The sequence below is a fragment of the Muntiacus reevesi genome, chromosome 1, assembly GCF_963930625.1.
Source record: "Muntiacus reevesi chromosome 1, mMunRee1.1, whole genome shotgun sequence".
Taxonomy (NCBI): domain Eukaryota; kingdom Metazoa; phylum Chordata; class Mammalia; order Artiodactyla; family Cervidae; genus Muntiacus; species Muntiacus reevesi.
Window position 1 is genome coordinate 21,225,429 of NC_089249.1, and position 140,777 is coordinate 21,366,205.

At 50.4% G+C, this 140,777-nt stretch overlaps 5 protein-coding genes across 7 annotated transcripts; 2 read left to right on the forward strand and 3 right to left on the reverse strand.

Annotated features, from left to right (window-relative positions):
- Positions 1-32,063: 32,063 nt before the first annotated feature.
- Positions 32,064-47,369, reverse strand: CIMIP4 (ciliary microtubule inner protein 4). The gene is made up of 5 exons (XM_065921497.1): positions 47,348-47,369; positions 43,866-44,317; positions 41,606-41,750; positions 32,359-32,469; positions 32,064-32,165 (listed from the first exon to the last, which is right to left on the reverse strand). Exons 1-5 carry the CDS (start codon positions 47,367-47,369, stop codon positions 32,077-32,079), a joined length of 819 nt encoding a protein of 272 aa, XP_065777569.1. The 3' UTR covers positions 32,064-32,076.
- A 4,106-nt stretch (positions 47,370-51,475) lies between these two features.
- TST (thiosulfate sulfurtransferase) lies at positions 51,476-58,737 on the reverse strand. The gene is made up of 3 exons (XM_065939248.1): positions 58,560-58,737; positions 57,292-57,907; positions 51,476-51,932 (listed from the first exon to the last, which is right to left on the reverse strand). The coding sequence occupies exons 1-3, from the start codon at positions 58,653-58,655 to the stop codon at positions 51,634-51,636; spliced, it is 1,011 nt and encodes a 336-aa protein (XP_065795320.1). The 5' UTR covers positions 58,656-58,737; the 3' UTR covers positions 51,476-51,633.
- Positions 58,738-58,813: 76 nt separating this feature from the next.
- On the forward strand, positions 58,814-71,817 carry MPST (mercaptopyruvate sulfurtransferase). Of its 3 annotated transcripts, none has more exons than XM_065939236.1 (4): positions 58,814-58,937; positions 66,562-67,183; positions 69,084-69,167; positions 70,150-71,817. In XM_065939236.1, the coding sequence occupies exons 2-4, from the start codon at positions 66,589-66,591 to the stop codon at positions 70,446-70,448; spliced, it is 978 nt and encodes a 325-aa protein (XP_065795308.1). In that variant the 5' UTR covers positions 58,814-58,937; positions 66,562-66,588; the 3' UTR covers positions 70,449-71,817. The 3 variants fall into 3 exon arrangements, with proteins under 3 accessions (XP_065795308.1, XP_065795292.1, XP_065795299.1); XM_065939220.1 differs by having other exon boundaries at positions 58,928-59,028; XM_065939227.1 differs by lacking the exon at positions 69,084-69,167 and having other exon boundaries at positions 58,928-59,028.
- A 14,434-nt stretch (positions 71,818-86,251) lies between these two features.
- On the forward strand, positions 86,252-96,298 carry KCTD17 (potassium channel tetramerization domain containing 17). Its single transcript, XM_065921511.1, is given in 10 exon segments — positions 86,252-86,446; positions 87,624-87,732; positions 90,064-90,155; positions 91,087-91,182; positions 92,974-93,099; positions 94,439-94,508; positions 94,701-94,775; positions 95,103-95,170; positions 95,172-95,194; positions 96,105-96,298. Coding segments are annotated over 10 exon segments (924 nt in total). The 3' UTR covers positions 96,175-96,298.
- A 4,402-nt stretch (positions 96,299-100,700) lies between these two features.
- On the reverse strand, positions 100,701-133,144 carry TMPRSS6 (transmembrane serine protease 6). The gene is made up of 17 exons (XM_065921524.1): positions 132,949-133,144; positions 128,039-128,172; positions 126,564-126,631; positions 125,800-125,984; positions 125,500-125,541; positions 121,452-121,656; positions 118,595-118,731; positions 117,116-117,228; positions 116,714-116,823; positions 108,310-108,455; positions 107,833-107,931; positions 106,770-106,883; positions 105,356-105,472; positions 104,863-105,031; positions 103,257-103,528; positions 101,391-101,527; positions 100,701-100,859 (listed from the first exon to the last, which is right to left on the reverse strand). Exons 1-17 carry the CDS (start codon positions 133,142-133,144, stop codon positions 100,701-100,703), a joined length of 2,403 nt encoding a protein of 800 aa, XP_065777596.1.
- Positions 133,145-140,777: the final 7,633 nt, after the last annotated feature.

Below are 140,777 nucleotides of genomic sequence, written 5' to 3' on the forward strand. Positions count from 1 at the left end.
GGGGAAGGGATGGAGTTTGGGATGGACATGTACACAGTGCTATATTTAAAATGGATAACCAACAGGGACCTCCTGTGTAGCACATGGAACTCTGCTCAAGGTTATATGGTGACCTCGGTGGGAGGGGAGCTTGTGGGACAATGGACACATGTGTATGTACGGCTGAGTCCCTTCACTGTTCATCTGAAATTATCATGACATTATTTGTTAATTAGCCATACCCCAATACAAAAAAAAAGTTAAAGAGCTAAAAAAACCAAACTGAATGGCATAGGGCAATCCATAAAGCAAATTCTTATAAATTTAGGAGAATCTGATAAAACTCTGTTAGCAAATGTACTCATTTCATATTTGGCAGATCTCATAGATAAAATATTTACAAGGATTCAAGAAAGTGGCCTGGTACAGGGCACACAGTGGACTCTCAACAAAAACGGGTAAATGAGTGAGGGAAACAATTTAAAATCTGACAAAGAGCATTAGATTTTATACCAGGCACTTTACTCTCTTAATCCTCCTGCCGACCTTGTGACATGGGCATGATTATCAGCCCATTTTACAGATGAGGAAGCAGAGGCACAGAGAGGGCTGGGAATTTGCCTAAAGGTAGAAAGTGGCTGAACTGGGGTTTGAACTCAAGCAGTTTAACTACAGAATCAGAACTACTACCCTCTCCTGCCTCTGGAAATAACTTACATATGACAATAATTAACCAGTGAGATTATATAGGTGAATAAGTTTATTCATAGCTGTATAATATACATATGTATATAATATACAAATAAAGATTATCTTTTCTTGCCTTTTTTTTTTTATTCCTAAGGGATAGATAGATAGGCCAATCTACTTAGCCACAAGGAAAAGATTAAAGGAATTCCAGAGAGGAGAATTTTCTATATTGTGGTCACATTTTCTGCTACAATAAAAATAAAAATCAGTAATAGAGGGGATCAAAGAAGAATCTTGATTACTTGCTTATAACTAATCTTAATTGAGAACAATTTCTGGAAGTGAGGACTTAGACTAAAGAAACTTGGCTGAGATGTCTTTGCCAGTCTGAGCGTGATGGACAAAGTATAACTCAGATCTTCAAAGAGTGAAGCCAAGGCAGGATCCAGCATGACTGAGGAGTGACAGACAGGCCTGGACTGACCTGACAGACAGGACTGGCTCTTCTCTTGACTCAGTTGAAGCTCTGCATCTGCATTAAACCCCGGACTTCTTTTCCCCAGAATCTTTCATGTGTCTAGAGAAGGCTTCCCTCATAGCTTGGTAAAGAATCTACCTGCAATGCAGGAGACCTGGGTTCAATCCCTGGTTGAGGAAGATCCCCTGTCAGGGGGGCTGGAGGGCTTCTCCACTGGGGAGGTCCAAGGTGGTCAGAGTCATGTCAGGCTCTGATGATGAATCACGGGCATCTTTAGGGTCTACAGTTTAATTATTATAAATGTGAGTCTCCACACTTTAAATGCTGACATTTTTCTGGGTGATAACAGTTTTCCAGCACTCTCAGCACCAGATCACTCCTGGGTTTCCTCTCCTACACTCTCGTAATGCCTAATCAACACTCGTTTGGATAATATCCATCTGCTGGAAAAATTCTTAATCTTTGGATGCACAGCTGAAGATCTGTCAGTAAAAGTTTCTGGCAATACATTTCTAGAAAGAATTCTGTACCCAGGATTAATGGTTCAGAAAGATCCTAAAACCTTTATCTTTGACTGTAGAAAATGGTTGACAGTCTAGATCAGTCATTTCTAAAGCATTTTGTTTAGACTTTAGCCTCTGAGGACTCAACACTATGAGGAATGGCCTTCCTAAGTCATTATTTTTGTGTCATCTGCTATTTTGAGATTTGAATAAAAGGAAACAATGTGATTGGGTGCCTTGTCTATCTGTAGGACTGGCTTCCTTTCTTCTTTGCTTCATCATCTTCAGGGTGTCTGCCTCAAAGATAATTTATCATGAATCTGAAACTCAGTTTTGAACTTATTTGTCTTTGTGAAATTTTGACGTGGCTAACCTGACATTTTGCTTCTAATTTATTCACACAAGATATGAAGAGTTGGGAACTATAGTCAATATCCTGTAATAATGGAAAAGAATATAAAAAAGAACGTATATATGTGTATGAGTCACTTTGTTGTACAGTGGAGACTGGTACAACATTGTAAATCAACTATATATACTTCAATAAAAAATAAAGTACAAAAAAAAGGTGTGGCAATTCTCATATTGGAGCTCTTCTTGAAGGGTATATCGCCTAAGTGGAATTAAACCACTAAAAAAGGAACTAGAATTCTTGAAAGGATTCTGTTCCATGTGAGGAATATTGCTACTCTAAAATTTCTACAGTGATGAGACATAATTAAATCTCTATTCCTGCCTTTTATTGTGATTTCAATTTTAGAAGCTCAAACCATCTATAATAGTCTTCCTGAAATTATCAAGCAAATACACTCTCTTAATATTTGTATTAACCATCAATCTAGTCTCCTAGTCGATGATTTAAAGCCCTTAATTATTATTTTTCTTCAGAAAATTAACAGCTTTCACCACTATTAATTAGTACAGCCTTTTACTTTTGAAATAATAAATATATGTTTATGCTTCAAGTGACTGATTCAATTTCAGCATAAAAAGTGTGTAAGCAAACATACTGCAAGGAGAAAAAAGAGAAGTAGATGGAGTAGCTACACATTTTAAAAGGTAAAACTATGATAAATTGTTTGGTGACATATCTTGGATGATAAAAAATAAAGAGAGGACTTCCATAGTAGTCTAGTGGTTAAGACTCTGCGCTTCCAGTGCAGGGGGCGTGGGTTTGATCCCTGGTCAGGGAACTAAGATCCCACATGCTACACAGTGCAGTCAAAAAGTTAAAAAAAAAAAATCTACATCTATCTAGTTAGCTAGCTAGCTAGCTATATATGTTTGCAGGGCAGTAGTAGAGATGCAGACACAGAGAATAGACTTGTGAACATAGCAGGGGAAGCAGAGGGATGGACAACTTGAAAGAGTGGCGTTGAAACATATATATCACCATATGTAAAATGGATCACCAGTGGGGATTTGGTGAATGACACAGAGAGTACAACTTGGTGCTCCGTGACATCCTAGGGGGGTGGGATGGGAGGAGGGAGGTTCAAGAAGAAGGGGACATATGTATACCTATGGCTGATTCATGTTGATGTATGGCAGAAACCAACACAATATTATAAAGCAATTATCCTCCAGTTAAAAATAAATACATGTTAAAAAAAAGAGGGAGAGAGAGAAATTCTAAAGTGATGGACTCTGCCCTAGAGGTCCATGTCTCCCCCAAGACCCAACAACTCCTTATCTCCCTGGGCCTCTTCTGGTGTGAGTCACCCCTGTGTCTAAGCAACCTGCATTCTAATTTCTCAAGGCTCACGCTGAACACTTCCTTAAACTCATGCAAGGCTATTAATTCAAAAGAATCAAATTCTATGGTAGAGAGCAAACAGTGGAAAGGTCTGGACTAAGAGGAAGGCTGGCCTCTAAGATCTGTGCATTTGAAGCTAGGAACTTGGGATGCAGACGTGGACTCACCCTGAAACCTTGACAGGTCCTTGCCAATGGTGATAGCTGGCTGGACAGAGGATAAGACAGCTCCCCAGATCAGGGCTTGGGTCACAGGCTCCCCATGGCTGGGCAGGGCCCCAGCTCAGGCAGGCCACTCTGAGCCCAGCCCTCCACACCCACCTCTCCTGCCTCTTGCCTCCTGACTCCTCCATCAGCACCACCTCTGCCCACTGGCCCTGCATTAGCAGCAGCTCGGAGCCTTGGGCTACACTTGTAGGATTTGTCCATCCAGGTCTCTCTGTGCCCAGTGGTAGGTCCTCTTCTCCCCTTGACTGAGTCACCTGTGCCCCACCTTCCCATTCCCTCCTTCCTCCCACTGCATAGCTGGAAGCAGTGATCCATGCTCCATACTAAGACCATCCCTGGCCCTAGGCAGCAGGAATGTACAGGGCCAGAGCAGTTTTTGACCTCACGCACCTCCGTTCTCATCCTTCAGTTCAGTTCAGCTCAGTTCAGTCACTCACTCATGTCCAACTCTTTGCGATCCCATGGGCAGGCTTCCCTGTCCATCACCAACTCCTAGAGCTTGCTCAAACTCATGTCCATTGTGTTGGTGATGCCATCCAACCATCTCATCCTCTGCTGTCCCCTTCTCCTCCCACTTTCAATCTTTCCCAACATCAGGGTCTTTTCCAAAGAGTCGGTTCTTCGCTTCAGGTGGCCAAAGTATTGTAGTTTCAGCTTCAACATCAATCCTTCCAAAGAATATTCAGGACTGATTTCCTTTAGGATTTACTGACTGGATCTCCTTGCAGTCCAAGGGACTCTCAAGAGGCTTATCCAACACCACAGTTCAAAAGCATCAATTCTTCCACCTTCAGCTCTTTCTTTATAATCCAACTCTCACATCCATACATGACTACTGGAAAAACCATAGCTTTGACTAATCGAATCTTTGTTGGTAAAGTAATTCTCTGCTTTTTAATATGCTGTCTAGGTTGGTCATAGCTTTTTTCCCAAGGAGCAAGTGTCTTTTAATTTCATGCCTGCAGTCACCATCTGCAGTGATTTTGGAGCCCAAGAAAATAAAGTCTGTCACTGTTTCCATTGTTTCCTTATCTATTTGCCATTAAGTGATGGGACCGGATGCTGTAATCTTAGTTTTCTGAATGTTGAGTTTTAAACCAACTCTTTCACTCTCCTCTTTCACTTTCATCAAGAGACTCTTTAGGTCTTCTTCGCTTTCTGCCATAAGAGTGGTGTCATCTGCATATCTCAGGTTATTGATATTTCTCCCGGCAATCTTGATTCCAGTTTGTGCTTCATCCATCCTGGCATTTCACATGATGTACTCTACATATAAGTTAATATGCAGGGTGACAATATACAGCCTTGACATACTCCTTTTCCTACTTGGAACCAGTCTGTTGTTCCATGCCCAGTTCTAAATTTTGCTTCTTGACCTGCATACAGATTTCTCAGGTCAAGTGGTCTGGTATTCCTATCTCTTGAAGAATTTTCCACATTTTGTTGTGATCCACACAGTCAAAGGCTTTGGCATAGTCAATAAGGCAAAAATAGATGTTTTTTCTGGAACTCTCTTGCTTTTTTGATGATCCAGCAGATGTTGGCAATTTGATCTCATCCTTTGGTCCAATCTTATTCCTGAGAGCTAGGGCAACTGGATGTTAGCCTCTGACACCTGAATTCCTACCTTCTTTCTCCTGCTGGAGTCTCTGTCCTAAAAGACTAGAGAATCAGACCTGTCCTGTTCTGCCCCTCCCCAGCTCCTGACATGCTTCTGGTCCCACACTTGGAAGTGGGATCCCTTTCTACTGGAGACTTCCTCTTGGCTCCCCCTGATTAATGAGTGATGACACGCTTCCTCCTCTATTACTGCTCAGTGCTCTTCTCTGCTTCCCTATCTCTCTCTGCATACATGGCTTCCAAGCTTCGCATTTTCACTGATATTTGTGAGACTTAAAAAAAAAAAAAAAAAAAAAAACAAGAGAAGCAGTAGTAAATTTTTATTTTTTAATCAGATCAATTAAAAAAAAAACATTATTAACTAAACTTTAGACCAGCTTCTTGACCCTAGGCTCTGACCTCCCATTTTTTGAGGCATTTTCCTTAGAAATCTTAACTCTCTCTGTCCCTTTGAGATATGTAGACACCATTTTTAAAAGGCTCTTTCCAGTCTTACAATCCAGAACTGTCTTACTCAAGGACCTGGCTGTTATCCCTTTGAAGTGTCATCCTGAAAGAAGTTGAGTCTCTCTCTCCCAGTTACTGTGCAGAGGTAGGTGCTTGACTGTAGTGGGCACCATGCTCCAAATTGTAAAACTACTTTCTGACTTTCGATAGCAGAAAGCTTGCTTCTTCTTTGGGTAAAGCCAATTAGCAAACGCAGACAGGCAAATGAGCTCCCTCTCTGGAAAACTCTTAAAAACCCTCCAGCCCTTTTTGTTTCAGGAAAATTGAGTTTACATTTGGTTCTAGTCTCTCTCCCCTAGCAATAGTCTTTTTGTAAAAAAAATTTTAATTGGAGGCTAATTACTTTACAATATTGTAGTGATTTTTGCTATACATTGACATGAATCACCCATGGGTGTATATGTGTTTCCCATCCTGAAACTCCCTCCCACCTCCCTCACCATCCCATCCCTTAGGGTCATCCCAGTGCTTCAGCCCTGAGCACCCTGTCTCATGCATTGAACCTGGACTAGCGATCTGTTTCACATATGATAATATACATGTTTCAATGCTATTCTCTCAAATCATCCCACCCTTGCCTTCTCCCACGGAGTCCAGAAGACTATTCTTTACATCTGTGTCTCTTTTGCTGTCTCACATACAGGGTATATATGCATTCAGTTCAGTTCAGTCACTAAGTCGTGTCCGACTCTTCGCGACCCCATGAATCACAGCATGCCAGGCCTCCCTGTCCATCACCAACTCCCAGAGTTTACTCAAACTCATGTCCATCGAGTCAGTGATGCCATCGAGCCATCTCATCCTCTGTCGTCCCCTTCTCCACCTGCCCCCAATCCCTCCCACCATCAGGGTCTTTTCCAATGAGTCAACATTTCACATGAGGTGGCCAAAGTATTGGAGTTTCAGCTTTAGCATCAGTCCTTCCAATGAACACCCAGGACTGATCTCCTTTAGGAAGGACTGGTTGGATCTCCTTGCAGTCCAAGGGACTCTCAAGAGTCTTCTCCAACACCACAGTTCAAAAGCATCAATTTTTCAGCACTCAGCTTTCTTCACAGTCCAACTCTCACATCCATACATGACTACTGGATAAACCATAGCCTTGATTAGATGGACCTTTAGTATATATGCGTTAGTATACTGTATTGGTGTTTTTCTTTCTGACTTACTTCAATCAGTATAATAGGCTCCATTTTCATCCACCTCTTTACAACGGATTCAAATACATTCTTTTTAATGGCTGAGTAATATTCCATGGTGTATATTTAACACAGCTTTCTTATCCATTCATCTGCTGATGGACATCTAGGTTGCTTCCATGTCCTGGCTATTGTAAACAGTGCTGTGATGAACATTGGGGTACACGTGTCTCTCTCAATTCTGGTTTCCTTGGTGTGTATGCCTAGGAGTGGGATTGCTGGGTCATATGGCAGTTCTAATTCCAGTTTTTTAAGGGATCTCCACACTGTTCTCCATAGTGGCTGTACTAGTTTGCATTCCCACCAACAGTGTAAGAGGGTTCCCTTTTCTCTGCACCCTCTCCAGGATTTATTGTTTGTAAACTTTTTGATAGCAGCCATTCTGACCAGTGTGAGATGGTACCTCATTGTGGTTTTGATTTGCATTTCTCTGAAAATGAGTGATGTTGAGCATCTTTTCATGTGTTTGTTAGCCATCTGTATGTCTTCTTTGGAGAAATGTCTGTTTATTTCTTTGGCCCACCTTTTGATTGGGTCATTTATTTTTCTGGAATTGAGCTGCAGGAGTTGCTTGTACATTTTTGAGATTAATTCTTTGTAGGTTGTTTTGCTTGCTATTATTTTCTCCCATTCTGAAGGCTGTCTTTTCACCTTGCTTATAGTTTCATTCATTGTGCAAAAGTTTTTAAGTATAATTAGGTCCCATTTGTTTATTTTTGCTTTTATTTCCAATATTCTGGGAGGTGTGTCATAGAGGATCCTGCTGTGATTTATTGGAGAGTGTTTTGCTCTAGGAGTTTTGTTATGTTTTCCTCTAGGAGTTTTATAGTTTCTGGTCTTACTTTTAGATCTTTAATCCATTTTGAGCTTATTTTTGTGTATGGTGTTAGAAAGTGTTCTAGTTTCATTCTTTTACAAGTGGTTGACTAGTTTTCCCAGCACCACTTGTTAAAGAGGTTGTCTTTTTTCCATTGTATATCCTTGCCTCCTTTGTCAAAGATAAGGTGTCCATAGGTTCGTGGATTTATCTCTGGGCTGTCTATTCTGTTCCATTGATCTATATTTCTGTCTTTGTGCCAGTACCATACTGTCTTGATGACTGTGGCTTTGTAGTATAGTCTGAAGTCAGGCAGGTTGATTCCTCCAGTTCCATTCTTCTTTCTCAAGATTGCTTTGGCTATTCAAGGTTTTTTTGTATTTCCATACAAATTGTGAAATTATTTGTTCTAGTTCTGTGAAAAATACGTTGGTAGCTTGATAGGGATTGTATTGAATCTATAGATTGCTTTGGGTAGTATACTCATTTTCACTATATTAATTCTTCCAATCCATGAACACGGTATTTTTCTCCATCTGTTTGTGTCCTCTTTTGATTTCTTTCATCAGTGTTTTATAGTTTTCTATGTATAGGTCTTTTGTTTCTTTAGGTCGATATACTCCTAAGTATTTTATTCTTTTTGTTGCAATGGTGAATGGTATTGTTTCCTTAATTTCTCTTTCTGTTTTCTCATTGTTAGTGTATAAGAATGCAAGGGACTTCTGTGTGTTAATTTTATATCCTGCAACTTTACTATATTCATTGATTAGCTCTAGTAATTTTCTGGTAGAGTCTTTAGGGTTTTCTATGTAGAGGATCATATCATCTGCAAACAGTGAGAGTTTTGCTTCTTTTCCAATCTGGATTCCTTTTATTTCTTTTTTGTCTCTGACTGCTGTGGCTAAAACTTCCAAAACTATGTTGAACAGTAGTAGTGAGAGTGGGCACGCTTGTCTTGTTCCTGATTTTAGAGGAAATGCTTTCTATTTTTCACCATTGAGGATAATGTTTGCTGTGGGTTTATCATAGATGGCTTTTACTATGTTAAGGTATGTTCTTTCTATTCCTGTTTTCTGGAGGGTTTTTATCAGAAATGGATGTTGAATTTTGTCAAAGGGTTTCTCTGCATCTATTGAGATAATCATATGGTTTTTATCTTTCAATTTGTTAATGTGGTGTATCACATTGATTGATTTGCAGATATTAAAGAATCCTTGCATCCCTGGGATAAAGCCCACTTGGTCATGATGTATGATCTTTTTAGTATGTTGTTGGATTGCTTGCTAGAATTTTGCTAAGGATTTTTGCATCTGTTAAGGATTATTCATCAGTGATATTGGCCCGTAGTTTTCTTTTTTTGTAGCATCTTTGTTTGATTTTGGTATTAGGGTGATGCTGGCCTCATAGAATGAGTTTGGAAGTTTACCTTCCTCTGCAATTTTCTGGAAGAGTTTGAGTAGGATAGGTGTTAGCTCGTCTCTAAATTTTTGGTAGAATTCAGCTGTGAAGCCGTCTGGTCCTGGGCTTTTGTTTACTGGAAGATTACTGATTACAGTTTTGATTTCCATGTTTGTGATGGGTCTGTTAAGATCTTCTATTTCTTCCTGGTTCATTTTTGGAAAGCTATACTTTTCAAAGAATTTGTCCATTTCTTCCAAGTTGTCCATTTTATTGGCATATAGTTGTTGATAGTATTCTCTTATGATCCTTTGTATTTCAGTGTTGTCTGTTGTGATCTCTCCATTTTCATTTCTAATTTTGTTGATTTGGTTCTTCTCCCTTTGTTTCTTGATGAGTCTGGCTAACGATTTGTCAATTTTATTTACCTTTTCAAAAAACCAGCTTTTAGCTTTGTTGATTTTTGCTGTGATCTCTTTTATTTTTTTTTTTTGCATTTATTTTTGCCCTAATTTTTATGATTTGTTTCCTTCTACTAACCCCGAGGTTCTTAATTTCTTCCTCTTCTAGTTGTTTTAGGTGTAGTGTTAAGTTATTTGTTTGACTTTTCTCTTGTTTCTTGAGGTAAGCCTGTATTGCTATGAACCATCCCCTTAGCACTGCTTTTACTGAGTCCCATAGGTTTTGGGTTGTTGTGTTTTCATTTTCATTCATTTCTATGCATATTTTGATTTCTTTTTTGATTTCTTCTGTGATTTGTTGTTTATTCAGCAACGTGTTGTTCAGCCTCCATATGTTGGTTTTTTTAGTGGTTTTTTTCCCTGTAGATGACACCTAATCTTACCGCATTGTGATCAGAAAAGACATTTGGAATGATTTCAATTTTTTTGAATTTACCAAGGCTAGATTTATGGCCCAGGATGTGATCCATCCTGGAGAAGGTTCTGTGTGCACTTGAGAAAATGGTGAAATTCATTGTTTTGGGGTGAAATTTCCTATGGACATCAGTTAGGTCTAACTGGCCCTTTGTATCATTTAAAGTTTGTGTTTTCTTGCTAATTTTCTGTTTAGTTGATCTATCCATAGGTGTGAGTGGAGTATTAAAGTCTCCCACTATTATTGTGTTACTGTTAATCTCCCCTTTCATACTTGTTACCATTTGCCTTACATATTGCAGTGCTCCAATGTTGGGTGCATATATATTTATAATTGTTATATCTTCTTCTTGGATTGACTCTTTCATCATTATGTAGTGTCCTTCTTTGTCTTTTTTCACAACCTTTATTTCAAAGTCTATTTTATCTGATATGAGTATTGTTACTCCTGCTTTCTTTTGGTCTCCATTTGCGTAAAATATCTTTTTCCAGCCCTTCACTTTCAGTCTGGATGTGTCCCTTGTTTTGAGGTGGGTCTCTTGTAGACAGCATATATAGGGGTCTTGTTTTTGTATCCATTCAGCCAGTCTTTGTCTTTTGGTTGGGGTATTCAACCCATTTACATTGAAGGTAACTGTTGATGAGTATGATTCCATTACCATTTACTTTGTTATTTTGGGTTCGCGTTTATACACCTTTTCTGTTTCCTGCCTAGAGAAGATCCTTTAGCATTTGTTGAAGAGCTGATTTAGTGGTACTGAATTCTCTGAGCTTTTCCTTGTCTGTAAAACTTTTGATTTCTCCTTCATATTTAAATGAGACCCTTGCTGGGTACAATAATCTGGGTTGTAGGTTTTTCTCTTTCATCACTTTTAAGTATGTCCTGCCGTTCCCTTCTGGCCTGAAGAGTTTCTACTGTTATCCTTATGGGAATCCCCTGGTGTGTTATTTGCTGTTCTTCCCTTACTGTTTTTAATATTTGTTCTTTGTGTTTGATCTTTGTTAATTTGATTAATACGTGTCTTGGGGTGTCTCACCTTGGGTTTATCCTGTTTGGGACTCTCTGGGTTTCTTGGACTTGGGTGACGATTTCCTTCCCCATTTTAGGGAAGTTTTCAACTATTATCTCCTCAAGTATTTTCTCATGGCCTTTCTTTTTGTCTTCTTCTTCTGGGACTTCTATGATTCGAATGTTGGGGCATTTGACATTGTCCCAGAGGTCTCTGAGGTTGTCCTCATTTCTTTTAATTCTGTTTTCCTCTCTGCTTCATTTATTTCCATCATTCTATCTTCCACCTCACTTATCCTATCATCTGCCTCAGTTATTCTACTGTTGTTTCCCTCCAGAGTGTTTTTGATCTCAGTTATTGCATTATTCATTATTGATTTTTTATTTCTTTTTTATTTCTTCTGGGTTCTTGTTAAACATTTCTTGCATCTTCTCAATCTTTGTCTCCAGGTTATTTATCTGTAACTCCATTTTGTTTTCAAGATTTTGGATCATTTTACTATCATTATTCTGAATTCTTTTTCAGTTAGATCCCCTATCTCCTCCTCTTTTGTTTGCTTTGGTGAACATTTATCGTGTTCCTTCACCTGCTGAGTATTTCTCTGCCTTTTCATCTTGTTTAGATTGCTGTGTTTGGGGTGGCCTTTCTGTATTCTGACAGTTGTGATTCCTCTTTACATTGGAGGTTCCTCCCTGTGGGTGGGGTTGGACGAGTGGCAAGTCAAGGTTTCCTGGTTAGGGAAGTGTGCGTAGGTGTTCTGGCGGGTGGAGCTGAATTTCTTCTCTCTGGAGTGCAATAAAGTGTCCAGTAGTGAGTTTTGAAGTGTCTTTGGGTTTAGTGTGACTTTGGGCAGCCTGTATATTAAAGCTCAGGGCTATGTTCCTGCACTGCTGGAGAATTTGCATGGTGTGTCTTGCTCTGGAACTTGTTGGCTCTTGGGTGGGGCTTGGTTTCAGTGTCAGTACGGAGGCTTTTGGATGAGCTCTTATTGATTAATGTTCCCTGGAGTCAGGAGTTTCCTGTTGTCCTCAGGTTTTGGATTTAAGCCTCCTGCCTCTGGTTTTCAGTCTTGTTCTTACAGTAGCCTCAAGGCTTCTCCATACATTCAGCACCAATGATAAAACATCTAGGTTAATTCCTCCCAATGGAGGAAAGATTCTCCACAGTGAGGGAAACCCAGAAATGTTCACTGAGTCACACGGAGAAGAGAAGAGGGAGGAGGGAGATAGATGTGACCAGGAGGAGAAGAGGGGGAATCAAAAGGAAAGAGACCAATCTAGACAGTAATCAGTTCCCTAAGTGTTCGCCAGAGTCTGCAATACCCAAAGAGATTCAGAGTTGGGTAGAGAAGAGAGGGAGGAGGGAGGAGATAGAGGTGACCTGGGGGAGAAAATGGGAGTCAAAAGGGGGAGAGGGCAATCAAGCCAGTAATCACACTCCTAAGTAAAAATGGGTACTGAAGATTGGATTCTTAAAGGTACAAAAGTGATAACAAATACCAAAAAGCAAAGATTAAAAGTCTAGAATAGAAGTTAGACTCTCAAAAACACAACATTAAAAAAACAAAACCAAATCACAAAAATTATAAAAAACATATATGAAATTTGCTTTTAAAATAGGGTCTTTTTCTACGAGGTAATAGTAGGTTATAAAAATGAAAATTAAAGGAGAAACAAAGGACTTAAAATTTTAAAAATGATAATAGTAAAAATATATCTAGGAATTTCTCTGGACCTGTTGTGGGCAGTGTGTGGTCAGTTCAGTTTCCGAGAGTTCCTTGTTCCAGCTTATACGTCTCCAGGCCTATGGGCCCCTTCCAATGTAGTTGGTGCTAACTACAGGGTTTTAATCTGTTGCACCTGTCACTTTCAAACGGTTCCCTCTGTTTATTTTGGCTTCTTCTGTTTGCAGTTCTCTTCAGTGTCTAATTTCCGCCCTGACAGAAGGGGGAGAAGGTGGTCATTTATTTAGGCTCACTCGTTCAATTGTGCTGTGGGGAGGGGGCAACACTGCAAACAAATATCACTGGCGTGTGTGGGGAGTGCTCGCAGTGTCTCGGCCACACTGGGTTTGCCCCCGCTCACGACGTGTGTGCTTTCCTGGTCTACACTGCTCAGGCTCCAGGTTGCTCTGCAGGGGAAGTGTCTAAAGCAGGCTCTGGGTTGTGTGCACTTCCCAGGTCTAAGCCTCTCAGGTTCAGGTTCTCGGGTACTCCACAGAGGCGCAGACTCGGTTGGGCCTGCGTTTTGTGCCCTTCCCAGGTCCGAGCAGCTCCGGTGACGAGGTGCTTGGTGAGCGCACTCTCCCCAGGTGGCGTGGTGAGTCTTATCACCTCCCCGGTCCCAGCTGCTCAGTTTCCTGGGTGCGCAGAGGGCGCGCTGTCTCAGGTGTGCCGTGTGTCTCCTCTGGGGAGCTGATCTCTGGCTGCGACCCTCCCAGCAGATGTCAACCCCCCAGGATCCCAGGAAGACTTGGTTAGCAACTGGGAGCCTGCTCGCAGTTTGGTAGGGGATGCCCATGTCTCTGGGGCTGAGTTTGCCCCTTACCTTCCAGGTCTGGCGGTTGCCCGGCTGCATCCCTGCCTCCATCGGGGGATGGGCTGGTCCACAGCTGGCTAGCTCTCCTCTGGTATTCGCTGAGTCCTTTGTTCTGTGAGTGAGCCGGCAGTGCCTTAGGTTAGAGCTTTTCACGTGAAAGTTCTCTTTCTCTTTCTCTTTCTCTCTCTCTCTCTCTCTGGCTACCCCACAGTTTGGGTTGCTGTCTCATGTTAGCTCCCTCAGATTGTCCTCAGGGCATTCAGGCCCAGTCCTTACCCTAAGCAATGCAGTCCTTGCCTCCCTGCTCAGCCCCTGCTTGCTGGTGGTGGATGTGAGCATCTGGACTACTTCTCTGCTGGGAGTTGCCATTAGGCGTGTAATCTGTGGGGTTTATTTATTTATTATTTATTTTTCCTCCCAGTTATGTTGCCCTCTGAGATTCCAAAACTCCCCACAGGCCCTCCGGTGAGAGGGTTTCCTGGTGTTTGGAAACTTCTCTCTCATGACTCCCTCCCTGTGACAGGTCTCCGTCCCTAGCTCTTTTGTCCCTCTTTTTATCTTTTATATTTTGTCCTGTCTCCTTTTGAAGACAATGGGCTGCCTTTCTGGGTGCCTGGTGTCCTCTGCCAGTGTTCAGAAGTTGTTTTGTGGAATTTGCTCAGCATTCAAATGATCTTTCGATGAATTTGTAGGGGAGAAAGTGGTTTCTTGGTCCTATTCCTCTGCCATCTTAGGACCGCCCCCTGCAATAGTCTTAAATAAAGTCTTCCTTGTCTGTTTCATTTGGCTGAGTATGATTTTCTTTGGCAACAGAGGCCACAGTGGTGGGACAGTCCCTTGGAACCTGAAACCCACCGGGGATTATGGGTTATGGAGAGATTTTTAATGTCATGGAAGCTACTTGTAGGGTCTTTCCTTTAATTTATTCTACTGATTGATTTCTTAAGTTGGCACTATCACTGCACTGTGTGAGTGAATTATTCTACTCAGCCAGATATTCCTTTGAAACACTGTTGGATCTGATTTGCCAACCCTTTATCAATGATTTCATGTCTGCATTTATAATTCTGGTAAATCTATAGATCTCTTTTTGCGCCAGCTTTATTAAATTTGGGGAATATGGACAAAAAAAAAGATGATAAGTAAAAAAAAAAGCATTGCTTTCAAATTTAGATTGCAGGATAAAAAAATCTGTCAAATATCAAGTATTTTTAAATTGTTCTGGTAAAAAAAAGGAGAGAGGACTCTCTTAATGATGCAATCATCTGCTGAGGCTTCATGCTTTCTAAATATTGTGCTACTTCAAGAAATTTCCTAAGCTTGCTGTTGAATCATTTATGTATACTGACATAACTTTTGAACTATCATCAATTTTCATGAATTATATAATTTAGCCTGAGCAATGTTTCCAAAGCCTTTGAAACAACTGAATTATTCAAAGAGTTTTAATATGAGCAATAAAAAGTAAATGAATATGCTCATGAGCACCAGAGGAATTCAGTTTTTTTCTGGGAGGTGAATTTGAGTTCAGATAAAGCAGGTAAAGCAAAAAAGCATTGGTTTTCAGGCTTTTTCCTCCATTTGTAATTCTAGCTGCAAGCCTGTTCCTGGTTAGCAGCTGGTCAAACTTCCACTCTTAAAAGGACCTTCATCTTCTTGATCTTAGGTTTTCTTTCTCAAGAGGGGCTTATGTGTTTTCTTCCCACAGTTTAAGAATGTGACAGCTGCACTGAACTTAATTGGGAAGTTTTCCTTCCATCTTTGCCTTTCCTCTGGGGTCATGTAAATAACACAGGGATGATCTGTTGCTTCAAAGAAGGCAATGGCAACCCACTCCAGTACCCTTGCCTGGAAAATCCCATGGACAGAGGAGCCTGGTAGCCTACAGTCCATGGGGTCGCCAAGAGTTGGACACGACTGAATGACTTCACTTTCACTTTTCACTTTCATGCATTGGAGAAGGAAATGGCAACTCAATCCAGCATTCTTGCCTGGAGAATCCCATGGACAGAGAAGCCTGGTGGGCTACAGTCTACGGAGTCACAAAGAGTAGGTCACAAGCTAGCAACTGAGCATGTGATGTTAAGAGGCATCACAAAAAGGCCTGGGTCCTTTCCATGGTGTAATAGCAATCTTCTCCCTTGAGCATCACAACCAATGCGCCCAACAGGACCATGGCTCACTTAGTGGCCAGGTGCAGCCTCAGCTTCTGGGACAGCAGAACCTTTGTCTGACGTCCCCTGTTAGAATCATTTCACCCTCAGTAACCTAGATTTCTAAACCAGCAAACCCCAATATCGCAGAGACAGGAACACAGTTTTTGCAAATGGGCCATTAGGAAAGTTCAGTCCCAGTTCTGGCCCTTATTCCTGGACCAGTATTTTCAAAAAGTCTGACGACTTCCCTGGCAGTCCAGTGGTTAAGCTTCCACGTTCCCACTTCAAGAAGAACTAAGATCCCACAAGTCCTGTGGAATAGCCAGAAAAAAAAAATCTAGGTCCTCCCCTTTCCCTGATGCTCAGTCCCTTTAGAGAAGGCTAGGAGAAACATTTATCATATACATGTTGGGCAGTGTGGCAGGGTCCTTCCTTGAAAGGACCCACCCTTCCCTTCAATCAAGGGGCTCAGTTCTATGAGCCAGCCCAATTCTAGGAATTGAATGAGGGGGCAAATCTCCTTAGTGTGGTGACTCAAATCACATCCCTGTCCATTAGGAGTTTTTTCACACGTACAGATTACATAACTTTCTTAGGCTGCCCAACTACATCACTCCTAAGTACACTATGACCAATTAACTTCTGCTAAAGCCCTCTTGGGTTATACTATCCTTTCACTATTTCAGCTCTGCTTCCTGAAGTGCTAACCACACCCACCTTACAAGTACTTCGTCTTAGCCTCCACGTCCCCTGGACTCCATCAAGCCCCACTGAATTCAGGGAGCCCATTACAAACGTAGCATCCCCCACATCGTCCCTGGTCTGCAAAAAACCACCAGAGACTTTAAAGGAGGTTGCCCTACTCTCACCACTGAAGCAGGGATTAACACACTTCCAAAGGTCTCTATGAGCATGTGATTTGCTTGATAGAAAGTGATGCAAAGAGTGGGACTTCCCTGGTGGTCCAGTGGCTAAGACTATGTGCTTCCAATGCAGGGGGCCGGAGTTGGATCCCTGGTTAGGGAACTAGATCCCACATGCCAAAACTAAGAGTTTGCCTGCCACAACTAAAGATCCCTCATGCTGCAACGAAGATGGAAGATTCTCTGAGTACCACAACTAAGACCTGGGGCAGCCAAATAAGCAAGTAAATTTTTTTAGGGAAAGAGAGAAAGATGGAAAGTGATGCAAAAAGACTAAAGAGGACTTAAGGTGATGCTAACAGTCCTTCCTGTTAGCTCAGCTGGTAATGAACCCACCTGCAATGCAGGAGGACCCCAGTTCAATTCTTGGGTCAAGAAGATCCCCTGGAGAAGGGATAGCCTACCTACTCCAGTATTCTTGGGCTTCCCTGGTGGCTCAGCTGGTAAAGAATCTGCTTGCAATGCGGGAGACCTGGATTTGATCCCTGGGTTGGGAAGATCCCCTGGAGGAGGGAACGGCTACCCACTCCAATATTCTGACCTGGAGAATTCCATGGACTGTATAGTCCATGGGGTCCTGAAAGATTGGACACAGCTAAGCAACTTTCACTTTCACTCTTTCACACAACAGTCCTTCAGTGAAGCGTCTGGTTTCTCCTATCCTATCTTCCAACAGTAAATCATAGCTTCCCTTAGTATCCCCTGCAGAGACTGTGGGGAGATCACACCTGAAAGATCCAGCTAGCTTGATCAGTTGCCAAGTGCTTGCACATCATCACAAGTTATGTCCTGCTATGAGCTTGTCCTAACAACGATGCATTCTGAGCAGATGCTCTGCTCTGCATGTTCATTAGATATTTTTGTCTCGTGCTGCTGAACATCTGCACTGCGGTGCAGCTCCGTGTCCCTGGATGACTGATGGAAAAGAGGCTTCCCCACCTCCAGTAGGCTTTGCCACATCTCATCAGCCCAAAGTATTTCCCCCAGTTTTATTGAGGCATGGTTGACAAATAAAAATTGTATGTATTTACGTGGTAGTGTGTGATTTCTTCACGTAACATGATGATTTAATATACTTATGCAGTGTTGAATGAACATCACTATGATAGTTAATTAATACATCCACCAGCTCAGGTGGTAACCATGTTTGAGACCTACTCTCTTAGCAAATTTCAAGCAAACAATAAATATGAGACACTACAGTCACTATGTTGTAAGTTACATCCCCAGAACCTATTCATCTTATAACTGAAATTTTGTACCTTTTGACCAGCATCTCCCCATTTGTCCCACCCCAAGTTCCTGGCAAACATGATTCTACTTTCTGTTTCTGTGAGTCCTGTTTTTTAGATTCCACATATAAGTGAGGTGATATGACATCTGTCTTTCTGTGTCTGGCTTACTTTACTTAGCATAATGTCCTCCAGGTTCAACTATGTTATCACAAATGGCAGGATTTCTTTCTTTTTTATAGCTGAATAATACTCCACTATGCATATATACTACACTTTCTTTATCCATTCATCCATGAGAAGATCCCCTGGAGGAGGGAATGGCTACCTCCTCCAGTATTCTGGCCTGGAGAATTCCATGGACTGTATAGTCCATGGGGTCCCACCGATGAACACTTGGGTTGTTTCTGTATCTTAGCCATTGTGAGTAGTGCTACTGTGAACACGAAAGGGCAATTCTCTCTTCAAGGTGCTGCTTTCATTTCCTTTGAATACAAACCCAGAAGTGAACTTGCTAGATCATATGGAAGCTCTACTTAATTTTTGGGAGGAACCACCATACTATTTTCCATAGTGATTGCATCAGTTTACATTCTTACCAACAGTACAGGCTTTCCTGGTGGCCCAGGTGGTAAAGAATCTGCTTGCAATTCAGGAGACTGGGTTCAATCCCTGGGTCAGGAAGAGCCCCTGGAGGAGGGTGTGGCAACCCACTCCAGTATTCTTGCCTGAAGATTCCCATGGACAGAGGAGGCTGGTGGGCTACAGTACAGAGGGTCGCAAAGAGTCATGACTGAAGTGACCTAGCATGCACACACTCACAGAAGAAAAGATGCTGAAGTAAAGAAAATGTCGTGGAGGAGGGGACACACTGTCACTTTCTGTTACAGGCTTTTAAAAAAGTGCCAAGCTATGGATGAGTGGCTCAGATGGTAAAGAATGTGCCTGCAATGTGGGGGACCCAGGTTCAATCCCTGGATTGGGAAGATCCCCTGGAGAAGGGGAAGGCTACCCACTCCACTATTCTTGCCTGGAGAATTCCATGGACAGAGGAGCCTGGTGGGCTACAGACCACGGGATCTCAAAGAGTCAGATAGGACTGAGCAACTCAACACTATCACTATCCTGTGTGATTATGACAAAATGTGTTGCATTTGTAATCTGAAGATTGTAAGAAACAAAAAAATAAAAATATTAAAAGTGAATGAGAAAAAATGAATTGGATAAAAATATAGGCGTAGAAGAATGAAATGGGTAAACCTTGAGAATCTGTTGCTTTGGGAAATCGCCAAGCTTTCCGGAAAAGGGTGGATGCACCTTCCTCCTCTGCCCGTCTGGCCCTTCTTTCCTTTCCAGCCAGAGATGAGGCTTGACTCGGCTTGGTGCTGCCACCTAGAGGTCATCATCAGACATGACTCCAAATACAATAGGTAGAGACGGCCCCTTCTGCGGCAGTATGCAGTTTTCATTCTAACAAGGCTGACAGCAGAGCTTTGTGGGAACTTCCAGTGTGAAGACAAGATGGGAGGAAAGAGTGAGACAGAATAAGATAGACAACACATGTGTGTGCATCTGTTCAAAAGCATCAAGCATTTCAAAAGCGTGGCAACAATCATTAAACCAAGTGGGGGCCCCTCTGACTGTAACGCCCTGTGTGACCACATAGGTTGCACAAGGAAGAAGTTGTCTTGGTTTGCACACTTGAATCTGGATGTGTGAATGTTTTCGATGCTTTTCTGTATCTCTCATATGTGTATGTGTGTACAAACACACGTATCTGTGTGCAGGCGTCATGCTGATGTTCAGCCGTCTGTGAATACACATTTGCTCAGGTAACTGTGTATGACCATGATGGTGTATTTGTCTGTGTGAGAGAGAAAGCAGGTTTCTGTATTCCAGGACATGGGAGCCTCAGGTCTGTGACTTGGACTGTTGGGGAATGGTAAATGAGCTGGTTTCCTGCAAAACACTCACAACAGGTGCATCTGGGCCCGCCCACCGAAAACTGCAGAACTCTCGGAGGATAACTCCATACAAATCCCCCACATTAAGAGACTTAACCAAACTCTAGCCCAGCTTCTAGCAGCCTAAGGCTGTGCCCCTTGGATGATACCAAGTTTCCCACTCAAAGGCCTGCCTGAGAAAACGTAGCTGCTGGGAGAATTTGCCTTTTGTTGCAGCCAACACCCAACCGTAGGTCTCCGCCCTCCGTTTCTTGGAGTGTTAGCCAGAAAGAGCTTACATGACAAGTCCCTCCTCTGTGCCTTTGAGATGTTTGTGCTTCTCCTCCAACCCAGGAGTAGCTTCCTCAAGGACCCAGACGAAAACCATCCCTTTGAAACACAATCACCAGGGAGGCCAATCCCATCTCCCAGACTCTGGGAGGGCAGAGTCTCAGCCTCCACGACTGCCAGCCTCCAGCCCCCAGCCTCGTCACATTGACTTGACCCAAACCTCAGGCTCTGTTTGCCTTTGATACCACACTGCCGCCATCTTCACTGTCCAGGGCGCCCAGCCACAGGACAGAGGATGGTCTCTGGCTTTGGGAACAGAGCTCGCCAAAGGCCCCAGGGACCAGGGACTTGGGGCCCCTGGAGAGCACAGCCTGCCCCCACCCTTCAGTGGGGTGACTCTGAGGCCCAGGGTCCCACGCTTCCCAGACTTCCTTGGGGGAATCAAGTTCTTTCCAGCTGTCCATGTGATAATTTACACATTTCATAATGTACATTTTAATTCTCTCTCATTTCCTGAGTAAACCCTTCACAGGATCCCTGTCCCTGGGTCTGCTTCTGAGGACCCCAAACTCAGGCTGCCCTCCAAGGCTCATACCCCCAGGGACTGCTCTAGGAGTGTTTTTGTTTCCTGAACTTCTCTCTGCTCAGCCAGCTGACCAGGGCCCAGGCAGCCTGGTAATGGGTCATGTGTTTATCTGTCTCCTGCAGGCCAAGCTGTGCTCAGACGCCAAGGAGGGGGCCCCTAGCTCTTCCTTCTCACCCTCCATCTCCCCTCTCAGCTTTTCTGCTTCCCAGCTGAGTTTTTACCTTTTTTCCTCTTTCTTTGCTTGTTTGCTTTTTAATGATTTCTGGGGAGCAAGACCATGTGGAAGATAAAATGACTGCATAGCATTTATCAAGCACCTACCCTGGGCCAGGCACTGCTACTGACCACTACATTTAGGGAGCCGTTGACCACCCTCTGTCCATCAAACTGCCTGAGGAGATTTGTTCTCTGACTTTCCTGTTATTACATATGAGGACCCCAGGATTCAGAGCAGCCTGCCCAGGGGCTCACAGCTGCTTGTTGGCTGAGTCAGGCATCCCAAGGGAGAATCCTGAGACCCAAGTCCCAGCTCTGCCTGCCAATGTGAGCTGGGTTAGCAAAGATAAGGAGGTCACCGAGAAGTCATCACTTCACTTGATTCCTTGTACCTCAGTTTCCCAATCTGTTAATTAAGATAATGCAAGGGTTTTCTAAAGTCCCTCCAGCCTTTGCTTTCATGCTTCTCTTTAGGGATGGAGCACATGGTCTGCTGACCTCAGGCCACAGTTCCAAGACTCCCTGCATGCTTGGTTGCCTATAAACAATTTACCCAGGTCAATTTTCCTTGTTGACATTATCTGGCTCTCACTCAGCTCAAATACTGAGAGCTTGCCTCCTCCTTCACTCAGCTTTTAAAAGATCACTGGCATTCCACTATCAGAAAGAATTTAAGGATCAGCAGCGAACATGAAAATCCCTGTGTGAACTTCCTCCTCTGGACTCAGATACAAGCATTTTAGAAGACTCACCCCATGCACACACTAATTCCTGAGGAAACCACTGTTTACATTTCTCCAGAGCAATGTAACTTGTGGTTAAGGGCAAGGACTTCAGAGTTACACCCCCAGAATTCAAATCCCAGCTCCACCACTTACCGACTGTGTGGACCTCTCTGTGCCTCCATTTCCAGATCTGTAAAATGGGACCATTTAAGGAAACGACTTTGAAGGAACGTTGTGATTGAGTTGATACATGTAAAGCTCTCAGTGCTATTTTCTAAATGGAGTCGGCCTGGGTTTCTAGTCCCTTAAATCCAAGGACACAGAGGCTCTCCACAGTGGCTCGACTTTCCTGTGGTGGACTCTTGCAAGGAGGCTGAGGAGTGGGTCTTACCCTGGGCAACAGGTTAAATAGGTAAATAGAATGAAAAGGAAAGCAAGAACCTAGGGAATATCTCTTAAGGATCATAGGTTAAGATCCTTCACTGAAAAATGTTGCCTGCCTATCAGCAAACAAAGAATGTTGCATCTGTCAACCACTATAGCCCCTGAGGGGATTCAGGGTGAGAATGCACAGGATAGGGCCCTAGATATCAAACGTGCATATCAAAGGAATGATTTCAGTGAGTACAGACTCTGGTATCTTCCCATACAGAGAAAAGTTAAATTCCTTAACTTGAGATACCTGGTTTTCTTTAACTAATGGTAATTTTTTGATGTTCCAGCTACCTAGTCTTTGTTAAAAAACCCCTCTATAGCCAGGAGCGCCCCTGCCCCCTGTTACTTCTGGGGAGCAGTTCCTCAGAAGGATCTGAGAGTCTGTCTCCCGGGGTTGAAGTTCTCAGAAAATTCACCTAATATAGCACAACTCTCAACTTTTAGGTTGTTTTTCCCCCCCGCTGTGGCTACTCTTCATTGTGGTGTGTGGGTTTCTGATGGCAAACACTTCTCTTCTTGTGGAGCTCGGGATTAGTTGCTTCAGAGCATGTGAGATTGAAGAAGGAATTCATAGGGCCTGGACTCCATCTCAGGCTTGTCCGTGCTGGTCGTGCGCGGCCACCTCTCCAGTGGACTCTGAACTCTGTGCTTAGGGCCTGTGGGAATGACAATGGAAGGATAAGACTCCCTCTGAGCAGGGGAATCCTGAAGACCACATCCAGGTTACTCATTGCCTAAGAGGAAACATACCATAACCACCCCTGCCTCCGGACAGGTCATAAATTTTTTCCATATCTATCGGGATGTAATCAAAGGCTTATCGATTATTAACTGGTTGGAACATGACCACAGGCTTATTGATTATTAACTGTTTTGAACACATAACACGTGAATGATGGGATTATTGTAGTCGTATTTACCCTTCCTTTGAAGTTATGTAAGTTTCAAGTTATGTAAGTTATGTAAGTTTCAAGGAATTTGGGGTGGTGGGTTTGGACACGTACACATGGGGTATAAAAGATTTTCACAAATGCTGGTCGGGGTCCTTGGCTAAGAGGAGACTCTGCCTTGGGCCCGCCGTTGCAATAAACTGCACTCCACTATCTGCATTATCCTTCTGAGTGAGTTTGTTTCCCGGAACATGTGGCTATAACAAGATCTTTCCAGATCAGGGATTTAACCAGACCGGAGTCTTCCCAGACCTTGCACTGCATGGAGGCTTTTTAACCACTGGGCCACCAGGGAAGCCCTTGTGATTCTTATTATAATTGCAAGGCCCCCTTCAGCAATAACCATCAGGAAACACTGAGAAAATAAAGCCTTATTACTTACAAGACCTGGAAAATACACAGTATGGTGGGGCCAGAGAGCAAGGTCCTGGGGGGGAAGAGAGAGAGAGAGAACAGGAGGACCTGGGATTCTACTTTTACTGGGGTCAAAGGTGGGGGGCTAAGGTTCTGAGTGTTCATTCTTGTCAACTACAGATTGGCACTTGCCATCCACCTCTACTAAGATTATTAAATCAGTTGCTGCTGCAGTTGCTGACTTTCAAAGCCCTCTGAAAGGAGTTCAGGGCAGAGGACAGAAATGAGGCACTCTGAGCTCTGGGAAAACTGGCAGAACAGGTCTTCAGATAAATATTTTCAGGAGCCAATTTGTGAGCCTGATTCTTGTACCTCCTCATGGACACGTCTTGGTGACATGCTTTCTCCTCGTGACTAGCAGTCTGTACTGTGCTTAGCCTCTCGGTTGTGTCCGACTCTCTGCTGGCCCCAGGGGCTGTAGCCCACCAGCCTCCTCTGTCCACAGGGATTCTCCAGGCAAGAATACCAGAGTGAGCTGCCATCTCCTACTCCAGGGGATCTTCCCAACCCAGGAATTGAACCGGGGTCTCCTGCATTGCAGGTACATTCTTTACCAGCTGAGCCACCATGACTAGCAGTAACCTTCTGGAAAAAAATCTGTGCTTGATTGCCTGTATTCCCCCTTTACCAAAATCACATGTATACTGACCTCCCCTTACCTCTTTGGAAGACCTATCTGAGATGCTATCTCCTGGGCTATAGTCCTCATTTTGCCCCAAATAAAGTTTAACTCACAACTCTCATATTGTGTTTTTTTTTTTTAAGTTGGCACTGTTTATTGGTGAATATAAAACATAAGCAGGGAAATTTAAAGTGTGAGAAGAAGTGACCCAAATGGTGATTGAAATCAACCAAGATCTCTAAAACTGAGGAGACTCAGTGGAGGGGTAGGGGATGGGGGGTGGCATGGCTCTTTTCTTAGTCCTCTGGCTGCACAATGTGCTTCTTTGTGATCTCCATCATTCAAGTGGATGCCTCTGTAGTAGAAGCTTAAATCAGGCCCTTGCATTGCAAAGAAGACAAAAGCAAACTTCAGGGCTTGCCCTCTACACTCCTTGGTATTCTGCTCATCTCTGTCTTCCATTATTTTTTACATATTTATTTAATTTTATTTGGCTATGTCGGGTCTTGTTGCAGCATGCAGAATCTTTGTTGCACTATGCAGGATCTTTCATTGCAGTGTACAGTCTCTCAGTTGCACAAGCATGGTTGCTCCATGGCATGTGGGGTCTTAGTTCCCTGATGAGGATCAAACTCACATCCCCAGCACTGCAAGGCAGAGTCTTAACCACCAGACATCAAGGAATTCCCTCTGTCCTCTGTTGCTATCACCCTGTAGCCTGGGAGCCCTCTGAATAGAAGGACAACTCATCTCTGTCTCTGTACTGGTGCCAAATAGCCAGTACATACTAGGTGGTTGGTAAATGCAAGTCCCTCAGAAAGAGATTAGGAATGGGGGAGATCCAGGCCTGCCTTCTGGCCACTATCTGGAGCAAGTCACCCTCTAGCTTGTAATCCAGTGAAGCCAGCAGCACGGGAATGGGAGGAGAGGCTGCGTTATCCCTCACGAGGCCTGATTCACACAGGATCACCATGAATCTCACCCCCTTGTCCCAAGGACAGGCTCATGCCTTCTCTTGTTACTTATAAGCTCCCCAGATGAGATGCCTGCAGGCTTGGCCAGAGGGAGGAGGCCAGGCCCTTTGGCCTTAATACTGAGCATCCTGGTTGACACATGAGTCCATCCACCACCACTCCCTGCCCCCCCCCACACACAAAAAACAAGGCTTCTCTCCCCCAGATGATTCCCTAAGCTTCTGAGCCTGCAATTTTAATAAAATCAGTTTTATTGTCACAGTTCTCGGTGGCTTGCTCTGCCTGTGCTAGGCACAATGGAAAACAGTGAACACTAGGCAATAATTTGCAGTGGCACAATGAATCTTCAAATACTCCAGGTCCTAAGAAATCTTGCACAAGAAGAAAATTAAATCAGCATCATCCATTTGATAATGGAACAATCCTTTACATCATACCTATTAATATGTCCCAGTGTTTCTTGAAACATAGTTGGGAAACCTAGGCCTGAAAGAAAAGAATAAGCATTTATTACATGCCTGAAAGAGGGCTATGCGCTGTACCTGGTCCTGGACGTGCATTTTCTCAGATAGTCCTGAGACTGGTGTTATTTCCCCTGAGGTAAATGAGAATGAGTCTCTGATAAGCAAGGTGATCTTCCCAGGGACTAGAGCTCAGCAAGAGAGTCACTTTTGGCTGCAGTCTCTCGTTGCTCTTGGATTTCTTCTGGACTTACTGCGTGCATGCATACACCCATGCCGTCACTTCAGTCATGTCTGACTCTTTGTGACCCCATGGACTGTAGTTTGCCAGGCTCCTCTGTCCATGGGATTCTCCAGGCAAGAATACTGGAGTGGGTTGCCATTTCCTTCTCCAGGGAATCTTCCTGACCCAGGGATCAAACCTAGGTCTCCTGCAGTTCCTGCATTGCAGGCAAATTCTTAACCGCTGAGCCACGGGGGAAGCTGGGACTTAACACAACTCCTGCTAGCTCCCATTTGCCACAGAGACAATGATTCCTGGAGAGAGAAGGCAGAAAGCCTCTTCCAGCCACTCTGGACTGTTATGACAGTTTGGATTTGCAAAGCCAACAATGTGTACTGTTCACTTCCAGATTAAACAGAAGAAATTCACTTAATTGAGCTTTAGCTTCCACAGCTATAAAATGGAGCTATGAATGAAGAGCAGGAAATACATGGCTAGAAAGGTGTAATTAAATGGTCTCTGGGTGCCCTCCTTAGCACATACATGTTGGATTTCTGAGGTCTAAGTACTTTTCTCTAATTTAGAGACACTCCCACCGGGCAGTGAGCTGGACTAGGATAACAGCCAGGTAGAGCAGACTGCCTGAGTCCCAGGAGAGAGCGTTGGAAGTTGCTTTTACAGGTTGCTCCCTCAGGTGGTACTTGAATATCACAGAAAATATGAAGACAGATCTGAATCACTTTGAGTAAATGAAGTCCTGCATGAATGGAAGGATGAATAACTTTTCCATTCTATGAACGAATGCTACTTAAGACCTGGTCCCTGTACTTCCTAGAAACTTAAGAATCACCACATCTACCATCTAACAGGCTTCCCTTGTAGCTCAGTCAGTAAAGAATCTGCCTGCAATGCAGGAGACCTGGGTTCGATCCCCAGATCAGGAAGATCCCCTGGAGAGGGAAATGACAATCCCTCCAGTATTCTTGCCTGGAGAATCCCATGAACAAAGGAGCCTGGCAGGCTACAGTCCACGGGGCTGCAAGAGTTGGACACGACTTAGCGAATAAACCACCACCACCATCTAATGACCTCAGAAAAACAATGAACAAGGAAAGCTGTTAGAAATAGCACCAGTGAAATAAAGGTCTCATTTAAGTTTTAAAAGCTGTGCAGGTTTTCTTTTGCCAAGATTGCAGCTTCTCTCTTTCCAAAATATTCAATGTTTAATTAAAAAGGGCTTCTCTTAATGTCCGGAGATAAAATCTTTAACTGAAGCAAAGACATAAAATGTCTTTGTTCATTTGCTCATTTTGAATTTCAAATTGAAATTGCTCGTTTAACTTAAAATCACCTTCCCCACATTCTGTTACTCAGAGGCTCTTCCTGAGCATCTGAGTTCTCTCAGAGGGCATCTTGCCAGCTCTCACCAGCAGTTATAGGAAACAAAGCAGTTAGAAACAAAGCAAATGTAATGTGAAGTTGAATTTCTGCAGCATCCTTTCAATCCACCTTCCATACTCTGATGAGCAATGAAGCTGTTGGGTGTATGCTTTTTGAAGGTTACAGAAATGGCACATTTCATACTGTAAGGCTCATTCTGCAGACTGTCATTTCCACCCACTATGATATATCGCGAGATCTTTCCAGGCTGATGTATGTAGATGTGGTTCGGCCCTTTCCACTGTCATAAATTACCCGCCTTGTCCATTCTCCTCCTAACAGATCTGTGCATTGTCTTGCTGTTACAAACAATGCTGCAATGAATATCTTTGCATGAGGTTCCTTGTGTGCATCTTCCAGAGTCTCTCTAAGCTATGCAGAAATTGAAGTGCTAGGTCGTAAAATTTAATTTCAACCTTGCTAAATTCTTCCTTGCTGTTCTGGACTCATGATTCATGAGTGTATGTGACTTCTCATTTCTCTCCTCACCTATACTTGCATTTTAATGTTTCCCAACTCTATGAATTTATTGTTTTAATTTGCATAATGATCTCTCTAATTATTGGAGGTATTGAGCATCTTTTCAACTTGACTATGTGGTTGCTTCTGTCATTATCAGCCCTTTGTGTCCCAGCCAGACTCTAAGCTCCTGGAGGAAAGGTTGGATCTCACATCAGAAACCCTCAGAAGGCAGAGTCCCATCCAAGTATAGATTCTCTTTCTGTGACCCTTTCCCCCTTAACTTTTGTGCCCCACCTTGGAGTCCTACCCTCCAAGATTAACAAATAAGCAGCTCCCCAAATAAGCATACTAGGTTTGTGCTCATACAATACCTTCAGTCTGGAATGCTGTATCTCTTCCAGGCCACCTGAACCTACCTACTCATGTCCCAAGGTTCACCTCAAGATCTTCTTCTATGAGGTCATCTTTGAGCCCCCAGCCCTCTCTCCCACCCCAGGTTCACCTCTGTGCTTCCATTGGCTCCATATGACCTTCTCACTGCATGTGTAAAACTTATGAGCGTCTTTGATTGATTCATCTCTCCACCAGAGTCTGGACTCCTTGAGGACAGGCGCCATGTCTTATTCATCTCTGAACTTCTGGTTTATTGTTCAATACTGGACAGAGGGTAGATGCATAGTATGTGTTTGTCAGATGGGTGGAGGAGCTTCAAGGCCAGCTCCTTCCACATCAGTTCTCTGCAGACTGTGATGTCCTTAAGGACAGAACTGTATTAATTCATACCATTGTGCCTTATGGTGGCTAACAGAATCAAGTGATTATGGCCCTCAATATCTATGATTGTCTGGTAGATCCTACAACAACTTTGGACAGAATTTCCTGAACTTCTCCCCCCCCCCCCCACCCCAGCTTTCTGCTGGGGAATTTCCTTGGTCTCTCTGAGCCTCAGTTTCCTCATCTTCATAAAGAGGATGATAATAGCATTGAGGATGGCATAAGGATGAAATAAGGCTGTGTGTGTAAAGCATCTGGCATACAATGATAAGCATCTGGCATATTATAATTTTTACATCAGAACAGGGTGGGGTCTACTTTAGCTACAATTCTCTAAATGACTCATTTTTTTTCAGTTGCCATATGTGATGAGCAGATAGCTCAGTTCAGTCGCTCAATCCTGTCTGACTCTTTGCAACCCCATGGACTGCAACACGCCAGGCTTCTCTGTCCATCACCAATTCCTGGAGCTTGATCAAAGTCATGTCCATTGAGTTGGTGATGCCATCCAACCATCTCATCCTCTGTCGTCCCCTTCTCCTCCTGCCTTCAATCCTTCCCAACACCAGGGTCTTTTCCAATGAGTCAGTTCTTCACATCAGGTGGCCAAAGTCATAGCTCAATAGGTAAAGAATCTGCCTACAATGCAGGAGGCATGAGTTCAACTCCTGGGTTGGGAAAATCCCCTGGATAAGGAAATGGCAACCCACTCCAGTATTCTTGCCTGGAGAATCCCATGGATGAAGGAGCCTAGCAGGCCACAGTCCATGGGTTCGCAAGAGTCGGCAATGACTTAGCAACTAAACCACCACCAGACTTAATTGATAAAACAGTGGCAGGCTTTGAGAAGACAGAGCAGATAGTAGCTACTCAATAGCTACTATTGAATCCAGATGTTCAATCTGGATTTAGAAAAGGCAGAGGAACCAGAGATCAACTTGCCAACATCTCTTGGATCATCGAAAAAGCAAGAAAGTTCCAGAAAAACATCTTCTACTGCTTTGACTATGTGGATCACAACAAACTGTGGAAAATTTTTCAAGAGATGGGATTCCCAGACCACCTGACCTGCCTGCTGAGAAATCTGTATGCAGGTCAAGAAGTAACAGTTAGAACTGGACATGGAACAACAGATTGGTTCCAAATTGGGAAAGCAGTATGTCAAGGCTGTATATTGTCACCCTGCGTATTTAACTTATCTGCAGAGTACATCATGAGAAACAATGGGCTGGATGAAGCACAAACTGGAGTCAAGATTGTTGGGAGAAATATCGATAACCTCAGATATGCAGATGACACCACCCTTATGGCAGAAAGTGAAAAAGAATTAAAAAGTCTCATGATGAAAGTGAAGAGGAGAGTGAAAAAATTGGCTTAAAACTCAACATTCAGAAAACTAAGATCATGGCATCTGGTCCCATCACTTCATGGCAAATAGACAGGGAAATAATGGAAACAGTGATAGACTTTATTTGGGGGGGCTCCAAAATCACTGCAGATGATGACTGTAGCCTTGAAATTAAAAGACACTTGCTCCTTGGAAGAAAAGTTATGACCAACCTAGACAGCATATTAAAAAGCAGAGACATTACTTTCCAAACAAAGGTCCATCTAGCCAAAGCTACAATTTTTCCAGTAGTCACGTATGGATGTGAGAGTTGGACTATAAAGACAGCTAAGCACCGAAGAATTTATGCTTTTGAACTGTGGTGTTGGATAAGACTTTTGAGAGTCCCTTGGACTGCAAGGAGATCCAACCAGTCCATCCTAAAGGAAATCAGTCCTGAAAATTCATTGGAAGGACTGATGTTGAAGCTGAAACTCCAATACTTTGGCCACCTGATGTGAAGAACTGACTCCTTGGAAAAAACCCTGATGCTGGGAAAGATTGAAGGTGGGAGGAGAAGGGGATGACAGAGGATGAGATGGTTGGATGGCATCACTGACTCAATGGACATGAGTTTGAGCAAGCTCCGGGAGTTATGAAAGACAGGGAAGCCTGGCGTGCTGCAGTCCACGGGGTCACAAAGAGTCGGACATGAGTGAATGACTGAACTGCTCTGAACTGAAAGATGAAATGTAGTTTTTCTCACACAAGAACAGTGTCTTGCAGAAATCAGGTACAAAATATTAAAAAGCTGAGCTGAACTCAATATCTTACACAGTCAGGTACGTAGTAAATATTAAATCAAGCCAAATTCGTCTCGCTGCACTACATCCAATCCTACCTTAAAGACGTCACTTCTTTTTGTGGAAGAAAGGGCCCTCCCTCTTTTTCTGCCAAAGATGTACTTTTGATTTTTCCAGAGGACGGTGGTCACTGTGGTAGACAGTTACTGTGGTGAGTCCCCAGTGACCTGTTTCTGCTGATAGGAATGCTCTTGTTTAGCCACCTCCCGCTAGAAGTTTGACTTGACTATATTTGTCTCTGACCACAAGGACATTAACAAGCCAGTGTTAAGACATGATAAGTTCTAACACATTGAGTCTTGTCTCCTTGAGAGACTCCTTCTTGGAGCACAGTCACCATGCCAGGAAGAAGCCCAAGCTGGCCACAAGGAGAGGTGGAGCTCCAACAAAGAAAAAGTGATGCCTAAGCGGCCTCCAGCTGAGGCACCGGGTATGTGAGAGAAGCAGCCATTTTCACAGCAGATGCCCCATGGAGCAGAAATGAGCCATACCTTCTAACCCTGCTCAAACTGCACAATCTAAGTAAAGAAATGATTGTGGTCATTTTAAATAACCTAGGTTTGGGGTTGGTTCAGTGCATATCAGTGATCTGGGCGTTGGGGAGTGCTATGTCTTGGAGGCCCATCAGGTTATAAGCTTCGGGATCAGATGGAAAGCATGCTTGTCTAACCTGGAACCCCTTCTCTGGGAATTCTTCCTTGGTAGTCCAGAGGGAGTGGGCGGTGGGTGTGGGCGGGGGAAACTTCTGGCCAGGAGGATGGAATTAATTGAGGTCACGGGGGACCAGATTGTGCTGCAGTGTCTGCAGTTCCTTTAGTCATAGGGTATCTGCCAAGAGCTGTCTGCTCTCCACGTTTCTCTCATCACATGAGGAGCAAAGAAAGTTCCCAAGCTTTCCAAGTAGAGAAAAGAATTTCCCAGAATGCTCCACACACCCACACCTTTTCTCGCATCTCATTGGCCCAAGTTGGATCACGTGCCCCTTTCTGAACTAATCACTTTGTGTGTAGAAGGAAGGGTTAGAATTCCTGAAGACCAATCAAAATTACCCCTGGATTGGAAGAGGCGTGGTCAGTCCCTCTGAAGTCCATTGGATCTTGGGGAAGGAACAGATGTCTGGAAATAATTGGGGCTGTGCTAGGGAGGCGGTGCAGTAAGATCCAGCAGGGGTCCCCTGTAGGAGCCCTTCGCCCCTAGTGAGGCACTGTGTGTGTGTGTGTGTGTGTGTGTGTGTGTGTGTGTGTGTTTGTGTTTCCCCAGAAGGAAAGGCTGGGGTGGGGCGAGGAGGGAACGGTAGCTTGGACTGTTAGGGCTTCTGTCCCTTCTCAGTAGGTTTCTCCAGCACTTCACATTGCCCTCTCCCCCAACCTGAAGAGAGGAGCCAAGCAGAGTGAAAGGTTCGGATGTGTGCCTTTCTTTATTAGCACTTTCTCTGAGCGGAGGGCACCTCTCCTGGGCTGTATCTACTTTGAGTTCTTGTTTTTGCTCTTTTCTTTCTCATCCAGTGCTTTCTGCAAGTTCATGTTCATTGCATTTTTCTGGTGCCACCGTCCTGCAGAGAGGAGAGAAGGAGCCAGCACAAATCACCAAGAGGACTTCCGGAGTGTGCGGGTCCCAGTGGCAACCCATGTGTCTCCGGGCCCACCCCAGGGCTCCAGCCGCTGCTGTGGTTTCTCTCAGGACCTTAGGCCAACACACCCTACCCAGGGAGTTCCCTCCTTCCCCACCCCCAGCTGCCCACCTACCCAGATCATCCGTCTTCCTGCCATGCCAGTGCTCTAAGTCCCTCACCGATTTCTCAATCACCTCGGGGGTGTAGGAAGCCTTCATGAGGCTCTTGGTCTCCTGTGGGGCCCCTATGGAACCCCATGAAGAAAAGAAGCCCCAAGTCAACAGAGGTCAAGTACTCCACGGTTCATACCTGGGTGTCAGTTTCCCCTGTGGATCATGGGTTGTGGAAGGGCAGAGGATAGGAAGGGTTAGGCAGAGGAAGGCTGGCCTGGACTCAAACCCAAGGTCCATCACTTATGGACAGTATGGCCTCAGATAAGATTTTAATCTCTCAGAGCTTTAACCTCTTGATCTGTTCAAAAGAATAAAATGTTCTCACAATACTGGGAAGGCTACACTCCTTGGAGCAGCTGGCATGTGGCAGTTGGTACCTATATTTTCACTGAGGTCTGTGTGTTAAGTTAAAACACACACAAGGAAATAGTTACCATGATCAAAAGTCAGAAAAGTCATCAGAGGACCAAATTGCAAAAGACACAAGGATGTGAATGATCAGTTACAGAATATATTATTGTCATTCAATGTGTGAAGTTGTGGAAAAGAGAATAAAAACATAAGCAAAGAATAAAAAACTACCCAGAAAGAACAGACAAGTTAGTAAAAGAAGCAAATGGAATTTCAGAAATGAAATATAATAGTTGAAAGGTAATGGGTTCAATCCCTAGGTCAGGAAGATCCCCTGAAGGAGGGCATGGCAACCCACTCCAGTATTCTTGCCTGAAGAAACCCATGGACAGAGAAGCCTGGTGGGCTACAGTTCATAGGGTCACAAAGAGTCGGACACGACTGAAGCGACTGAGCATGCACACACAGTGGATGGAAAATAAAATTTAAAAAAAGGTGATGGATGGTAAGAAGCCTGGGATTTGCTTCAGAATTATCTGGGGTGGGAATGAATGGGTGTGTGAGGAAAATGATGAAATAAGATTAGTTGTGTATTGATAATTATTGAAGCTGGATGGTAAGTGCAATATCTGCTTATTAAACTCTTCTCTCTACTTTTCTTTAAGTTTGAAAATTGACATCATAACTTTTAAAAACAAATTCAGTGGACAGGTAAAAGAGCTAATTAGATACAGATGAGAAAAAATGGTAAACTAGTAGATAATATCTAAAGAAATTAAGTAGAATGCAGCATAGAGGGGGGAAATAAAGATGTGGAAAATAAAAAACTGTTAAATGAAGATTAAATGAGAAGGCCTGACATATGTCTAACTGTAGTTCTAAAGGAGAGAGTGGAGAAAACAAGGAGAAACAATATTTGGGAAGATAGTGGCTGGAATTTTTTCAGAATTGATGAAATACATGAATCCTTAGATTCAAGAATCACAATTCCCCAGTCAGTTTAAGCGAAAAGAATTCCTTACCTAGGTACAATCAAGTAAAATTTAGAATACCCGAGACAAAGAAATCTTAGAAATAGCCACAGAGAAAAGACAGATTACTTACAGAGAATAATAATGCGTTTAATTAACCATCCAAGTGAGAAGGAAATAAATTAACATCATCAGAGTGCTGACAAAAAGGAATCAACAATCTTGAACTGTTTACAATAGCTCTTCCAAGAATAGGATGAAATAAAAATCTTTCTGAGCTTAAAATTTAGCAACAACAGGGATTTCCTGGGCAGCCCAGTGGTTAAGACCCCGTGCTCCCAATGCAGGGACAAAGGTTTGATCCTTGCTTGGGGAACTGAGATCCCATAGGCCACACAGCTTAGCAAAAAAGAAAAAAAAAGAACCAACAACAGAATCTCACCCCAAATATCTTCTAAACAACATAATTCAGAAAGAAAAAATAATCCCAGAAGGAAAATCTGAAGTAAAAGAAGGGATGGTAGGCAAAGATATTGGAAACCTTGAATAAATCTAAATACACATCAATTATAACAACAGTACCAATATGGAGCAAAATAATGACTGTGACAGGTAAGTATTTTTGAAGATTTAGCAGGTGCTAAGCACAGACAGTTTCATTCAAATCTTTACAGAACTTCTTCACTGAATTTTCCCAACAACCCTAAGAAGTGTGGTTATTACCCCTGTTTTGCTGTTTAAGTCACTGACGCACAGAAAGGTTAAGTCACTTGTCTAAAGTCACACAGCTGCTAAGTGAAAGATGGAGGACTCAAACTCGGATCCTGCAGCTCCAGAATCCACAGCTTAAACTACTTTGCTTATGTAGAGTAAAAAACCTGTAAAATAATCACACGTTAGCTGATATTGGAGGGGTGGCAAGAATAAAGGTGAAGCATTCTAACACCTTTATATTGTTCAGAAAAGCTGAAATACCTTGATTGACTTTAGAATTTGCTAGCTATTCATGTAAAAATGTCAAAGATAGGAAATTCACTGGAGGTCCAGTGGTTAGGAATGAGCTTCCATGGTAGGGGAACTAAGATCCTGTAAGTCATACAGTTCAGTCAGAAAGAAAAAAAGTCAAAGATAACCACTGAGAGAATAGGAAGAATAAGGACAAAAATTAGATTGGGGAAAAAAAGAAAGTTCACTCAAACCCAAAACAAGGGAAGGAGAAAAAAAGCAGCATAGAAAAATTAGGTCAAAGAGAAAGTACAAAATAAGACCATAAAAGTAAATCCAAATCTATCAGTAATTAAAATAAATATAAATGGAGTAGACCAGCTGTTTAAAAAACAGATGATCAGGCTATAGATGTTTTAAGATATATATTATTTAAAGCACATTTAAAGCAAAAGGACACAAAGAGAGGATAAACATGGAAATACAGAAAAGGATTAATAATCACAAAATCACAAAGCAATCTAGTCATACTACATTAATATTGGATAAAATAGACTGTAAAGCAAAAGCACTATAAGAAATAAAAGTAACTGCTGTTCATTCCGGTGACATAATTCTAAACTAGCTGCACTGGAATAATCACAAAATTGGTAAAGCAAAACTGACAGAGAACTACAAAGAGCAATTGACAAGCCTGCTATCATAGGGAAAGACTTGAAGGTACATCTTTTAGTAATTAATAGATTAAACAAAAAACATTAACAAGGAATTCGAAGATTTCTATGGGAATAATTAGCAAGCTGCTTTATTGAACAAATACAGGATCCTGAATTCAAATTATTTTCAAATATATATTGATTATCTATAAAAGTTGACCATCTGCTGGGTTTTAAAGCTCCACATTTGAAAGGACTGCAATCATTACAGGTCGTGTTCTCTAATGATGCTATTGAGAAAGAAATCCACTTTTTTAAAAAGTGATTTTTATGCTGTTTGGTATTTATTGATTTAAATGCTTACAGAACACAATGTTCAGAGACTTGGACTGAAGCCCTGAGGCTAGTAGAGATCAGATAACAGACTGAGCTGTGAAATGACTCCTGGGGTCACTTGGGGAGCTTGACACATTGCCCGAAAGTTTGAGGGGGTAGACACCAAGGCTTAGAACAAGAGGCATTGGCCCCAGATAAGAGTGAGCCAGGCATAATCCCTCAAGTGCAAGGACGTACATGCACGTGTTTCCATGAACCAGGTGTGAGTTAGTGGAGAGAGGACCAGCCTGGAGCCTTTTTCAATCCTGCCTCTGATCTGGTCCTCCTCACTGGTCCCCCTGCTTCTAGTCCTGCCCCTCTGGGTTCTGTCCTATAACACTACAGCCAGATGGATCCTTGGAAACAGAAGTCACTCCTTAGTACAAAATCCTACAGTAGCTTCCAGTAAAAGGGCCAGAAAGAGCCTACGTCCTTAGCATGGCCCCTGTGCCTGCCTGATCTTCCCCTGCAATCCACAGGCTGAGCCCCACTCCTTCTGGTCTGTACTTAGAGGTCTCTTGCCCAGGAGGTCTGACACCATAGAGAAAAGGGATTGTTAACAAGAGTCAAACAGCGACTTCTCTGCCGGTCAAGTGGTTAGGACTCAGCACTTTCACAGCCATGAGCCAAAAACAACAAAAAGAAAAGGTCAAACAAAAGTGAGATGAGGCAGCTGGGAGAAATACAAGAGAGCCTTCTGAGGTCCCTATAAAGCCCCCCATTGACCCAGGAGGTGGCACACAACTAGTTATTGTTATTCTTTATACTCTACACACAGACTTTATACACTCTTCTACATGACAGCTTTTACAATTAAAAAAAATAATGCATCTGTTGTTTAATCACGAAGTCATGTCCAACTCTTCTGTGATCCCCCTAGACTGTAGCCCGCCAACCTCCTCTGTCCTTGGGGTTTCTCAGGCAAGGAGTGGGTAGCCATGCCCTCCTCCAAGGGATCTTCCTAACCCAGGGATTGAACCCTCGACTCCTGTGTTGGCAGGTGGATTCTTTACCCCTGAGCCACCCAGGAAGCCTGATAATGCATCTATACTAATTTAAATGCAGGTATACAAGTTTGGTTTAATATTTAAAAATCAGTTACTATAATTTACCACTTCAACAGATCAAAGGAAAAAAATCATATGATCATCTAAGTAACAGCTGTATGACTTTCCTGGTGATCCAGAGGTTAAGACTCTGTGCTTCCACTGTGGGGTTCATGGGTTCCAACCCTGGTTGGGGAACTAAGATGTTGTGAGACTCAGACAAAAATAGAAAAACTTTATGGGGCTTCCCTGGTGGTCCAGTGGTTAGGACTCCATCCTGTCGAGGGTCTGGGTGGGGAACTCTTACATGCAAGCCAAGCAGTGCAGTCAAAAAAGCTAAACCAAAACAGCACTCATGCACTACTTTTTAAAAAATTAAAGTGCTAGCTAGGAATAAATGGAACCCTCGATTTGATAAGAGGTATCTTCAAATTCTTTTTAAAATATTGGATTTAATGGTAAAATGTTAGAATCAAGAAGCAGAGAAGGATACCTGTTTACTTGCACATTGTCCCAGACAAGCCAGCTGGGACAGACGGTACAAAGATGGAATAGAGCCTCGTGAGTAATAATGTGAACTTTGGTCCCAGGCTGCCAGAGTTTAACCCCAGCTCTGACTATTCCTAGCTGTGTGGCCTGAAGCAAGTTGTTTAACCAAGTGCCCTTAAGCAAGTCATTCTTTCTATCTTAAAAAGGTGGTGGGGGCAGATTATAGCAATACTGCCTAAGGTTCTTATGAAAATTAAAATGTATAAAAGTACTTAGAGCAGTGCCTGACTCATGTTACATGCTACACATAAATAGAGCCATTGTTATTATTAAAAAGAAGCCCCAAAGAATCTATAAATTATTGGAATTAACAGGTGAACTGAGTAAGCCCTCTGGATGTAAGATTAATGTACAAAAATTAAAATTGCCTCTGGGTATATAAGCAGCAAAGTTAGAAAAAAAATCGCATTTTTAAAAAGATACTATTTGCAATAAGCAGCAAAAAATAGATAAATAAAAGATTTTTCAAAGCAAGTCTAACAAAAAGTTGTTTAATCTTTGTAGAAAAAAATTATAAAGTGTTATTGACACATTTGGAAGGTAGATTTAAATTAATGGGGTTGTAGACCATACCCATGGATTGGAAAATTCATTGTCATAAAACTGACAACTGCCCCTAAATTGAGCTGTAGATTCAATATATCAATACTTTCAATCAAAATGCCAACAGGATTTTTCATGGATATTGACAAGCTGAGTTAGAATTTATATGAAGAGCAAAGAGCCTAGAATAAGCTAAGACATTAGCTGTTCCTGCTGGTGGTGGTGAAGGGGTGGGGAGTGAAGACAGCCCAACCAGATATCAGGCCACTTTTAATACCCTGATAATTAAAAGTGTAATATTAGACCAGTGGACAGAATAGAGAGCCTGGAAACTGATCCATGCACGTAAGGAAACTTGATGAAGACCAGTGGTACCACTGCAGGTCACTGGGGGTAAAGATGAGATTATTCAGTAAAAGGTACTGAGAAAATTGGTAATCCAAACCAAGGAGAAATTAACAATGTTAATTCACACTAAAAACAGAAATCAACTCCGCATGGATTAAAGACTTCAGTGTGAAAACCAAAACTAAATATTTTAGTAGACTATATAAAAGATTGTCTTCATGACTCAGCATGGCATAGGATTTCTTCAAGCCACTCCTCCTGGAACCTACTCTATCTCAGTAAATGCCAATCTCATCCTTTAAGTTGTTCAGGTCAAAAACCATGACATCAACCTTTATTCCCTCCCATGCGCCCCAAATCCATTGGTTAGTGTGTTGTGTTTGCCCTGCCTTGCACAAATAGCCAGGCTCCTTCTGCATCAGATCACCTTCACCATTACCTCCCTGTGCCACCATATTGCATAATGTGTGTGCGTGCTCAGTTGTGTCTGACTTTTTGTGATTCCATGGGCTGAAGCCCACCAGGCTCCTCTGTCCTTGGGATTTCCCAGGCAAGAATACTGGAGTGGGTTGCCATTTCCTTCTCCAGGGGATCTTCCCATCCCAGGGATCGAACCAACATCTCCTACATCTCCTGCGTTGGCAGGCAGATTCTTTACCACTTGAGTCACGTGGGAAACCCATTCTTGCACAATGGTACCCATCAGAGTCATAAAATGCAGCAGCCCTGCTCTCTAGACCAAGCCCCCATTATCTACCCCACCTGGATTTTTGCAGGCACCTCCTCACTGGTCTCCCTGTTTCTATCCCAGCTCCCTGTGTTCTCAATACAGCAACTGGAGCCATCCTTTACTCTAAGTCAATGATATTCTCCCTTGGCTCCTTACCTCACTAAGAGAAAAGACCTTCCTGAGGCCTTCCCCACCTAGCCTGCTTCTTCCCTCCCACTCCTGTCCAGCCACAGGTGCCTCCTCAGCCTGGAGCAGCAAATGCCAAGACCAACCTAAGCGGATGGAGGGGGATGGATGGGTAAGGCACACTGCCTGTCTGCTTTCTGCTGGGTACAGAAAGCAACGCCCTAATTTGTAAGCCCTTGCCAATTTCTGGAGTGTCAATACAGTTGGCCCTTGAACGATATGGGTTTGAAATGGATGGGTCCACTCATATGTGTATTTTTTTCAATAAATATAGTACCTGCATTTTCCTTCTACAGATCTTTGAGAATTAACTAGGTGTAGGGGAAGTTTGTGTTTGGTTATGGGTCACGATACATGAAATCAAAAGAACCAGGATTTGGGTCCTGATTCTGTTTCAACTATCTCAGCATCCTCCCTTGGGTGAGTCATTTGTCAATTTCTTTGTTTTGTGGGCAGAGATAGTAGTACTTGGATTGTTGACTGTGTGCTGGGGGTGCGGGTAGGGTGGTGGTTGACACCCTGACTGCTCTATGTTCAAAGATCAATTGTAGGACTATGGCCAATTGTAAGATAGCTCATGATATCAACAATTTGGTAAAATTTAACAATCAGCTCTTAGAAGCTGATGCAAGCTAGTTTGCACTGGCTCCATGGGTTTGCTCCCTTGGCTCAATTGTGTTTCTCAAGCTGGCTGAAGTGTGCATGTGCATGTTAGTCCTCAGTCATGTTCGACTCTTTGTGACCCCATGGACTGAAGTTGGCCAGGCTCCTCTGTCCGTGGAATTTTCCAGACAAGAATACTGTAGTAGGTCGTCATTCATTCCCTTCTCCAGGGGCTATTCCCGACCCGGGGTCTCCTGCACTGCAGGCAGATTCCTTACATGTCAGCCACCAGGGAAGCCCTAGGTACAGTATACACAGATGCTTTTTATATCATTCTTTTAAATGTATGTAGGCATCACCATATAAAGACACACATAAAATTATTGAGTGACAATTGCAATGGAAGACCGACTTCCAAGACTCAGAAAGGGACAATCCGAGACTGTATTCTCTCTTCTCTCCCCAAGCACTACCCTTTCTTCAAGCTCAAAGGAAAACTCAGAAAGTTTTCTAGTGGTTGTCTGGTTTCTTGGGTGATGAGGATCTGAGCCAGGTAAGAGGCTTGCCAGGCCCTGAGGACACTGAGAAGGCATAGAGTAAGGAGAGAAGAAAGAAGGGGGCCAGAAAGACTTTATATTTTGCAATAAGGCCAAACTGGAATGTGGGGACAGAGAGAAGCTCCCCCTTGCTGGCCAAGGACCCCCATCCAGGCAATCAGTTAGACCCCTGGGAGCAGGGTCATATTTTGGGAGGTGACCAAGTACTGGGAAAAGACTCTGGGGCTTTGCAGGTGGAAGAAAAACCTGGATTTGAGTTTCAGATCTACTTTGTATGACCAAGAAGCCCTGGGAAATTGTTTCCCATCAGCCTGTGAGATGGAGCTAGGGGTACTCCTCTGACATTAGGACCTCAGAGGCCCACAGGACTCGCTACAGATGTCCTGGCCTCGAACCCACACTTTGCCCTGGAGGTGCCCCTTCTGGGCTCTGGGAAAGAAAAATACTGGCCTGTCAGATAGTAAGCTGGTTCCTCATAAAATCGTGTCATGTTATAAGCCCCATTGTACCAAGAAAGTATGTAAAGAAGAACCGTAAAGAAGGCTGAGCAATGAAGAATTGATGCTTTCAAATTGTGGCACTGGAGAAGACTCTTAAGAGTTCCTTGAACTGCAAGATCATCAAATCAGTCAATCCTAAATGAAATCAACACTGAATCGTCATTGGCAGGATTATTGCTGAAGCTGAAGCTCCAATACTTTGGCCACCTAACGGAAAGAGCCGATTCATTGGAAAAGACTGTGATGCTGGGAAAGATTGAAAGCAAAAGGAGAAGGGGGAGGCAGAGGATGAGATGAATAGATAGCATCACTGATGCAATGGATATGAATTTGAGCAAACTCCAAGAGACAGTGGAGGACAGAGGAGCTGGGCATGCTGCAGTCCATGAGGTCGCAAAGAGTTGACATGACTTAGCAACTGAACAACAACAACCAAGAAGGTTGACTGAGGCTCAGAGAGGTTAAGAATCCTGCCTGAGGCCACACCCATTGGCTAAACTGAACTTTGAACCCAGGAAGTTTGATACAGTCACCGTAACCAAAGTAGGCCAGACCAGAGATGCACTGGCCTCCTCTTGGCAGATTAGGACACCAGAGGTACAGCGGGGAGGTAGGGCTGACTGCCAACTGGGAGGGACCATCTGCCTCTTGAGGACAGACTTGCCAGAGGACTGGACATTCCCAGCACATGGCCTGGCATACAGGTGGCCCTTGGCGGCTGTGAAACGAGTGTCCCTGAGGATGTATCCTGGGGTCTTATATTCCTTTGGGGATACAGGTCCTTCCTGGCCCAATGATTTGAGGGCTGTGGGTTTTCATAGCCCATACACTTGTCTTTCGGCCTGACCTTGAAACAAGTTTGACCGCATGTTGTAGCCCAGATCATAGTAGTCTGAAAAGATGGAGGTAATTTCCGTGGGGCTCTGGATCCTGCTGGGCCATGAGCTGGCCCTCTTCTGGTCCTCCAAGGCTTCCCCAATGGCCTTTCGAGCCTAAGTAGGACGGGAAGGAGGGAGAGAGAAGACAAAAGGCAGGGCAGCAAAGTGAATCCCATACCTCCCCTCTAACTTCTCCTCCCTTGGAGCCTGCCCTCACCACCCTCTCCCCACCCTAAGCCTGCAGCCTTCAACCAACTCCCAGGCCTGGGAGATGGCATAGCTGAAGGCCCTCCACCCTCCCATACCACCTCAACTTTCACATGGGCCGCAGGCATCAAGGAAGAAAAAGATTATGAAAGCTCCCTACATTCAGTCTCCCTACATTCAATTGAACTCCCTACGTTCAATCTCCCTACATTCAATTGAACTCCCTACGTTCAATCTCCCTACATTGAACGTGTGAACATGTCAGTTGCTCAGTCTTGTCCAACTCTTTGCGATCCCATTGACTATAGCCCACCAGGCTCCTCTGTCCATGGGATTTTCCAGGCAAGAATACTGGAGTGGGTTGCCATTCCCTTCTCCAAGGGATCTTTTTGACCCAGGAATCAAACCCAGGTCTCCTGCATTGCAGGTGGATTCTTTAGTGTGTGAGCTACCACGGAAGCCCTATGGAACATCACCAGGGGACATTTTTATAAGCTGGTATTATTTTCACAATTTATAAATAAGGAAACTGGGCCTCAGGGCAGGGACTCAACACAGCATACAACTGGAGAAGGAAGCCCTGACTGGCCTCCTACAATGATAGGAGTGGTTGAGCCCAGGCCTAGGAGCCAGGAAACCTGGTTTGGGTCCCAACTCTGCCATATACCAGCTGCTAATTTGGGCAAGTCTCTGCTCCCCTCTGGGCCTCAGTTCCCCTACTCTTAAAATGAGGGTGGGGGCAGAACTGGGTGGTCTTTGAAGTAACTTCCAGTTCTAATGTTTGCTGGCCTGATGATACTTGTGATCTGGGTCACAGCTGGATACAAAACAAAGCAAAACCCAGGTCTCTTGATTTAAGACCAAGACAATGATGGCCAAAGAGAGAAATGGCATGTACCCTGAGCTAAGAAGGGCAGAGAGAGAGTGTGACCATACTGCCAACCTCAAGTTGGGGCAAGACCCTCCAAGTGGAGCAGGGGGGTTAGGATTTTGACCTCCCAGACTAACAGGTGCAAGGGTCACCCCACCTTAAGATGATAAAGTAGAAAGGGACCCACCCATAGCCTTTCTGACCCTGGCTCTTCTACTTGTTCTGTGTGACCCCAGGCAGATCATTTCACCTCTCTGAGCTCCAGATTTATCATCTGTTCAAAAAGATGGTGAAGGACAGGGGAGCCTGGTGTGCTGCAGTCCATGGAGTCAAAAAGAGTCGCACATGACTTAGCCACTGAACAACAGCAAAAAAAGAAACAGTGACTAGTGCCTGGCCTGCTGTACAATGTATCCATTATGAGGGTTGAGATGGTGACTTTGAAAATATGCCTCAAAATGCCTCAAAATATCTCTGTTTGGCCAGAAATGGCAGGTAGGCAGGTAAATTTTCTTTCAACTTTCAGTTGATCAGCACTGAGTTCCTGCAATGATGTATCAAGTGCGGGAAAAGCGCCAGCATCAACTGGTGATGTCTGCCGTGAATTCAGGCTGTTATTTGCCAGCCTGATCTAGTCAGCCTCACTTGACAGATGTAGAGACTGGGTCCAGAGAGGAGAAGTAGCGATGCAAAGTCTCCCAGGATTCAGGGGCAGAGCCAGGATTCAAACCTAAATCTTCTGATTCCCAGTCACTCCTGTCCCCTTGAGGAGACTTAAGTTAAAAGCATCTAATTCTAACATAAATCTTGTAAGTGCAAAATCATTACAGACCAGGACTCCAGAGTCTGCCAGCCAGTTTGGATCCTGTTTAACTTGGGTTAATTTACTTAAGCCTGCTAAAGCTTGGGCTTCTAATCTGTAAAATGAGGATTATTATAGCATCTCTCTTACTGGGAAAATTGAACGGTTAGATGTGGATACTAAACAGTGCACAGTGCCTGGGCCATAGCGAGTGTGCAGTAAACACTACTCTCTGATGATATTATTACAGGACTCTGTACTCGAGAGCCACTTCCTTCGGGGTCCTCATTGCCCATCTCCATCCTTGACCCTCCTGCCACCCTTAGCTTCCTGAGCCCCGTTCTGGCACCTGCTCTTCGGAGACCAGCTGGTCCACCACGTTGCTCCCAAACTTGTGACGAATGTTGTTGGGAATGCTGCTGCCGCTCTGGCCCTGGGCCCCCGAGTTGGGGTCTTCCTTCGGCGCCTGGCACAGCTGAGCCCCTTCTCGTAAGGAAGCCCTGCTCTCCCTCGAGGAGGGTCTGAAGCTCCCCTTTTTCAGAGATTCCGGGTCTGAGTCCCTCCAGGGGGATCCCCGGCTGACGGCTGAAGGTGGTGGAGGCGGGATCTCCTCCAGGGAGGCCCGCCTCAGGGAGCTGCTTCGGGGGCTGTCTCCTTGGTACAAGGATGTCTTTGGGTAGACTGGGGCCTGGTACTTGAGCTTGGAGGTATCCAAAGGGCTACGGGCAGCTCTCCAGGGGTCCGTGTCCTGCTGGCCCTCCTTGTTGTTGTTCGGATGGGCCCTGGTCAGAGTGGTTATACCTGAAAAGGGAAGAGACAGGGAAGGAAGGAGAGGAGACAGAGAGATGTAGAAAGTGGAGGGTAGGAAAATGATGATGGGGGTGGGGAGGGAAAGTAGACAACTCAGAGTAGAAAAAAAAAGATGGTATGGGGTGTTAGGGGGTAGACGGAAAGAAGTCATGGGAGACAGAAGCATGGGTGAGAAATCAGGAGAGAGACCAAGAGAGAAGGTAGTAGCCTGAAAAGTGTCACTGGACAAGGCAGCCCTCACTGTTTTTGACCACAGGGGCTGCAGCCCCAGCCTGACCAGCCTTGAGGCCAGCTGTGTGACCTTCAGAAAGGAGGTGATCCCTCTGTGCTTTAGTGAACTGACTCCATTTGTTTAGTTCCCTTCCGTACTTTGAACCTCCTCCATCCACCACCCCCGACCCCTGACCCCCAACAATCCAGTGAGGAACTGTGAAAGCTGGCAGAGGGCATCTTTGGGCTTGGCCAAGTCACATGGCTAGCAAGTACTAGAACTGGGTTGGGCTGGCGTTATGCTCCCCGTTTAGAGCTGCTCCCCAACCCCACTTCTCTCCTCTGCTCTCCAGCTCATGGAGTGGTGTCATCCCAGCCACTTCCGGGCTCTCACACCCCACCTCTCCCCTCCCCTGTCCCCATCCCCACTCCTGCCCTGACTTCCAGTTCCCAGGAATCTCCTGCCCAAGCCTGCAGGTCTCATTCTCTTCCCTGATCCCCGGCTCCAGCCAAACTGCCACTCCTTCCCCACCACACCTCATGAGGTCCGACCTCCCAGCCTTTGCTCAGACTGATTCTGCTACCTGGAAATCCAGCCCCTCCTTTCCCCTGAGTCAAAATCCTCCAGGTTCTTTCCAACTCAGCCCCACCAGGAAGTCCTCCCTGACACCTACCCCAAGCTGGTGGAGCCAATGCCTCCTTTTCAACTCCACAACTCTGATCCCAGCACGCTCCATGCATCTCTCTGGGTTTTCCCCTCTCACCATCCTTGTAAGCTTCAAACCCTGTTATTTTCTCTCCCTGATGGGGGAGGGGAGTCACGGTAATGGGTCCACAGGTGAGTCGGTCCTGGGCCTCCCCTCAGCACCCACCAGAACCCTGTGCATCAGAGATGCTGGTGGCACCCATCGATGAGCGAGTGAATGAGTAGATGGTTGCAGGAGTATCAGACCGGGGGTCACCCTGCAGCTCATCAATTCTGAAATGTCCTTTCTTCTCCTGTTAGCATCCTTGACACTCAGCTGCATCTGACAATCAATGCACTCTGGTCTAACGAGCAATATTTTCTTTCTTAATGACCCATAAGTAAGTAACAGTTCACCTTATAATCCACTGGACGGTGACTTATAACACATTTTATGTAGCATTTCACACATGGTATATAATAAACACCTTCTTACTGGGCAAAATACAGAAGACAGGTCTGTCTCTGCCCCCTCCCAGCAAAGAGCCACCCCCACAATCCTCAGTCTCAGGTGGTAGCTGTCCCTCCACAGTTTTGGATGGATCCTCCAGTGCTCCTGAAAGACACACAGCCCCGTGGGCTCAGGAGGAGCCCTGCCCTGAGCTGGGCTTCCATCTCCCATCAAGCACAAGGGAGGGCCATGGTGATCAGGCCGGTGCTGCGTGCTCTTACTGCTGTCTGCCTCCGTTCTCTTGAGAAGGATCCCTGTCCCCATCCTGGAAGCCTTGTTCCCAGAGGCACCCTCTTTTTGGCTGCCTGTTTGTTAGCCAGAACCACAAGACAGGATGGAAGGAAGGCAGTCTGATCTGGGGGAACAGGTTTCTCCTCTTTTGTGTAGAGAATAAAGGGGCAAGAACAGGATACTCTGACTTCAGCTCCATGGGGGTGATGATGGTGGGAAGGAGAATGGTGAGGAGGAAGTAGGCAGGTCTCCAGGATCCATACTCCTGTTTCTCCCAGGCTGTGCTACCGCCTGCCTCCTCTAAACACAGTCTATCTTAACTGCCTGCTCACCCTCCACTTGCCCTTTAGGGTTAGGAGAGCTGCAATGGCTGGGAACATATCTCCTGCCCCTGGCTCAGAAAACCAATGTGTGTGTGTGTGCTCAGTCACTTCAGTCATGTCTGACCCTACGGACAGTAACCCACCAGGCTCCTCTGTCCATGGGATTCTCCAGGCAAGAATACTGGAGTGGATTGCCATGCTCTCCTCCAGGGGACCTTCCAGAGCCAGGGATTGAACTCTCATCTCCTGTGTTTCCTGCATTGCAGATGGATTCTTTATGCACAGGGTCACCTGGGAAGCCCAGCCACATAAATAATAAAAAAATATTGCAGGGAATTCCCTGGCACTCCAGTGGTTAGGGCGCCACACTCTCACTGCCGAGGGTGCAGGTTCGATCTCTGGTCGGGGAACTAAGACTCCACAAGTTGCGTGGTGCAGCCATAAAAAAAAAAAGAAACAATAATGCAGTGATTAAAGCAGGATCCTAGTTTCTCCTCAAGGGATACCTTTGAGTTTTTCTGCAGGAACTAAGGTCTCCACCCTGGTGGAGGATGAAAACTTCAGACTGGAGCACAAGTTTCCTAGAGCACCACTCTGTTACCTCACTACCATCCAATCAGAAGGAAGTCACATACCTTGCAGCCTTCACCCCAAAGCCTACAAAATCTGCCTGAAAACCATTGAAGAGTTCAGGGGTTTTGAGCATGAGTCACCCATTTTCCTTGCTTGGCCCTTTAAGGAACTTTTTTCCGCTCCAAACTCTGAAGTTTTAGTTTATATGGCTTCACTGTGCCATGGGCACAGTGCCTTTGGTTACAAGAGGGGACACTAAGGTGGGGTCATAATCCCCAGACCCGGCAGATGGGAGGGGATCAGCAATACTCTGTGCCCTTCCTCTTCCTTCTGTCTTCAGATAGAAGACTCAAGGAAGTCAGGGCCACACAGCAGGTCCAGAGGCCAAAGCAAGACTAAGAGGGGGCGGGGTTGGTCCCTGCTGTCCTCAGGGGATCCCTCCAGGGCCCTGCACATGCATTCAGCATGCCCCTGCTTGCCCGTCCTACCTGCTCGGTGGCCCAGCTCCATCGGCTCTTGCTGTGGAACAGGTAATTCCAAGCTTAGTCCTGCAGATAAAGAAACACACAGGGTCATCTCAAATGACAAGTCTCTGTAAACAAAGATGAATGGAGGGCTGAACAGGGAGACCAGTGGCCATCTGCCCAGCCCCTGATCGAAGGGCTCCCTGTGCAGCCTCCAGGGCTCTCTGGCACCAAGGAGCCTCCTGCTCCATCTACTCATCACCCCTGGCACTGGATCTGCTTCCTGGACCCTGGCAGGCTGGGTCACCCCATTCCCAGTGCCTCTTTCTCAAGGAACCTAGGGTTCCTCTTCCTCCTTTACAATTTTTTTCTTCTATTTCCTCCCCCATCTGTACCACCCAACCCTCTCTAGGGGCCCCCAGCAGGCACCTAGCTGGAAGGGGCATTGCCCCAAGCCCCCCATCCTAGAGACTACTTGCCTTCTGCAAATAGGATTTTGTCTGTTTTTACTAACTGGTCATTCAGAGAGGAACCAGCTTGGCCAACATGGAGGAGAGCCAAGAGCAGGAATTGACCCTGGGATAATCTCTGTCTTTCTTCCAAAGAACAGGCCTTTGGGTCAAATTTGAGGGCCAGCGCTGGCATCTTCAAAAGCCTCTGCAGCTTTCAGGTTCATGTTCCTTTCTTCTAAGTGAATTTTTTCCTTATTCATATTCTCTTATTCTTTTGCATGCGTTTTTAAAGGACTTTTGTGAAATTTGTAATATGAATAAGATAAAAGGATTTATTGTATAATGGATAATTAATACCTAGATCTAAGTGGTAAGTATCTTTTAATAAGGAAAGCATAGAAGCATCTAGTCAGAGCTGGAAAGGGTCTTTGAGATTAGTTAATCCAATCCCTTTATTTTACAGATAAAGAAACTGAGACTCAGAGGGTGTAATTTGCCATTCACCCAGCGAATCAGTCTCTGCCAATAAACTCAGAGAGGTTAAGAACCAGACGAATTGTATTCTCTTGGAAAATCACCCCTGTTAATTTTGACTTAATTGTTTGGTGATTGTGCAGCTTCTGGTATGACTTTTAATGACCCTTAGCCCCCTGGTATTCATACACTGTATTTCTCCTCAACCCTTGAGTCTGGGCTGGACCTAGTGACTTGCTTCCTTTAAAAAAAAAAGAAAATTATTTCTGTTTTGGCTGTGTCGGGTCTTAGTTGTGGCACACAAGATCTTCATTGCATCATTCGAAATCTTGCATTGTAGCAAGTGGATTCTAGTTGTGGCTTGTGGGCTTAGTTGCTCTAAGGTATGTGGGATCTTAGTTCCCCAACCAGGGATTGAAGTTATGTCTCTTATACTGCAAGGCAGATTCTTAACTACTGAACTACCAGGGAAGTCCTGGAAGGGATGCTTGACATCAGAAGCTAGTGGGTGGTCTGAGGTGGACTGTGACTTGTCTTGTTCACATTCTCTCTGACTCTTCTTGGCTCTTCTTCTTGTGCTGATGGAAGCGGCTTCTGTGTTGTGAGCTGCCTTCTGGAGAGGTCCCCATGGCAAAGAACTGAGGGCCTGTGGCTACCAGATCCAAAAGAAATGTGACTCAGTTCAACAATCTGAGGGACTGAGTCTTACCTTGGGCATGGTCATGGGAAGAGGTCCTTCACTAACTGTCCTTTGAGATGAGACAGAAGCCCTGGCCAATACCTTGATCACTGTCTGTGAGAGATCCTGAGACAGATGGCCCGTTGAAGCTAATCTGTATTCCTGACCCACAGAAACTATGAGGTAATAAATGTTGTCTTAAGTCACTCAGTTGAGGTGTGATTTGTCATCTAGCAGGAGATGACAAATGCAGCTCATGTGTTAAGCATTCCCCCATCTAGGAGACTAGCCTCTTTTCACGAGGACTCAGTGAGGTGTTAGGAGAATGTGTTAACTCACCCTCTTTCACAATTGGGAGAAACTGAGGCTCAGAAAAGAAACAGGACCTCTTGCAGGTGGTGCTGAAACCAAGCCCCACTCCTGTCTCCTTGGAGTTCTCTTTCTGCTCCTGCCCCTGTTCCCCATCCCCAGCCACCCCCCGCCCCCAATATGCCCACTGGAGCTCCCCATCAGCTCTGGGGACACCCCCAGTCCAGAGTGGCCTGGACTGGTTTGAACAGAAGTATAGGCTCACTGCCAGTTTCTGACCTGGAGAGAAAGATCCCAAGAGACGTTGGTCAAGGAGGGAGGGAAAGTAGATCCCTTGCAGTCTGGGAGCTCCACTCACAAGCAGTTCTGCATAGAGAGAAAGAAGATGAAGCCCCGTGTCCTGGCAGACTCCTGGCCCACCTCAGGGTCCCTGCCTCACCTGTCCACTCTCTCTCATAACGTCAGAAAACATGTGAACTGCCTTGGTGTGTGCCGAGGCCCAGGAGTGCAGATCTGCGCCGCACAACTGCTGCTGGAGACAAGTGGATCGTTGCTGGGGAGCAGCCAACCCTGTCCATTGGAGTTGCCATGGTGACCACTGTTCACAGGGCTCTGTTACCTCAGAGGGCTGATAAGCCCACCCTGGGGAACAGAGGCCGGGGAGAGTCAGGACTGAGCGGGCAGCAGGGGCCTGCAGGCATTGCTAACTCTCTCATCCACTCAAAATGTCCCAAGTATTCACCATGGGTTTGGTTGCATGCTAGGCACAGATGGCTCAGATGCCATCAAGTGTGAAGGATGTTCTTGGGATTACAAATTTGTTAGGAAGAGAGGGTAATTAGTTTTATCTAGGGAAAAAGAGGCGGGGCTCACAGACGGCCATCTGAGCTGGGTCTTGACGTATGCGTAGGAGTTTAACAGTTAGAAGATACTAGACTATTAAAGGCCCGGGTGTAATTCTGAGCATAAATTAGGTTAAGGGGAGTGGGGAGGGAAAGGAAAGATGTACCTGGAGCTGTCTGAGCTGGTTTCAAAGGGATGCGGGATCAGAGCAAAATGAGAGCAGGGGTTGAACAGCGAGGATATACTCTCTTCCCCTTAAACCCCAAGGTTACTATCTTCTCTTGCAGCTTCCTGAGACCTTCTCCCAGGGACTGAATCTGTTTCTCTGGTCCCTCCCCTCATCACTCCTCAAAAGGTCTTATTCTGAGCCAGGAAAGACACCCAAGGTAGAGACCACCTTCCTTTGGCCTATCTACATTTTTTAAATTTGATTTTTCTTTATACTACCATATAATTATCAAGTTGTGTTAGTTTCAGGTGTACTGCAAACTGATTCAGTTATACATATATTTATTTTTTCATATTCCTTTCCCATATAGGTTATTAAAGAATATTGAGTAGAGTTCCCTGTGATATACAAGTCCTTGTTGATTACGTATGTTATGTTAAGAAGTCAGTATGTGTTAATTCTAAACTCTTAATTTGCCGCCCCCCCCCAACCTTTCCCCTTTGGTAACCATAAATTTGTTTTTGAAGACTGTGAGTCTGTTTTGTTTTGTAAGTAAGTTCACTTGTATTATCTTTTTAGATTCCACAAGTAAGTGATATCATGTGATGTTTATCTTTCTCTGACTTACCTCACTTAGTATGATAATCTCTAGGCCCTCCCTGTTGCTACAAATGGCATTATCTCATTTTTTTTTATGGCTTAGCAATATTCCATTGGATATATAATACGTACCACATCTTCTGTATCCATTCATCTGTTGATGGACATTTAGGTTACTTCGATGTCTTGCTTATTGTAGAGCATGCTGCAGAGAACATTGGGTTCATTGAGCATCATCTGGGCATCACCACTTCTGAAAGGCCCCAGGGCCTGTGGGCCACCTCACTGAACACTCATTTCAAGTGGAAGACCAGTTGTCTTCTCTTCCACCCCCTCCTCCCACAGGGCTGGACCCACAGCAGGAAGGGGTGGCCCCCAGCAAGCCTGGGGCTCACCCTCTTTCTGGCTTACTGATGCCCTTTCCAGGTAAGGTCCCGGGGTGCTCCATCTGACAGGCAACAACAAGCAACTTCTTTTGCCAAAACTAAATAAAAAAGTGGTATCCCCAGTGTGGCGGCTGCTGTGACGTTTCCTTACTTGGTAGGTTCTAAGGAATTTGAAAGAGAAGGAAGTACAAGGCAAGGATGGAACCAGGGAGAAAGAGGTACACACAGCTACTTGAAAAGGCCAAGTTTATTCCAGTGTTGTTGGGGAAAGGAGCACTCTATACATTAATTCTAAAAACTTGTCAATTTCCCTGGCTGAGGAGGAAAAGATTAGCTGCAGGCCATGCCGGATCACTCCACCGGCAGGAGTTGTGGGCAAGGGGAGAAGAGGCCACCACTCAGGCCTTCCCACCCTTCCCCTGGGACACCCGGGTCTCCGGGGGGGCCCGATGGAACCACTCAAACCAGGAGCCATCATAGATGGCCACATCGGGCTTGCCACAGAGGTAAGCAGCCAGGGCAATGTGGCAGGCAGTGACGCCCTTCCGGCATGTGGCAATGAGGGGCTTTGCGAGGTCCACCTTCTTGGCCTCGAACATGGCACGGAGCTCCTCCGGACTCTTTTCAAAGCCATCCTCTGTCAGGAAGTCCATGAAAGGCATGTTGACTGAGCCTTGGATGTGACCTGAGTCCAGTCCTGGGCGAAGGCAGAGGACAGGATAGGGTTAGGAGCAGCACAGAGGGTAGGGGGGGAGTGGGCCTGGAGGTCGGAATCAAATGGTTATGAGGATAGAGAGCTTTGCAAACAGAAAATAACGTCCTCGCCTTTCTCAGAGCTCAATTTATTCCAGCCCTGGCTACATTCAATGTTTATGACCACCACTCCCACCCCCCCATCAAATCTACCTGATATAGGTATGTTCTACCTGCTTGAGAGGACAGGGAGGAGTCTCAGCTCTACCATCTACTAACCTTTATCTTGGGCAAACTGCTTCACCTCTCTGAACCTCAGTTTTCTCATCTGTCAAATGGGCTCAGTGTTACATTCCTATAATATAGGGCTGTGGAGAAGAGCAAATGGGATGAAGAATGTAAATGTATGGGGTGTGCTAATTGCTAAGAACATGGGTGAAGGGGAGACACAGACCATGCTCTCAGGGAGATTACAGTCTAGCAAGGAAGATAGAGTTTAAATATATAACCACGATTCACTAAATATAACGTCGCTCTATTTTACAGATGAGTACACTGAGGCTTGACAAAGTGAAAATACTAGCCTGAGGCAACACAGCGAGGTGAAGGCAGGGCCAGGATTCTGCTGAGTCCCCTGGTTTTCCTGTCAAGCCCACAACGGGTAAGGAGCCTGTGATCTGTTACTAGATGGAAGTTCAAATCCCAGCTCTGCCACTTACTGAGGAGTGACCTTAAGCAAAGAGGCCCCACCTCGCTGAGCCTGTGTCCCCATGGGTAACGTGGCAAGGGCTGCTGTCAAGGGTAAAGCACCGACTATCTCAATCGGCTCACCGCCCTCAGGTGCTGCTGCTTCTCCATCACTTTCCCACCTACCCTGGGGGGCAGGTGAGCATGGGGGCCCTGTGGTCCTTGAGGACCTTCCTAGCAACCCCGAGAGGCTTTGACAGAAGCAGAATAGGGGTTTAGGCTAGCTCCAGGGTCCATTCCAGAAACTTCTCTACACCTAGTCAGGCCCCTCGGCCAAGTCTGGGCTTCAGAATAACCATCATGTGGGGCAAATGGAACTCGGCCATGGCTGAACTGATGCCACGTGCAAGGCCAAGGCCAAGGTCCAGCCCCCAGCGTGGCCCTGGTCACTCCTCTTCCTCAAGCACCCCACACTGTGGCAGACTGGAGTGCCCACTGGGAGTGGGGCCTCCTTGTCTCCCACAGCCCCTGCTTAACCCAGACTGTGGGGCAGGACCAGGTGGGCAGCAGTGTGAGAGGCAGATCTGACCAGGGTAACCAGGGCACATCCTGGGGCAGCGTGAAGGCAGCTGTGCCCTGTATGTCTGAGCCTCAGTTTTCCACCTGGGAAATGGGGAGCTAATCACACCTATCTCACAGGCTTGTGGGGAAATCAGCTTCCGCAGATAAAAGCCTTAACAACCTGGGCACCCAGGAGGAGGGCAATCATGCCAACAGTGTCCCGTTCTCCTCAAGGCCAGAGAGAATTTGAAATTCTCTGGGCCATGTTGCTGGCCCAGTCAAGAGTTCCTTTGATTGACTATAGATGTACTAAATTATAGTGATTTATGGGTTGAGTATTCTTGCCTGGGAAATTCCATGGACAAAGGAGCCTGGAGGGCTACAGTAAATGGGGTTGCAAAGAGTCATGACTGGGCGACTAACACTTTATTCCTGTTGTGATTTCATCCTTCTGTCTGGAAATTTTGATCTGAGATCTGATGTGAACTGACCCTACCGATGAGGCACAACTGGTCTGTTGGCTCCAAGGGTGTTCTTTTCCAAGAAACCAACTTAAAATGTCTCAGGGAGCTCCCTGGTAGCCTAGTGGTTAGGATTCTGGGCTTTAATTGCTGCGGCCCTGGTCAGGGAACTGAAATCCCATGCAGGCAAAAAAAAGGTTCCGTACCCAGGTAGTGGGCTGGATGAAGTACATTAAAAAACACCAGCGTTTATGGAGTCCTGAATGCTGTTTCATTTCTTTCCACCCATCCCTGATGAAACAGCTTTACTGTTTTTTTTCTAATTACAGAAAAGGCACCTCTTCTGAGTAAAAAAGTGGTGGTGGTAGGGGTGGAGAGGGTGTTCTGTAGACTGGCCCCCACCCTGGGCAAGCCTCAGGAGTTGGAGGCCCTCCCTTTCTGCCAGCCAGTGCTCAGGGCCTGTCGGAGGAATTTAAATGAGCAGAAACTGGCTGCCTGCGTAGGGGGAGGGCTGGGATGAACTTGGCTGGAGAACCTCGGAGACCAGCCAACTAGGGGAAAGGCACTTTGCACCCAGGGGCAAGGACTCCTGCTGTTCCTCCAGGCCCAGCTTTAGCTGCAGGCTTGTGGCTATCTCCCCAGCCACCAGGCCAAACCTCTGGCATCAGGCACCCAGACGGCTTATCTGAAGAACTTTTCCTCAGTCCGCAGACCATACAGATGGGCCTCCTGGCACTCATGGGGGGCCCAGGCTCAGAGAGGTGAGGTAACTCACCCCATGACACACAGTACAGGTGTGATGTGCACGCAGGTGTGTCCGGCCTCAAAGCCTGTGCACTCTGACTACCCTGAGACTTCCTAGAAAGAGCGGCTGAGGCAGGCTGAGATGACCTCTCGTGATGACCAGTTCAGAGGTCTGGGACTTGGTGTTCCAGCTTTGGCCAAGAAGATGGAAGTCCAGCTGGCAAGTTAGCATCCCGCAGGTCACCAATAGGTGTGGGCTTTCAAGGCCAGGAAAACCTGAGTAGCTCTATCTTGCTTTCCTCCTAAAGACACCAAGGAAGCCAGTGCAGGCAGCCCCCAGCCCAGCCTGCTGGGAGTCAACTTGGCACCCCCTACCCCCTCCTACCCCAGTCCGCAGCCCTGGGAAGACACACAGGCAGAAGTCACATGACCTCATGAAGCAATATGAAGCAACGCTTTGGAGCTATGACCACTCCGTGCTTATTGACACAGCAGTGGCCTTGGGAAATAACCCCATTTTGATCCTGTGACTGGGGTCGAGTCTTGGCCTCAGTGTCTCACTGCAGAAGTTTCTGCTTCCTTTCCCTACCTGCAAAGTGGACCACTTGGAACCCCCACCTGCCTTCCCTGCAGGACTGCTGCAGTTGCCCAGGGGAGAAGGTATATAAAGGGTCCGGCAAATAACAGTATGCCATTAAGGGGTCAGTATTCTCCCTCTTGACCCTCATGGACCCCACTTCCTTCCAAGCAGAGAGAAGGAAAAGAGAATAAGGTTTATAAAGATACTGAGCTGGATCAACTCCCAACTCTCTTCTCTTCTGTTCCCTAAGGCTCCTCCTATAAGGTCATAGATGGCGTTCAGTAGGAGGGTTCAGGGGTGAAGGGACAGGCCTGAGGCCACACCTAAGTTCCACACAAGGATGCAAACTCAGGTCTGTCTGACTCTCACTTTTCTCCTCTTACAAACAGGACCAAAGGCACTGGGAGCACATAGCTGAGGCCAGGTGTGAGGTTGCTTGCCTGAAATGGGCAGAAAGTGGCTGTGGGGTTTCTAAGGCCCTGCTTCCAGCTCCTCTTGGGGGTCATTCCTTCCAGGGACACCCAGGGCTGCCACCCATACTCCCCTGGGTGTTATATCTGGATGGCTGAGCCCATGGGGTGCCTCTCTGATCCCATGAGCTCAGCAAAGCCTCATGTGCCTAATGTCTTGTACAGGAGGCCAGCAAACCCTCTTAGAGAGGCTTTACAGATAGCCCCAGGCTTTGCACTTTTCTTCATCCTTTTCAAAGTACCTCCAGCCATTGCTATTTAATAAATACATAGCCAGGTGGGTAGGGCTGGCATTACTCTTTTCATTTTATAAGGGAACACAGGCTGAGCAATGAACTGACTGAGGTCCCAGCATAGAGGAGCAGGATTCAAACTGGGGCCTGTGCTCCTTGGTCTCCAGATGGGAACTGGAGGGGAGAAGCTGGCTACAAGAGAGGAGCCAGGACTTTAGAATCGGGGGCTTGCAGGAGGTCCTACCTGCAGCAGCTGGCTTTTACCCCCCTCTCTGAGCCTCAGTTTCCTCATCTCTAAAGTGGGAAAACGGAGGCTGAATCTGGCATTTCTACGCCCTCCGCTCATTTATTCTGTTTGCTTCAGGGCAAGCTGGGGGATAGCTAGAGAAACAATTCCACCTCTTCTCCCTGCAGTGGCATGTCAAGTGCCAAGGAATGGAAGGTGCCTTGAACCAAGGCCAGGAGGGGGGTTGCAGGAACTGGTGCCAGGAGCTAAACAAACTTGAATCTTCAACTTCAGACCTTCAGAGAACAAGTAGGGCAGGAAAAACACAGTCCTAGAGAAAGCTACAGCAGGGAGGGCAGAGTCCTGTGCCTTCCTGGTTCTGCCTCCAACTACCCAAGTGGCCTTGACACACTCCTTCCTCTGTGTACCACAGCCTCCCCTCTGAGCGGAGAGGTGACCTTTCATAGCCTCCAGTTCTAAGAGTGTTGGAATGGCTTTCACAATGCTTTTCACAGAGGCACAGAAAGGAAGAGACTTTTCAACAAGTTAGTCCAAATGTTGCACAGGAGGTGGATTCCACAGAGGTTTCCTGAGGACAGCGCTGCAGCACCCCCAGGCCATCCTGCGCCCTGAGAGCAGTGAGGTCCCGGCCACCGGAGGTGTCTAGGAGGAGGGTGATGGCAAGACCTCTGTGGTCCTGTTAGGAGGTTCTAGAATGCAGTTCTGAGACTCACCCCACCCCAACTTCCACCAGTGTAGAACCCTCCCTCTCTGTCTACAGAAGGGGATTCATGAGTCATATCCTTAGAGAAGCCTGGCGAAGGGGCTCCCTGCTGGCCCCATGAGGTGAGGGTGAGGCAGGACGGTGGTGCATCCTGGTTTGAAACTAGGCAGTACTGGGTTCAACTCTGGACTCTGCCACTGAGCTAAGCAAGCAACCTAAGGAAGGTCAGGGGGTCTGGGAGAGCTGGAAGAGGGAGGGGGTGCTGGGAAATAGCACTGTTCATGTTGCTAAGAATTTCTGAAGAACTCACGGGGTCCTGAGGAGACTTCTGTACAGCGGTATTTGTGTGGCTCATGGATGCTATTGAGCATGTTGGGGAGCTAGTGCGTGGGCATGGATGCAGGTGGATATGTTGTCAGTTACCTCTGCTGATGCCACTCCACACAGATAGTCGGTTGTGCCTTTGCATGTGGCTACGGGAAGGCATGTGTCCGTTCCCATGCATCACAGCTGGAAAAACCTTAGGTTGGGCACTCCCCTTTCATTTTACAGATGGAAAGACGGAGGCCCTCCTGGGGGCTGCTGAGGGCAAAACCTGGAGAGGGTCCCAGACATCCTACTCCCCATCTCTCCATGAGCATTGCTCCCCAGGGACCATCCCCCCACGGGGCACCTACCTACTGCATCTGGCTCCGGCTGTGTGCCCAGGTATCGCCCTTGGGCCCGTGAATCCACCAGCTGGAACCTCTTTGATTCTAGGTTCTCCAGCACCTGCTCGTAGGTCTTGAGCAGGGAGCGGTTCAGCGTGGCTTTAAAGACGGCTGGCTCTGGGCGTGAGGGCTCAGATGTCACCGGGTGGCCCTCCTTCAGCCAGTTCCGGAAGCCACCATTGAGCACGGACACCGTGCGGTGGCCAAACACACGGAACATCCACCAGACCCGCGGCGCATAGAAGCTGCCCAGGTCGTCACCATCGTACACCACCACATGCGTGTCGTTGCTGATGCCCAGACTGCCCACGTAGTCGGCGAAGCCCGCCTCGCTGGGCAGCATCACCTCGTAGGGCGAGGCCTTGTCCCGACACTCCTCTATGTCAAAGAAGGAGGCGCCGGGCACATGGCGCTCCAGGTATTCCTTGCGGGCCTCGCGGGTGCCCGGCGAGTACCAGGACGCATCCAGCACCCGAAGGCCAGGGCCCAGCTTGCCAGCCCGGACGGACTCCGCCAGCCACCTGGTGGAGACCAGCGCTCGGTAGAGCACCTGCTGAACCATGGTGTCAGCTCTCCGTGGCACCTGGCGCGGGTGGGAACCAGGAAAGAGACCGGCGTGAGGACTGTCCGTGCAGTGGGCTGGGGCCTGGGAGGAGGAGCTTTTCCCCCACTGCACTCCCCCAGGGGTGTCGTGTTTATGGCAACCCGGCAGGGTTGGGGTGTGCAGTGGGTTAGGTTTGCAGATTCCCTAGGGAAAGCCAGCTTCCGCCGCTCCCTGCGTCCCCCGCCCGCGCAGAAGTGGGTGGAGCGAGAGGGCCGGGGATCGAGGAGCAGCTGGGAGGGTGTCTGGCCCTAGAAGCTACTATACTCTCCCTCAGGATTCTCCAGGAGCAGCGAAAAGATGTCCAAGATGGGAGGAGAATGCATCTTGGGCTTAGAGACCCCTTCCTGGGAGCGTAGGGGAATGGGCGCATGGGAAAGGGTCCGCTGGAGACCCGCAGCCGCCCTCATCCGCGCCTCTCGCCTCGCAAACCTTTCTGCAGCCTCTCAGCAACCTGGGGTCGCCCGCCTCCTAAATGCCCAAGTCCGGCCCAGCCGGTGCCCTCTGCTCCAGTTGGGTCCAGGGTTCCCGGGGCACCCCCGCCCCGCTCTCGCCAACGGGATCCTCCCCAGGGTCGCAGGTAGTTTGGCCGGCGGCCCGGGCGCCTACCGCAGCCCCACCCCGGCGCACTCACTCGCCCTCGCCGCCGCCCTGGCGCTTGCCCCTGCCCGCTGGAGAAGTTGGCAGGTTCAAACCCGGAGCCCGCAACTCCCCGGCCGGCCCACACCATCGCGCCGCCGCCCGCGGGGGGGATCGCGCGCCGTCCGCCACTCCATGTGTCCCCGCCGCGCGCCGCGCCCGCCCCCGGCCAGTCCCCGGGCTCGCTGCGCGTCTCGAACCCGCCGGGACCCGGGGAGGAAGCCGCACCGCAGGGGGCGGCGCGGGGCGCGGCTCGGCGGCGTGGGCGTCCCCCCCCGCCCCGGCCCGGCCAGTGGAAGGCGCCGGCAGCCGAGGCTCCCAGTGGCCCGGGCGGTGGGCTGTGCCGGAGTCTCCTCCCTTTGGCCCGCAGCAGGTTTGTGGCGGGAGGAGGGGACTGCTGAGGGGAGGGGGAATCTCTGCTCGAGGTCATGGCCGAACCCGGAAGCCGAGAGCCCGAGACTCCGGTAACTGCTGAAGCGTGGCTCTTGCCTTTCTTTAGGGGGAGGCCGATCGTCGGGGTGCGCAGCGTGCGGCTCGCCCGAGGGGCCTGAGCGGAGCAAGGGGCCGTAGTCTAGGAGGGAAGACGCACCCCTGGCTTCACCCCAAGGACGGCTGTTCGCGGCTGCTGGGGGGCAACCCGCTGGGTGGGGTCGGCGTAGGTGGCAGGGGGAGGGGGTTGTCACCTGGTGACCCGGAGGAGGACTAATAAACCCTGACCGAGAGAAGGCCAACTGACCCACAGGCTCCAGGAGGACAAACTGGCAAAGAACCTGCTGGAGTGAAACCAAACTAACATTTGTCAAGGCCTGCTTGCTGAGGCGTTTTACTGGGGACTCCTATGGCTGTCACTTGCTTCCCATAACAACCCTGGGAGTAGGCCAGAAACTTTTTTTTTCCCCATTTATTTGTATTAGTTGGAGGCTAATTACTTTACAATATTGTAGTGACTTTTGTCATACATTGACATGAATCAGCCATGGATTTACATGTATTCCCCATCCGGATCCCCCCTCCCACCTCCCTCTCCACTCGATTCCTCTGGGTCTTCCCAGTGCACCAGGCTCGAGCACTTGTCTCATGCATCCAGCCTGGGCTGGTGATCTGTTTCACCCTAGATAATATACATGTTTCGATGCTGTTCTCTCGAAACATCCCACCCTTGCCTTCTCCCACAGAGTCTAAAAGTCTGTTCTGTACATCTGTGTCTCTTTTTCTGTTTTGCATATAGGGCTATCGTTACCATCTTTCTAAATTCCATATATATGCATTAGTATACTGTATTGGTCTTTATCTTTCTGGCTTACTTCACTCTCTATAATGGGCTCCAGTTTCATCCATCTCATTAGAACTGATTCAAATGAATTCTTTTTAATGGCTGAGTAATATTCCATGGTGTATATGTACCACAGCTTCCTTATCCATTCGTCTGCTGATTAACATCTATGTTACTTCCATATCCTGGCTATTATAAATAGTGCTGCGATGAACACTGGGGTACAGTGTCTCTTTCAGATCTGGTTTCCTCAGTGTGTATGACCAGAAGTGGGATTGCTGGGTCATATGGCAGTTCTAATTCCAGTTTTTTAAGGAATCTCCACACTGTTCTCCATAGCGGCTGTACTAGTTTGCATTCCCACCAACAGTGTAAGAGGGTTCCCTTTTCTCCACACCCTCTCCAGGATTTATTTCTTGTAGACTTTTGGATAGCAGCCATTCTGACCAGCGTGAGATGGTACCTCATTGTGGTTTTGATTTGCATTTCTCTGATAATGAGTGATGTTGAGCATCTTTTCATGTGTTTGTTAGCCATCTGTATATCTTCTTTGGAGAAATGTCTGTTTAGTTCTTTGGCTCATTTTTTGATTGGGTCATTTATTTTTCTGGAATTGAGCTGCAGGAATTGCTTGTATATTTTTGAGATTAATCCTTTGTCTGTTGCTTTGTTTGCTATTATTTTCTCCCAATCTGAAGGCTGTCTTTTCACCTTGCTTATAGTTTCATTCATTGTGCAAAAGCTTTTAAATATAATTAGGTCCCATTTGTTTATTTTTGCTTTTATTTCCAATATTCTAAGAGGTGGGTCATAGAGGATCCTGCTGTGATTTATGTCAGAGAGTGTTTTGCCTATGTTCTCCTCTAGGAGTTTTACAGTTTCTGGTCTTGCATTTAGATCTTTAATCTATTTTGAGTTTATTTTTGTGTATGGTGTTAGAAAGTGTTCTAGTTTCATTCTTTTACAAGTGGTTGACCAGTTTTCCCAGCACCACTTGTTAAAGAGGTTGTCTTTTTTCCATTGTATATTCTTGCCTCTTTTGTCGAAGATAGGTTTATGGATTTATCTCTGGGCTTTCTATTCTGTTTCATTGATCTATATTTCTGTCTTTGTGCCAGTACCATACTGTCTTGATGACTGTGGCTTTGTAGTATAGTCTGAAGTCAGGCAGGTTGATTCCTCCAGTTCCATTCTTCTTTCTCAAGATTACTTTGGCTATTCGAGGTTTTTTGTATTTCCATACAAATTGTGAAATTATTTGTTCTAGTTCTGTGAAAAATACCGTTGGTAGCTTGATAGGGATTGCATTGAATCTATTGATTGCTTTGGATAGAATAGCCATTTTGACAATATTGATTCTTCCAATCCATGAACACGGTATGTTTCTCCATCTGTTTGTGTCCTCTTTGATTTATTTCATCAGTGTTTTTTTTTTTTTTTTTTTTTATTTTTTTTTTTTTTAGATTATTATTATAACACACATTTATTTTTAAAAATTGAAGATAGTTTCTAATCTGTGAGAGTTGTAACTACTCTAAGGTAAATGCTACAGAAAACATTCTGCATTAGAGCAGAGCTTATGATCTCTCTTTTTAACTTTCTTTACTATTTCTAAGCATTTTTTTTTTGCTACCCAAAGAGAACATTCATTAGTTCTTAATCAGCCAATCACTTTTTGAGCATCTACTATGTGCTACATTGGGCTAAGTGAAGTGGACAACAAAAAAGTCAAGGAAGACCTGGTCCTGGTTCATGAATGCGACAGTCCAGGTAGTGAGAGGAGACACATGCAGTCAACTTACCGATTCAGGGCAGTAACATGTAGTGGAAGGAGACCTGGAGTGGCTTCCAACAGTCACAGCTGTAGTGACCCTAGTCATCATCAGTGTTTTATAGTTTTCTATGTATAGGTCTTTTGTTTCTTTAAGTCGATATACTCCTAAGTATTTTATTCTTTTTGTTGCAATGGTGAATGGTATTGTTTCCTTAATTTCTCTTTCTGTTTTCTCATTGTTAGTGTATAGGAATGCAAGGGATTTCTGTGTGTTAATTTTATATCCTGCAACTTTACTATATTCGTTGATTAGCTCTAGTAATTTTCTGGAAGAGTCTTTAGGGTTTTCTATGTAGAGGATCATGTCATCTGCAAACAGCGAGAGTTTCACTTCTTCTTTTCCTATCTGGATTCCTTTTACTTCTTTTTCTGCTCTGATTGCTGTGGCCAAAACTTCCAAAACTATGTTGAATAGTAGTGGTGAGAGTGGGCACCCTTTTCTTGTTCCTGATTTCAGGGGAAATGCTCAGAAACTTCTTTAAAGACTTGGAAAAGAGTTGCCCAGGGGCTCGCGGTGACATTGAGGCCAGGCCATTTGTTAATCCTGGATCTGAAACCCACGTGGCAGAGGCTGCTTTTGTTTACTTGCTCATCCCTGAAGTTACATATTTAAAAAACAAAAACAAAAAAACTTCCTTTGTCCTTAACCTATTTCATTATAAGTGAATATAATTTAATTTTTAATAATGGCTGTGTTTAACAACCAGTTGGCTTAATTCCTGAAAATCTAACAACTGCTTCTTGCAAGCTAGTGGGACACCCCTACCCGCCCTATACTCAGTTTTTTATATGCTATTATGTATGCTTGGAGTGCTTTTCTCATCCCCCTTGGAAAAAAATCTTTTTATGTTGAAACAATGATAGTCTCATGGAAAGTTGCAAAAATTCATACTTTGATAAGCATTTACCCAGGGAATTCTCTGAGCTTTGTGCTTTGCAGTCAAGGGAGAGAGGGAGCCAGGAAGTACAAGACCAGGGAAGCCCTTATAGAAGGTCGAGTCTGGCTGGACCCTGCTATTCCAGGGCCCATCCCAGACGGCAGCCTGGCACTTACACCTCCCCTAGCACAGTGTGCACCCGGGAGATAGGCCTGGGGCTGTCCTGTTTGGCTGGGGGTCCTTGACTCCTGGAGCAGCCCCACCTACAGCCATCCATGCGTGCCCAAGCTCATCGGAACCTGGTCCACACCCTTCAGTGACACACACGGCCTGCTCTCCCAAAACTTCCTCTACCTCCTATAGTCCTTCATGGGAACTGCCAATCCAGCATAGGGAGTGTGAGTGTGAGTGTGTGTGTGTGTGTGTGTGTGTGTGTGTGTGTGTGTGTGTGTGGCAGGATGACCTCAGACCTCTGAAGTTCCGATTCTAGACTTGCTGACGATGGATCAGAGGCCACCCATGAGAGTAGCTTTGAAGAGAGAGTGGGATTTTTATGAAGCTGTCTTTAACGATTATTAAAACCAGCCATGTGCAGGGCATTATGGTGGTGCTTTGATGTTCATTTGGGCTTCCCTCGTGGCTCAGTCGGTAAAGAATCTGCCTCCAATGCGGGAGACCTGGGTTCGATCCCTGGGTCAGGAAGATTCCCTGGAGAAGGAAATGGCAACTCACTCCATCATTATTGCCTAGAGAATTCCATAGACAGAGGAACCTAATGGCTAAAGTCCATGGGGCCACAAAGAGTCAGACATGACTGAGTGACAAACACTTAATGTCCATTATTTAATTTTCACCATTAAGAGGTGAAGATTGGAAGCTCAATTATAAGAAATGGAAATGGTGCTGGGTGCCTCACATGCTCACCCAGCATACACCTGGTTAAGAGGGGCATGGGACTGGCACTGACTTTGGAGGGGCTCTGGCTCCCAAGTCAGCATTCTTTCCACTCTAAATAGATCCCTGGGGAAAAAACTAAGGACCCTCAAGAAAGAGGAGTGAGGAGGGGCTACTGTGGTTCACAATGGGGTCTTCAGGTAGTTCAGTTCAGTTCAGTTCAGTCACTCAGTTGTGTCTGACTCTTTGCAACCCCATGAACGGCAGCACGCCAGGCCTCCCTGTCTATCACCAACTCCCGGAGTTTACCCAAACTCATGTCCATTGAGTCGGTGTTGCCATCTAACCATCTCATCCTCTGTCGTCCCCTTCTCCTGCTTTCAATCTTTCCCAACATCAGGGTTTTTCAAATGAGTCAGCTCTTCGCATCAGGTGGCCAAGGTATTGGAGTTTCAGTTTCAACATCAGTCCTTCCAATGAAAACCCAGGACTGATTTCCTTTAGGATGGACTGGTTGGATCTCCTTGCAGTCCAAGGAACTCTCAAGAGTCTTCTCCAACACCAGGTAGAGGCCTGCTGAATCCCTCACCAATCCTAGTGCAGTATAACCCACAGGCACTGCGATCACCCCTTGGGCAAAGGCTCTGGCAGCTGCACCCTGAACATGTCAAATCAGCTTGGATTTTCCCTGCCCCCCACCTTCACACCTCAGGCTGAGCTAGTGTGCCCCCTCTGCTCCCACTGAACTCCAGACTTTCTACAGTTATATTGTGTCTCTTTTCTCTCTCCTTGGCAGAACTGGGTCTTCGTTGCTGCATGCAGGTTTTCTCCAGTTGCAGCAAACGGGGGCTATTCTTTGTTGTGCTCAGGCTTCTCACTGTGGTGACTTCTCTTGTTGTGGAGCACCATCTCTGGCACATGCGGGCTTCAGCAGATGCAGCACTCAGGCTCAGGAGTGTGGCTCGTGGGCTCTAGAGCACAGGCTCAGTAGTTGCGGCACACCGGCTTAGTTGCCCCACAGCATGAGCATGTGGGATTTCCCTAGACCTGGGATTGAACCTGTGTCCCCTGCATCAGCAGGCAGATTCTTAACCACGGGACCACCAGGGAAGTCCTGTAATTACATTCTCTTGAGCAGGCCTGTGGCTGCTAACTCCCAGGGCCTGGTCACATGGGCAGCATGGCTCCTAAAAGCCAGGCTGTACCGACTGAGGGAGGGACTGGGCACCAGATATCACACTGTGGACACACAAGGCCCTGGTCACCATTGACCTTCAGGTTGGGAAGCTTTAGCCTCAGAAGTTACAACCCAATTGTAAATCTTGAGGCTGCCCCTGACCAGCTCTGTGACTAGGGCAAAGCATTTTTATCTCTAACCACCAGTGGTCTTATTCAGAAACAGGCAACCCCACCCAGTGACTGCTGAAGACTGTGTTGCTTAGTACATGACCTGCAGGGGCATTCCACAAAATGTTCCATTCTCTACCCACCCCCGTCCCCTTCGTGGCAGGGCTGCTTGGCATGGATGCAAGGTTGCACCTTGCACTGGGGGGTACACAGCCAAGGCAGTGGGTGGGGCTGACCTGCAGTTCACACTCCACTCACCCAGCCATGTGCTCTGGTGGAGACTGTGCCTCTGCCTGGCAGAAGGGGCACCTTTCTCTAACCTGCCCAAAGGCACCTAGGGCGTCCACACGTTTGGAGCCTGGCCCTGGAAGGCTGTGAGCTGACTTGTCATGGTGGGCTGGTAAACTGCTATACTCACAACTGCTGGCCTGCAAGGGAGAGAAGAGGGTGGGGAGTGAGGCCCTAATCGCTGTTTCCAGAGAGGAAGAAAGTAAGCCACTCAGTGGTGTTCAACTCTTTGCAATCCCATGGAATGTAGCCCGCCAGGACTCCTCTGTCTGTGGAATTCTCCAGACAAGCATAGTGGAGTGGGTTGACATTTCCTTCTCCAGAGGATCTTCCCCAGGAGATTGAACCCCAGTCTCCTGCATTGCAGGCCAGCAAAGCCCGAGAGGAAACTCAAAGGGTGAAATCAGACTTTGCTGAACTGCCTGGCAGTTGCTGTGAAGCCTGGAAACACCACCACTTCTTTGCTGTTGACCTTGGTCTTTAGTGCACTTCTATGAACTTCAGTGTCCCCTCCAGGAAACAATGAGAAGAATACCAACCTTCTTGAGGTTACTCATAAATAACTGAGAGCCTATTCTGTGTCCTGCAGTGTTGTAAGGTGTTATGAGGATTAAAGCACAGATGGGGATGAGATGATTGGATGGCATCACCAACTCGATGGACATAAGTTTGAGCAAGCTCTGAGAGTTGGTGATGGATAGGGAAGTATGTTGTGCTGCAGTCCATGGGGTCACAAAGAGTCGGACACGACTGAGTGAACTGAATTGAAGGAGGATTAATTTACTAATTCCAGTTGCTAGGCTCCTGAGGCTGTTTACGTAAATGTTTCAAGAATGGGTGAATTCCACCTGGGATCTTGGTTGATTGCAAGCAAAGCTGAGCTGCACCTTAGGGAGGGGCTAAGACTTTGCCCCTACTTGCCTTAAAGTGCCAGGAGCTTGCGTGCTAAGTCGCTTCAGTCCTGTCCGATTCTGCGACCATATGTATGGACTGTAGCCCACCAGGCTCCTCTGTCCATGGGATTCTGCAGGCAACAGTACTGGAATAGGTTACCATGCCCTTCTGCAGGGGATCTTGCCAAACCAAGGACAGAACTCAAGTCTCTTATGTCTCCTGCATTGGCAGGTGGGTTCTTTACCACTAGGGCCACCTGGGAAGCCAGCAGGGCCTTCTCCTAATTGGGCTCTCTCCCTATCCACCCCGCCTCAAGCAATGGTGAGAGCCATCGCCTTGTTCCCTCTAAGGGGTCATGGTCATTCTGCTGATTGCTCTGTGTACATATCCCAGGCTTAGCAGGGCAAGGGAAGGGAGGTTCCCGGTGATCTAAGTCTGTATCTTGGGTTCACTGCCGCTGGTTTTCCGAGTTCCCTGGACTTTGCCCTCCCTAGGCTCCACTGCGCCCTCCGGCCCTGGACCCCGCCCTCTGCCCCTGGGCCACTGGCCTCTTCCTTAGTATCCTCCTGACCTCCTCCTTGTCGCCCAGGCCTGCAGCCCCACTGTCGCCACCGCCATGGCCTCGAAGCAGCTCTTCCACGCGCTCGTGTCAGCGCAGTGGGTGGCCGAGGCGCTCCGGGCCCCACCGGCCACGCAGCCCCTGCGGCTGCTCGATGCCTCATGGTACCTGGCCAAGCTGGGCCGCGACGCGCACCGCGAGTTCGAGGAGCGCCACATCCCGGGCGCCGCCTTCTTTGACATCGACCAGTGCAGCGACCGCACGTCGCCCTATGACCACATGCTGCCCAGCGCGGCGCAGTTCTCAGAGTACGTGGGCCGCCTGGGCGTGGGCACCGCCACCCACGTGGTGGTCTACGACGCCAGCGATCAGGGCCTCTACGCGGCACCGCGCGTCTGGTGGATGTTCCGCGTCTTCGGCCACCGCACCGTATCTCTGCTCGACGGTGGCCTCCGCAACTGGCTGCGCCAGGGCCTCCCGCTGAGCTCGGGCAAGAGCCGTCCGGAGCCCGCAGAGTTCCACGCGGTGCTGGACCCGGCCTACATCAAGACGTACGAGGACATCAAGGAGAACATTGAATCCCGGTGCTTCCAGGTGGTGGATGCCCGCGCCGCCGGCCGCTTCCGGGGCACGGAGCCCGAGCCCCGAGATGGTAACCGATGCGCGAATCGCCCAGGAGTCCCTGGGTTGCGGGGTCAGGCGCGCCCTGAGCACTGCCCTCACCTCACTCTTGCCTTAAAGGGTGGGGTGGTGGGGTGCCAGCTGAGATTCACCCCACAGCATGGGGGTGCCGGCTGAGATTCAGTTTCTTGTCGTCTCACTGGGCTTTATTCTAAAGTGGAGGCAATAATATTTGCCCCGCCTCCACCCCCAAACTAGTTGGAAACCCAGAATGCCCTGTATAAGTGTGAGTTCAAACAGCCCCCTCCCAGTACTATGGATGGGGGGTCACTGCCACATGGGAGGAGGGGACAGGCCAAGTTGGGGAAAGTCCCAAATAGATGGTGCTTGATCAGGTCTACCACCATCTCTGAGGATGATGGAGCCAGGAAAGAGGAGAGAGAAAGTGGAGAGTGAAAGTCGTCAGAGAGGCCAAAGGCTAGCAGGGAGCAGGACTGAGGAGCCTCAAGAAGAGAGAGTGCCACCCCAGATTGGAGCAGAAGCTGAATAGAGGGTGGTTGCTGGCCTTGGTTGGGGCAGGGCCTCTCCCACATAGGCTGGGTTCCCCACAGAGTTCAACATCTGGCTGCTTCCTGAGATCTAGGGAGTGGTGGCCATTCTAAGGCTTCACGTCCCCCTCTATAAGGAGCAGGGTTGGGAAGGGGTCCCCACAAAGCAGATGGATCAATAACCACTTTGGTGTGAGCTTTTTAATGATCTCACAAGAGGACTTCCCTGGTGGTTGTTTAGCCGGTGAGTCGTGTCTTGACTCTTTTGTGACCCCATGGACTGTAGCCCACCAGGCTTCTCTGTCCCTGGGATTCTTCAGGCAAGAATACTGGAGGGGGGTTGCCGTTTCCTTCTTTCCCTGGTGATCCAGTGGTTAAAAATCTGCCTTCCAATGCAGGGCACATGGGTTCGATCCCTGATCGGGGAACTGCAGGGCAACTAAGCCTGAGTCACAACTAGAGAGCCTGTTTTCTGTAACAAGAGAAGCCCCTGTGCTGCATCGAAGACCCAGCACAGCCACAAAAAAAAAGAAAGATCCCTCGAGATGGGTGCTCTTCTCATATAGAACGGGATGTGGAGCCTTAGAAGAGCCACCTTTTCCCAGATCTCAGGAGGCAGCCAGGCATTGAACCCCAGTGCAGTACCTTTAACTGCACTGAACAACCAGTAATCCCCCAGTCGTTTTTCTCATGTCTGCTTTGAGGAGGGCACAGGGAACTTGCCACTTCCTCTGGGAAGCTCTCCCTGAATGGATCCCGCTACCCCTGAATCAGGGCTGGCTGGAGCTTCTTTTTCTCGAGCAGCTTGGGCTCACCCTGTCCTAGCACTGTTAGGGTGATCTGAGGGCAAGGACCATCCATGCTCCTAGTGCGTCCTGAAGACTAACCCAGCAGCTGGATGGAGTCCAGAGAGGTTTGGTGAATTCACAAGGTCCCAACACAGGGAACCCTGCAGAGCTGTATAGACATGACTGTGGGAAACTGCTGATGGCCAAGCTTTTTTGAACCTAAGTTAGTGGCAGTTTGAGATGGTTCAGCCTAATAGGGATGCCACCTTGAACCTGTGGAACCCTTCAGCTTAGCCCCTGGGTGGGGGTGGGGGAGATGGAGCAATGTAGGGCAGTGAGCCAGAGCCAGGCCTGGGTTCAGAGCCCTCCCCGGCTTGCACTAGCTGTGTGACACCAGGCAGGTCACCTCGTCTCTGAACTGCAGCTTCTGCGTGGGTCAAGTCAGGGCAGAACATGGAGCTTAAAGGATGCAGTGAGGGTTAAATGAGAGCACATGTGTTAAGCACTCAGTTCTGTGTTTGCACATACAGGATGCACTTGAGAAACGGGAAGTGGGATAATTAACGTGTGCTTTCCTGGCTGTGGGTCTTTACAGGGGTGCTTAATGCTTACCTCCATGGTGCTCACTCATTCATAAAATGGAAGATAAGGATAAACACCCAGCTGGCCTGTTGTCAAGGTAAACGAGCTGATGTGTGTACAGGCTCCATCTAAATCAGTGGAGAATATCAGCGTCCCCATTGTCCCCCCTCCACAGCCTGAGACCTAGTCTGCTTGATGCCCTTTGCCTGGGATGCTCTCAGCTTCTACCACCCAGACCCTTCCACCTGGTTAAATCTTATTCAACCTTCAGGGCTTCCTCAGAGAAGCTTCCCTGCCCCTCCCCCTCCCAGGCAGTGGGTCCTGCTTGGCAGCACAGGCTCTGGGGCCTCTCTGCTCCAACTAGCTTGGGCCAGTCTGTTCCGTGTGCCTCAATCTCCTTGTCTATGCTTTCCCATAGTATTAGAGCAAGGATTAAAGGGGGAAATATAGCTGAGGGGCTCCTAGCACAAAGTAAACCCTCAGTAAGGTCAGCTACAGTGATTCATGTTACTGTGTATTACTGTTATTTACGATATGTGATATATCTCCATGCCACCCACGAGGGCCTTTTAGTAACACCCATCATCCCTGAAGAAGGAAATGGCAACCCACTCCAGTATTCTTGCCTGGAGAATCCTATGGACAGAGGAGCCTGGCGGGCTACAGTCCATGGGGTTGCAGAGAGTTGGACGTGACAGAAACTACTGAGCATGCACACATGCAAAATAACAAGTATACCAGCATTCATTTACCTAGAACTTCCTCTAATTGTCAGCACAGTCAGTCTTCAGGAAACTTGGGGCAGAGTGTGGCTTCTGTGGAGTCTGAATCTTGGGTTCAGATCCCAGGCAGCAATTCGCTAGATGTGTGACACTGGACAGTAGCGAACCTCAGCATCTCCTGTAAAACAGATTCCTGTAGACAGTGGCTGCCTGGGTTTCCTGGTGGTTTGGACTACCGGAGATGATGCTTAGAGAGGGCAGCGGCATGGCTGCATGGAAGGTTCTCAGCCCCGCAGGGGCCATTCCTACCACCCTTGTACAATTGTTTGTTCTCTGCCTCCTGCTCTCCTGTTGCAGGCATCGAGCCCGGCCACATCCCTGGCACTATCAACATCCCCTTCACGGACTTCCTGACCGAGGACGGCCTGGAGAAGAGCCCCGAGGAGATCCGCCGCCTCTTCCAGGACAAGAAGGTGGACCTGTCCCTGCCCCTGGTGGCCACGTGCGGCTCCGGCGTCACAGCCTGCCATGTGGCCCTGGGGGCCTACCTCTGCGGCAAGCCAGATGTACCCATCTACGACGGCTCCTGGGTGGAGTGGTACATGCGTGCCCAACCTGAGGACATCATCTCCGAGGGCCGGGGGAAGACCCACTGAGGCGTGGCGGGACACAGGAAACTTGGGTGACACCCAGCCACCAGCGGTATCCAGCCCGGTGGTTCCGACTCTGCTTTGACCAGGATAGTGTTTCTTCCTCCAACTCAGGTGGTACCTGGGGCGACATCCCAGAGGCCAGGAACTCTGTGGACTTGTGGGCTCCCAGGGGAGGCAGCAGAGAAGGAGGCAGTGGGCACAGGGGGAGGGGAGGTGCCCTCGTGGTGCTAAACTGGAGTCCCACTTCCCTTCTGTTGAAGAAATAAAACAGTCAAGTGCTAAACTCTTCTGACTGCGGGGCTGCCTCAGCCCTCCTCGGCTCCTGGGCTGACGGCTCCAACATGCCCAGCTTGGGAGCTCCACGGAGCCAGAGTGTCTTGAGGATGGTGTCCCTTCTGCCTTCTGAGCGGTGCTGGGGCCCCAGAGGTCTTCCAGTCCCCCGAGACCGAGTGTCTTCCTGACAGCTGTCTTCTACTTCTTTTGCTACGTGAATGAATGGATGCATTAGTCACTCAGCAGTGTCTGACTCTCTGCAACCTCAAGGACTGTATGTAGCCTGCCAGGCTCCTCTATCCATGGAATCCCCCAGGCAAGAATACTGGAGTGGGTAGCCATTCCCCTTTCCAGGGGATCTTTACTGGGGTCTCCCTTCTGGCTTCTGGGTTATTTAAGGTGAATCTGCTGTGCTATGTCTGGAGTCCCACCCAAAGCCGGCCCCTCCCCATGGGTAAGTAATACATCTCAAGACAGATGGTTCCAGAACTTAATAGGAGGCTGTGCCACCCTGAGGAGGCCTATTCCAGCCCAGCCAGGATGTTTTGGAGAATGGCAGAGTTTAGTCAAATTAGAGGGGATCTAGTTCTAGACTCTGAGAGCCACCCTTGGGGCCTCGACTTTGGGGCTACTTGGGGGTGGGCAATATGAGGGGGTTTGATCCTTCCTGCTCAAGGGGAAACAACCCTTATCCCCCAGGCTTCTCAAGGGTAAGGAATCTATTCTTCTCCCTCCGTGTTTGTTCTTTGTGCAAGGATGGACATGGGTGTCAGAAGGCCCCAGGTGCCCCCTGTTGTAACCTGGGTGACCCCTCCCCCAGGCATCTAACAGCCCCTGAGGCATCTCTTGGTAGCAAAGGCCCAGGTGTCAACCAGTACTGGGGGCACCTCCAGAAGAAAAAAAAAGCAGAAGGGTCAGTGGCTTACCCAAGCTCACACGATGAACTCACGACACAGCTGGAACCAGATCCAGATTTTCTGACTCTGAATTTACTTTTTTTTTCACCTCTGACTCTGAGTCGTCTCTCCCTAGTCCACAGGGATGGTGGGGAACCAATGGGACAGAATCCTGGTTTTCTGAATAAAAGGTCTAAAGTAAGTCCCACCTCTCTGAGCCTCAACTTTCTTACTTATAAAATGGGAATAATATGTACTTTCAAAGAAGGGATTTCAGACAAGGACCTGGCCAAGAGCCCAGCCCTGAGCCCTATCTTCATAGCTCAGGGCTTCTCAATCTTGGGACAACTGACATTTGGGCTGGATAATCTTTCATTGTAAGAGTCATCCTGGGCATCAGAGGATGTTCAACAGTATTTGTGGCCTCTGCCTATGAGATGCCAGCAGCACCAACTAGTTGTGAGAAACAGAAATGTCTCCAGATAAGGCCAAATGTCCCCCAAGAGGCAAAAACAACCCCCTAGTTGAGCACCAGTGCTGTAGGAGCAGTGGCCGTACTTGGTGACAGCAGTCAGGACCAATATGGACTGGGATCTCCACGTGGAGGGAACCCCCATCTCCCCATCATAAACCCTTCCCCCTGGGGGCCGAATTTAACAGTTCAGGAATCTTCCTTTCCAGCTGGTTTCAGACAAACCTCATTTTCTGTCTTAAAAATGTCCCTGCCTCTTCAAGGAGTTGGGTTTGCTGGCAAACACACATGAGGTCTGATGTGGCTTCCGGTTCCCCTGCCCCATGCAAGGCTGCCTGATTTTGGACACAAGGCTGAGCCCCTTTGAGCCTCAGTTTCTTCATCTTTTGTTGTTGCTGTTAAAATTTTATTTATTTTTGGCTATGCTGGGTCTTCGTTGCTGCACATGTTTTCTCTAGTTGCGGTGCACGGGCTTCTCATCACGGTGGCTTCTCTTCTTATGGAGCACAGGCTTTAGGGCTCGAAGGCTTCAGTAGTTGCAGCTCTGGGGTTCTAGAGTGCGGGCTCAATAGTTGTGGCACACTTCCCCGACTAGGGATCAAACCAGTGTCTCCTGCACTGGCAGGAAGATTCTTTGCCACCAAGCCACCAGGGAAGCCCCCGTCTTTTTCTTTTTAATTGTCTATTTATTTTTGTTGTGAGCCACACGTAGGATCTGTTCTCCCACCAGGGATTGAACCCACACCCCTCTGCATTCGACTTGTAGAGTCTTCACCACTGGACCACCAGGGAGGTCCCAGTTTCTTCACTTTCAAAATGAGTTGTAATCATACCTACATTCAGTAACATGGGGATTCAATGAGAGAATCCATAGCAACTGTTTAGGTTGGTGGCAGGCACAGTCAATATCGAGTGTTACTGTTATTTTGTAAAAGACTTACTTTATCAGCACGTTGAGTGTCTCCTGTACTTCCAGCATTGGGGGAAGGGAATGCAAGTATGAAAATTATGTTCCAGCCCTGTAAAAGCCTCCCAGCCAGGACGGAGAAACTGGCCCAGCATATATTTTTAGAGAGAAATGGTGAAATGATCTATTTTACAACAGACTCATTTCACAAGAACCTTTTGATGAAGGTGAAAGAGGAGAGTGAAAACATTGACTTAAAACTCAACATTCAAAAAACTAAGATCATAGCATTTGGGCCCCCCATCACTTCATAGCAAGTAGATGGGAAAACAATGGAAACAGTGACAGACTTTGTTTTCTTGGGCTCCTAAATCACTGCAAACAGTGACCACAGCCCTGAAATTAAAAGACACTTGCTCTTTGGAAGAAAAGCTATGATAAACCTAGACAAGGTGTTAAAAAGCAAAGACACCACTTTGTCAACAAAGGTCCATCTAGTCAAAGCTCTGGTTTTTCTAGTAGTCATGTATGAATGTGAGAGTTGGACCATAAGGAAAGCTGAGCGCCAAAGATTTGATGTTTTCGACCTGTGGTGCTGGAGAAGACTCTTGAGGGTCTCTTGGACAGCAAGGAGATCAAACCAGTCCATCCTAAAGAAAATCAACCCTGAATATTCATTGGAAGGACTGATACTGAAACTGAAGCTCCAGTACTTTGGCCACCTGATGCAAAGAGCCAACTCGTTGGAAAGACCCTGATGCTAGGAAAGATTGAAGGCAGGAAGAGAAGGGGACGACAGAGGATGAGATGATTAGATAGCATCACCGAGTTGATGGACATGAATTTGAGCAAACTCCAGGAGACAGTGGAAGACAGAGAAGCTTGGTGTGCTTCAGTCCATGAAGTCACAGTATCAGACGTGACTTAGCTACTGAACAATAACATTTCACAAGTGGAAAGACAGGTTCAGGGATGTTGAGTGATTTGCCGAAGGGCACACGGGTATTTTGAGAGAGGAGCCTAACCAGAGTTAGAATTCTCAGGATTGGAGTGTCTCTGGTGGATTAGGAAAACCTGAGTTGGTTTTCCCAATTTCAGGATCAAGGGGAGAAGGGAGTAGAACTCAGGGTTTGGATACACATGTGGCAAGCTTGTGGAAGGTAGCCAAGTATCTTGATCCAGGTTCTGAGTTTCGAGCAAGGAGATTTGGTTAGGCTTCTACCCCCAACCCCAGACCCATCATCCTTCCCTCCCCAATCCCTGCCCACAAGCAAGGAACCCGCTAATCTGAGCAGGGGCTTTTTCCTCCTGGAAGGTTCTCCATGGATCTAGAAAAATTCAGAGGTAATCTTCTTGGGGATGGGAGAAAGGAGACAGAGGTGTGCCTTTATAGATTTCTTGGAGCTGCAGTTGGTTTAACTTTGCAGGAGTTGGCTAGGAAAGACCTAGGGCCTTCTGGAGCCCTGCCTTGGAAGTCTGAACTCCCGGAATAATTAACTATTCCCTGCAGGGTCCCGGCCTCTGCCAGCACCCATCCTACCTCGCTGCGTGTGTTCCAGGAACTTGCAACATCGTACAACAGAGATGATGAAAGTTTTGTCCACTTGGTAAATATTTGCTGAGCACCCCTCTCTGAGTCAGGGATAATTGGAAGTTTGCATACCTCGTCTCCTATGTGCTTTGGATTCTGTCCACTCTCTGGCTTGTTGCCTGTAGGGATCATGGCACCAAGGAGCCCCAACCCTGCACAGTGGGCTGAATAACGAAGTGATGTGCTGATTCAGTCCTGGCTCTGCTCGAGGCCCCAGAAGGTCTGCTTTCCAGACCCTTCCCAGTTGGGGCCTCAGTCATCTCTTCTGGAAAATGGGAGCAAACTGCCCTGTTGCATACAGGGTGGATGTGGTGTCAGATATGGAAGAACTCCAAATGATCTAAGACATTTTCTATTATAGGTCATTCCCACTGAAAATAAATAACCCCAGCTATATAAGAAGGATGGAGCTTTATTATCCTTAACATGCAGAGAATGAGTCATTTGGGAGGAGGTGAAATTTTCAGATTAACTGAAGCTTTATAATTTTTTAAATTAACTTTTATGGGAGTATAGTTGCTTTATAATGTTGTGTTTCTGCCGTACAGCGAGTGAATCAGCTGTATGTATACATGGTGGTGGTTTAGTCGCTAAATCGTGTCTGACTCTTTGCGACCCCGTGGACTGTAGTCTGCCAGGCTCCTCTGTCCGTGGGATTTCCCAGGCCAGAATACTGGAGTGGGTTGCCATTTCTGTCTCCAGCATGTATCCCCTCTTTTTTGGATTTCCTTCCCATTGAAGTCACCACGGAGTACTGAGTAGATTCCCCTATATTATATAGGAGGTTCTCATTAGTTGTCAATTTTACACATAGTATCAATAGTGTATATATGTCAATCCCAATTCATCCCACCCTTTCTTTCCCCCTTGGTGTCCACATGTGATAAGGGGTGTCCTGAAGTTTTATCATTTTAAGCACCCCCAAATTTAACAGGGGGTGGGACACAGCGTTCTGAGGATACCAGAACTCTCTGTGGCTTTGTTTCATCACTTTACTATGAGCACTGTTTGCCCCTAAACTAAACGGCCCCCAATTGCTGTGACTTTCCCGTCCTTGAGTCCTTGCATCTCCAGATCATCCTTGACCACTGTCCATCCTGGTTAATATCGTGCTCTCCAGAGACTCCATCTGCTTCTAGGTAGGCCCACTCTCCAGATGATGCCAACTATTCTAGGGCTTAAACCACTGGTGAACCAGGGCCTCCGGCAACCCACTGGGGTCCACTGCCTGCAGTTCCCTCCCCCTGCTCCTCTGCCCATGTCCCCTGTCAGAGTGCGTGGCCACCACGCAGGGTCACCTGTGCCCAGACCTGCCTGGCCGCCAGTTCTCCAGACTTGGCCTCTCGTCCCCATAGTCAATCAACACCCAGGCCCATGATTTCCATCTCTGTACTCACTGCCTTGGTGCAGGTCACCACCCCCACCCCGATGCCAAAGACACACAGATACAACCTGTCCAGTCATTAATTCCAGCACACACCTTCAGGAACAGGCCTTGTACTGGGATCTGGGGCATGGAGGATAAAGACATAAGGGGAACTGACCTAGTGGAGAGGGGCAGACAGACAGACAGACCAGGACAGCTGTGGCAAGGAGGATCTAAGAGATGAAACAGAACAGGAGAGGGTGGAGCAGGTGGCTCTGGGTCCGAGAGGCTGGTCTGAACAGGCCAGTAGCCCCTTTCTGAATCCCCTGGCCCGTGCCGCCTCACTCCATGTGGAACAACAACGGGGGATGGGGTTCAAAGCCCAGCCTCCGGAGTATCTGGACCTCCAGCTCACTGGCTATGAGTGTGCTTCGATTTCCTCATCTGTCATGGAGTAATCCGGTACCCACCTTACAGGATCAGATTGATACAAGCACTGAGAACAGAGTCTGCACAGTGAGCCCAACATCCATGCATTATTAATTACTAATATTCTATCCTACTCAGGTCACTTCTGCCTCCTTTAACCTGCCTGGGTGCCCTTGAGGGTAGCATATCTTATTCGTGGTTCTCTTCCTGGCCCCAGCACAGTGACACAGTCAGGGCTTAATGAGCGTCTGATGTGTATATTAATATCCTGGCGGGACCTAAGAGGGACCCTAAAAAACCTTCCTCGGGACTTTGCTGGTGGTCCAGTGGATAAAACTCCAAGCTCCCAATTCAGGGGGCTTGGGTTCAGTCCCTGGTTGGGGAACTAGATTCAGCATGCGCAGCTAGGAGTTCACTTGCCATGGCTAATGATCCTGCAGGCTGCAATGAAGATGGAAGAGCCTGAGTGCTGCAACTAAAACCCAGTGCAACCAAATAAATACTAAATAAAACAAATATTTTAAAAAATCCCTCCTCTTTACTGAGGACTTTCCGTGTCCAGGGAGAATGCTAAGTGTTTTGTACCCACTTAATCCAACAACCCTGAGAAATAGGTGTTATTACCCCTTTCTCTCATTTTATAGATAAGGAAGATGGTGGCTTAGGTCAGGTGACTCACCTAAGGTCTAGGGAAGGATAGGGCTGAGACTGGAATTCTAGATGGAATGGTTTCATCATCGAAACCATTATTCATCATGGTGAGACAGAACTGGAGAGAGGGTCATAGAAAAGGGAGTGGGATTTCTGTCTGGGTGGGGGGTTCGTAGGCCCCGTAGGAATGCATTCACACATGCTCACACCTTTGCTAACAGGTGAGGAATTATGGAACCAGGCTAGACAGTTTGCCAAGTTATGTGTGCACTTTGATGCATATCTCCAGGACTCTCTATAAAAATTGTACTTCCTCTCCTTAAAGAACATGTAGCAATCTGCAGAAAAAAACAGGAGGAAGGAGACAACTATTGAGTGCTAACAACCACACCCAATAATTAGGTGCAAGCATGTGATAAACTGCAAAATTGTGTGGTCCAGAATGAGGTGAGAGGGGCTTCTGAAAGTTCCCAAGTAAGCTAGGTACCAGAGAGGCTTCTGAGAACTAGTGCAGTGGTGCAGCCCCCAGGGAGGCTGGTTCCTGTCCATTCTGTTTCTGCCCTTCTTCCCCTCTTTTCCCTCTCACTCCTGCCTGGTGGCTTTTCTCTATTTCTGAATCATGAAAGGCTTGATAAATCACATAGCTATTAAATGAAACTGCATATGCCCTTACCTTGGAACCAGCCATTCCACCTCCGGGAATTTCCCCTGAAGATACACTTCCAACAATAGGAAAACACTTATGCATAACTGGGTGGCTTGTTATAGCAGTATTTGTCATTTTCCAGTAGCTATGTATAGATGTGAGAGTTGGACCATAAAGCTGAACACCAAAGAACTGATGCTTTTAAACTGTGGTGTTGGAGAAGACTCTTGAGAGTCCCTTGGACTGCAAGGAGGTCAAACTAATCAATACTAAAGGAAATCAGCCCTGAATATTCCAATATTCATTGGAAGGACTGATGCTGAAGCTGAAGCTCCAATACTTTGGCCACCTGATGTAATAAGCAGACTCATTAGAAAAGACCCTGATGCTGGGAAAGATTGAAGGCAGGAGAAGAAAGGGGTGACAGAGGATGAGATGGTTGAATGGCATCACCGACTCAATGGACATGAGTTTGAGCAAGCTCCAGGAGATAATGAAGGACAGGGAAACCTGGCGTGCTACAGTCTCTGGGGTCACAAAGAGTTGGACACAACTGAGTGACTGAACAACAACAAGCCTCCAGTAAGGGAGTAAACTGACACGCCTACCTCCTGAGATGATTCACTGAGAACACAGCATCACCTCTGATGTCCCTGCCAAAGATGTATCTGGTGAATCAAATCATGAGGACACATCTGACAATCCCAGATTGAGGGCACTTCTATAGGATAAGCAACCTGTTCTCTTTGAAAATGGGAGGCAAAGAAAGACTGAGGGACTGATTCACATCAAAGGAGATTAAATAAGACATGACGGTTGAAGGCAATACATCCTGGATTGGATTTTTTTTTTTTTCTATAAAAGATACTAGTGAGACAAATGAGTATTTGAAGAAATCCTTAGATAAGTTAATGGCATTGTATCAAAGCTAATTTCCTGACTTTGATCATTATACTGTGGTTGTAGAAAAGAATGTCCTTATTTTCAGATCACACTGAAGAGTCTGAGTGCAAGGTCATGAACTCTGTAATTTACTCCCAAATGGTTCAGGAGAACAAGAAAGGAAGAAGCGAGAATGAAAAAGCAAATGAAGTAAAAATGTTAACATACTGGGTAACAGCTCTACCAGGATTCTTGGTATTATTTTTGCAACTTTTCTCCAAGTCTGAAATTACTTCAAAATAAAATTTTATTTAAACAAATTGTAATACAATTTTAAAGGTTACTTTCCATTTACAGTTATTACAAGATATTGGCTGTAATCCCCGCATTATACAACACATCCTTGAGGTTATCTTACACCTAATGGTTTGTCCCTCCCACCTCCCTACCCTTATATTTGCCCCTCCCCCCCCCCACACACGGGTAACCACAAGTTTGTTCTCTATGTGTTATTTTTCAAACACCAGGTTTCTGATTCAGTTTCACAGGGCCGCTAACTGCACCCACATTCCAAAACAAGGTGCTAGACCATCTAAAGCAGCTCTTTCAGCCGCCTTGGTTAAGAACTAATTTAGAAACCGTAGGAGACCTCCCCTCCCACCCACAGCAGAGACAGGAGACATGCCATCAGGAGCCATTGGAGGGCAGAGAGAGGCTTCCTCTAGGGGCAGTTGTTGGGGCTCTGTGGCACTCCCCATGGTGGGAGTTGCCTGGGGTACCCCCCCTCCCCACAGGTTGACTGGCTGGGTGGGGGTTTCAGGGAGTCCACCTGAAGAACTTGAGCTGTGTCTCCTGGATTCAGGGGTCGGGGATGGAGGGAGCTCAAAGGTTGGGTGAGACCCCTGCCTGGGAAAGCCTTGGGGGAGATGCTGGCCTGGCTGGTTGCTGGGCGGTGTGGTCAGTGGATGCAGCTGCATAGGGTGAATCACGTCAGCGGTGAGCTAGCCAGGACTTCTGGGGAACCCACAGAAGACCCAAGTGAAGAAGATGCCTAGGGGCTGCCCTAGAAGGGACTAGCCCCTTCTGGACAGAAGGGACTTTGTCCAGAGGGCTGTGGGGTAGGGCAGGAGGGAGCGAGAACCAGAGGTGGTTCCCAGTGGGGTGCCCCAGACAGCCAACAGGAGGAGTTTCTGCCAGGGTAGGAAACCCCAGAGCGAGCCACTCCCAGCAATGTGGACTCCAAAGAACCCTCAAAGCTATCCTCCAGGGCAAACAAGCCTGCATGAATCATTGCTCTGGCCAGAGCAAAGGAGCAGTAGAGGACGTGGGCACCAGGCAAGCAAAACCAGTCCTTTCCTTTCCCACTCCCCATTCTGCTTGCCAGGCCATGCAGGAGCAGGAGGCGGTGGGGAGTGAAGGTGCAAGAGGAGCTGGGGGCCCAGGAGAGCGCACAGAACATGCGGAGGGCTCCTCCTCTGTATAATTATAGTCAAATTATAGTCAAATCTCCCTGTTGGGGTGGGATTAAAAGAGCTAATCCAGGAGACTGCTTGGCGCAGAGCAGGGCCCATTGATGTGCTCATAAATATCTCTCTGGCAGCAGGGGCCGGGGCTGGGGGTGTTCCATGAAGCCCAGGGGGTCAGGCAGGAGCTCCTGGTTCTGTGCAATTCCTGATTCAAGCTTGGCTCCTGATTCCACCTGTGGGATGATCTTGCCAGGAACCAGAAGGACCTTTATGGGGAAGAGTGGGATCTCTGAGGGAGGTTGGGACATTAGTTGACTGTCATGACCTCAGTATTCCAGAGCAGAGCTTCTGGAAAGGGAAGCCAACAAGAGCAGATGAATAGGGTGGGCGGGAAAGCGTTGCGAGGGCCACCAAGGATGCAGGCAGATTGGTGTGCTCCCCACTGGTGAAGTCTAATTGCGGGCCACACTCCGGCAGAGTCCAGACAGGCCGAGAGCCCCGCTAACCACCCGTTCCCCAACCCCGACCCGGCCCACTGGTTGAAGAGAGCATCTTGCAGGCTGAGGGCATTCAGCAGGGACCCCGGCGATGCGAAAGTGTCAGGGTCAAACTCAGCTACACTTCTGTGCAAATTGGAGAAAGGCAGGCATCCTTTTCTACAGACCCTTGATTGCCCTTCTGCCATGCGAAAGGCGACCCCTGGAGTTTGCAGACATTAACGAGCCCTCTGGGTGAGCTCTTCAAGGGTAGGAGGGTCTGCACCTCCACTTCAGAATTCTAAAACCCAGCACTTGGGGCAGGCTCTGTGAATATTTGTTGACAATTAAAGGAAGTTGTAGGTAAATGCATTCTGGTTTACTTGTTATCTTGAATGCGTGGGTGCTCAGTCGCTTCAGCCGTTTCTGACTCTTTGTGACCCTATGAACTGTAGCCCACCAGGTCCCTCTGTCCATGGGATTCCCCAGACAAGAGTACTGGAGTGGGTTGCTATGATCTTCTCCAACTTGTTATCTTACAGACATTCAAGTCTGTGGACCAGGTATCTAGCCTCTCTGAGCCCCATCTGTAAAATGGGTATGATAATACTTCTAGCCCAGGTAGGTGCTCTAGCACATAGTAGGTGCTCAATCATAATAACATTAACTGCATGTAATAACACTAAGAAGTAAGAATAACATTATGATATAAATATTGCAAATGGTGTAAAATGAGAGTTGAAAAGGTTACATAACTAATTTTACATAACTTATTAGTGAGGTCTCACAGGAAACCATGGAGCAGAGATGCAAAGTCTGGACCATGGGCCTCTGAAAGCCTGTTTGAATATTTCTGGCTGGTAAAGACACCCTCTCTTTTACTGCATAAGCTTGTTCTTCTCCTCAGGTGACCTGAAGAGGTGCCAATTTAGAACCAACAATCTCTATCCCAAAGTAAGAGGCAGATCTGTCAGCCAAGGCAGGGATGGGATTGAATTTGATGTTTAAAAAAAAAAATAAAAACCACACAAAATAAGAAGAGTTGAGATGAATCAGAATGTTCTGACATTCTGAACGTGGGGCAGAGGAGGACTGACTCCAAAAAGCCCAGCAGAGATGAAAGACATCTTAGTCATGGGAGTGACAGCAGATGTGAACAAAACCCTCAGATGTGGGGGATGCTGTTTAGAAAATGAGAAGATTCAAAATAGGACACGGTGATGTGCTCAGGTGAGAACTTCAGGATGTATTTTCTGTTCCTTCAACTCTGTCTGGCAGTAGAAAGTTTCCCAGGCCCCTGGAGATCTTGGGGGTTTAGCATGAGGAAATGGCAGTCGCTCTGCTCTGGAGGCTGGGTCATTTGGGGTGGCTTTTCTCTCTGCCTCTCCCTCCAACCCCAGCAGAGAAGTGTTGGTTGGGCTGGTTCATTCCAGGCTGCTGGGAAATGCATCTTAAGGGGCAGTCTTTGGCTTAGCCCCTGATCTTGGACCCAAAGGACAATAGGCAGAGTGGCAGGATTGGTTTCATGAAAGCCGATATTCACAGGACCTGAGGCTTTGTCCAGGCAGCGTGCTGAGTGCTCTTCATGTGGTTTCATGTGTTAGCTTGTTGAATCCTCACAATAACAGCATGAGCTAGGCACTATTATTCTCAGTTTAGATATGGGGAACCTAAGGTTCAGAGAGGTTAAGTGATTTTGCCAAGATCACCCAGCTAGCAAGCCACAAAGCCTGGGCTGGCATCCTTGTCTGGGAGCTCTGTGCCCCTTAATCCTGTCTCACTTTCAAGCCCTATTCTGAGCCATGTTAAAAAGCATCTGAGAGTTGCTCTTCCCAGAAGGGGACAGCAGGGGGCAGTGTAAGCAGAAAGCATTTGAAGTCTGGCCCTTCTCCAGGGTAACCATCACCCCAAGGAAGTGTCTAAGGGATGTTTAATTTTATCCTCTAAATTCAGATGACATGCATAAAACTGTGAAGCATACCAGTCCATGATTACAAGCAGAATAGTCTGGGATTCCATGTTTTTTCAAAGACTCTCAAGCCCACCTCCTCTAATCCTAAGCCCCCTCTAGGGGAAGGGACCACCCCCAGTGCCTTCATCTCTGTGTTTGAATGTCTGGCACACAGTTGGTGCTCAGTAAGCAGTAATATCACTGAATGATGGTTGGTGGGAGGGAGGTGGTATTGCTTCAGGTGGGAACATTTTAAGTGCTTACTGAGGGGGTGCTGGTGTTTAGGTATAGGTGGGCTTCTGAGGAAGGAGGGGGGGTAAGCCTCCCACTCCACTCTGGGACCAAAGATGCTGGCTGAGCCTCTGTGACACCTTCAGGACCCCATGATGGTCCACGATGGCAATGAGCCAAGCAAACTTGCACTGGGCCACCAAGGTGGGTGTAGTTTCCTCCCAGCATTCTCAGAGTTAAGAAGGCCTGTGCAAGGGTGTACTGGGACTCTGTGCCAGGTTGAGTTTCAGAATCAGTGAGACAAGCTTGAAGGCCAGATCTGCCCTTGGTTGCCATTCCCAGCATCACCTGGAAAGGCCCAGGGTCTCAGAGCCTCGATCTCATCTTCCATAAGATGGAGGTGGGAACAGGATCAAGCACATGGGGCTGTTTTAAGAATTCTGTACAGACTTGACCTGGTGCAGAATAAACCCTTTATCAGTGATAGCAGCTGCCGCCAGTATAGAATGCCTAGGACACAGTCTCCAGCATGTTAGATGCATAAATGGTAGCTCCTGCTCTCACCCGGCTCCCTGAGAACACCTGTTACATGAGAGAGATGGGCTTAGAATAGCATCTGACACATAGGAAGCCCTGAAGCAGTGAAACAAAACACATCGGAAGCCAGTGTCAAGGAAGAAGACTGGTCTCTGTCCTAGAGACTCCCAGTATCGGGGAGGGGTTGACCCAGTTGCCCCTCTAGGCCAGGCCCAGTGTCGCTCTGCTGGGTCTTTGTTGCTGCAAGGGCTTTTCTCTGGTTGTGGCGAGCAGGAGCTACTCTCTAGTTGCAGTGCATGGGCTTTTCACTCTGATGGCTTTTCTTGTGGAGCACAGGTTCTATGGCGCGTGGGCTTCAGTAGCTGTGGCTCCGGGGCTCCAGAGCACAGGCTTACTTGCAGTGCACAGGCTTAGTTGCTCTGCGGCATGTGGGATCCTCCCAGACCAGGGATCAAACCCATGTCTCCTGCATTGGCAGGGGAATTCTTTACCACTGAGCCACCAGGAAAGCCCTTCTTTCTTTCTTTCTTTATTTTTAAATATCAGTTTTATTGTGAAATAATTCAGCGCAGTAAGGAATTTCACCTTACCTAAAGAGAGATCTGAATTTTGTCCCGGGATATGCCTCTTTAGTTTAAAAGCTCTACACTGTCCACGTGCTGCGTGGTCTGTGCTCCTCGCTGGGGAGAGGCAACCCCCAATGGGTGAGAGCTGGTGGCCCAAGAAACCTGGGGTCTGCTCCATATTTGCTGAGTGACCCTGTGCAAGTTATTCTCTGCCTCCAGGCTTTGGCTCTGTCACACCTGCAGGAGCAGGTTGGTTCAGGCAAGCCCTGGGTTGTCACAGCTCCAGGATGCTACAGCTCCACCTTCTCAACTTTCATTCCTCCTGTGAACTTGTTCATGAAAACTGGCCCCCTCTTGGTCTCTGGAGTATGGCTCTTGCTCCTCGCTCTCCAGACTGTGTCCCGTCCTCTTCATTCACTGGGGCCACCATCTGAGAGGGCCTTCCTGGGTGTCCAGCTCTGGGACTTTTCAGGTCTTCTTTGAAGGGGTCTTCTCCCTGCTCTACGCTCAGGCCAGCCCAGCAGGCCTCTCCAGCCCAAGTTGCTCTGCTGAGTATCACACCTGCAGAACAATCGTCTCTTGCCAGAAGCCAGGGTTGTCAGCATGACCCCTCCTCCTTCCTCTTTCTCCCTCCTTCTCCTGCCTTCCCACAGCTCCTTCAAGCTTCACTTCTGTTGCCCAAGTAGCCACTGAAGCCACCTACTCCTGGTTGACGCTGCCTTGGTTGGGGCTTCTCTACCCCTCACCTAGAAGCCCTCCTGGCTGGTCTCTCAGGGCTTTGAACCGTCTCCTCTGCAGTCTCCAGAGTGACCCAAGTTACACATCTGACCGTGTTACTCCCTGCCTATGACCCTTAAGTGGAAGACGACATATTCCCTGCTATGGTTTTGTTTCAGCTGATGATGGTGGAGGACTCACCAAGCGCCTGCAGTGCTGCTGCTCGTCCAAGGCCAGTTCATGACGCATTTCCTATTTCATTCATTCATGTATTCTGTATACTACAAGCCATGGATTATGGCGGCTGTTTTACCAACATAATCGAATCTTCATGACAGTGTTCTTCAGCGGCACTTCCCACTTCGCAAAAGGGAAAACAGATTCAGAAAGGAGGTGGCTCAAGATCTCACTCGAATCTGTGTTTAAGAGAACACAAGTTCCCAGGAGCAGGAGTCTAGCAGCTGTGATCCACTCCCTGCCAAGGGGAAAAGTTTATGGAGACAGAACCTGAGGAATAACAGAACCTTCCCCTCCCCGCCCCGCCACAGGGCCAGGCTGCCCAGTGGGTGGGGCCTGTGTGTGTGACACAGAGATCACTGACTGAACTAGTGAGAAGGAAAGGAAGTGAAAGAAGACAGCTTTCAGGAATTCTCTGGTGGTCCAGTGGTTAGGACTTGGCGCTTTCACTGCCAAGGGCTTGGATTCAATTCCTGGTCAGGGAACTAGGATCCCACAAGCTACATGGAAATAAATAAAGAAAGACAATTCCCCTTCTGCTCCTTTCTTTCCCAGGACCCAAACCACATGAGGAGCTGTCCCCTTCCCGCACCCTGCAGAACCCACAATAGCAGCACCCCCTCACCCCTGCCAAGTTATCTGGCTCAGAAATACATCCATAGAACCAATCCCTCCTCCCCTTCCCGAATTACAGATAGGTAAATGGAAAGTCTCCCAGCACTTCATCCTACAAAAGCCAGAATGAAAACCTAGCTCTCCAGACATTCATCCAGTACCCTCTCCACTCTTCCTCCCTAGAAACGTTTCCCACAGAGCAGCAAAGGGGACTTGGTGGTGGAAATGCACTTGAAACCCACCTGGGTTCCTGCCAGCCTGACCCTCACTAGCTGTGTGAATGCAGAAAATCACTTTGCTTCTGTGTCCTCATCTGTAAAATGGGTACAGTAACACCAACTTCACAGAGCTACTGAGGGCATCAATGAATAATACAGATGCATAAAGCATCTGGAATATAGAAGGCGCTGAGCCAACTGTAAGCCCAGCTCTGTTGTCCTCAAAGAGAGTTTTCGTGGGGAAAGAGCACAGATCCCTTCTCCCCCAACCCCTGCCCGCCAAAAGCAGAATGGAAGAATATTAGAAAACAGATACAGGTAAATCCTGCTATAAAGTTGGGAGAGGGAAAAGTTTCTTCTCTTGTCAGTTGTTTGATAACCCAGACTGGACAAAGGGAAAGCAACCTGGTGACAGAACGGGAGGATTGCTGATTTGGGGTATCACTCACTATTTTCCCAGTGGCCTCGAATTTGACCTTCCCCAAACACAGAGCACTTTGGCCAAGAGCATCTTTAACAGACCCTCGTTTGTAGACCTCCCAGAAAGGACAAAGTAGGCTGGGACTAGGGAAAGGCAAGATCCTCACTCCTGCCGCACCCGCCCGCGGCGGCTCGGACTACAGCTCCCGGCATGCCCGGCGCTCGGTACCTGCCCACCTCCAGCCTCCTTGCCCGGAGGATGCAGACGCTGGGAAGAGCGATGAGGATGGAGGCCGGTGAGGCAGCGCCGCCGGCGGGGGCGGGCGGCTGGGGCAAGTGGGTGCGGCTCAACGTGGGGGGCACGGTGTTCCTGACCACCAGGCAGACGCTGTGCCGCGAGCAGAAGTCCTTCCTCAGCCGCCTATGCCAGGGGGAAGAGCTGCAGTCCGACCGGGTGAGGCCCACGGGGTGGGCGGCCGTTGGGGATCCCTCGCTCGCTGCTGGCTATCCAGCCAGGCCTGCTCGCAGGGCTGGAAACCCGGCTGGGTTTCTTTCCGAAGAGCTGGAGGCAAGAAGAACTGGTCGGAGGAGGGGCGAAGGAAGTGGATCTGAGAGTGAGCGATGCCATTGCCTTGGCAACAGGACAACGCCAGGCTGGGGCCATTTGGAGCTTTTGAGCTCTGCCCTGGGCTCCTCACCCAGGAGACTATTGGATAAGGTCTCTCCTGTGTCTTTGGGGCTGTGGGGAGGACAGACACGAAGGGCCTTCTCTCCTGCCCAAACTGGACTCCTGCATCACAGGAGTTACTGAGTCTGCTTCTCCCTGCCCTTTGGGGTGTGGGTGGCCTAGGGGTACAGGGAGCTGGGTGGAGAAATCCCAGGTTCCTCCTGAGCTGGGCTTCATGGGGAGGAACGCTGGCCTGGGGCACCATTTCTGGGTTCCCATCTCGGTTCTGCTGCAAACTGCTTGCATGACCTTGGGTCAGATCCTTCCCTGCTCCAGCTCAGCCTCCTGTCTGTAACCCCAGGGGGCTGGCCTGGCCATGACCACTAAGGCCCCCTCTCTCCCATTTCCTGACCTTCTGATGCTGTGACCTTGGCCGAGTCCGTTTACCTGGTGATGTCTCTGTCTTCTCTCTGTAGAGTTGCACGGAAACCCTCTCAAGCCTCCCTGCAGGCTGAGGGTATCCAATGAGATAGCAGCTCCTTTGGAAACTTGTAAACATCCCCAGAATAACTGGGGTCTGGTGGAGATGGTGTAGGGCTGGCTTCAGGGAACAGCCTCTAAGACGGACAATCCCTGAGCCCTACACTGGATTGGGTGCCATTGAAACTTCACTGGCTGCTCACAATTCTCCCTGGTTGTGGGGGAGAGGAGCAAGGCTCAGAGAGGTCAGGTCACTGAGTCGAGGTTACAGAGTGAGGAAAAGGCAGAGGCAAGATCTGAACCTAGCTGTATCTGACCCCAAGGCCCTTTTACTCCATCACACCACTCTGTTCTGGAGCAGACATGCGCCCCCACCCACCCTCCCTCTATCCTTTACTGGGACTGAAGGGTGGGAATATGTGCAGGGTCAGCAGGGAAGGGGGGCTCACTCTTTTCTTGCTGCCTGTGCCCCTTGCCGTTGTAGGATGAGACGGGGGCCTACCTCATCGACCGTGACCCCACCTACTTTGGACCCATCCTCAACTACCTCCGGCATGGCAAGCTGGTGCTAGACAAGGACATGGCCGAGGAGGGTAAGTTGGTCCAGGGGGCTGGCCAGGGCCTGCATCCTAAGCCTGTCTTCTCTAGCCTGCCAGGGCCTTCCATGGAGGTCCAAAGCCATTTCTCCCATCCAGAGGAGACGTCTGTTTTCTTCCATGTTTCCTGCTTCTTCTCATCCCAGACAGGACTGGATGCCAAAGCCTCTGCCCAGGCTGAGCCTAGGGCCAAGGTGACTGGCCCATGCTTCCACTGGGTGCTTCCACTGGGTGGTGCTTCTGGGGAAGTGGCAGAAACATAGGCAGAAGAGAGAGGAAGCCTGTGAGGCTGGCAGCCTCCGCCGGGGGCAGGGATGTCCTTTCCCCTGGCTTCCTGGGAAGCCAGTGGTGAGCTGGGTGGGGGTAGAAATGGCCATGGGAAGAGGTATGCCTCTTTCTTTGAGTGATCGGGTATCTCAGATGCCTGGTGAGGGCTCACAGTCAGCAGGGAGGTGGAACGGGTGACTCTTCCTGAGATCTGACAGCCTCTGCTGCACAGTGCTGGCTGTGGGTGGAGGAAGGGGAGCGGGGAGGCTGCTCCCCAGCGGGCGTTTGGTCCCTCCCAGGCTGGGTAGCTGAGGCCCTGTAGATGTCCACTTCCTGGCCCAGCAGATGGCAGGGAAGCCATGCCTGGGAGAATGGCGTCTTGGTAGAACCCCAGCCTGGAGCAGGGACCATAGGTGGGTGCCAAGCCCAATTTTCCTTAGGGCACAGGGTGTGGCTTTGGGTCAGCTGACCCAGCCAGGCCAGCTTGGACATGTCACTTTTCCTTTCTGAGTCTCCACTGTGTATATAAAATGGGGCGGTGATCCCCATTAGGGATGTGTTCTGGGGAAACAGACATCTCGAGTCCTGGGGCTTGTACCCTGAAGGGGTCTAACACGGCCCCTCCCTCCTCACTCGGGCCCACAGTCTTCACTCCTGACCCCTGTAGGGCATGGTGATCTAGAGGCCAGGTGGCTCTCCAGAGGACCAGGGCTTCAGAATCAGAGCCCACTCTAGGTATCAGCTCTGGGAGCCCCACAGCTTTCCTGGTGGCCCCTGGGGGAGCAGACAGCATGGGCGTGGCCTGGGCCCAAAAGCCGCTCCCACGGGGAAGGGAGGTAAACACTCCAGCATCACAGCTCACACCTGTTTACAGGTTCTGGGTTTGTCAAAGCCTGGCATTCCCAGCACCTTCAGACAGGACTAGCGCCCTGCTCCAAGGGGCCAGGGGGTTTGGCAGGAAGCCGACTAGTTATGTGAACCCTAGAAAGTCACTTCTCCCCTTGTGGCCCCATGCCTGCATCTGTGGGGTGCGGGAACAACAGCACCCACCTTGCTGAGCTGCCGTGAAGATAAAAGGAGCGAATACAAGTGCATCCCTTAGTGCCATGCCTGGCACCAAGGACCTGTGATACAGAGTTTCTGTATCTGTAGGGCTCCATGGGGGGCATCCTGGCAGTAGCACTGACCGCCTCCTCTGTGTTGGGTGGATGTGAGCACTGGGGACAGCCAGGGACATCAGACGTGGGTCCTGTCCCCCAGGAGCCCAGAGGCCAAGGACCAGAAGTGTCCCTGCCCTGAGGAGCTGAGGGGAGTCCAAAGGGCTGTCCCCTTCTCCAGAGAGGGACTCGCTCAGTCTCTAAGCAGGGACAGTCTCTAATGCATGGGGACAAGAACGCCCTGGGGCTTGTGAGGAGCACAGGATGGGCTCTGCAGACTGTGAAGTGTGGTTGGTCAGGGAGATGCACGTGCACAAAGATCATGCACTTAGTGGGATTGGAGGGCAGAGGAACTTGAGTGTGAACCCCAGCTCTGCCGCGTGCTGGGTCGGAGGTGTTGCACAGCTACTGCTTTGCCTGGGCCTTGGTTTCCCAGGCAAGGTTTCCCCTTGCTCGATGGGGTTGATGAAAGTACCTACTTCTCGTGCTGAGAATGAGCTACAGTAAAGAGTGCAACATGCCTGCCATGGTGCCTGCCACTTAGCATGTGCTTCATCAGTGGGAACATGTAATCAGGGGTCAGCCAAGGCCCCTCTCACCGTGGCCTTCTAGGGTCCAGTCTCACGGGCCTGCTGCCTCTGGTTAGCCCAAGACTGGGGGACTGGCAGGTGTCCTGGGTCACTGTGCTCAGCACAGCAGGGATATGGTGCGGATGAACAGCAGCCTCAGCTCTGCTATAGAGAGTGTGGGTCCCCAAGAAGGAAGTGTTCCCTCTCGCCTGACCCCTGAACTCAGAGAGGCTCATCACCCTAGTGTGACTGGAGCAGGGGGTGGGGATGGAGGGGACAAGGCGAGAATGGGGCATGCGGGCAGTGGGAGTGACGGGGGTGCTGCTCTGTGTCAGGGGTCCTGGAGGAAGCGGAATTCTACAACATTGGCCCGCTGATCCGCATCATCAAAGACCGGATGGAGGAAAAGGATTACACCGTCACACAGGTCAGGGGGCAGCGGGGCAGCATCCATGGCCAGAACAGGGGGTGGTGGGCAGTGGAGACAGAAGGAAGGTCAGGAGAGGCAGAACTAGCTTTTCTTGGGAAGGCCGAGCTGGCCTATAAGGAGTTGTCCAGCTCCCAGATCACCCCGTAAAGCCCCAGACTGGGAGAAATATACCAGGTTCTGTCCTTGCCTTGGCTCTGTTTGCTGTGTGACCTTGCCCCAGTCATGCCACCCTCTGGACCCTGATTTCCTTTTGTGGCATATAGAGGTGCTGAGAACTGCCTACCCTTCCCTTCCTCACAGGCAATATGGAGTCAGTATAAGGGTACAGAGGACCCTGTAGGGGCAATGGGGATTAGTACACCGTCCATTTCATGGGTTCAAGTGGCCCCCTGGAGCTGGCATGTCTGAGCTTGGACCCTGGGCCTAAGTGACCAGTCTGTAGGAGAAGCTGGTGGGATTCTCTGCCCACCCTGGGGGAGAGGTAGAGGATGAGAGATGGGTAGGGAGGCACTGTCTTCCACTGTCCTCCTCTCCCCAGGAGCTTGAAGAGGGGGTGCTCTGTCTCCTGGAGGACCTGCCTCAGTGAACCAGGATGCCCCCTAAGCCCTTCCTCCTTGCCCCTTGTATCACCTGTGTCCCAATTCTGGGTCTGCAACTCTTTAGCTGAGTGACCTTGGGCCAGGAACCAACCTTCTCAGAGCTTCCATGAACCTTCCTGGGGTTTTTGGAGGGATTAAGTGAAATCATGCATGTTGAATGCCTGGCACATCATAGTCACTCAGAACGTGGCTTCTGGCTTACCACCCCAACCCCATCCCCTCCTTCTGTCCTTCTTAGGGGTAGAGGGCAGGTGAAGAGCAGGTGCTCTCCCATCCCGGGATGCTGGGCACTCCCACAAGGTGCCCTCCACGTCGCCCTCTGCCCGCAGGTCCCACCCAAGCATGTGTACCGCGTGCTGCAATGCCAGGAGGAGGAGCTGACGCAGATGGTCTCCACCATGTCTGATGGCTGGCGCTTCGAGCAGGTGGGTGGAGCGCGCGGAAGCCACACCTCCAGGCAAAGCAAGCTCCTCCCTTCCCGCGGCCCCAGCCCTTGGGGTTCCCCATCGCAGCCCCTACCCAGGAGTCTTCTTAAGGCAAACAAACAAGATTAAGAAAGGCCACACTTGGCAGCAGATTGATTGGGAAGAAGAGACAAGAGAAGCCCCATGAGCCACAAGGCAACTCTGGCGAAGCCTCTTCAGCAGGAATCCTCCCAGGAGCTGGGTAGCGTTTACACCCAAGTGTCTGAGTCTTTGCCCAACAAGCGACAGTTCTGATGAGAGGAGACAAGATCCCCAGAGGAGAGTGGAGGTCCCCTGGGGGCCACACTTCTTGTAGCAACTCCCCAGGCATAGATTCCAGGTCCCTGCAAGGGACATGCCCAGTTCCAAGCACGGCTACCTTCAGAAGCACAGAGCAGCAGCCTCCCTTGAGGTATTCATGATATCCTGCATTTCCTCCCAGTCCTGATGCAGTTTACCAGCCAGGAGAGATTTTTATCATAAACAGGTTGCCCTAGTAATCCAGTTGATGTCACACCTCTCTCAGGTTTCCAGAGGATCAGAGCCAGCAAGCAAACCCAAGGTCAGATTGGCCCTTAGAGAAGAGAAGGGCTGGGCTGCCTTTTATCCACACAGGTTCCACAAGCTCCCTCACACCTGGAGGTTGAAGAAGGGAGAGGAAGGCCAGGCTCCCCAGGATGGCCAGGCCTGGGGGGAGAAACAAGCCTAGTCCAGGAACTGGAAGCCTGGATTCACATCTAGGCTTCACCACTGACATGCTCTGCGACCTTGAGCAGGTCATCTCTCTCTTGGCCTTAGTTTCCCAATCAGTGACATGGGCCAGTAGTGCTTCTTTTGCCAGAACATTGTGTAGATTAGAAAGACCATGGATCAAGTCTCTAGCCCAGGGTAGGCCTCGAAACATTGAAGCTAGCTAGCATCCTATGAATTATTAGAAGCATTTGACTCTGTAGGATTCCAGAGAGGACTCTGTCCTGGATTCAAATCCTGTTCCACTCATTCTGGCTGTGGGACATGACCACCCCTCCAGGCTTCATCTGCCAAAGGGGCTGGTTTTTCCTCTCTGTCTGCAGGATGAAGGTCCCTGGAGGCTGAATGAGACCCACCGTGTGTAGAGTTTTTATCAGCCAGGAGGGGCCTGCAGATGTATTTATTTTAGGGATCCCAGACCAAAAGTGGGGCTGCTTTCCTCTCCTCTCTGGGCGAGAGTCTTTGGCAACTGCATGGGCTTTCAGAGGCTGAGCAAACATGCCAGGCACCACTGGCCTAAGGAACGGGTGACCTGGTCTTCCGCTGCTTCCAAGAGCAAACAGAATATGCTATGGGGCTCTACCAGGTCATGTGGACCCCATCCTGCGACCTGGTTCTGGGGCTGCTTCAGCCACCCCTGGGACACAGGAGCACAGTCTGCCTGCTACAGACCTCTGCCTGCTTCTGGAAGTGGCCTGCTAGATCTGGGACTAGACTGAGTAGGGGAGAAACAGCAACGATAACGGCCTTCCTCTAAGGATCAGGCCCGGCCAAGCCATGTGGAGAGGCTGGCCCTGGAAACTGACCAGAGGCATAGGTGGGGGAGGTGGAGAGGACTCTGACTTTGCACCAGAGGTGTCCTCTGGAAAGCCAGGGGGATGAGCCTAAATGGAGCAGCGAGATCAGGGCACAGTCAGTATCTTGACAAGCGCCAATGTTTGCCCACCCCTGCCCCCCATCCCACCTGACCAATCATTTTCTCCCCACGCCCCGTCCCTCCAGCTGGTGAACATCGGCTCCTCTTATAACTATGGCAGTGAGGACCAGGCAGAGTTCCTGTGTGTGGTGTCCAAGGAGCTCTACAGCTCCCCACACGGGCTGAGCTCCGAGTCCAGCCGCAAAACCAAGGTGAGCCCCTCCGCCCGACCTCAGCCTCCCTGCCTTCCCTCCCTCCCTTGCTGCCCTCCGCCTGGCCATCTGTGCTTCTTCTTTCTCCCTCCTGCTGCACACGCCTGACCCACTGATCACAGCCGATGCCATCCATCCCATGCCACCCATGGTCCTGTCTGCCCACGCCAGTTACCCAGGCCCAGGCTCCGGGGACAGTGAGATGAGATTAGCCCCAGAGTGTGGCCAGAGTGGACTTAGATGTTACTTGGATGGTGGTCACGTAGTGGCCACGGGGCAGCGTGCCGCCGGGGGAAGGCACTGGACTAGGGGTCTGGGCGTGGTGTGAGCGCTCTGTGTGACCTTGGACAGGTCCCATCGTCTTTGTGCACCTTGGTTGTATTCTCAGAGAAGTGAGGGGGTGGACCACCAGCTTGGAACTTCTGGGATCCAAGGGTCCAATTTAGTTCCCGGGGACCAGGGCTGGGGCAGGGAGGCCGAATCTGTTCATTCTGCCCCTCCTGCAGTCTCCCCACATAGGACTCAGCAGCACAGGGGTCTGGAGCCTTCAGGGTCCAATCCTGTGTTTCCATCCTGGCCTCTGAGGCAGCCTCAGCTGGCTGCAGGGAGGGGGTTGATCAACGGTCCTATCACCCTGGACCCCGAGTTGGTCAGAAGCCTCAGGAGCCAGGGTGGAACTGGCGGGGCAGGCAGCAGCCAGGCTGGGAAGAAAGGAGAGCGTTCCTTCTAGAAGCCTGTCCCCGTGTGGTGAAGACTTAGGAACTCTGCTTCCCGTCTGTTTGTCTGCCTTCCTGTGCTGTGACTTCCCGTGCCCACCCCACCCCCAGCGGGGCCAGTGGCTGATGTGGCCTTGCAGGGGTGCAGGGTGAGCAGGCTGCTCCTGCGTCTCTGGGAGAGACCTCAGGATCTGGGATGTCAGAGCCGGTGCTGGCATCGCAGATCTGGCTGGTGTCTACCTTGGGCCTTCCCTGGCTTCCTATGTACTCTGGGTTGGTCCTTCTAAAATGAGGCCTTCCCGACGCCCCTTAAGGATACCCCAGCCACACACCCACGCTCTTCGTCTTCCACCGCTGTCATAGCGGCCGGGCCCAGCCGCCAGCATCCTCAGCAGGTCCCTACCCTCCCGCTGGTTCCCCCAGGCCCCTCCCCAGGCTTCCCGGGACCGGACACGATGCCCCGGCTTCTGTGGCTGTAGCGCTCCCCTCCCCTGGAGGTCCCCCTTCTCTTGCCCTTCCCCTTCACCCTGAGACGGGGGCCCTCGGGGCCAGCCGCCAGCAGGCCCCGGCCCCCCGGTCAGTTCTGCGCTCTTTCTTCCCTGGGTCCGCCGGCTGGTTCACAGAGCGCGGAGGAGCAGCTGGAGCAGCAGCAGGAGCAGGAGGTGCAGGTGGAGGCAGATACGCAGGAGAAAGGTGCAGCCAACCCCCGAGGAGAATGATTGCTAGTAGAAGCCGGCGCCTCCCGCCCGCTCCCTGCTGGAGCCAGCTGCAGAACCTGGGGTCCCGGGGGCGGCCGGGGATCGGGCGGGCCCACCAGGGTTAGCTCAGCCGCATGCCTGGCGCCTCACCTGCATAACCATCCCTTCTCTCACTTTCTCTTTGCAGCCCAGTCATCTCAGGATCCCGCTAACCTTTTCTCCCTCCCACCACCGCCTCCTCCTCCTCCGCTCCCCGCCGGAGGTCCTGCCTCATCTTCATCCACCTCTTCTTCCTCCTGGATCTCACCTACACCCTGCCTCTTCCCTCTCTGCCCCTGTCCGGGTTTTCTCTCTGCCTGCTCACACCTCCATCCCGGGGCTGCCCTGGTCCCAGCCTCCTGCGCCCTCCACCCAGGCGCCCCGGCCCCGCATCCCAGAGCACCCTGCCTGCCGCCTCCTGCACCCCTTCTGGCACCTCCTGCCTCCCGGGCCGGGGGGGAGGGGCGCAGTTGCACCTCCTCGGCGCCCCCTGCCGGCCACGTCTGAGCACTGCTCCAGCGCTTCACCTCCTCACGTTTCCTCCTTGCAGGTTTCTGTCTGCACCCCCTCAGACCTGAGGTGGTACTTGCAGGGAGGGCCTCTCCTGGGCCCCTCGCCTGACCCCCAGAGCTGCTATGCCTGGTTCGTAGCCTGGCGGAGCTGGAGGGAGGGGCAGAAGCCAGAAGGGTGCTCATCTCTTACTTCTTGCACTTGAGCCGGACTTCCGGCTGATTTTCTCCCCTCACCCAAGCTTCTCAGCCTATCTTGGCCTTGGGTGTGAGGCTCTGAGAGCAGACAAGAGGGGAGGAGATTCTCTCCCACCTGCCCATCAAGCCCAGAGCCACGCTGGGAAGGAAGGAAGGGAGACCGAAGCCAGGTGCCCAGACCTCATCCCTGACGCCCAGGACTCCTAATCACAGCCTCCGGGCACTGGGTCCCTGGTTTCTGCGGGGCTGGGAAGGACAGGCCACACTTGGATGCCCATGGCCTAGGAGGAGTCAGCGGGAGCTGGCTCGCTAAGGATCGGGCTGTGGCAGAAGAAGCCCTGGCCAGGAGCCCACAAGCCCCCACTCCATCTTATCTACCTGCTGTGTGACTTTGGGAAAGTCACTGTCCCTCTCTGGGCCACAGTTGCCTCTAAAATGGGGACGGACAGCTGTTCTCCGTGACCTTTTGCCTGAGACACTGGTGACCAGCCTCTCTTGGCCTTCACTCTCCCGGCCAGAGTCTTGGCAGAATATGGACTCCTAGGAGGCCACCACCCAGCCCAAGATGGGGCGTAGGGTCCTCTTCCTGTAGCCCCTCCTCCTCAGCTCTGAATCCACTTTTTCTGGGCCTCAGCCCTCCTCCTTCCTCCCAGAAAGGACCTAGTGACTCACCTAACTCTTTCTCTCTCCCTGTCTCCCCCACCCACCCACCCCCTCCATTTCGATCTCCCCTCTGCCCTTCTCCTGGCCCCGCACTCCCCTCTCCTCACTGGCCCCACCCCCTCCTCCCCCTCCCGGTGTTCTGACCACCCCCACCCGGTCCCCCTGCCCCTCTTATTTTCTAGCTGTTACAAGCCAGAGGCACCCGGATGTGAGGCCCCAGATCACCTCCAGGGACTTGGGGTTCCGTTCTGAAATCCTTTATTTTTGTACCACGGGGTGGGCCCCCGGCCCAAGGCAGAGGAAGAGCTCTTCCCGCTGTCAGCTCTGTCTACACCCTGGGGGATGTCATTCACCCCTGCCTCCGGGGTCCAGGAGGGGGCCCGCGGGGACCTCTCAAGTCCTGAGGTGGGCCCTGGGACCCCTGGGCAGAGCTGCCTGCCTGTGGCCAAAGTGTGGTGTTGTCCAGCTGTGTCTCCCAGGCCCCCGCGTCCCTGCCCCCAGGGCCCCCAGCTGCATGGCGAATACTCTGCTCCCCCCCAATCCAGTCACGTCACCTCCTTGAGCCTCAGTCTCCCTGCGTGTCACCCAGGTCACGTCCTGCCCTGCCTACCTCACAAGGTTGTTGTGAGGTTACCAAGAGGGGCGAGAGCCCTGAAGGCCCTCGGGGAGGGTGTAAAACGCAGGCATTGGTGGGGGTGAAAGGTCTGGGCGTCGGCCACATCGGAAGGAGGTGATGGGTGACTTGGCCTTCAGCTTGGCTGCTCCCCATGCCCACACCCACCCTGTCCCCGCCATCTGTACTGCTGGGCGCAGAGTGACCTGGCCAGGAGGGAGGCAGGCACTGGTCCAGCAGGGGCAGTGGGGCCCCTCGGGACCTGATGACGAGGTAAAGGGGACCGTCCTCCCTCCACCCAGGGGAGAGTCTGGGGCTGGCAGGGGCTGGGCGAGGGGCCTCTCGCGTTTATGGGCTCCTGGGCCAGGTACTTGCTTCTCAGTTGTGTCCAACCCCGTCATGTAATAAAACCTGAAGAAACAGCCAGCCTGGCTGCCTCCCTTTCTCTGGGCCACATCTGGGGACAGCGCTCTGTGCACATAGTTGTGTCCGATTCTTGTGACCCTGTGGATGAGTCCATCAGGCTCCTCTGTCCATGCGACTTTCCAGGTAAGAATACTGGAGTGGGTTGCCATTTCTTCCTCCAGGGGATCTTCCTGACCCAGGGATTGAACCCATGTCTCCTGCATTGCAGGTGGACTCTTTGCCTGCTTAGTCATCGGGGAAGTCCCTTGGATCAGGGGCTAAACTTAAGGTGGGATAGAGAGCCCAAAGGTAATGGGGCTTTTTCCTAAAGTCCTAGGACCTGCCTATTGTCACACTCCTGTAAGTGTTGAGGGGGAGCATCATGGCCAGATCCTCTGCCCCGTGGGTGGGCGCCCAGGGGACCAACGCTGCCTTGCTGGGTGAAATTTGGAAAGTATCTGCCCCTCTCTGGTCTGTTTCTTCATGGGTAAAGGCAAGGGGTTGGATGAGGTGACTTCTAAGGCCCTGCCCCTGGGGTTACTCAGTCTCTCACGGCCTCTGGGCAGACCTGGATTAGCTGGAATGCTGAGGGATGGGGAGCTGGGCTTCCGGGCATCTGGAGTTTCCCTGCCTCACCTCACCATTCAGCTGGCCCTCTGCTCCCTGGCTTTGCCCTGCCACTTCTGCTCCATCCTAATCTCCCAGGATGTCCCCTCTGCCTCCCGCTGTGATACCTTCTGGTCACCTCCACCCTCTACCCCAAGTCCTAAGAAATACGATCCCCAGGCTTCCCTCCGTCTTCTCAGAGTCCAACAAAGCCCCGCCCACCCCCACCCCACCTGGCCAATTCCTTCACCATGTGCTGGTCCTACTGAGTGTCTACCTTGCCTCCCCCATCCCCCAGCAGTTTAGCATTGCAGGTGTGGGGGGGAACATCTCTGCAAAGCTGTGATCCCCTAAGCAGAGGCCCTCCCAAGCCCACTCGATGGCTTGGGGGTCCTCACCACTTCTCTTGGGGCCACCTGGCTCTCTGGAGTTGACTTCACTTTCTGTATCGCAAAAGGGTCACCAGGGGGGTTGTTAAAAGAACAGATTACATGCCCCCCCCCCCCCAAATTCCCACTAAGACTAGGATAAGGCCAGGAATTTGCATTTTAGCAAAGCAGTGTTCTGCTCCCCCTCTGAGAGGCCCCCCAGGGTAGGCCTGTCCCCTCCCCAAAGGTGCCCCCCCATAGCAGCTGCTCCATCTGCTCCATCTCCACAGGCGGGACCCAGCAGGTGGAGGGCTCCCCACACGTGGCTCCAGTGGCCACACCTTTTCTCCCTTTGAAAACCCTCTGGAGACTAGGTCCACGCTGAGGCTCCCCGCTTCCTCTTCCTCCCACTCAGTTAGGCTCCAAAGAAGACTTGTCTGTGCTGGACACCCCCCTTCCTCACCTCCACCAGGGCCCACCCCCCAGCCCTCCCTGATCACTGCCACTCAGGCCACAGCCTTGGCTGCTAAGACCCCACCCCCTCAGCTCCCCTCCAGCCACTGGACACAGCCCTCAGCCTCCTACTCTGGGCCCCCACTTCTGCCGTGCATGTGTCTCCTCTACCTCTTTGGTCTCCCCTGGACCACCTTCCATGCAGGGTAGTTGGAAAGCCCCGCCTCCAAATCTCAAGCTCTGCCTATCTCCTGGACATCTCCCTCCTAGAGGTACCCTAAGTTCATGACACCTTCCCAGAGCCTTTCCCTCCCCAGTGCCCCAGGTCAGGCAATGGGTCCTCCACCAGCCCAGCCGAGAGAGGTCCTCAGATTACCCCCACCACCAACGCACCTGAAGGATAATGAAGGTCCTTCAGTGCTGTGTCCATCCCCACTGCCCTGCTCAGGCCAGGCCTCCTCCTTCTCTTCTTGAGTTCTACAGTGGCCTCCTCACCAGCCTCCCTGCCTCTCATTTTCTCCACGCTGATGTCAGTGTTGGCTCTAAATGTGAAGCTACTTGTGTGTCCCTTTCCTGCTCTAGAACCTTTCGTGGCTCCCCAGAGTGCCCAGCATCAGATCTTCAGCTCCACTCCAAGCTCTTTGCCATCTCATCTCAGTTTGCCCCTCCCCAAAGGAATTCTGCAAAGACCTTTGCAGTGCCCCTAATCCCAATCTCTGTCCCAGCTAAAAACAACCGACTTTCCCTAAGAGGCCACTGACTCTGAGGACTCTCTGCCTTTGCACATCCTCTTCCCCTGCCTGGAATGCTCTTCCCTACCTTGGCTGCCTTTGAATCCCAACTCAAGATTCCTCCAGGCAGCCCTCCCTGACTTTCCAAGTTACTGACTGCCTCCCCCAGAACCCTTCACACTGGATCACCATCCCACCCCTCCCGAGATCACGAGCCGAGTTCTGTGCAGCTCCATGACCCCACTACAGCACTTGGCACGTGGTCAGAGCCTGTGAGGTGCTGAATGAGGGACGCGGAATGCAGACGCAGTGCTGAGACAGAGAAATGGTCGCCTGGGAGTCAAGAGACAGGGCTTCCAGGGGCCGTGCAAAAATAAACTTCAGACTCAGCCCCAAAAAAAAAAAAAAAAAAAGAGACAGGGCTTCCACCCCAGGCTCCACTGTTGCCCCATCCCTGGTGCGATCAGGAGGCTCTCTGCCCCTCAGTTTCCTCCTAGGCTTCCAGAAGGAGCCCGTCACTTGTCCCGGCCCTGACTCTGACGTGTGTGTCTGATTCTTTGTGGCCCAATGGACTGTAGCCCGCCATGTTCCTCTGTCCAAGGGATTTTCCAGGCAAGAATACTGAAGTGGGGGTGCCATTTCCTCCTCCAGGGGATCTTCCCAACCCAGGGGTTGAACCTGTGTCTCTTGTGTCTCCTGGCTTGGCAGGTGGATTCTTTACCACTAGCACCACCTGGGAAACCCGACTCTGACATGAGGGCACCCAACCACCTTCCCAGGATGGCTCCTGGGACTTGGGCAGCTGCCCTGGAGGCAGGTCCTGCCCCCACTGACCTCACCATGGCCTTCTGGACACTTAGCCAACAGGCTGAGCAGATAGCAAAGGTTTGTTCAGTCAAGGGCATGAGATTGGTGCTGGGGCCCCATTCAAGCCACAGAGCAGGACCTCGGGTCAGACGGCTTTATTTCACAGGGCAGCTGAGCTCACATCCTGGTGAGAATGGGCAGTGAAGTCCCAAGGGGCAGGTGGGGTTGGGAGGACCCTGGACCCCAGGCTCCCCACCCTTTGGCTTGCAGTGGCGGCTGGCCCACTTGGCTGTCTCCAGGACTCTGAGGGGCCCTCCTGTGGGAGCACCTTCCTCCTCCACCACTCAAGTTGGGCCGAGGGCTTCAAAGGCTGGAATCTGCTGTCTGGAGAAGATGCCATCCCAACAGCCTTTGCACTGGGGCAGGGGTGGTGGCGGGGGGACCCAGCAGCCACAGAATTGCTGCTTAACTCTTCCCCCCAAAGTCAGCAGCAGAGGAGGGGGGAGGAGAAGAGAGAATCAGGAGGGGACAGCCTGGATGAGAACCCCCCCATCCGGGACTGGTGACCATCCTAGGCCCTCAGGGGTGGTCTGGACCACCAGCAGATGGCCCTTCTCCCTCCTTGGACCCTCACTGAGGCTGATTATCAGGCAGCAGTTGGGAGACAGGAAAGACACCACCTCCTGTCCCCTCCGGGCCCTGCTGCCTGCAGAATACTTGCTCTCGACCCCCCGGTGGGTCCCCTGGGCTCTCTGAGTCCAAGAGGGAGGCCCCTGCTCTGCAGGGGCCAGCTCCTCAAGTCAGCACCTGCTGGATCCAGCCAATCACACCAGTGATGCGGGTGTAGACGCCAAAATAGTTGGGCCGGCCGCAGCCCAAACCCCAGCTGACTAGCCCTGCCAGGAACCAACGGCCACTGGGCTCCTTGCACACCAGCGGGCCACCCGAGTCACCCTGTAAGGCAGGGAGAGACAGGACTACGTCAGCCTAAAGGAATCCACTTCAGGTAAAGGGCTGGACTACTGGGGATATTCTGAGAGTGACAGCAGGAAAATCACATCCCCTTTGGAAGCCTCTGATACATGGAGGGAGCCCGAACCAACCCAGCCTGTCCTCCAGCGTGGCCTGGCTGTCATGGAGGCTTGAATGTGTGTCCCAGTGCCCTGCCCAGCTCTGCCTCCCTTCTGTGGGCTCCATCTAGCCCTCTCTGCTGGGTCACTTGGGCAAAGTGCCTCTCAGAGGGTGAGGAGCAGAGCTGGGGTTGGGTCTCAGACCTGGCCCCCAGGGGGTCTTCTGATCTGGGGTCTGCAACCTGGAGCCAGTCTCTCAACCTCCCAACCCTCAGCTTCCTCATCCACAAAGTGGGGACAGCCAAGCCCAGCTTGCCGTGAGGCTGCTGCAGGCTGCTGTGAGCCGAGGGCCGGGCCCTGGCTGATGAGAGCAGTGCTGTCTCCCCCGCCCTCTGGCCCACTCCACGGGAGTCACCTGGCAGGCATCCTTCTTGCCCTTGCGGTAGCCAGCGCACAGCATGCGGGGCGTCACCTGGTAGCGGTAGGCTTCGCTGCACAGGTCCTGCGGGATCAGCTGCACGTCCACCTTCTGCAGGCCGTTGCTGGTGGGGCCTGCCGGGTGGGGTTGAGGGCAAAGGTGAGAGGATCTGAGATGCCCGGGGCCTGCACTCTTCTCTTGGCTATTCCTCTTGCATTGCAAGAGCTCCTTCCTCGCCCCTGCTCTGCCCACCCTCCCATCTCTGCCCTCCCCCTCACTGACACTGTTCTGGCTCCTTCTCCAAGTGGCTCATAGGGCCAGAACCCACCCTCCCACCCACCAGGGCTCCTCAGGCTCCCCTCCACTCCCTCCTCCATGAGGCCTCTTGGCTGCCTCCCCTCTTCTCTGTGACAGCCCTAGAGGACTTTTGCAGAGCACACACCTCACGCCTCCGCTCCCACCTAAAACTCAGTCAGCCTGCTCACTGTCCAGCCAGCGCTTCTCCACGAGGATGTGTGTTAGGGCCCCGCCACCCCCCATGGAGTTTCAATATACACCCTGTGCCTAGCTCCACTGGAGGATCCAGTCTGTTCAGCTGGGGTGAGACCCAGACACTGGTTTTCTTTCCCGAAGCCCTGAGACCTTCGTTCAGGTCAGGAGTAGGAATCCTGGCTCAAGATCCTGACTGAGATCACTTGCTTGTCCTTCCCACCCATCCTCACCCAGACCCACCTATTCCTGGCTCCCCTCTGGTGCTGGGTGTACTCAAGTGGGTTGTCACCTGTGCTCTTACCAAAAACACCTTTCCGCTTTGCTGGGACACTGCTGACCCACCCTGCAAGCCTCAGCTCAGCCCACCCCTCCTCTGCGCTGCCATTGCCCCCACACCCCTGTCCGTGTCAGCTCTTAACACTGTCTCCTCTTCATTTTTATACCTCTTTGTCCAACTCAATGCCCGCCATATAGCAGGTACTCACAAATGTGTCACTGAATGAATGAATGAGCAAGTGAACTGATCCTTTCTTGACCACTGTTCTCTATCATCCTCTTGGACAAGTCACTTTACACGTGAGCTTCAGCTTCTCCATCTTTACATTATCCCTCAACCTCACCCACCTCCAGACTGTAAAGCACAGTATACACTCCTGAAAGTCACCACCACGAAGGGTGCAGGGCATGGCCGTAGTCATGCACAGAACTGAGAGCTGGCCTCTAGGGACAGCAACCTCCGGTCAGTGTAGGAGGGAAGGACAGAAACTCGTGTTTCTGAGAGGCAGTAGCAGGAACAGCAGAGTCTCTGGGGTCAGACAGTCCTGGGTTCTATTCTCTATTCCAACCCTCCCTGTGTGACTTTGAGTCAATGCTAAATGTCTCTGTTTTCCCATCCTTGAGATGGGGTCCATGATAACCAAAACTAGAGTTGTTGGATGGATTAAATGAAACCATGTTCCCCTAAAATCTAACCTCCATGTCATAAGTGTTAATAATTAAAAGTCTCCCCCCAACACAGACATATACCCTGCCACCCTCCACTGTCCAAGGAGCAGAGGGTTGGAGCTTGCCCATGGGCCATGGGGTCCCTGGCCTGCCCTGTCACCCCACACATATCCCCAGGGATCGCCTCCCATGACTTTGGTTCTCCGTAAGTGCCCTTCTGCAAGGAAGGGAAGGGCCAGGGGGACAGGGACCCATGGCCGCAGTAAAAGTTTTATTTTTTTTTTTCCTATGAAATCCAACCTCATTTAATCCAGGACTAGCAGGTCTCAGAAGTGGAGCCCTAGGGTCCCTTACCAACTCCCCTGCAGGCTCAGAAGTTAGGTGAGCCAGACCCACCCTGTCTCCCCTGCCCACAGTCTAGCTCACCGCCTTCTCGCAGGGCACCCCAGCCCGTGATCCAGCAGTGCAGGCCCGGCTCGAAGAAGTGGGAGTGGGCAGGCAGGCAGACGGGATGCACAGAGGCCGAGCGCACCACGGGGTGGTCGAGCTGCAGCAGGGCCACGTCGTAGTCGTGGCTGTCCTCCTCGTGGTACGGGTGCAGGAGCAGACGGCTCACCTTGAAGGACACTTCGCCCGGCCAGCGTGAGCTCTGCCACACTTTGCCCAGGAACACGGTCCACAGCGCCGGGGATGCCATGCTGAGGGTGGGAGGGGGACTCGCTCAGTGGCCGCCTCCCCCATCCCATCCCGGATCCCTCTGATAGCCAGCATCCCCACCTGGGACCCGGTCCCCCACACCCATCCCCACCCTGCTCTGGGAGACCGTGCAGCTGGCAGGGTGGTGCTCATTGCTGGCCCTGGAGTCTGACTTCAGCCCCAGCTTCATCCCTTCCTAGAGGTGTGTGTACCTCTCTAGGCCTCAGTTTCCCCATCTGTGAAGTGGGAATAGCATCTTCTGCTCATATGTTCCTGGGGGAATTCAATAAGACTGTGAATGTAAAAAAAAATCAGCGCAGTGCCAGGCACTGGCAGATGTTTTCTGCACGCTTTATAGATGGAGCAATTGGGAAACCCCTGGAAATTGCGGGTCCTCAGGAGAAGCAGATGGGAGTTGAGTGTGAAAGAGTCGGCAGAGACTGGGCTGTGCAGACACCTGCAGGCCAGGTCAGCATCCAGGTCTCTCTCTACCTTGTGGACAGTGGGGAGCCAGGGATGGAGTGAAAGAACCTGGGTAGTCAGACCGCACCCAGAAGGGCACCTGGGCGCCCAGGCATAGGATGCAGAAGGGAGCTTGACTGGGCTGCTGCAGTGACCCAGGGGTGATGCTGGCAGCATCAATGTGCAGTGGCTGAAGATGCATTCAGACCACTGAGAGGGCTTGCTGCCTGGCTGAGTCGGGGGGGAGACGGAAGGGTGCCCGGGTGGCTCCAGGCCTTCGGCTTGGACTGAGGACACAGGAGGAGGTGTGGGGAGAGAGTCCAGGGCTGGCCGTGCTGGGGGAGTGGGGGTGGGTCTGGAGCACCGGGTATCAGGCTGCAGGTGGAGAGGGGAGCTGTCAGCCCACCACGGAGATGGGGGGATGTCTGTGGGTGGGCTGAGATGGCCCTTCTTATGGGCTTCTCTGCACCTCTCCCTCCCCAGAGTCGGGGACAGGCACATCTGGAGGAGGGTGTCACGACCTCTGACCAGGGCAGGAATTCTGTTCTCAGCTCTACCCCAGTGTCTAGCAGAGCCCCTGGCACAGAGAAGCACGGCAAATATTGCTGAATGGAGGAAGGAGTAAATGAATGGCTCACCGGCCCAGCTGAAAGCAAGACACCGGAAGCGGAGCACAGCAACGATGAGCAACCTTTCCCAGGGCACAGAGTGTGTTCGTGGTAGAGTCAGGGCTGGACCCGAGTGTGGGGACAGCAAGTCTGAGGGGCTTCCCACCACCCTCCCCTCTGTCTTCTGAGATCTCAGACACGCCGCCCCCGCCCCCTCGCCACCACCTTCCCTACCCACCTCTCGTGGCCTCTGTCCCCAGGCTCACCTCTCCTCCTGGAAGCAGTGGGCAGCAGTGATCACCCAGCGGTCCGCGATGAGAGTCCCCCCACAGATGTGTCGGCCTCGAACCTGGAGGCTGGCCTGCCACGGCCACTCACCCTCCGAGGACACGTCCCCGCCCACGATGCGGCCCGAGGGGCCCTGAAGGCCACAGTCTGGGGGCAGGGGCAGGGGGGGACGGAGGGGCAGGGGCAGGAGGGATCCAGTGAGAAACAGAGAGAGAGTCAGGAGGGGAGGCATGGAAGAGGAGAGAGGAAAGACACGGGCCCAGTGGAAGAGAATGAGGGAGCGAGAGAGAGAGAGAGAGAGACAGGGGTGGGCATGAGGGGGCAGAGGCAGGGTAAAAAGAGACAGATGGACAGACGGTGAGCTCTCCCTCCAGGCCCCCAGGGTGGGCACCTCCCTCCCTCCCATGCTCGTGGGCCCAGCAGGTGGAGGGTGTCCTGCCCACCCCAGCATGTCGGAGCGCCCAGGCTCACCGCAGAACAGCTCGTCCGAGCCGTCCCTGCAGTCGGGGTGCCCGTCACACTCTGGGTTGGGCTTCTTCACACAGCTGCGGTCCTCACACTGAAAAGTGAAGGTCCCACAAGGCACCCCTAGGATTGGGGGGACAGGGTGCAGAGAGTGGGTCCCTGAGCCCGAAGGAGCCTCCAAACCAAAGCCCAGGGAAGATGGAGCCTGAAAGAGGCCAGGAGATGACTGGAGAGGCGTCCCTTGATCACACTAAAGGGTCCCCTGAGGCTCCTTTAGGGTTCCCTGGAGGCAGGCCGTATCCCTCGTTCCGTCGCTCCCTCAGACTGTTTTTTGAGAGAAGGTGATGTCTCCCCTCTCAAACCTGGGCTCCTGGTACCTGAAGCCAGAACTGTGCCTCCACCTTGAGATGAGCGAGGCTCCCAAGAGCAAGGCTATGCCCCTCCCATCACACTACCTTGGCCTGGCAGACCCCCAGGCCCCAACCCACCTAGACACCCACCTGCTCCTCACTACCTTCACTGTGAAGAGCTTTCTGCCCCACCAGCCAGTCTTCATCTGGTCTCCTTTCCTCCTCTATTTATTTCTCTTCAAGGCCTAGTTCGAAGCCCACCTTCTCTGGTTTTCTCAGCCTCATCTCCTCACCCTCCAGTCTTCCTATACTACTGGACATGATGTTCAGAGACTTTGGCCCAGAGAGAGTAACCCATCTTTTTTTAAATTTTAAATCAGATAATCCCCAGAGGACAGGGACCACTTCTCCGGTGCCTTTTATTTCAATTTCCTTACTCTGCCTTGCATATCACTCGGTAGTCTGCAAGTGAAGGTTGGCTGGTCTGAGGGATGGGTGGGTGGGTGGACAGATGGATGGATAAAACAATAGAGACTCGGACAAGATATTGGGCAGACCAACAAATGTGTGGTTTGATAGTCTGACAAGAAGACTGACACGCAGCTATTTAGATGATTAAATGAGTGGATGTGAGTACCAATGGACAAACAAGTAGATCCCTGTATGGATGCATGTACATGTGCATTCATGGATGCATGGATGGAGGATGGAACAACGGACATACAGACAGGAAATTGGGTAAACAAATAAAACCAATAAATGAGTAGATTGATAGCTTGGTGGACAGGGAGATAGGTGGTTGGACAGGCTGATGGATGAATCAGTGAGTGGATGTGTGAATCAGTGGACAGACAAATGGTTGGAGAGACCAGAAGATGGATGGACAGATGAATGGATGGACAGATGGATGGGTAGACAGATGGACATGTAGGCAAACTTATAGATGGGCTGGTAAGTATTTGGACAAGAGGGCAGAAACCTTTGTGGAAGAAGCATGGAGAAGGTCCAGGTTGTCTGGCCGAGTCCGTTCTTTGGTTTCCCCCTAGATACCTAGTCATACTCTGCCCTACCTTCCTGGCATTGCTCTTCGTCACTCCCATTGAGACAGTCGGGCTGCCGGTCACAGACCCTGGACAGGGGGATGCACGTGCTGTCCTCTTGGCACTGGAATGTGGCTCTGCAAACTGTGAGGACACAGAGGCGGGACAAGTGGGAGGAAGCCAGAGGCACCAGGCTGGGACTCTGCGTCGCCTGGAGACCATGCATGGTATCGCAAGTTATGATCACAAATCTCTTTCTCAGCTACTTTACCCCTGAGTCTCACAGCAACTCAGTGAGATATTCCATTTCACTGGTGGAAAAATGGAAACAAAGTGACTTGTCTGAGGTCACCTGGCTGAGTGAGAACTTGAAGCCAGATGTTCCGGTTCCAAATACGAGGTGCCTTCCCCAGCATGAAGGCAGGATCAGTCCAGAGGCAGGCACATCCCCCTTCCCTCCTACTTCCCTCCCCACATGTATAAGACTTTGATGGGATGCAGGTTGCTGTGATGGTGACTCTGGGGGCCAGAAGCCAGGATTCAGAAGCAGAGTTATTAGTCCAGGAGAATCCTGGCTTGCGGACCGTCAGAAGCCCCTTCTGATTCCCTTCTGCCAGGGTTGGCTGGCGGTGAGCACAGCCCCAGGAAGAGTCAGCAGCTCCAGTCTGAACCCCTGCAGTGGAGGGTCCTGCTCAAAAGAGGCAGATACAGGGTCCTCTCTTCGGCCACCCTGGGCCTGCCCAAACCTGCATAACAGCCTTCTTCCTCCTGGTCCTGTCCTCCCTCATCTACTCTGTTCCTTCTCGGACAGCTGCCTGGGCAGAAGGCTGAGGGTGATAGCCTGGTGGCGAGAAGCCATGAGCTGGGAAGCAGCATAATCGGGTCCCTGTTTGTCTCTGCGACTGCCCTATGGGGCGGCCCTGGAGAGGACACTTGCCCATCCTGTGCATCCACCCTGCCATCTCAACACAGCGAGGGAGTTTCCTGGAGGCTGATAATGGGAGCTGCCCATTGGGAGATCTCGAAACGATAGGCTCAGCCCAGCAGCATGGAGGTGGGGAGAGAGGAGGGACGGGGTGGGCGGGCTGCTCACCGCAGTTTCTCTCATCCAGGCCGTTGGGGCAGTCCTTGACCCCGTCGCAGGCGGGCACACACAGTCCATTCACGGAGCAGAGAAACTCTCCAGGGCAGGCTGGATGGAGAGAGCACCATCGGGACACACATCATTAGGAAAACACGTGCAGACACACCACTCCTGTGTGCTCACATGTGTACCCATGTGCCTGTGCACACGGTCCATGCGGACATACATGTCTGGCTCAGGCACACAGCACACGCTTGGGTATGTATGAGTGTGTATACCTCATAAACACCTGTGAGTGCTTTGCACATGTGGGCACACGCAAAGCTGCCTGTGTTCATGCACATGTGTGCGCACATGAGTGAACACACACACACACAAAACACTCCTTTAGACCAGCCTCTCGGTGCTTCCAGGGAGGGCTAAGAAGCAGGGAGGAGCTGCAGGGGCCGTGGGGTGCCCCCCACCCCCCGACCTGCCCATACTCACGGTCTGTCTGGTTGTACAAGCTGTAGAACACCTGCACGCCGGGCCCGGTGAGGGAGATCTGGGATGTGAAGTTGATGGTGATGCCGGCGCTGGCCACCACGGGGATCCTCTCAGCATAGGGCTGCAGGGTGCGCAGGCCACACAGCCTGCGGGGGGGCCAGAGACGGACTGAGGGCTACACGGCCTGGTCCAAGGGACGGGACAGCCTGGGTCCCGGTGCACAGACCAAGCGAGGACAGGGCAGCTGGGGAAGAACGGGAAGCTGCACCCCGGCCCCACCCCCTGGCTGACCGCTCACCCCAGGGTCATCTGGAAAGCAGCCTGGCAGTGTCACTGCCCTGCTCAGAAGCCTTCGATGCCTCCCCGTTGCTGGCAGGATAAAGCGTATCGTCTGGATTCCCAAGTCCCAGTCAGAATCCTAGAATGGGTCTAGGGGACTAGAATGGGTCTAGGCTAGTCCCAACCTAGGAGCCTTGAGATTCTAGCAGGTCAGAGTCCTTCTCTGGACCTCACTTCCCTCGCTTGTACAACAAGGGGAATTCGCCTCTCTCTTGACCTGACAAAAGGCTCCAATGTGTCAGTGGAAGGAAAATTCCTTGACTGATCTACTGTCCATAGGCAAGAAGGGATGTTCCTACTGTACTTAGAGTGGGGCAAGAAGATAGCCGTGTTCTCCATTTAAGCCCACACCTACCACTAGGTCTCCACAGCCCTGGGGGCTTCCCTGTGGCTCTCTGGACATGAGTGGGCACCAGTGCTGCTCCAGGGCCAACAGGTGATGGGCAGCGCCTTCTCGAGCATGGCCACACCCAGGTGGGACCATCCCTCAACCATGGGAGCACATTCATATCCCTGTTGGTGCCCCCCCGCCCCCACGGATGATGCTTTTGTTCCCACAGAGCAGGTGGGAGACCTCCATGGAAAGGTGGAGTCCCACCTCTTGGGGAGCAGGTAGGAATCCTCCCAACTCCAGGGCAGGGGGCACAGGGGGCTCTTTCCACACAGCACTGTTCCCAGCTCACCTCACAGAGCAAGTGGACATGCCTTCACAGAAGGTGCAGTCACGCCCCCAGAGTGGCAGGACCCGCTGCAGAGAGCAACCCGGGGTACCCTGCCTTCCCAGGCGGGACACCATCGCGGAACAGATGGGTCAGCCCCACCAGATCATAGGAATGCCCACCCCCATTGGGAATGCCTTTACAGATGAAAGAAACACCCAGAATATGGGTGGAAAAGTCTGTGGGGAGAGGTGAAAATGCCCCTATCAGAGAAGGTAGGAGGAAGTCAGGAGAGCAAATGAGAGTGCCCCAAAGCATGATGGGAACATCTCACAGCAGATGCAACAGCCCACACTGCAGGTCCCCTAATTGCCAGGGGTCAGAGGCTTCCTCGTAGTTCCTAGAACATGGCAAGCACTTACTGGTTCAGTAATAGTTGGAGGCCTCATTGCATAGGGATTTTGAGGTCACAGCAGCTCCATCCTGTAAACAGGAATTGTTCTCATCCTGTTTTCCAGATGAGGCTCAGCGAGGGAAGTGCCAGGGTAGGCAAGAATGCAGCCTTCTCAGGACCCAGAAGGCCCCACCTGGCCTGCTCTATGGAGAGGTGGGCACCTTGACCCTCACACCACATGAGCTCCAGAGGCTGAGCCCTCATGTCCCCTGTGGCCCCCATCAGACCTGGCCATACTGCTTGACTGTGGGAACCCTATTCTTGCCCCTATGCCAATGTACAGTTCTCAAAATGTGGTTTGGGGACCCTTGGAGGTTCAGAGAGAAAACTATTTTTATAATAATTCTCAGGTACGATTTGCCTTTTTCACTCTCATTCTCCCACAAGGATAAAGTAGAATTTTCCAGAGACTATGTAAACATGTGCGTGTGTGTTCAGTCACTCAGTTGTGTCCAACTCTGTGACCCCACGGACTGAAGCCCGCCAGGCTCCTCCACTCATGGGATTCTCCAGGCAAGAATACTGGAGTGGGTAGCCATTCCCTTCTCCAAGGGATCTTCCTGACCCGGAGATCACACCTGCCTTCATTGCAGGCGGATTCCTTACTCTCTGAGACCCTAGGGAACCCCCCATGTAAGAATAGAGTAGAATTTTCCAGAGACTACGTGATATGTGATACAGTAACCCACACCGGTGTGGGGATTCAATCCTGGTCTATTAATCCAATTACTAAAGAAAGTTACAAAAATGTAAAATGAGGATATTTTTCTTCACCAAATGTTTTTAGTTTTGGAAAATATAATTCGTTTTATGTTAAAATGTAATGGGTTTCTTATTTTAAATGACAAATATGTTTAAATGTTTTAAGTTGTAATCTCTACTACTGTACATATATATTACAAATATAGTTTTTATATGAGGCATATAACTCTCTGGGTTGCTCAATAATTTTTAAAACAGTGTAGAAGGTTCTGAGATGGAAATTTTTGAGAACCAGGGCAGTACAGCCCAGAGAGGGATGAGGCGCCACCAGGGGGCGTCCTAAGCAAACCCGGTCCTTATCCTTTCAAAGCTAAGGTAACAAGGCGCGGATGGTCTATTTGTTCTTAAAGTATTTTTGTAAAAGTTATCAAGGATTGCTATCCCCAGAAACTTGTCCTGGGGAGTGGACGGGGAATCTGGGGGTTGGGAAATACTGAGCAGGGGGAAATGAGAAATCAGGGGCATCCTGAACATACTTAAGGCTCAGGGGCCTGGGGCTGTGTCCCCACACGCTCACCGTGGACAGGGATGGAACTAAAGCTGGGTTGGAGGGGAGGGGAACGTTATGGTTACAAGAATTGGAGGGCTGCGTGGTCGCCGTGGCCAGAGGCTCTAAGAACATTTTGGGGCAAGGCTCTTCGTTAGCAGACGCGAACAAAAGAATTCAAGGCAGAGGCTGAAATTTAGCGACGCAGGCTAAATTACTCAGTCGAAAGAGGATCTATTTAGCCTATGCAGTGTTAAAAACATTTTAAAAACTGCATGTGCCAGCTAATTTCACATAACGATCTAGATTCTTGCTTCTGAAAAATACACCCCAGAAACACTGTCTGGAAGTAATCAGAGGCTGCCTGAATTAGTCAGGGCACGTATAGTCCAGCTAAGGAGGCTCCTCCCTCCCTTGCTCCCTCTCCCCCACACAGCCCGGCTTATGGAACTACACACTGCCTTGGCCTCTTCGCACATCTTTGTTTCTGGTTCTTACTGCAGTGCCTTCTGGGAGAAGGTTTAAATCCCCTGACTCTCCAATCCCTCCTCATCCATCAAATGCTGCCCCCAGCCCCATACACCCTCTCCAAGGAGTGCCAAAAGTCTGAAGACTGTGGAGCCCACCTCTCATCTCAGCTACAAAGTGCTCGGGGTCTGAAGGCACCATTTTTTGCACTCATGCCTGCCTTACTTTCTCCCTTTTCTGAATGTGGGGAATTTTGCTTCTTGCCTCACATAGACAGCAAGCAGGGATCTGGTCAACCTTGCATATCAGCATCTCTAGCTGAATTCAGGGAGTTCAAGACTGGATGGTGGATGGATAGAAGGGTGAGTAGATGGAAAGAAGGAAGGGGTGGGTTGGTGTATTGATGGATGGATGAATGGATGGAAAGAAGGAAGGATTGATGGATAGATGAAGGACTGAAGGTGGGTGAATGGATAGATGGATGGATATACACACACAGATATTCCCTTCTCTCAAGACAGGCTAAATGGGAAAGAGTCAGAGAAGGCGAGCACTGGAAAGGGGAGGTCAGCAGGGTCTCACGTGGCCAGAGCACTGGACCTGAAGCTGCAGAGCTGAGGCTGAGCTGGGCTTTGCCACGTGACCCAGCTGTGTGACCTTGGGCATCTCGCTCAACCTCAGCAAGCTTCTGTTTTCATGTCTGTAGTAAGACAGGGTGGTAGCTCCCCGTAGGATGTTTTATGGCATGAATGAGAAGGGATTTCTTTGAAAACTAGCTGCTGACGTCGTCCGACAGTGAGCTCACGGAGAACAGTAGCTCCTCCTTCCATATGGCCAGCCCTCAGCAGTGCCCAGGGAGTCTCTGGGGCCACATAGAAGCTCTGGAGACCAGAAGGGCTACCCCATAGCCAGACCCAGCCTGAGGGGCTCCAGCAGGCTTAAGGAGCCAGTGACTCTGCCTGTCGCCATCGGCAAAGTGGAAATGGTTGGGCAGATCACAAGAAAAGTGACATCACAGGAGAGGAAGCTGGCAGGAGGCAGGTTCCCGGAAAGGGGGAAGCCTGTACCGTATTGACGCCCCGTCAGAGTGGGTTCTGTGAAACTCAGCTGCTGCTGGCCGGATGTCACGAGGTCAGCTCCCTCCCCCGCCTCCTGGCCACTCAAAGGGCATGAGGCCTTGTTGGCCAGGGAGAAGCTGCGGAGGAAAGAGGGAGGTGGGGGGAAGGCAGAAAGGGCTCAGAGGAGGAAGGTGACATGCCCAAGGATGCCTCGCCAATCGAGGGAGCCCGGCCAACCTCTCCTTATTACTATGCTGGCACTGAGGGGTGAGACCCCCTCTCCCCCAACCTACCCTCTGTCGCCTTGTCAATAGCCATTCTGTGCATCCCCCTCCTTATAAATCCTGTGCCTGGAAATCTACACCCTTCCCCAGACCTCTCGTGTCTCTACCACCCACACAAGCAGATTTTCCAACAAATGCTTATTCAAAGAATTTCCCAGCAACTACATGGGCTGATGGTTATCAAAAAAGATCAGAACTAGAGGAAATGGTTTGCCCAGTTGTTGCAATCTGGAGGTACACCTCTGCATCCCCTTTCGTACTCAGACACGGGCAGGAGCCTCGGGGCAGGGGGCCACGAGTCTCTCCCAGGGACCCTGACCCTTACAAAGGTCTGCGAAGACAGAGATGGGACTTCCCAGGTGGCTCTCAGATGTGGTGAGAGACAGCAGTGGTCAGTCCCCTTAGCAGGGTGCCTTGGCCATGGGAGGGAAGACCTGACACGGCTGCCCCAAGGCTCTGAGGGAAGACCGCACAAGTGTGAGTGTGGATGCTCTCACAGACACACGCTCACAGGTCCGCACGCCCTCGTGCATGCTCTGGATCTTGCTGCTCAACTCTGGTTTCTCTAGTTACGAGCTGGGTGATTTTGTGGGAACGCTGTTGCCTCTCTGTGCCTCGGCCCCTCATAGGTCTATGAAGGCATCGTGGGGCCAGCTCCCTCACCAGGTTGCTGAGGATGAAAGAAACGGCACCCGAGCCCAGAGCATCCCTGGCACAGAGTCAGAAGCCAGTTCTGAACGCGTGGTTGGTGCCTTCCTGAACTGGGCTTTATCCCAGCCTGAAGTAGCCAGCAACCTCTACCCGCCATTTCAGTTACTCTTCCCTGGGTGGGAGGTCTGCTTCATGCCCATTTTTTAGATGGTTTACTTGAGGCTAAAAAAGGTGAGTCCTTGCCAGACAGAAGGAGAGGAACCAGGACTTGAACACTGCTTTCTTGTTTCAATAGCTATACTCTTTCTACCTCTCCAGCCCAACTTGGAATGACATTTTATTAGGAACTAATAAACACAACTTACTGGGAGATATCTTTCTGATGGGTAAATAATAAAAAGTTAGGGCCTTGGGCTGGTCTTGGGCTGGCATAACCCCCTTGTTTTATAGGTAAGGAATGGAATGTACCCAGAGTTACGTGCAAAAACAGGTGGACAGGCTTCCCTGAGCACATCTTTATCACCCCAGCCTCCCCTCTGTCGCTCCTCGTCAACGGCCAAGTTGGAAGAGGCTTCAGAAGAGGGGGGGGGGTGGGAGCACCAGGACCTGTGGGGCTTCACCCTCCTCACCCCACCCGCCACCCAGCTACACCCGGGTCCCTTGCCACTACTCCAAGACAAAGAGACAAGGACAAGAGGCCAGGACTTCCTGGTGGTCCAGTGGTTAAGAACCTGCCTTCCAATGGAGGGGATGTGGGTTTGATCCCTGATCAAGGAACTGAGATCCCACGTGCCACAACTAGAGAGAGTCACAATGAAGACCCAGCGCAGCCAAAAAATAATAAATAAATAAGTAACAATAAAAGGGCAAGTCCTTAGTCCTCCCTTGGCCTCAGTTTTCCCACCTGTACAATGGGTAAAATAGGCTTCAACAGCCACCCCAGCCTACTTTTCTGTAGTTCAACGGTGCTATGAGACACTCGGGAGGGTGAGACTCCTCCAATTTTGGTAGATTCTGTCACAATGCCTGAAATTTCACCATTGCAGCACCATTCCTTTTGATGAAGACGCTCCCCATCTGTGATCCACCCTTGAAACCCAAGGGCAACTCATGAAGTCCTACCACCTAATGCCCCCACCTCTGTCCAACCCTCTTGGCTGCGTCAGGGAGGCAGGAAGGAGGACCTCCAGGGGAGCACGGTGTGGACCACTGTATGTCCTGCTGTTCCCATGATGTGCATGGGAGAGGGACCCTGACTCTGGACCCATTTGGGTACCACTTAATCCCACTGAGCCTTGATTTCCTTCTCTGGGAAATGGAATGATGATACTGCTGACATCACAGGCTGTCAGGCCAGTGAACTGATGCCCTGTGCTGAACAACAAGCAGGTGGAATGGGGCACCTGATGCCGGGGTCCACCTCCCACCCATGGAATAGCCTTGGGGGTGGGAGGTACATGAAGGAGCATCAGACCCAGGGCCCTTCTGTCTTCCGAGCTCCTCTTTGAGATATCAGATTCACCTCTAGGGTTGAGAAGGCAACAGGAAAAGATGTTAACCTCATTCGGAGAATGATGAATCAAGGACCACTCTCAAGGACACACAGTGGGCTCCTGATGCTGGGTGGGGGGTGAGCCCAGTCATCCTCAATCTGGGTGGCCCCAAGCCAATGGGGAGGGGTCCTGAGGGAACTCCATGAAGGATCAAGGCAGTCATGCCCAGAAAGGCCACCCACATGCTGGGACCTATGGGACAAGATGCCTTCTGCTCTCCAAAAAGCACAGGGCCAGAGTCACACCACTTGACATCACCCCCAAATAGCACAGGCTCAAACTCACATCCTCGGCATGGGTTCTTTTCCGTTTTAATCACAAAAATCCTTGATAGTTTCCCAAACCCCTGGAAAGGATGGTGACAAGTCAATGAGTGTAGTCAATCCCTGACTCCCTTCGTCTGGCTGATGCTTTTCAACAGGATCAACCAATAAGCAAAACCCAAGCGTGGGTGAACATGAACACTAACCCCAGAATCCAAGAGTTCCAGAGTCCCAGAACTTTCCAATTTTAATGTATTAGAATCTTTGATATTGAAAATCCGTGAAACCAAAAAATCAGGAAACTTGCACATTAGAATCCCAGCCTCTCATAGACCCCTAGGATCTCAGGGTTGGAAGGAAGAGCAGAGGCCCAACCTGCGATGAGATGTAGAATCTTCTCTTGGACATTCTTGGACCCCAGGTGGGGAGGGAGCTCCCCAGTTCTGCGAGGCTACTTTGAGATCCCTTCTCTCTCCCCAAGCCTCTGCCCCACCCCTGCAACAATGGTGCCATGGCAGGGTGTTCTTCTGCTCTCCGTGCCCCCTGCTCCCCTCCCGCCTCACCCCCCCTCCTTGTTACGACCCGTGCCTGAGCCATCCTCTCCTGCTATGGGATGCTCCCGCACAGTATTTAGACACAGAGCCCCTCCCATCGTACACATCCCCTCCCTGAATGCCCCAGTTCTCTGTCTCTCTCCAGACCAGGGGAAGCTCGTCTGCAATGTCTCCATTTCCCACCTCCCCACCCACCACACTCCTTTGTGACTGCCAGGACCACTTGTGGCCCTCAGGGGGCCAGCCCCCCTCATCCTACTGATCAAACTGCATTCACGTTGACCAGAGGATGGCCTGGCTCTGCTGCATCCTGCCCACATCTCCAAAAGACTCAATGCTTCCTCAGGAACTCTGTCACCAGGGGGCCAAGGGTAGGACAGAGAGCAGGACCGGCAGGGTGGCCTCGGGGAGTGGTCAGGTTAGCAGAAGTCACGTGGACTCTGGCTAAGCAGTGTTGAGGCCCAGAAGCTTCTTTACTTTGACCAACAATGGGGGGTAGGATAAGGGATGGCAACTGGGATGGATTTAGGAAAGGTGCCCTAGCACCACTGAATCCTATGACTCTGCATCATCTCATTTAAGGATTCTGGGTGCCAGGCAGTGGGGTGACAGTACCTACAGAAATGAAACCATTTCACTCTAACTAGGATCGACATCCAAGGTGACTGATGACAACTGTGTGTCTGAGACCTCTGAGTGGCAGGAGGTGAGGCTGGGGCTGGAGGTGGACAGGGACTGGGTCAAGGGCAAGACAACAGGCCTGACCAACTCCACCTCTGCCCTCTTCCCGTGATGCCCCTCTGAGATTCCACACTTGAGCTCCCAAGGGAGGCTACCTGCAGAGAAAGGGAGGGGGTTCAAAGGGCGGGTACCTTCTGTTTTGGATGGTCCACTGGCCCTGGGTGCATGGCATGTCGTATTTCTGCCTCCGCAATGCATAGGCATCAAACCAGAGGGCCAAGCCGTAGTCCAGAGAGGGCACCTAGGACAGAGGAGCTGGTCACGAGGTGGCCCGTGGGCTGTGGCCGGGCCAATGGCCCCATCTCCCAGGATCACAAAGCAGGAAGGAGGCCTGCCAACATAGAGTGCTGGCTGGGACTGAGGTCTGTCAGTCACTCAACAATCAAGAGTCACCATGGCCAAGGGAGCCATCCCACCCACCCCAGAGGGACTAGTACCCAGGGAGCAGCCTGGGTCAGAGGCAGGACAGTGCTCCCCTCCCAGCTGGGGTCCCCAGAGGTCTATAGGCTGTGGGCGAGGGTAGGTGGGCTCACCGTCAGGTGCCAGGAGCAGTGGGTGCTGGGTGAGTAGTAGCTGGGGAAGTACGGTGTGCTGAGGACGCCCTGCGGCTCCAGCCGGCCCTCCAGGGTCAGGTTCACCTCGCAGGCTGGGTCCAGAGAGCAGAAGTTACAGAGGGGTCCTCAGCCCCGCCCCACTGCACCTGCCAGCAGGTGGGGGGCAGCGGAAACCCCACCACCCTGCCTGCCACTAAACAGTACAGCTTAAAGACTGAGTGTGAATGCGTGAGCTTGGGCCTCAGTTTCCCCCTCTGTGAAATGGGGACAGTAAAAGCACATACTTCATAGGGAAGTTGAGCAGATTACACAGACATGGCAGGTAGTAAGTGCTCAATAAATGTTCGCTGCTGACATCAGCTGTGCAGCCCTTGACCGTTTACTGGACATGCTCACTGCTGTGCCAGCCTCACGGTTACAGGGACCGGGGAGAAAGAACCATTCCCCTTTTCAAAGATGATGAGGTTCAGAGAAGAGGGGCAATTTGGTTGAAGTCACACAGTTAGCGGGCGAGGGATGGAGAGCAGCTGTGTCCCCACCTCCCATGGAGCCAAGGTCCCTAAAGCCCTCCTTTCCCTCCCCATTGAGCTGTATCAGAGACGCCCATGAGAATGGGCCAACTCTGGCACTTCTCCAACCTCGGGGACTCCAAAAGGGTCACCAGTGGATTGGGTGACCAACAGGAGACCAAGGGGGTGGAACCAGGGGAGGGAAGGGGAAGTGGGTGAGGAGATTGAGACTGACGGCAGAGGAAGGGAAAGGGGGCAGGCTGTGTGTCCTCGGCGTAACCCTCCCTCCACGGAGCCCGGGAAACTTCAAGTTTTGCTCTGTCTTCTTAGAGGTGGCTGATGGATGATAATTGACGGTGATGATGAGAGTCGGCAGGTGTGAAGGGTGGGGCCTGCTCTTCCTGAGAACGCGGGTGGTGGAGGGGGATTCGGAAGCAGGAGAGAGTGGGAAAGACTCAGAGGGGCAGCCCGGGCACCCTTTCCCATGAATCGCCTGCCGCTGAAAACCCCTCCCCTGCCATCTCTAGGGACAAATGCACTGATCTTTAGTGTGACAGGGTCGTCTGGGGGACCCCACTCTCCACACTCAGAAGGAGGAGGGCAGGGGAGGGGACCGGGAGAGGAGACAGTCAAGATGAGGGAGAGAAGAAAGAGGAGCTAGGACAGACACAGGTTGTCTGCAAGAGGGCAGGAGAGAGGATGAGCTGAGGAGGGAGAAAGGATGGGGGACAGGGGAGGGGGTGATGGAGCAGTTGGGGGAAATGGAGCCAGAACAGAGAGAGATAAAGGGCGTCAGAGGGGTGGGTGTGAGTTTGGAGAGCAGAGATGCTTCCAGAACCTCCCCTCCCCATTTCCAACCAGAGCAAAGAAGGGGAAGGCAAGCCCAAGGAGCACCCCTGACTTCTGCCACTGAGCCCCTCTCCTCCCCAAAGGACTCCTGAGCCCTCACCCTGGAAGGTCACAGGCTGCACGGAGAGCACAAAGGGGTCGTAGTAGCTGTGAAGGCCCTTCTTCCAGACCACTGCCATGATGGCTCCTGAGGCTAGGACCTCCACCACGGGCTCCTGGCGACTGCAGCCATAGACCCTGCGGGGACAGAGAAAGGCGACGAGGAGGGGCGGGGCCTGGGAAGGACATCCGGGAGGGCTAGGAACAGATGAGCAGGGACTGGGAGCCTGTACATCTGAGTCTACGGCCAGGCTGCTGTGTGTCCTCAGGCAGGTGTCTGACCCTCTCTGGCCAGGGGGCTGACCAGAGGCCCTATAAGGGTCAGGCCAGCTCCTCAGGGGAGAGACGACAAGGGGTTTCCCAGACTTCTGGAGCTTACAGTTCCACTGTGACTGCCGACTCCTGTCCCACAGCATCCCTCCAGCCCCCTCAGAATCCCCGTGACCCCTGAGTGCCCAGACTATGCCCTGCAAGGAGACCAGACTGGCACCTATGGGGGCCATGCCCTCTGGATGACCACACCTAACTCCTGGCTCTCCTGGCTGGAACAGAGACAAGACAAGTGTACAGTCTGGTGGTCCCCTGGGTACCCCAGGACTCTACCCAGTGCTTGGCTTGGGGGAGGCACAGGAGAAATAACCATATCTTAGAATTCTAGACTCAGAGGAATATCAACCATGATAAAGTCCTTCAGGGATTGTCAAGGTTAACTGCTTGGTTACCAGGTGGGGAAACTGAGGCTCATGAAGCTGCCAAGGCCCCACTCTGGGTCCACAGCACAGACGGACCCATGCTGGGCACTGCCTGTGACAGCGGCTGGCACCCCCGCTATCTGTGACCCCGTTCAACCCATTTCAGGGTAGGATGCTCCCGGCTTCCCCCTCCCTCACTCTTGGCCAACCTCTGCCAAACTTCCTCTTGACTCAGAATTCTCTGGAGCCGTGCTCATCAGTAGACCAATTCCTAGGAAGCTAGGAACCCTGCCTCCCCTGGAGGGGGTGCGCCGGCATCCAGCAGGGAGGTACTGCCTACCCGCCCTGTGCCAGCTCTGAGCTTGCCCGGTGTGAGTGGACGGCAATGGGGGGACTGCAGGCATCCAGGCAAATGCGGGAAACCTAAGCACAGCCTCAGAAGCACCATCCACACCAGCCCTGGGAACCCTGCAACTGGCGAGGGAAGAGTGAGCCATCCCAGAAATTTCCCCAGGAAAGTCTGGTGCCCCAGGGTCCTGGAAGGGTCCTTTCCCCTGGCCTCAGCTCGCCCAGGAGGTGCTCACCCCTCCCTGATCCTCCTGCTTTGGCCATCGCCAGCTTGTTCTCACTGCTGGGGGCCCCCCCACCCTCCTATACCACACCCTCCCCGCCTCCACTACTCCTCTCCTTCAGGAGGTGGGACATAAAATATAAGAGGTCGCCTTTAATTCTCACTTGTAATATTGGGGATTTCTTTTATTTACTTAAGCAGCTGAGCCCTTGTTGCAACTAAAACGAGGTGAAGGTTGATGGAGACCCCACCAGCTCCCCCTACTACCCTACGCCCCTCACTCTGTGTTCCCGTCACCACTAAAGTACCCCCCTCATGGTATGGGGTGGAAGTCTGAGGACCCCCTCAGTCCTGTCTGATCCCTCATTTTACACCTTCTCTGAGGGCCTGAGACAGCAGTCAGATCCCCTCTCCAGCAGCAGGCTGAAGGGGGCACTTGGAGAAGCCCCACGAAAAGCCCTGAAGTGTCCCCACCCTCATCAGGCCTGGAAATCAGCTGGTGTCTAGCTTCTCTGCTTCCCAGAGCCCTCCAGGAACCCAGCCTACGCACACCCCAGACTGCGGTCAGCACATGGCAGTGGGTGGGGCTGCAGATGAGAAGGCAGCCTCAGAGCCTGGAGGATCAGAGAGGCCCTGGGGGAGGGGGCTGGGGAGAACTCACTCAGCTCACCCTGCAGGACTACCCTGGACCTGAACATGCAGGTCGCACCCCCATCGGGCTTGGAAGCTGGTGTCCAAGCAGGACAGAGGAGGCAGCAGCCCGGTGCCCCCAGGGTCTCCCCTAACTTCCTGTAGTCCCCTGCCCCACCCCCACTCTGTGGGGAGGTGATCAGGCTCCTGGAGGCCAATGCCATTTCCAGCCCCTTCGTGGTTTCCCCATGGCCCACTACTTGCCTGTCTTCTGCATTCCACATCTTATCCTAAAGTTCTCTTCTGCTCAAGAACTTTCCATTTGTTCCCCACTTACCAAGTATTAAAGATCAGATTATCCCTTGCATTCCATGCCCTTTGTGGCCTAGCCCCAGCTAAACTGTATATAATGATAAGTAATAATGGCTAGCAGCTGCTGGAGGTTTAATGGATACATCAAATGTATGGTAATAATGGACAGCATTACTGTGTGTAAAGATCTTGGCCCAGAATCTGAAATCCTCTCAATAACCCTGCAAGGTAGGAATGGCTGTGCACCCATTTTACAGGTGAGCAAGCAAACTGAGGTTCAGAAAGGCAAAGTAACTTGCCTTAGGGCACACAGCTAGGAAGCAGTAGCATAGGGTTAGAAGTCGGGGACTGCCAGTCTTCAGAGTATTCTTACAAGATCATGTCACCTCCCAGAGCTGAGCTTAGAGATCCTCTAGTACAACTGCTTTGTTACAGATGGGGAAACAGGCTGGCGGAGGGGAAGGGGGTTGCCCAAAATACACAAGCACTTCCACTCTTCTCTCACCATCTCCCTCTGACCTCACTGTCTCCCAGATGCCAAATACAGGGCCCAGGGTCACCCAGCCCCTTGTCTCAGAGCACTGGGCGTGGCTTTGACCTCACACTATCACCCCCTTCCCAACCTCCCGCCCACCACCTTCCCAGGGACTCACGAGGTGATAAGCCTCCTCTCAAGAGGCCCCGCCACGTCATACATGGCCAGCCGGTCCCGGCAGTCAGCCAGCTTCCACTCGAGCCGCAGTTTGAGCATGAGATCCTGGGGGCCCTGAAGGTGCCACAGGCAGCTGGATGCCAGGGTGTCGGGCCCCTTCAGCCGGAGGACCTGGCCCTGGCCCACGTAGCTGTAGCGGTAGCAGCCTGGAGTGGGGAGACGGACAGGCCCCCTGACCCCTGTTAGCTGGGAGGAGGGACCCGGTGGGGGGGGGCAGCCCCACCAGGTCCTTATCCGGGCAGGGGTGGGGTGGGGAGAGCAGCTGGATGGGGGTCAGCCCAGAGGCCCTCTGTCCCAGGTTCCTGTTTCCCTAGTGCTTCCATCTCCAGCCTCCTCACCCACATATTTGTTCATTGGTTCATTCATTCATTCATTCCCTTCATGCTCACTGAGCTCACCAAACCAGGCGAATGCTAGAGAAAGTTTCAGTCAACTGCCAGGGAGTAACAAGAACAGCAGGGAAATACATAGACACTGGGGGGAATATCTCGGAAGTGAGGCCTCTCAGAGAAGTCCAGTGTGTGTGTGTGGGGGGGGGGGGGTGTGTCACAGAGTGAGCAAAGGTCTGCAGGCTAGGGTAGGTAGGGGACTTGGAGGCAGTAGGGCAAGCTGGAGGAGGGAGGCAGGGCCCCCCTTGTGCCCAAGGGAGAAGCCTTTTGGTCCTGCGGCCATGAGAGCCATGGAAGGTTAGGTAAGGCTGGGACACGATCAGGCTTGGGTCACAGACTCCTCCAGCTGCTGAGAGCAATGTCAAAGAAACCAGAAGACCAGCAGGATGGCCCAGCAATAAGGGGAGCGGGCTCAAGGCTGCATTTCGGATGGAGAGAAAGGAGTGTGTTCCAGTGGGACTGGGAGGCAGCAAGGTAGAGGAAGTCAGCTCAAGCTAGTGATCATCAAACAGCAGGAATGAAACAGATAGCACTTAGCAAGCATTTTGATACATGCCCAGAAGTGAACCAAGGGCCATACACTCACCATCTCATTCAATAGCTCCATGAAATAGTTTCTATTATTGTCCCCATTTTACAGACCTGGGCCAGGCAGATCTAGGTTCACCTAATCTCCACCTGATCTTTCTTGGGCCTCAGTTTTTTCCTCTATAGAATGGAGGCAGTGACGATCCTTGCTAGATTGTCACAAAGCTTAAGGAGGATGCATGTTTGAACACCCAGCATAGTGCCTTGCACATGCATGCATGCTCAGTCGCTTCAGTCGTGTCCGACTCTTTGCGACTCCATGGACTGTAGCCCACCAGGCTCCTCTGTCCAAGGAATTCTCTAGGCAAAAATACTGGAGTGGGTTACCATCTCCTTCTCCAGAGAATCTTCCTGACCCAGGGATCGAACCCAGATCTTCTGCATTGCAGGCAGATTCTTTACCATTGAGTCACCTGGGAAGCCTTGCACGTAGCAGGAGCTCAATACATGCAGTGACCGTTCTTCTTTAGGGAGGTGTGGGGGAAAGGGAGAAGGTGGAGCTGGGAAGAAACTCCTATGACTTCTCACCCTTCAGTCAGCCACACTTGAGGCTCAGATGTAACCTGTCCCACTGGTTGCCCTCACTCCACACCACCTTCTCCATCACACCTGTCTGCATCCACACCCCCACTGTGCTTCCTTCCTCTCTAGCGGTTCTCCATGAGCTTTGAATGCAGTGCTAGACTTTGCATAGAGGTATCAGCTATACCATTCATTCACTCATCATAGTTGTTGGGCACCTGCAATGTGCTTGACTTAGGCTCCAAGGACCCGCAGTGAACCTGGGCCATAAGTATGTCATTTAAACTTCACCTTGAGCTTTGAAGAGGGGATGATGCATGCTCTGCCAGGAAGCAGAAGGGATGTGGGATTGAGCCCCGGATGTGAGAGGCAGCCTGGCATGCAGGGAGTTCACCCTCTGTGTGATTGTCCTGGCACCGCCTCCCATCTGCTGTGTGACTCTGTATCAGTTGTTCAGCCACTGAGTTCTGTCAAACGAACATAATGCTAATCCCTGTCCCACCTCCTTCTTTGCGTGGTTCTGAGGACCAGGAAGGGTACAGAGGTGAACGAACAGGCTTTGCTCTGACTGCTGCCTGCCACTTGCTCAGCTCCCTTGTCCTGACCCCTGGCCATCCTGACCCTAGCTGTGGAGCTGATCTCTCCAGGGAGAAACCTCTGGCATCGCCAAGGGGAAGGGAGAGGGAGCCTGGGAAGAGGTGCCCGGCTGTTCCCAGGCATTTGTATTCTTGCAATCTTGCTCCAAGCTGATGCTTGCTTTTGCCGCTTTAATAATTACTTTTTTGTATGAAGCTGATTTAGGGGAGTTCTGGTCTCTGTTGATCATCAAAAACACCTTTAGGGAGCCTGGGAGAAAGTAATTGAAGCTCCTGTGTGTTCCCCTAGCTGCCCTTTTCTCATGTTCCTCCCTCTACCCAGAGTGTCCTTTCCCCGCCGGATCTGACAGATTCCTACCTATCCTGTAATCCTGAGCCTCCCTCCTCCAGGAAGCCTTCTAGGACCTCTCCAGTCAGGAGCACTCCTTCCTCCCTCTAGAGACACATCCCTTCCTCTGCTTTGGATCACAGCCCCGGGGGTTCCCCTCTGTCCCAGGGCAGAATGGCTCCCTTTCTGCACTGCCCCCGGGACCTCTATTCTTGCCCTGGCATTTGGTGTTGTGAGATTCTGTTTATGTGTTTGTCTCCCTCGTGGGGGCTCGGAGCTCCTCTGAGGGCAGGGGTGAGGACACGGCCAGCTGGTGTCTCCAGAGCCAGCATGGGGCCTGGCAGGGAGAAGGTGCCCCCAAAGCCTACTTAGAGGACTTGAATTGTCATCCTTGCCCCATGAGACGCTGTGCTCTGGGAGGGCAGGGGCTCTAGACGTGTACTGAACCAAATAAAGATAATTATAAAGCAACTGCCGGAAACCTGGGGACATGTGAACACTCAGCACAGGCAAGTGCAATGGAAAGGCCTGTCTGAGACCAAGGATCAGGGCGGCGTGTGCACCAATGCGGTGTTAGATGGTGCATATCAATAAATATAGACAGAATAATTTCTTGTGCTCTCCTTTAGACGTGAGGGAAAACCCTACTGCTTCCCTCATCAGTGAGTTAAACAAATCTTTGATATGTGCTCATATCTTTGTATGAGAATCATGATTTTAAGTATTTGAAAACTGTTCTTTGACCCCCATCACCTCCATCGACGAAGGAAATAAGCCTTTGACTAGCCACATGGGAGAACAGGAAGGTCGGAGAAGGATTTCAACTCTGCCTCCCTAAGTAGAAGAAGAAGAATCTGGGAATTAAGGAGCTCTTGCTCAGAGCCGCAGGGTACAGTAGCCCAGGTTGTGCACTGCCCATTTCCGGAAGTCAGTAGTCACACAGCCTAAGACATGGACAGCATTCGTTGGTGGCCCTGCTGGTACTTTGATTCCCAGGGCTCAGTAGGAAGACTAGAGCCTCTTGGCTCCAGCACAAGGTGACTCTAGCAATAGGGCATGGGATGGGGTGGGAGGAGAAGACAGATGAGCCCGACTGCCTGAGAAAGGGAAGAAAAAGATGGAGGGAGTATCCTTACCTGTGACAGAAATAGCTCCAAGACCAAGTTTCAAAGCCAAAGTGACTGATATACCTCAAATCGACAAGATTATTTTCTACCATCAGTGGAAACATAAGATTTCAAAACAGAAGAAATGGAATTCCATGAGAGAAAAGCAGGATCACATTGATGTGCAACTAAATCTGCTACTCACTCACACCCCACACATGAAACACAGATGCTTTTGTGCAAATACACACTTTGTTCACATGCGCACAACATCTCTTCCCCTCAGAGGCCCCCAGCCCTGCTCAGGACCTGTCACTGAGTCTATTATCGTGCCCCTTGGGTGACCCCAGACCAGCGCCCCTTGCCCCCAGAGAAGCCGTGTGGACCCCTGACACTCAGCCAAACCGAGAAAAATACCAACTCAAAAGGAAAGTGGGGAGGAAAAACCAAAGTGGCGTACCCAGCGTGGAATTCAGGGCAACTATGTCTTTCACGCTGGCTTCTGTTAAAAGGAAAGGAACAAACAAATGAACAGAGAGAATAAATAAACGAAATGAAAAAAAAAATAGAAGAGGTTATCAGAGCCTGTCTGAGATTGACCCTGATTGCCCACCGTCCCCCATGACCCACCCCTCAGTCCTGGCTCCTGACCACTGGGGTTGGGGGGGTGGGAGGGGCCATCCCGAGAGCATCCCATCCCTGGAGGCAGGCTTGCTGGGCCTCGCCAGACCGTCCCATGTTCCTCATCTCCAGTACTGACCCAGGATCACCAGACCCTCGGGGTCCACCTCGTACTCAGTCCGATAGGGAGCAGGGACCGAACTGTTGGCCGCGGACAGCAGCTCCTCTGCCAGCAGGGCCCGCACCACGTCGGGGCTCAGCATTGGCCGGTGGTGCTCCGGGATTTGGAGGATGAACCAGAAGAAGCAGGTGAATGGTCCCTCCCTGGGGCAGGCGGAAGTGAGAGGGGCTGGGGGAGGAGCCTGGAGTGTGGGCCCCACCCAGCCCCCTGCTCCTAGTGGGAGTTAGAGAGTGATGGCAACTGTGGCTCATGTGATGGGCATGGAGCCAGGCATCCCTTTTCATCTTCATGGTGGAAACCTAACACCCTCTAAGGGAGGAGCTTTGAAGAGGGTCACCCATTTGACAGATGAGGAAACTGAGGCGTGAGAGGTTAGGTTATATGCCACAGACTATGTTATAAGTGAAGGGGACCACTGCACTCCCCACCCCTACTGCTTCTCCGTGGTCTCATCTGATACCTGTCAGGCCCTTGATAAAGACACCACAGTCACTGTCTAGTATAACCCTTGCCACACCATTGTTTCCATTCTACAGATGAGAAAACCAAGTTCAGTGAACGGAGGTCACATGCAGGAATCCAAGTTTCCTCTCTGTGTCTCAGTTTCCCCATTTTAAAACACGGAGGCATTGCATCAGAAGCCTACAGCATCCCCTCCCATTCTTTGAGTCAAAGGCTCTAGCAAAGTCTGCTGAGGGTGGGGTGTGCGCAAGAAGACTCACCCAAAGGAGTAGACGGCACTGGAGTTGTAGTAAGTACCTAGGCGGGTGCTGGCAATGAGTTCCTTGAGCTAAAAGAAGGGAAAACAATCAGAGTCCCCTCATGACGCTCTGCAGAAACCCTCTCCTACCCTGGGATACCCTTTGACCCTCCCACAGCCCTCCTTGACTGAGGAATCTATAGGATAGAGAGGCTTGCCCATGGTCACACGGCAGGTAATGGCCACGACAGGGAACAAACCTCATTCAGTCTTTATCTCCCTCCCCCTGCACACAGGCGGGCTTCCCTGGTGGCTCAGAGGTAAAGAATCTGCCTGCCCCTTCCACTAGCTCTAACTTGACCAGACTACCAGTGGCTTCTCCCCCTCCATCAAATCATTCCTTGGCTCTGAGAAGCTCCCCCTGGGCTCCTGAGTCCCCTCCTTAGGCCCAACCACCAGCCACAGGGGCTCAGACAATTGGTCTTCGCACATGTTCAATGGCAGTGCTTCTGCGGGGTGGAATGCAGGATCGTGGGTTCTTAAAGGGCTCTGAATGGCACAGAGCTCTCATCCACATGCTCTCATTTTAACCCCACGACAGCCCTGCAGACAGGCACTGTTTTTATCTCTCCACTCTGCAGAAAAGGAAAGAGAGTCTTGGGTGGGTCTCCCCGAAGCAGGTCCTGAGGCAAGTGGTTTATTTGCAGGTGATTCCAAGACACACTAGTGGGGAAGGAGACAGGCAAGAAGGCAGCCAACATGGCTGCGAAGGTTCTGGGCAGAGCTGCGGGTGGCTGGGGAGCAGATCCAGCAGGGATCTTTGAGAGACTGTGGTGGAGGTGGTGGTTTAGTCATTGAGTCATGTCTGACTCTTACGACTCCGTGGACTGGGAACCTACCAGGCTCCTCTGTCCATGAGATTCTCCAGGCAAGAATACTGGAGTGGGTTGCCATTTCCTTCTCCAGGGGATCTTCCCGACCCAGGGATTGAACCCAGGTCTCCTGCATTGCCGAGACCGACTGAGCTATGAGGGAAGCCTGAGAGACTGTGGGGGCATCTTCAGAACTGCTCTCACCAAGAGCTGAGGGATCCACTTTCTCTGTCTCTTGTACCTGAGGGTTGCTGCTGGGAATTACTCCTCAGCACTTCCAGCCCACCCTGCTGGACAGGGTGCTGGCTGCGAGGGAGACCATCCCCAGTGCAATAAGCCATTGCTAGGAGGAGAAGGGGTGTGGGTGGGTCCTGGCAGCATCCTTACGCTGCCCTAATTTTCAAAGGTCATGCTTCTACTAAGTGGCAAAATCAGGATTTAATCCAAGTGCAATTTGACCCCAGAGTCCACTAGCTTTCCCACCAGTCTCCACCGTCTCCCTTCCATAGTGCCTAGAGCAGGACTCTGATCCTAATGACTGTTCTGGATGGTTTCACCCACTGGCTGGACATGATCAGTCCCCTCCACTCTCTCCCCCCCCACCCCCGCCCGACATCCTTCCTACCATCTTCTGAGCTTTGGCAGTTTCACTGCGGAAGGCACTGGACTCCCGGCGGGCAAGGTCCTGGGAGAAGTGGCGATTGAGCACGCGGAGGCTGCCTGAGTACACCTGGCTGACCGTCACCTCTGCCTTGTACCCTGCCCAGGAAGAAACCAGCAAAGGTTAACCAAGGGAGTAGATGGGGATGGTTCCTGTGTCCCCTACTCCTTCTCCTGCCACCCTGAACCCTCAGCACAGCCTCCAGCATCTTGGGCCTCCAAGGCACCATCATCACTACCATCATCTTTGTCATTGTCATTCAGAGTTTGTGTAGTGACAAATTGGCCCCACAGAGCCAGGGAGGACAGAGGTCCACAGGCGGGTGGTGTCCCAGGGGCTCCCGGGCAGAAGTTGACCCAGTGATCAGTCCAGGACATGGATACCGAGAAACCCACATGGGCCCAGAAGGTCAAGTTCTTGATTTAGCACCTCTGTGTTGTCCAGTGAGTTGTCCAGGCTGCACCTACTATGAAGGGTATGCTAGTAAACCAAGACAGACAGGTGTCCCCACATGGCCCTGACAGTGATGGGTAAGATAGACTTTCCCCCAGTAGCCATACAGCCTGTGGGATTCATCTGCTAGGATGTCTTAAAGGAGAAGCACAAGGTGCTATTGAGGGGACATGGAAAGCCCTAGGCCAGGGTGACACTCCATCTGAGACAGGAGGAATGGAGACTAAGTTAAAAAGAGGGGAAGAAGGGGAATATCTTCGGGGCAGAAGGAATAGCATGTGCAAAATCTCCACAACGGGGCTGTTTGGCTGGAGCAATCAGACTGGGGTAATAAGAGGCTGAGACATCAACAGGGCGGGATTTTGGTCTTTCCCTGATGAATAAGGGAAACCATGAAAGGTTTAAAATCAGGGATGATGTCATCAGATTTCCGTTTTACAAAGATCGTTGTGAGTGATCTGAAGACAACAGATTCACAGCCCGGACTTTCTTCTATTCTTATTCAGTCATTTATTCATTCATTCAACACATATTTATTGAGAACCTGCTATGTTTAGGGACTGGCCTAGAATACATGGGAATATACTGGTAGGACAGTGAACAAATAACAACAAAACCAAACCTGTCCTTAACAACTTGTAGTCTAACAAGAAAGATAATAAACAGCGAACACAGGACATAACATGTTAGAGGTGTTAAGTGGTGTGGAAATCAAGGGTTGCTGCAACATGGAGGCCAGAGAGGAGGAAAGTGGTGTTGGCCAAGTGGATGTTAACCTACGGAAAGAGTATTCCAGGCAGCATACTGGCAAGTGCAAAGGCCCTGAGGCAGGAGCTTGTCTGCTGTGTTTGAGGAACAGCAAAGATTTGAGCAAGGGGAAAGCAGAAGGAGATAAGATGGTGAGCGAAGGGTCACATAGGACCTTGCAACCCGGGGAGGACTTTGATTTTTGCTCTGAGTGAGATGGGAGCCACGGGAAGCTTTAAGCAAAGAAGTCAGATGATTTGATTCACTTTACAAAACAATCCTTCTGCCTTTGTGTTGTGAACAGGCTGTAAGCAGGCCAGGGCAGAAGCATGGGGACCTACAGGAGGCTCCTGCAACTGTCCCAGTGTAAGTGGTCCAGGGGAGCCTGACCAGGCTGCGCAGGGAAGAGAGAAGTGATTGGAGTCAGGGTATATTTTGAATTTGCTGGCTGCCAAATGGGGGCTGGGCAGTAAAAGAAAGGGGAGTAAGGGGGAAGGATAAAATGACCACCACCTGGGGTGTTCTCTCCATTTTTCTCGATTTTAAAGGATTTTCTTAGGTCACGATTTTCTATTTTATTTTGTTTTTTGGCACACTGCAAAGTATGCAGAACTTCCCTAGCCAGGGATTGAACCAAAACCTCCTGCAGTGGAAACAGTCTTAACCACAGGACCAGCAGCGAAGTCCAGGTCACTAATGGTTATACGATAAAGTTACAATCATTTCTCAAAATCTCAAACTTCTGAAAAACTTGTCTATAAAGACACATTGCCTCAGATATATGGAAAATCAATAGTTCAATATCATTTTATGTTAACAACTGGTTTAAGTTAAAGCCCCCTTCAAAATATACTCCAAAGGCAGAGTGACAATTTATAAACGATTTAACTCTCAGTGAGGTCTGAAATACCCTTAGACATCCTGGAGGAGGAGCACCCCCCCCCACCCTCCCACCCTCCCGGTGCACATTGGAGCTCAAGGGCTGAAAATGCAAATTTGGGAATCATCAGGGGGTAAGGGCATAAATGGAGGCAGAGGGGAGGAAAGTCCTTCCAACAGCAAAGACACAGAGGAGAAGCCATCACGAGCTGAGGACAAAGAAAGTGTGGGTGCCTCGGAAGCCAAGTGAGGAAAGTGTTTCGAGGAGGAGGGGATGAGGTACCCAGTCAAGTGCTGCCTGCAGGTCAGATGCCATGAGGACCGGCCACCGGATTCAGCAGCGACCGTGACAAGTACTCTTGGGGTTGTAGGGGGTGGAGGGCAGGGAGTCAGATTGGAAAGGGTACCAGACAGAGGTGTAGAACTGGAGGGCACAGTGTTTTGAAACACCAGGAGTTTGCTACAAAAGGAATCTGAGAAATGGCTGGCGGGGGTGGGGAGACCAGAGGGACTGAATACAGAAGCTAAGAGAAGCACTGTCCACTGATGGATGGGGCCCCCAGAGGAGAGAGGGGCCATGGCTGGAGCCGGGCCACTGCATGGGCAGGCTGGGAGGACAGCAGGCTTTACAAGGCTTTTTGTTTGTCTGGTTGGTTTGTTCCCCACCCCCTGACGCACCACACAGCATGTGGGATCTGGTTCTCTGACCAGGAATTGAACCTGCGCCCTCTGCATGGGGAGCCCAGAGTTTAACCACAGAACTATCAGAGATGTCCCACATCTGGCTTTTGATAAGGCAGGGCTGGTTCACCCAAGCGGATGGTGGTGGGCACAGCACATGGGTACAGCTGGGAGAGCATCTGTGGGGCCTCTCTTCTGAGTGGTTCCGTTTTCTCATTGAAGCAGGAGGCAGAGTGGGTGGGGGATATGGGAGAGTTTGAGAAGAAAGCATAAAACTGTGGCCCAGGAGAGCAGGAGAGGGAGAGGATCAGGGCAATACAGCTGAGTGGGATGAAGGGCCTCGCTACCCAGATCTGAGTGGGCCAGCCCAGGGCCCACTGGGCTTGGGAAGCTGGTCCTCACCCTATCTCCTGGGCCACTGGGTCAGGCTGGCACTTATCCAGACGTTTGCGCCTCACTTCAGGCTTATCCTGATCCAGTGTAATAGGCCTCTTGTCCATCTCTCCTTCCAGACCAGACAGGGCATGTCTGTGGCCCATCCCCTCCCCAGTGCCCGATATCCGGAGCACCGCCTGGCCCAGGATGGGAGAAACTATTCAAACATCTCCTAAAGTGCTCTTCTACCTGCATCCCTCTGGGGAGAGGGTTGCCTTCCCCCAGCTGGAAGAAGCTCTCACCCCCTGGGTCCTCAGCCCCATGGAGCATCCTCTACCCGCATTGGGGTGATTCACTCCAGAAGTCTAACCAGGAGAAATCAGATGCTGTGAAGACAACTGGCAGGTGAGTGCCTGCCCCTCCCACCCCCTCCCACCGCCCCAGCTTGGTGCTCTGCAGTTTCCCCTAAAGACTAATTATCCTGCAGCCTAAGGAGGCCTTGGCAGCCCTGTGCTATTTGGGATGCTGGCTTCCTGCCGGTGGTGAAATGCCCACAGCTTCCACTCTTAGCCCGCGTTGCTCGGTTCTAAGCAGAATCAGAATCCACCCAGCATCACGGCAAGTGGGTGAGCGTCAGACCCAGGCTTCCTAACAGCTTTGGCCCAGGGGCTGGTTCTAGAACACCCCCTACCTCAACTCCCTTTGGAGTCGGGCGTAGGCTGCTCTCCCCAATGGCTGCTCCACCCAATGGCTGCTCCAAAGTGGGTCCCCATTCCTTTCAATGGACCTGAAATTCCACCAGGAGATGCAGTCAGTAAGAAAATGGTCTAACTTTTGCAGAGTGCATAATGGGAGGTCTCTGATCTCTTGGGCAAGGTGGGCTGTCCCTGCTAGGGTTCTGTTGGGTCCCCTCAGCTCGCTCTGTCCTAACACATGGCAGACTTTATGCTGAGGGCAGGGACTATCTCCAGAATCTGCACAGAGCTGATGTATATAGGAGGTGGTCAGTACTGAATGAATGAAGGATGGATGAATGGACCCAGAATAGAGGCTAGTTGCTCCTGGGGCCCCAACAGATTGATTGAAAACTGTGATACCAGAGACGGAGGGCCTAAATTCAGGACATGGGGAGATGCACCTGCTCTGGACATTCTTGCCCCCATTTCCCTCTGGGTTGAATTCCAGGTGTGCTCAGGCTGGGGTATAAAGCCATCAGCATGCATGGACACTACCCTGGACACCTGAGTCCTGGGTGCCCCTCCCCTTAATCCCAACTCCTGCCGGGTCCTGGAGACTCAGAGATGATAGAGCCAAGGTCCCCCCGCCCAGAAGAGCTGCCAGATTGGACTCAAGTGAGCAGAAATACTAATTGGTGTCAGACACCACTAGCACCACTGGGCCTCCTCCAACTGAGCCAGCTGGCTCCAAGCCCAGGGGCAACCCAGGAGGGCTGCAGGTAAGGGGAGGCAATGCTTACACTCCTATAGCTTGTCAGTTTACAAGAACTGGAAGAGCGCTTCTTCCTCAGCTGCTGGGAGTTAGGGGCACTTGGCCCCAGAAAGGATCTTGCACTAACATCTTACAAGACAGGAAGAGAGACTCCAAGAGAAGTGCATGTCCAAGGGCACACAGTGAGTTTCCAGGTGTTGCTGAGCCTGGAATCCTGGTCTGTCCTGTTGTGCCCCTTCGACCACCCTAAGTTCTCCCCAGGTGCCTCTCCCAGGGGCCCATGTGGTTACCTAGGAAATACCAGAGCAGGACCCCCACTGAAGCCAATGCGACCAGAGCCAGCCACAGGGGAGCCAGGCGGAGGTAGCCTCGGACTTTTCTCTTCGGGTCTTTGGGGTCCTTGAACATCCCTTCCGGCTCTGCCTCTTCACCATCACCTCCATCGCCCTGCCCGCCAGCCGCTTCGGGGGCCTTGGCCGTGGGCATCCTGGCAAGGAAACAGACCAGGGTTGGACACAGCCTGGCATTTGCAAGGGAGCCTTTGCTGAATGCTAGCCTTGCAGAGAAGTAAGACAGCACCTCTGCCTTTTGGAGGAGCGGGATCATAATGCCAGGTACCGGTAATTGAAAGTGGGCCCTGAGCCAGCTCCCAAAGGAGGGAAGCATACCTTGGAGCAGCTCACCCCAGGTGGCCAGCTGGAACCCCTACCTTTGCATCTGGCATCAGGGGAGAGAAAGACATTTCACTACCTAAACCCCACCCCCACGGCTGTACCCTCAGATGGAACTGGGGTGCATACATGGCATAAATGTTTCTATAAAGCAATTCCTCCTGCTCTCGGGATTTCCTAGCCTTGGCTTCTCTTCCATTAAGGGGATGCTTTTACCTTGCTCCTGGTTCTCAACAGCAAAGCTTCCACAACATCTACGCAATTCATTTACTTGGCCCTTCCTGCCTAGAAGTCCTGAGTCAGCTCTGTGTCAAGCCAGGGACTGCCCTCCAAGGAGCAACACCCTTCTTGTGTCCCCACTTTCCAAAGTATCTTAGGGGCAGAGGAAGGAGATAAAAACTAATATTCAAAAAAAAAAAGCTAATATTCATGTAGTGTCTGCACAAGACAGTTCATAGATATCACTCCCTTTAATCCTCTGGTCTCTGGGATGTGAGCACCATCTTCCTCATGCATTCCTCTTCCTCAGGTCCTCTCTCTGTAGACACTCTACTTGTATTTTCTTGCTTAACTTCCAAATGTCTTTCAAGGTTCTGCACTCATTGAACAGAGGAGGAGACTGAGACCCAAAAAGTTTTAGCAACAACTCAGTCCAGGGATTTCCTAGCCTCATTTTTATCAATGCAATATGAATGTCTGATGTTGGCGACCAGCCCCATTTTTCAGATGGAAAAACTGAAGCCCAGGGTGGCTAAGTCACTCACCAAAGGTTATGTAGCAGATAAGTGGGGGTCAAGCCCTGGTGTCTGACTCCCTGATCTTTCCGCTACTCTGGGCCACTTCCTGGAAATGAGGTGTTAAATAACAAATCATGATGAAATAATACCTGAATGTCACCTCTCTGTGCCCCAGGCCTGCAGCTGTCTCTCCTTCTAAACCCTCCAGGAAACTGCTGAGAGCTATTTGACTTCTTGGGCAGGTTTTCCACAGTCCAGAGAGGGCCCTTCACTCGCCCGCCCACCAGCAGAGCAAGGATCCCACACCTCTGAGGAATTAGCCTCTTCTTCCCACAACCCAAAGGTCATTGCACCTTTAAAATACATCCCCAGGTGTGTGTGTGTGTGTGTGTGTGTGTGTGTGTGTGTGTGTGTGTGTGTGGCAGAGGAGTCCTTTGGGTTGTGTCTTGGGTTTTCACACAAATGGTTTCTGAAAACAGGGCTCATTTGTGATGCTTGAAGTTTCTCAGTCAAGGATGTCTGGCTCCAGGTACATGGATCTCTTAACTGGCCTCCATGGATGCAAGGAAAGGAGGCGACTGTTGGTCATTCTCAACTGGGTGTAGGACTCCCCTCCACCAGAGGATTTCTTACACACAGGGCAGGCCCTGCTGGCTTTCATGGGGCCAGGACCATGGATGGTAAAGATCCCGCAATGAGTGGACAGCCCTGCCCACTGCTCAGAGTGTCCAAGGCACCCCAGGTGAAAGTGGCTGCCCCCCTGAGCTGAGTGGAGTGACTAGAGCCAGGTAATCCCTGTGATGGGCCAGTTCCTTCCCTCTCCAGGCCCTAAGTCCACTCCCTCTGCCAGAGAGCCACATCCCTATTTTACTGAGTCTGGATCACCAAGGACCTACTGGGGACTAGGAGAGCACAGAGGTGACCACAACTGACATTTATTTGAATTGCTTTTTCCAGTGTTTTAGTGATTTCCCTGGTGGCTCAAAAGATAAAGAATCCATCTGCCGGTGCAGGAGAGTCAGGTTCGATCCCTGGATTGGGAAGATGCCCTGGAAAAGGAAATGGCATCCCACTTCTTGCCTGGAAAATTCGATGAATAGAGGAACCTGGTGGGCTACAGTCCACGGGGTTGCAAAGAGTCAGACATGACTGAGTGACTAACACTTTCACTTTCCAGTGTTTTATAAGCACTGTCTCATGTAAGCCTTCTGCAGACTCTTGGGGGATAGGGTCTGTTATTATCCATCCCCATTTTACAGATGAGAAAGTTGAGGCACAGAGAGATTAAGGAACTTGACTGAGATCCTGCAGTTGGTCAACAGCATAGTCAGGCTGCAAACCCATGCTATTTGTCTCCAGGATAATGCCCTCACCACCATGCTTTACTGCCTCACACATCATCAGGGTACAAGGGGAAACTGAGGCTCAGAGAAGGTCATAGATCTGATACAGGAGGCCCAGAGGGGAGTAGTCCCAGACAGGCGCCCCCTTCTTCCCTCCATACACCAAGCACTGCCTTTACTCCCTGGCTTTTGCCTCCCCCATTAATGACACTCACATTCATCTGGGGGAACTCTGAGTATCACAGAAAATCCCCTGTGTGAGACCCAAGATCTGACACAGCCCAAATTGGTGGGGCAGGTGAGGAACACACCTGGGCTCCCCATCACCTCCCACCTTGACTCCCAGGGCAGTCTCCTAATGCCCTCTCTGCCTCCCATCTCTGCCTCCAGCACCTCTTCCATGTTGTCAGCAGAGAGCTCTCCCTGCCCAACTCCAACCATTCACATGCTCAGAGTCCTCTCAAGGCCCCTAGCCACCTCCAAACCCCTAGCTGAGGCACCCAAGACCCTCCATGGACAGGCTGCTGCCTTCGCCCCCATAGCCCCACTTTCATCACACACATCACCCTGCAAGTTTACAAGGTGTGCCTTTGTGCAGCCACACCCTCTGCCTGAAGGACGATGGGACCCCTCAATGCCAGCTCCAAGGTCACCTGCCCAGCGATGGGGCCCAGGGCCTTGGAGAGTAAGCCACTCCCTCCCCTAGGCAGTCCTTGGTCAAGATCAGCAATCTGCCTGGCTTTTGGCTTCATTTCCTCTTCTCTACAAGAAAGGCAAGTCTGTGTCTTATTCACTTCTGGATCCTCATAGAACCCAGCACAGGGCCTGCCACTTGAATGAATAGTTCATAAAAGAATGGGTGAGCAAAAGCTGAATTAAATTTTTTAAAAATAAAACTTAAAAAAAAAGACTGGACGAGTAGAGCCCCAGTTATCTAGACTCCCAGTGCAGTGCTCTCATTCACGTCTTGCTGCCTCTGGGAAGCAGGACGTGTGAGGCTTGGAGCTGGGTCACGGAGGTGGTGCCCGTTTCTGGGGTCCAGGGTACAGCTATCAGGCCTCTCTGTGTCTGTTGAGCACCTGCTTGGTGTCAGGCTCTGTGCTAGGCACCGGGGGTACACTGGTGAATATAAGAGACCTCATTCCCAGCCTCTTGGGGTTGATAGTCCAGCAGGAGGTGGATAATCGTGACAATTGACAATTGTGAAGATGACCCCAGCCTCCTGTCTTTTACTATTATTATATGATGACTCTTCTGTTGCTTTTAGGATCCAGTCACCATAAAAGTCTGTGGCTCTATCTTCCAACTGCTCCCAGAACCCAACCCCTTCTTGGCACCTCTGTGGCTCCCACCACCATCCAGGTCAATATCATCTATCACCTTGACTCCTATACCAGCCAGTCATCTGGCCACCTTCACCAGCCAGTTCCCACACAACCACCAGAGTGGTCTTCACCATGCATCCTGTTCACAAGCCCCGCCCAGAACAGAGCCCAAAGCCCTTGTCACAGCCCACCAGGGCCTCCGTGACATGGCCCTTGTGTACCTTTCTGTCCTCTCTCTCCCTCGGCTGCAGCTATACCCAGCTCCTGGCCAGATCTTCACCAGATGGAGTACAGGCTACCTCAGGGCCTTTGCACTTTCTCTTCCCTCTGCAAGAAATGATGTTCCTTCTGTCTTGCCTCATGACCTGCTCCTTTAACTCCTTCAGGTCTTTACTCAAATGTTACCCCTTCACTGAGACCTTCCCTGACTGCTCCCCTCTCTTGGCTGCATCTTTCTTTATGGCTGTTTTCAGGACTGAAATTGCCTGATACGCTTCTGTGTCCTTGATCCATCTCCTCCCCAGCTGTACTGGAGCAGGGGCTTCATTCTTTTTGCCCTGCATACCCTGCTCGGAGAGCAGAACGTGGTTCCTTCCGTGCAGTCACGGTGCTGGGTGCACGTGTGGCCTGGCCAACTCTTTCTGCCTTCTTCGGCCCCTCTTCCACTTTACCCTTGTTGCATCCTAATGGTATTGGGCTTCCCCGTGACTGATTCTTAAAATGAAGATGGTAAAAAGCTTTTCCAGATCTAGGGTTCTTAGCCAGCTTTGGTTGAAGAGCTTCACAGGATTGTGTTTTGAACCCTGAAAGTTCTTGCTCACCACCTGACTTTCTTCCTTCTCTCTGGGCTGGACCTCCTGACCTGGCCCCTTCACACCTCTGCTCAGCTCTTACCCACTCCTAGCAGCTCTCCTAGAGTACCCTGGCGGGGGCGGCTGCTCCTCTGAAGCGTCCTGGGCTTCTCCCATCAATGCACAGTTCATTGGGGCATTCTCTGTGTCCCCCTTGTCGGAGAGCCCCTGTGGGGGGGGACTGGGTATACCCCAACTGCCACAGGATCTGAGGCTTCTCCCTTGATCCAAGAACCTAGACACTAGCCCGGAACCTGCTCCTCACGCCCTCCGTCCCTTCTGGTCATTGCAGGTCCTCGGTCTGCCCACGGGAGGCTGAGCTCTCTAGGGCCGGACAGTTGTTCCTCCTGGTTGCCAGCCCCTGCTGGACACCGACATAATCAAGTTCTATTTCTCCTCCAGCATCCTTGTTTTCTCTACTTAATGGCTGGGAAAACCAAAGTATATATATAGAGAAAAGGACTTACTCGGGTCACTCCCCCAGGATAGACAGAGCAGAGCGGGGCAGGGATTCTGATCTAGGACCCACGGGGGAGACCATTCAGGCCTAGAGTTCACCCCCACCACGAGCTGCTCTGACTGAGTCCCCAAGTGTAAGGAAAGGGGTGAAAGTCCCTTCCACACACTCCTAAACTCACACACAGATGTACACCAATGGAAGCAGGCTGAAGTCCGTGCATAGGTATCTGTGATATACAAATGGCTAGGTGCATGCTTGTGTACACACACACACACACACACGCACACACAGAGCTACATTCAGCTCTGAGCGCGCCGCCTGTTTAGTGCAGTGGGGAGCTCTGGGCCTGTCTCCCATACCAGAAACTGCAGGTGGGGTACCTGAGTATGGAGGGGGCAGCTTGTCCAGCCCAGAATGAGGGTGGGGTCTTCAGCCTGGCCAACCAGGCCTCTCCCCTGCCCCGTGCCTGCCCCAGAGGCAACCAGCCATAACTGAGCCCTGGGTCCCCCAGACCCCAGAACCTGTAGCCCCTCCACTGCCCTGTGCCTCTCCCCAGCTCTACAGTCTCCTCACCTTTGGCTCACCCGGTCACTCTCTGCCCCATGAGGCCCAGCAGACCAGGTCTCAGAGCAGAGCAGTTGGCTGCTGCCCCAGGGAACCAGGCCCGACTCTCCAGGTGGACGCTGTCACCGGCTCATTCCTAGGTCCTGATCTCCTGTCTTGGAGGTCCCCGCTTACCTTTGGGAGTGGCGGGTGGGTGCCAGGCCTGCACACAGGCCTCAGAGCCTCTGTTTGTCCAGGCCAACGTCTCCCCGCCCCCACCCAGCCAGCCTGGGATCAATGACCCACAGCCATGGCCGGGGTGTCTGGCCCTTGTCCCCTGTGGCCTGTGGCCCCAGGCTCCATGGGCTTCCTGCTGGGTGGGGGACAGCACTGTGACTGAGCCCAGGTAAACAGGCCAGAGGCAACCCAGGAGGCAGGAGGCAGGCAGCGCCCCGCCCCGCCTCACCCCTCCCGTGAGCACCCAGGGAGGCTGGCAGGCAGGTGCAGGAGATCCGAGCTCTCCCTCGAGGCCCGTTGCCTGGTGATGTTCCTGCCTGGCTACAGCCCCTGGTCCCCTGGAGCATGGGGTGGGGCTGGCCAAAGACTGGGGTCTGGGCAGGGGCCCAGGCAGCACAGGCAGGGGCTCATGCGGGTCTCCTTACCTGGACAGGTGACACCAGAGGAGTCAGTGGCCCCAAGAGAGCAAAGGAGCCAGGGCCCATGTGCTCCGGGGACGGGAGGGGAGAAGGTGGAGTGGGGGTGAGGTTGGATGCTATTTTCTGTTTAGCTGGAAATTATTTGAATTGCAGCCTGTTTCTGGAGAGCTGTGCTGTCCACTTTGGTGGCCTCTGGGCACATGTGGCTCTTGACCCCACCAGGACATGGACAGTCTGAATTGAGGTGTGCCACATGGGTAAGAAACACACCAGGTACTGAAGACTGAGTGCGAAGAAAGTAAAATAGCTGAAGAAGAATTTTTTAGGTTCATCACATGTTGAAATGATAACTTAGCAATATGGGGTTAATAAAACATATTGTTAAAATTCATCTTACCTGCTTAATTTTACATTTTTTATACGACTATAAGAACCACAAGTGTGGTAGTGAATGGAATGCAGCAGAGAAGGTGGATTGGATGTGACCGTGCTCCAAAGCGCTTGTTGGGAACCAGGGTTTTCTGGTTGTGTACAGGTTGCTGGCTACCTCCAAGCAGGAGAAGGACTGGCTCAGGCTCCAGCAGAGGACACATGGAGGGGCTGGTTAGGAATTCTGGGTCGGGATACCTTCCCTTACTTCTCCTATTCTTTGACCCTGCCCGCGAGTCCTAACCCTGACAAGACAAGGACCTCAGCCTTGGTTCCCCTCCATCAGCCCCAGCCCCAGGGCAATTTTCCTTCCTCCTTCCAGTCTGCCCTCCTGCTAGGCCCTGGTACCCCACTCCCGGAAAACATTCCAAGGGAGAGGCGCTTAGGATGGGAGCAAGGAGAATTGGACTGTAAAGACAGAGACAACCCAAGCCCTGCCTCTGTCCCTCTCCAAAGTAGCCCGGGTCCCTGGACCAGGCAGGCTGGTAACGGGAGTCTTTTCTTTTAATTGGAGTATAGTTGCTCTACAATGTTGTGTCAGTTTCCACTCTTCAGCAAAGTGAATCAGCTATACATATACATATATCTTCTCTTTTTTGGATTTCCTTCCCATTTAAGTCACCAAGGAGTTCTGAGTAGAGCTCCCTGTGCTATACAGTTGGTTCTCATTTATTATCTCTTCTATGAAAAGTGAAAGTGAAAGTGACTCAGTCATGTCCAACTCTTTGCGACCCCACTGACTATACAGTCCATGAAATTCTCCAGGCCAGAGTACTGGAGTGGGTAGCCTTTCCCTTCTCCAGGGCATCTTCCCAGCCCAGGGTTCGAACCCAGGTTTGCCCACACTGCAGGCAGATTCTTTATCAGCTGAGCCACAAGGGAAACCCAAGAATACTGGAGTGGGTAGCCTATCCCTTCTCCAGCAGCTCTTCCCCACCCAGGAATTGAACTGGGGTCTCCTGCATTGCAGGCAGATTCTTTACCAGCTGAAGCACCAGGGTATCCCTATCTCTTGTATATGTAGTGTGAACAGTGTATATATGTCAGTCCCAATCTCTCGGTGCATCCCGCCACCACCCCTTCCCCCTGGGAGCTGGACGGTCT

Excerpts from the sequence above, each read along its gene's own strand:
- MPST (XM_065939220.1), top strand. The coding sequence starts at position 58,993 with ATGGCCGAACCCGGAAGCCGAGAGCCCGAGACTCCG. Across the intron at positions 59,029-66,561 it reads GCCGAGAGCCCGAGACTCCG|GCCTGCAGCCCCACTGTCGC; the intron begins GTAACTGCTGAA and ends CTTGTCGCCCAG. Across the intron at positions 67,184-69,083 it reads GGAGCCCGAGCCCCGAGATG|GGGTGCTTAATGCTTACCTC; the intron begins GTAACCGATGCG and ends GGGTCTTTACAG.
- TMPRSS6 (XM_065921524.1), bottom strand. The coding sequence starts at position 133,144 with ATGCCCACGGCCAAGGCCCCCGAAGCGGCTGGCGGGCAGGGCGATGGA. Across the intron at positions 125,985-126,563 it reads AGTGCCGTCTACTCCTTTGG|GGAGGGACCATTCACCTGCT; the intron begins GTGAGTCTTCTT and ends CGCCTGCCCCAG. Across the intron at positions 105,032-105,355 it reads CTCGGACGAGCTGTTCTGCG|ACTGTGGCCTTCAGGGCCCC; the intron begins GTGAGCCTGGGC and ends CCCTGCCCCCAG.
- CIMIP4 (XM_065921497.1), bottom strand. The coding sequence starts at position 47,369 with ATGGAGCTGGGCCACCGAGCAG. Across the intron at positions 44,318-47,347 it reads GGAGCTGGGCCACCGAGCAG|GTATAACCACTCTGACCAGG; the intron begins GTAGGACGGGCA and ends TTCCCTTTTCAG. Across the intron at positions 32,470-41,605 it reads GCGGTCAAACTTGTTTCAAG|GGGCCCCACAGGAGACCAAG; the intron begins GTCAGGCCGAAA and ends GGGGTTCCATAG.
- TST (XM_065939248.1), bottom strand. The coding sequence starts at position 58,655 with ATGGTGTGGGCCGGCCGGGGAGTTGCGGGCTCCGGGTTTGAACCTGCC. Across the intron at positions 57,908-58,559 it reads CAGGGCGGCGGCGAGGGCGA|GTGCCACGGAGAGCTGACAC; the intron begins GTGAGTGCGCCG and ends CACCCGCGCCAG. Across the intron at positions 51,933-57,291 it reads GCCGGAGCCAGATGCAGTAG|GACTGGACTCAGGTCACATC; the intron begins GTAGGTGCCCCG and ends GCCTTCGCCCAG.